Raw genomic sequence first — 115,048 nt, 5'->3', positions numbered from 1 at the left:
ATCTTGCTACAGGGCAGCTCGCTCACTCATAACATTGTGTTGGTAGTGGTAAATAACCATAACTTGCTCAATTTCAACCGATTTTTAAATGGTTTGGTTTGTTATAAACGTCAGAGATGTAGATATGACACTGCATACTTATGAATAATTATGTTATTTTCTAAAAAAAATTGAATAATTTATGCAGTGTCATATCTACATCTCTGACGTTAATAACAAACCAGATAATTTAAAAATCGGTTGAAAATTGAGCAAGTTATGGTTATTTCAAAAGTACATGTACCACTACAACACAATGTTATGGGTGAGCTAGCCATAGATATATATAAAGACTAGATGTCTCGTTCGACGGAGCCGGACGTCACCACATGGCGGCCATCTTGCCAGAGGTTGCTCGCTCACCCATAACATTGTGTTGGTAGTGGTAAATAACCATAACTTGCTCAATTTCAACCAATTTTTAAATGGTTTGATTTGTTATAAACGTCAGAGATGTAGATATGACACTGCATACTTATGAATAATTATGTTATTTTCTTTTTAAAAATGAATAATTTATGCAGGGTCATAACTACATCTCTGACGTTTATAACAAACCAGATCGATAAAAATCGGTTGAAAATTGAGCAAGTTATGGTTATTTACCACTACCAACACAATGTTGTGGGTGAGCGAGATGCCCCTTAGCAAGATGGCCGACACGTGCGGACGTCTGGTTCCGTCGAACGAGACATCTTGCCTTTATATATGATATCTATGGCTGAGACTGTCAGGAGGGTACGGAAGCCTAATGCTGCCAAACCAGAAAAGAAATGCATGCTATAATACATTTTCTTCACGTTATATTTTCACATTATAAGATACAAACTTATCACCTTATAACACGATTCGCTTCACGATATGAAGTGAGAAACACGATATAAGTTTGTCTTACGAGTGTGAAAATAAAACCCTGTAAATGATCTGCTTACGTTTACAAGTTATAACTGATACTGATCTGTTATTGTTTTTCTGGCGTTGCAGATACACAAGTGAAAAGTTTGACCTGATTCTGGCCCTAAGGACAAATAACAGGGTCAACAAAGTTTGTGGGATTCACTATCCAAGAACAATAACTGTCTGATTCCAAGTCATCATAAATATCTTTTATAACAGGACAAGATCATTCAGGGGCAGTTATTTGTATAGAATTCCAAAGAAACTATCTACAGGTTCCAAATACAAGAGTCACATATAAAACATTTACACAGTTTCTCTGGGTATCACACGTTTACTGTTCATGACACATTTTCAGCTTCATAATTTGACCCCATTTTTTTCCCAGCCTGGCTCCACCCCCTCCAGCTCCAGCCCCGGCTTGGTCTCAGTCGCCTCCTGACACGACGTCTGGAGAGGATGATGGACTTCGATCATCAGTTGGTAGATCAGTGTCCCCAGCAGAGCTCCTCCACAGGGGGCCACTATGGGAACCCACCACCAGCCTCCTCCGGCCCTGCAAGGATTCATCAAAAGTCATTAATGTGGAGCAACAAAGCAAGAAACCAGTGAAAGCTTTGACTGTGCAGACAAAAGCAGAACCCCGATGGGAGATGACTAACGTGAAAACATCGACTCCCCAGCCGCCGATGTACGTGAACAACCGAGGCCCGAAGTCCCTGGCCGGGTTGAGGGCGTAGCCGCTGTTGGATCCCATGGAGATGCCGATCACCAGCACGGCTGCTCCCACCAGGACCGGCTGCAGCCCATCAGGGACGGAGCTGTTCCTCCGGTCCCCGAGGGCCAGCACACACAGCAGCAGGGCGGCTGTTCCGATCACCTGGAGAACACGGGGACAATGACCCGGTGAGCACACAGCTGATGTCAACGTTTCTATTTATTGTTTCCAGAGGTGTAAAGTAACGAATTACATTTACTAACGTTACTGTAATTGAGTAGTTTTGTGTGTACTTTGTTATTTTTTGAGTAGTTTTTGAAATGGGTAATTTTACTTTTACTTAAAGGGACTCTTACCTTTGTTGCATTTGAGAATTACAGCACATTCAAATCATCCCGCCTTCCTCCAATGCCCCACCCCCTCGTTCCCATCCGCGGTGTTTTTTTGAAGAAACTTTATTTACAAGCAGACTTACAACCTACTGCCTCCGCGCACGCACGTGAGTTTTTGTTTACCAAAGCAATGGATTCGGATTCAGAAGCACCGGTAAGTTATATACATTGATGACGCGGGCCCGAATGCGCCACAAGAAGCAGACGGAAAACCTGCATGTCCATGCAGCAAACAGACAGGTCTGTCGGCCAATAAGGTCCTTCGGTCCGAAGAATTTTATTGGTTGAAGTTTTCACTAAATATTATGAGAGTGAAATAATTGTTTGTTTTTACTCCTGGTGGGTCTGTCTTGCATTTTAGAGTGTCATTACCTTATTAATACCAATTTAACCTTATCCAAAAAAAGTGTAAAAATGCAACAAAGGTAAGAGTCCCTTTAAGTGGATTTTGACTGAAGTATTGTACTTCGCTATATTTGAAATTACATCCGTTACTGAGTAAAAAAAAAAACATAGTTCAAGGCGCAAGGCAATTCTCACTGCAGTGGTAGACAGTGAACACGTTCATTCCAACAGCAAGGCACACCTGCCAGTAGCGATCTTTTCCGTATTATTCAGGAAGTGCCTGAAAAACTTTGATTTGTTGTGCCTTTTGTTTGCAGGGTATGAATAAATAAACAGGCTAAATTAGCAATTATAAAACAAAATAAAAAAACATTTATTTTAGTAATTGATACATATGAATTACAGTTTAAGGCAAGGGGTAGTGATGAATAAAGTTCTTTAAAAAACAAGTTAAGTCTTTCATTCTCACTTTCCACCTTAAAACTAAGAAATGAACTGAACTACGAACTAGTTCGGGAATTGAAATGGTGAATTATGAACGTTAATTATTCATATTTACTTGTATGAACTGAACTTTGACCTAGTTCACGAGACGTGGGAACTTGCACAACACTGGTGGTAGATGCTGCATAGAGTGGATGATGGAGTGGATGCAAGCCGCCGCTGCATTAAATGTTTAATGATTGACAGGTTTAATGTCATTGCACTTATATTCGTAAAGATTCTCCTTTAATTAAAAATAACTGCTTTTGGATTGGATTTATGACCCATTGTCCTTTTTTGCACTGTATAGCAGCGGCCCCCATCAAGTTGTTGGAAGTAACTAAGTAACTTTTACTTAAAGTACATTTTAAATGAACTACTTTTTACTTTTACTAGATAGATTTTTAGATGGGTACAGTTACTTGTACTTAAGTTAAATTTCATCAAAGTAAAGGTACTTTTACTTGAGTACAATATTTCAGTGCTTTTTACACCTCTGATTGTTTCTCAAAATGAAAACCAGTGTCGGTGTCTGACCTGGTCCACGACCCCCCCCCACTGACTGAGGTAGTCGGCTGGGTAGGTGGAGAATATTCCTGCTGTGGCCGTGGGACCCGTCACGGTCAGTTCCCCCCCGCTGTACGACCGGATGGCGTCTGCAAACATGTCATCACACAAGCAGACATGTCAACCACGCCAACGCACTTTATATACAATATTGTCGACCATGGGGGGGGAAATAGTGAAGGTTTCTGTGGGTTGGACCTGTGCTGTGATGGTGATTTGTGGTGAACTGTTGGAAGCTCACCGTAGTACTGCAGAGCGACGGTGGCGGCAGCCAGAAAGGCCCCGAGCACCTGGAAGAAGACGTAGAGAGGCAGCTTCATCCAGGGATGTCTCCCCAGGACGCACATACTCAGAGACACAGCAGGGTTCAGGTGAGCACCTGGGGAAAGGAAAACAATTATATATGAAAATGTTGGACTTTACTTTGAAAAACCTCCAAATCCAGTAAAAATGTTTGATATTCAGTATGTAGGTAGTCAGAGAGCTCCTGAACACAGGCATATCAGTATCCTGAAATGATCTATTTTCTACAGTGAAAATCCTGAAATGATCTATTCCACAGTAAAAATGTTGAACTTTACTTTGAAAAATCTCCAAATCTATGCAGTTAATATCACATCATCACCACAGCACCTGCACATACAAAGCAACACCTGAATAGCACCAAGGATTTTATTAATTCAGTGCAATATTAAGTCAGAGCCTTTCCCCCCAGTGTATTTATTGGGTTTTTAAAAATATATTAAATAAGACAAAGAGATAATATTCAATGTCTGAAAGATGATGAGAATCTAAATAAATGATAGATTAAAGCAAAAGTATCTGTCATATGGATTTCGATTATAACCAGCATTACCACAGTCCAAGCAAACAACCCATCTACAACGGCCATTGCACCGGTAAAGCAAATTTTAGATTACTTTACTTAAATACAATTTCTGATATTTCTAGGACTGCAAAGCAGCACTGGGTTGGCCCGAAGAACATGCATTATGAAGCGTTGCATGCGTTTTGCCTGAAAAAAATAAATAATGACTGAGGAAATATTGACACATAGAGCTGCTCAGGCTTGGACTCTGATCATGAGACAGAAGTTTGGTGGTGATAGGACAATGCACAGTGGAGTTATGACAACATCATCTCCTTTGGCGAAGGATGAACTTTCGCCGTACCTCAATGTTTACAAGGTTTGGGGAAATGTCCCAATTCTGAGAACGTCACCTTTGCAAGACATAAAGATTCCTTTGATATTTGACCACTGACACTGCAGGAGTGGAGATGTTTGTTTTCAGGCTCAGCATCAAAGGATTCATCGTCCATGTATGTCCGCGTTACAGAACATCGTGTTTTAATGGCCTGTAATCAAACTTTGACGCCACGCCACGGTCACACCGTGTTTTAAAAAATCGATCTTTTGATAACTTTGTATCTCCATCTTGTTGTGATGACACTCATCACAATTTGAAGTTGATCTGATTAAAGCCCTGGTACAAGTACCTCAAAGTAAAAATGTGGAATATGGCCAAAATGGCCACTAAATGCAAAATAGCAGGCTTCCTGTTGTGTTTTTCCTAGTGCACCTCATGACCTTTTTGTTTGTCTGCAATTTTTGTGAAGATCAGTCAGTGCCTGTCAGTGCTCGGGCCCTAATAAGTTAGAAATGATAGTTTTAATACCTTTTGCATGCACATATAATCTTCCATCAACAAGTTTTAACCTGAACATGTTTGTATTTCTGATCTGCACAAAGTAGGGAGGGGGGGGGTCTGGTTGTTTCCCTTCTGGCTCAAGTTCAGCGATTTGATTATTTTGTGAGAGCAGGAGTGAGTCGTACTTTTTTAATAGTTGCATCAAAAAACAACAGAAGAACTCCCTTCTGCCATGATTTATAAATATAGATTTACACATCACACTCCAGATCTGTTAAAAGAAAAGATCCTCGGTGCAGCAGGGCCAGAGATTCACACCATTTTTATTCCGAGGACTCTTGATACTGACTCAACCTGACTCCTTCATTACCCACAGTGCAACTCTCCTGCTGACTCTTAAATCCTAGATTCAGATTAGGGACACGAGTAGTGACAAGCTGAGATGAAGAGCCGGCTGCAGAGCTCCGGGAAACTCTTCCTTCTAACTCGACAGATTTGGTTTTCTCCAGCTGGTGCCGACTCAAATCACATCAGTTGAGGACATTCATCAGATTTTCTTTATGTTTTGTTTCCCTTTGAATAAATTAATAACCCAGTGGACGTTGTAAAGTCTCTCACCTGAAACTCCACGAGACACAAAGACCCCAAACGTTACCCCCAGGGCAAAACCCAGATTGATTGACAGGTACTGCCCCTTCTTATCCTCGGTCGTGGTCACCTGGGCAACGGAGCCACATCCAAACAGCTGCAATTACACGACATGGAAATATGTTATTGGGGGAACGAGTAACGACACCTGGAATGGAAACGACACAGTTCACACACAATATCCTGACACAGGTAATTAACTTCACGGTGTTGTCTCGGCCTAATCTCTGGTTTTATCAACTTCATTTCCAAGGAACTGTTTTTTACGACTCCAGTTGTAAAGGAGAGACGTCGATTAGATAAAACTAAGTGTTCAGATAAAAGAGAACCACACAATCGCAACGTGCAGAGATAAAGAAACATCCCTGTCCATCTTTAAATAACACACACACACACACACATATATGACAGACTCCTGCACTAGCTCTTTACCCCCCCCCTTTAACACTCTCCTTCTCTCTGTCTCTCTCTCTCAGGCCAAAGTCCTCAGTTATGTATTGTGAATATTCACTAGCTGCATCAAAACAGATTATAAAAAAGTCACCATTTGAAATACTTGATGTTGATGAAGTGAGAATTTGGATTAAACGACAAAGACAACATCTATTTGTTTGTAATATTAACAGCTTAATAAAAAGATGCATTCACTGTAAAAGACCAAAAGGAAAAGGAGAGTTTGTGTATGTTCTTACTTCAGAGAGTGAATCATTTACTGTATTTTACCCTCTTCACACATTAAAAAGAAAGATATATACTTGAAGTTAACCTCATTTACTCTTTAACCTGAACCTTTATTCTTTAAAGGATGTACTCACTATGAGGACGTAGACTCCGAGGCACTCCGCCATGCACTCCCTGACCAGCTGGTTCCGGATCTGACACTTCCTCAGCAGCCTCTCCATCCCCGAGCTTTCCTCTGCAGCGTCCAGCCACAGGTGATCAGTCAGAGCCGGGTCAGAGCTGGCGTCCGGAGCAGCAGACCCGCAGAGCACTGCACCGCCGTGTGTCTGACCGAGCAGAGTTTGCCCTTTCATACTGGAGCCGCCGGCCGCGTCACTGGCTTTATGGCTCAGCCGAGGCGCAGGCGGGAGAGGAGAGTAACTGGAACATAGATCCCAGCAGGACTGAGGGGAGGAAGACTTCATCTCACAGAACTGGAGTCTTCTACCTGATGCTGCTTCCCTTTGGTTTGGTTCTCTGTGACCTCACCTGGTTGGAATCGGCTCTTGATTGTTCTTCTCCTTTGATTGGTCCTCACAGGATCGGATTTTCCTCTTTTCAATCAAGAAAATCATTTCTGAGAAATCAAGCCGAGTGGGCATCTTCCTCGTGTACATTATTTTTGTATCTTTCTAATAACTTAGTACTTTGTGCGTCTGTATAATTGATCATAACACATAAGCAGGTAAATTAGAGATGACTACAGATTTAAGGGTAAGCTTCTTGTTTATGATGCATCAAGAAGAAGAGCTCAGAGTTCAACTACAGACATTTTTTATGGCCCGAAATCATTTCCAGTGTAGAATAAATGAGGATGACTATATATTATAAACGCAGCCTTCACACGTGTTATTTAATCTTTCTTTGTTCACATGATTTTTATGTTTAAAGAAAATGCAGGAGGTTTTTTAAGCTCCTGATGTTGACAAATAAACAAGTTCAAACAGAGAAATAGACAAATATCAATGGTTGTAATGTAAAGTGCAGATAAGTGAACATCAGAGAGCCGAGAGCTGCAGCTGATTCCAGGTATCTGTGAGAAATATGGTGCTGAAAACATAAAGATAAAAGAGATAAACGACGACTTATTGTGGGAATTGACCTTTTCTTATTCTTAACAACAGCCACTTGTGTTCATCTTTACCTTCAGTGATTTCATGAGACTTTAAATTAAGCAAGTTTCTCTAATGTTCCTTTAATCATTTATGATAAAAAAAAAAATTCTCAGTTTTGAAAACATGGCTCCTCCACCTGCTGAGGCAGAAAAGACGAGTTTAAACAGGAGGGAATATTAATGTCTGTATTGATTTAAAGCTTTTAAAGATAAAGACTCACTTTAAAATAAAGGACATTCATGATTCTAGGAGCTTTATGTGCCAGAAGGGAACAGAAGTTTGTGAGTAGCTGACGGAGAACACCTGGGTCAGCACCATGAAATTTAGTTTCTGTATATTTATTAACATGGTTTGGAATGAAGGTGCCATAAAGTCAAGGATAAATCCTGTTTTCAGAAAGCAGCGTTATCTCCACTCACCTCTCGATGTTTCACACATGAAAGAGAACCTCGAGTGTCAGAGACAGAAAGTTCCTTCAAGCACAAGTTCAAAGGGAAACTTTCATCAAAGGCCTTTTTAATTGACTTTGATTTGTCTGACATTTAAGAAAAGGGAGAAAACTGAGTTCAATATATTAAGACCCTTTATTTGGTTCATCACACTCATAAACATACATAAACACGGGTCTGTCTGCGGGAACATACAAAAATAAAATATGCAATCGTGAACTGTTCAATCCCTGACGTGTGGCTACGTGTTCGGGTGGGAACCCGGCGTTAACATCGGGCCGGTGATCCGATAAATAAATTTGGCAGCTGTCTGTCTTTAAAAGCGTTCTGTCCACTTACAGATCTAACCTGTGAAAACTCACAGCTCTACTGACGCAATAGAAGTACTATTGCAACAACACATCATCAGTCGGGTCAAACTAACCTGTCTCCCGACGGTCTAAACCCAGCTCACGTTCCCTATTAGCGGGTGAACAATCCAACGCTCGATTAGTCCAGAGAACAAATGGACCAACGTGTTATTTAAACCCTCCGAAGAGCTGGGAAAACAACGAGTCATCATCCCGCAAGTCTGAAAAGGGCCGTTGACCACCTGGAATAAAAAACACAGGGATACGGATGATATAAAAAATATAAAAAAGTTCCAAACATGTAGAGTTGAGAGTTTAAAAAGAGCCTGTGTGGATGAACTCACCGGGTAGACCAGGACCAGGTCGGTCGCCGGGTCGCTCCAGGACCCCGGGACCTCCTGAGCGGGTCACTGTGGTTTCCTCATTGCCTTTTCCATCGCTGACTGTTCTCCTCTCCTCCACAGTCTGACACACAAAGACACACAAAGACACACAAAGACACATTAACTCACATTGCAACTGCATCCAAATTAGTGTTGGGGGGAAAAATCGATTCTGTTCAGTATCGCGATATTTTGCGCCCGCGATTATATCGATACTGTAGCACAAAGTTATGCAATATTTAAAAAAAAAAAAAAAATGATTTACAATTATATATGTAACAGCCCCTGGCTGGCAAAGCATGACAAGGAGAGTTTCAGAGTTTAAAAAATACCTAGTGTGTATGCGGAAAGGATGTTCTCCACTGCAGGAGATATAGTAACGGCTCAGAGGAACTTTAACATCTGAGCATGTTGACCAACTCCTTTTTCTGAACAAAAATGCCAATATTCCCAAATTAATTTAACATTTTGGGTCATGACCTTGCAGGTCTCAATTTGATCCTTTGTCCTGAATGTTCAAGGACAAAGTTTTTGCACTACCCTTTCCTAGTTTTTGCACTTCAGTTAATGTGTAGAAGACAATGTTGTTCACAGAATTAAATGTGACATTTGAAGTGAGTTGAGCAGTCTTATTTTCCTCATTTTTTGTAATGCCTTTTAATAATATGGGGGACATGAATCGCAATATATCGCAGAATCAAATCGCAATACTATTGAATCGTGGCCCAAATATCGCAATACTATTGAATTGTCAAATTTTTGCCAATTCCCACCCCTGATCCAAATATTAGATAGGTCCAAACAGTACTGAAAACTAGTCCCATCATAGTGGGATGAAGTGAGCACGTGGAAATATGCTGTATGAAGATAAACGTAATTACCCCGTCAGGTTTCACCACCTTGCTGATGGAGACCGACTGGAAGAACGACTGGATTCTGGGCCGACTCTGCGCCTGACCAGCAGGGGGCGTCAGAATCTTGTCCAGCCCCCCCGCGGACACGGCAGAGTCCAGATCTGAAGACGATGGACAATTTAGTTAGACAAACCCCAGACACCACAAAGTACATTTACTCAGTTTATTACAACCATCCTTCACCTCTGTCTTCTCTGTGCCCCTCCGCTGGTTGTTTCTCAATCCCCTGTTTCCAGATGTCGTAGAACTTAGAAGATATGAAAAAATATGAATGAGCCTCTGAAACTAGATCATGAAAGAGACATTGAAATGGTGGATGGTGTCTCCATAGACATATATAAAGGCTAGATGTCTCGTGTGCGTTGCCGGCCAACGGAGCCGGACGTCACCACATGGCGGCCATCTTGCTAGGGGGCAGCTCGCTCACCCATAACATTGTGTTGGTAGTAGTAAATAACCATAACTTGCTACATTTTCAAGTTACAATTTTCAACCGATTTTGAAACGGTCTGGTTTGTTATAAACGTCAGAGGTGTAGTTATGACACTGCATAAATTATTAATTTTTTTTAGACAATAACATAATTATTCATAAGTATGCAGTGTCATATCTACATCTCTGACGTTTATAACAAACCAGACCGTTTCAAAATCGGTTGAAAATGTAGCAAGTTATGGTTATTTACCACTACCAACACAATGTAATGGGTGAGCGAGCTGCCCCGTAGCAAGATGGCCGCCATGTGCGGACGTCCAGCTCCGTCGAACGAGACATCTAGCCTTTATATATGTCTATGGGTGTCTCATTCACCTTGGAAAAAGGGCGGCCATCTTGTCTGGGCTCTCTCTGCGCTCCGGGCTGGGGCCCTCGAGTGTCTCCGTCAGGGGTCTTCAACATGAAGTCCCTCAGGGGGTTCCCACTGGATCCCCCCCCACCGTCCTCTAGTCTGTCCTGAGATGACGGCGGCGGCGTGATGTTGGGAACACCTTCAACATAAAGGGAAAAGAGATTGAGATGAAATAGCACAAGGAAGCAGAAACTTCTTGATCAGGCCCTGGATGATGATGTAAGATTTAGGCGAAAAGGATCTATTGGCATACATTTTAGATAGATAGATAGATAGATAGATAGATAGATAGATAGATAGATAGGTAGATAGGTAGATAGGTAGATAGGTAGATAGATAGATAGATAGATAGATAGATAGATAGATAGATAGATAGATAGATAGATAGATAGATAGATTACTTATTCATCCCCGAAGGGAAATTAAGTCGTCATAGCAGCCGGTATATTTGAGTACAATAAAATACAATACAATAGAATAAAATAAAAAATATTGAGGTAGAAAGAATAAAAACAAACACAAGATAAATAGGTAGATAAGGTGCAGTGGCAAGATGATGTTAATAGTACTGATGATATGATGGTAATGTTATTGTTAGACAGTATATAAAAATAGTACAGTATATATAGTATATAAAATAACATAATACATATTTATATATGATAGTAATTATACCAATATAATAGCAGTATATAGTAATAATGGCAGTAACAGTATATATAATAGTAATATAATAATAATTATAATTATAACATGTACACATGTATAAATATGTGTATATAGACTTACATATACAGAGAATATACAGAGAGTATGATATAATATATGATATATAGTAGAGGTATAAATATAAGTATTTGACTATACAATAGATAATATAATATACTATGAGTGTAAGAATATATAGATAGAGTGTGCAATATAAAATAATCCTACTGATGTTTTCACGAGTGTGTTTCATCTAAATTGTACAAATACTTTTTTATTTAAACTCTAAAATTGGTTCTTTATATTTAAATACTTTATATTTACATCGGGAGCGGATCCTCTCTACGGAGGCCGCCATGTTTTTTTTAAATTTCATCTTTTGAGTTTGCATGATAACTGAAGCCACCACAGGTTCTCCTCCATGTTTGGAAGGGGAGGGGGTGTCAAGGGGTGTTCAGCTGCAACGTGCAACTTCACCACTAGATGTCCTTCTATTCCACACCCTGAACCTTTAATGCTAGGACCAGTGTTCGTACCGAAGTGTCCAGACTCGAGTGCCGAGTCCCAGTGTCCCAGCTGGGAGAAGATCTCCTCCATCTCCCGGAGGACGTGTCCAAACAGCGGCGGCTCCTGGATCCTCATCCCGTCTGGACCCAGGCTGAAGCCGAACCTCAGGGCGCTGTCGAAGGGATCCTGCTGCCCCCCCCGGTCCGCGTCATGGAAGAAGCCATCCTCCTCTTCATCATCATAATCATCATCGTCGTCGTCATGGGTCATGGCATCGAAGAAGGGGTCCCTGAGTGACACAGCACAAACAGCACAACTCATCACAAGCTCCTGATTAATCCTCATGTTGATGTTGTTCAATCCCAGATCAGTTTGGATTTGGCAGCCACCCTGTTAACCAGTAGGGACGGGGGAAAAATCGATTCAGTTACAAATCGCGATTCTTGTGAATGACGATTTTAAATCGATATGCTGCCTCCCAAATCGATTTTAAAAAAAAGAACAAACATATTTATTGGTTTATACCAGGGGGATATATTGGGGGAGCAACATCACCCCAGAGCATGTTGACCAGCTCTTGTTTTTGCACAAGAATCTAAACATACCCAAGCACTAGCTTTGCATCGCCTACATGCAAACAACAATAGCCTACTTCTTGTTTATTTCAAAGTTTATATTTTAAGTAAACTTTTATTCATTCTATTTAATTTACCTTTTATTTATTGTTTAAAAGTAGCCTAAGTGGCTTACATTTCTTAATCTGTCAGTTTGTGTGCAGTTGACAGGAGCTATACAATAATAGGGCACATTTTTATTTATTTTCTCTATTGGCTGCCCGGCAGTCATTAAGTTAATGTTAATATTTGAAATAAAACTGGTAAAGCTCTAAGTGAATTTGACTGTGTTGTATTTGAAGGAATGATTCAACATCTTTCCATGGTCCAGTATTTAAAAAAAAAAACATGACCAAAAGAAATCCCAGGAAATCGTGATATCGAATCGCAATACTTACAGAATCGCAATATACATCGTATCGCCACCTAAGTATCGTGATAGTATCGTATCGGGAGGTCCCTGCCGATTCCCGTCCCTATTAACCAGTGGTCCCAGTGGTCTCCTATGGTTCCCTGTGGTTCCCAGTGGTTCCCAGTGAAAACCCAGTGGTTCCCAGTGGTCTCCTATGGTTCCCAGTGGTTCTACTGGCAGATAAACACTCAGCCCTCCCTCCATTAGCTAACCGTCCCACTTCATGCCCAACTCCTGCTAGCCTCTGTTAGCTTAGTTTAGCTAAACTCACCTCCGGCCGCGGTGGTGACTTCCGGGAACCGAGAAGAACCCGCGGAACAAATCAAAAACGCTCATTTTGCGACCGAGCGGTGACGTCACGCTGCGAATTAATTCATAACTTTAACAGAAACTATTTATAACATGTGAGTTCAAAGGAACATCAAAGTGACGCAGCTGTCAACAGTGCCGTAAAGGAGTTACTTCCTGATGACGTCAGTCGTGGTAACGGCGCGTTACCGTAAGTATCGAAAAGAACGCGCACCCGAAATAAGTAAAGACACTTAATTTGGTTGGGGTGGATAACTCAACACTTAAAGGTTCAGTGTGTAGGATTTTGTGACACATAGGGGTGAAGTTACATATTTCAGCCAACCCCATAACCCTAGCCTTCCCGAGGTGAACTTCAGATAACATTAAAAACACAAAGAACCTCTGTGAGCCAGTGTTTGGTTCGTTCACTACAGTAGACACATGGCAGCCTACGTGAAGTGGACATACAGGGCTCCTCCTAAAATAACAAAAAAATAAAATTCTTAGATTCAGATAATTATACACTTATGAAAATATAATTTTGCTGATAGATCCCCTAAAACATACACTGTACCTTAAAGTTTGAATACTTACTCAGTAATACTATATGCTTAACGTACAGCAATACATTAAAATTGACATTTTCCCAGTGATACTTTCAGTTCAGTTTGGAGGAACTTGTACTTTACCTGAGTTTTAGCAAACAGACCACTTCAGGCCTTTTTGTGGCCCGGACAAAATGGATGTGAGGCCACTTGTAAAATAACAAATGTGGCCCAAAACGAATTCGGGCCCAGTTGGCAGCTTTAGCTAACTCCTGGCCCAGACCTGGCAAACGGGAGCGAACCACCCAGGTGCCATCATTCCCTGCAGCATGTGGATCAAAACAATTTTGCTATGTGAGCTACTACTTTAGTTCTACCTTGAAATCATTTAAATATCAGTATTTAACAACAGTAAATGTTTGTTACATGTTTGTATCTGAATCCATTACCTGTATGGAGAATGTTTAGACTTTGGTAAAGGGATAAACACATACAAGGTACATTCAGTATTAAATCATTATCTTCCATGTGTTGTTAGTCTCCTGTCCCGACCAGCAGCGTGTCTGTACACTGATGAGACTCATCACTATGTAAAAGTTCAAAATGGATAGAAAGTGAATCTTTACAGAAGTTAACTGGCAGCAAGTTTGTCATGTATTTAGGCGACATCCTACATATTTTGCAGCTCAGGTCTGTTCAGAAGAAGCTGTACAAAACTGTTCTTTAGATATAAAAAGTGAATAAATCTTTTTAAAGAAGTGTCTTGAGGGTTTAGTTTGTTGCTGCTGACCCCTGGAGTCTGTTAGATAACTAAGTCTATAACAGAAACCAGCTCTGAAAGCCTGCTGGCTGGTTTCTGTTGTGTTAAACGCTCAGTTCAGAAACAACACACAAACTGAGAATCACCGTCGACCCACAGGAAGATGGATCGCTGCATTTACGAGCCACATGAGAAGCAAATATGGTTTCTTAAAAGACATTCACATCCAAAATGATGGAAACGTCTTTCTCTTGTTTATTTACTTAATATTTATATATTTTTACAAAATAAAAAAAAGGAAATATATGAAACAAAAAGCTAACAAGTCGGCGAGGATCTGAGAAGGAAAAGGAGAAAGCCATCGAAACAAACAGGGACTACAGTACTTGTGTTTTTTTTATATATGTACAAGACAAGTTTATCCATTTAAATTTTTTTTAAAACGCACAGTACAAAAAGAAAAAATAAATCACTGACAAAAAAAACAAAACAACCCATAGTACAATTCTGTCCATCAGTATTCAATGCTGCAATTTCCTTACAATGTCGGGGGGCAGGTGGTGGAGCTGGGAGGAGGTGGGGGGGGGGCCCTCAGAAACAAAAGAACACACACTGGAAGGCAGACTGGGTGTGTATTGGCCTTGGAAATCATTCTGAACATCTCCTGCAGAAGAGTGGGACCTTTTATGCAACGTATGTATAATTCATGGGAACGGCCACTGTACACGTGTTGGAGAATGAAACATCCCGTGCACGGCGACAACACAAAGCACCGCACACAACCACGGCCCTGTGTACACAAACATGCACGCAGTCACATGACACAAACACACGGTCCCTCACAGTCCAATCCAGTGAGCTCGCTTATACGTCTTTATATATAATATATCTATATTTGGTAAAAAATAAACTTCACAACTCTACCAATTGAGAGAATTGTTTCTTCAAACTTAAAATGACATAAAAATGAAAAGCAAAACATTTAACAGCAATTAGCCAAACTACTGCGTTTGGAGATTTTTATGTGGGGATGGAGGCTTTTCCAACTAAATTAAAGTAGAGTGGGGGAGTTGAGGGTGTGAAATACTAAACCAGTCTGGCCCCCCCACCTTCAGGTATTACTTCTATCCTCCCCATCAGCAAGGAAAAAAGAGGGGGAAGGACAAAAGAAGCACAGGAAATGTTCATTCTTTTAGAAAACAGTTCTATGTTACATACAAGTGAAAGAAAAAGGGAAGGGGCGGAGGGGTTAACATTATACAAATTCCCAACACTCAATATTTCACCTCTTGACGGTGTGTTTCTATAACCACTCAGCTCCCATGACTCCTCTGTTCTAAGCCCCCCCCACCCATCCGTGCATCATGACGGTGCTCGTTCTCTCGGCACAGCACCTCCTCCGACCGCGGCCAGAGCTGCAGGAGTGCTGGGCCAAGAGACGGGGGGGGAGGGAGGGAGATCTCTGCAGGAGGAACAGGGAGTTTTATACGTGGAGATGGTTTTTTTTTTGCAGGAGGAGCCGTGAGCCCCCTCCTGGCGGCGGGTTGGTGGGAGGAGCCGACGGCGGGGGGTTAGTTTGCGCCCCAGTTGTAGCTGTTGTACGCCGACTTGTTGATCTGAGACTTCTGCTGGAGGGAGGCGTTCTGGCTGCGCTGTCCAGTGCCGCTCTGTGGAGAGAGAGAGAGAGGAGAGAGAGGGATGAGAGAGGAGAAAGTAGAGGAGGAAGAGGAGAGGGAGGAGAGAGGTGAGAGAGGAGGGAGGAGAGAGAGGAGAGGAGCGAGAGAGGAGAGAGAGAGAGGAGAGAGAGAGGAGAGAGAGAGGAGAGAGGGGGGAGAGAGAGAAGAGAGAAAAGGGAGGAGAGAGAGGAGAGAGGGGAGAGAGAGGAGAGAGAGGGAGGAGAGGGGAGAGGAGAGAGAGGGGAGAGGAGAGAGGAGAGAGGAGAGAGGGAGGAGGGAGGAGGGAGGAGAGGGGAGAGGGGAGAGGGAGGAGAGAGGAGAGAGAGTAGAGAGAGGAGAGAGAGGAGAGGGAGGAGAGGGAGAAGAGGGAGACAAGAGAGGAGAGAGAGAGGAGAGAGAGGGAGGAGAGAGAGGGAGGAGAGAGAGAGAAAGAGGAGAGAGAAAGAGGAGAGAGAGAGGAGAGAGAGAGGAGAGAGAGGGAGGAGAGAGAGGAGAGAGAGGAGAGAGAGGAGAGAGAGGAGAGAGAGAGGAGAGAGAGGAGAGAGAGGAGAGAGAGGAGAGAGAGGAGAGAGAGGAGAGAGAGGAGAGAGAGAGGGAGGAGAGAGAGAGGAGAGAGAGATAGAGGAGAGAGAAGAGAGAGAAGAGAGAGGAGAGAGAGGAGAGAGAGTAGAGAGGAGAGCGTCACATTGTGTGTTCACTCAAATCTGCTGCAGTTTAATTACATGAACATTTATAAAGTCATAACAGGTTACGGAAGAGGATTTGAAAACAGCATTTTAGCTTTAAAGGAGACATTTTTCTTTGTTTATTTAATATAGTATTTTTGTGTCTAACAAAACCATGTAAAGCAACAGACAGGCAGCTTTCTCTTAGGCCCAAATAAAACACACCAACTAGGCGCAGCGGAACGAAACGGCATTTTACCGGAGGTGCTGATAGAAGTACCTGAGGAGTGAGCCATCTCGCTCCTTTCCTATCTCTGAAAGTAGCGCATGTGCAATAGCGACAAAACATGGACCGATGTCGGCGGCGCTGCCTCGCGCAACACAAAGTAAAAAGTTTGTGAGAACTTCACTCTTAACAGCCCGAAAAAAATTACCTGCAATATCTGTGCGGCGGACCTGCTCTCCATTGAAGCAGGACACGTGCATGTGAGGAGGAGTCACGTGTGACATCGTAACGGAGATGATGCGGACTCGCCTCTGTCAGATGTTATATATAAACATATATACCTGTGCGCAGGATTCTAGCATCCATTACAAAAATATGGATTAAACTTTTTTTTAACGAGTTTAAAAGCGTTATGTTATGTTATCCTATTGCCTGACATACGTTTTTATTTAGTCTGAAGAAGACTGTAGTTTCGTTTGTTGATGTTTTTATTAATGTTATTTTCCCTGTCCTTTTTGTTAACTGGAAAAATGGATACTTGATTTTTAATTTATTTTTAGTATCAGCACTTGGCCTGTTCTTGGTTCACAGTAAAAAAGGGAAACTTGAATTTAATTTATTTTTTTGGACAAAAACTTGATTTGTCTTTGCTTTTGTGTCAACAGTACCCTTATATGCACCAAAGTTTATTAAAAGATATTTTTTTGAATGAAGTATCGATCTTTATTGTCTTTATTTTCAGTCACCACATTCCTCGAACAACCTCAAGCTAAATTTAAAAGCTGCTTGCTAAATAATTGCAATTGAGAATTTGTGTCATTCATAATCCGATTAGTCGATTAATCGTTTCAATAATCGGTGACTAATCGACTATCAGAATAGTCGTTAGTTGCAGCCCTAACACCAACTAGAGTTCATTGTGACTGAATCAATTAAATTAGGTGTTAAAACATCTTAAGAGTTAAACTGTGAACACAATACAAAACAGAAGTAATTTTCTGCATCAACTGCATTAAACTACAGCAGTGAGAAACAACAATAAAAGCCTGATCCCTACCTGTCCGTCCTGCTGCAGGTGGTGGTGCAGAATCTGAGAATGGGGTTGTTGGTGCGGCGCCAGGATGTGCATGAACGGAGCAGGGGCGTAGCCAGCGGCCGCCGGGGGGTTGATGGGCCCCCCGCTCGCCAGTGCCGAGGGCAGGCTGAACGAAGCGGTCGGCGTTCCCGCGTGGAAAGCCTGCTTCTCAAACGACTGCTGGAGGAAGAGAGACAGACGGAAGAGAAATGTTAATCTTTGATCAGATTCTATTGTTGCCTTTTGAGGAACATTTATCTAAATATTGACGGAATGTATTTACCTGCGTCTTTGTGTAAACGGACCCTGAAATATCTGGAACCCCGGTGTTGCTGGATGTCACAGAGACTCCTGCAGAGACACAGGACACAAACCGTCCCAATGCAGGTAAACTCAACATGTCCAGTTGACACAAGGTCACGCTGAGATTCTGATTAATGTCATATGGTTTATTAACAGCAAGGAATCTAATTAATGCAATTCTGTTTGTGTCAACACGTTCTCCAATCCACACAGTAACCGTAAAAAACAAAGAAATTACGAGATTGAGAAGGGATGAAGAGAAATGATGAAGGAAGATGGTGTAAGAGCTCATCCGTTCCAGTCAGACCCGGTGGTTTGAGTCTGAAAGTATGTGGTGGTTACTGCTCAGGTTGCTCTTGCACGCACTGACCCCCTCCACCCCCCCCGTATCGCCTTGGAGATGCAGAGCGAGGTCAACTGGTGTGCAAAACAAACAAACGCCTCTGAACAGGAAAGACTTTCCTTCTAATGGTGGTTACACGACTAAATGTCAACCTTGGTAGCAACTGCTCTATTTGCAGAGAGTCCATTACTGCAGCTTTTCAGGCAAAATCCCCTTGGTTTGACATAGTAATTGTCCCCAAACCCCCCCGGTATTCAGATAGTCATCAGAAAATGGAAACCGCAATTATTCATGTGAAATGGAACCAGTAAATTCTTTAGGTCAACTGACTTTTACAATTTTAACACTGCATTCAATCCTTTGTCTTCAATCAATATCTTTGGCAAATGAAAAAAAAAAAACTGCTGATGAGGAGCAGCTCAGTACATCTGCAATGTGTTCTGCTAAAAATTTCAGGGTTTCAAAGTTAACATATATATAATAAAAATAAAAACTATGAACAGAACACAATGAAGAGAACTAAGTCTCAAGCTGCCTCCGCATTAGTGAGGATAGTAAAAGTTGGTGCCTTTTTCTTCTGTCTTCTTTCTTGAAGTATACCATCTCTAATTTCTCAAATTCTTATGAAATGTGTCATGGAAATACCACAGTTCAACACAACAGCAGCAACACTGATAATAAAACACTTTTTACAAAGCAAAATATTTGGTTTCATTCTGGTATCCTGTGTGTGTGTGTTTAGATGAAGCTGCTTTGGATTAAGTTCTTCAAACAACTTAATTTAAATCAAGAATGGCAGAATATCTGTTGCCTCGTCTTGAGTTGTAACCAACTTTGCTCACAGGGCAGCAAGCTTGTTTCTCTGGAGACCGACACACCAGCAATGAGTGAAGAGCAAGCAACACGGAGGGGAAATGGGACGTCATCACCCAGAGTAACTCATCATCAGTTAATGGTTTTCAAAAGCCACATATAAGCATTATGTCTATAACATATCAATACAGATTGGATTGTTGATGAGTTACCCTGGAAGACAACAGGTAACACAACAGGTAACACAACAGGATGACAAACACAGACTGCCTGTGTGAAAGCACATGAAGTGACGGGTCAACCCCACAGCCACAGCTCATCAGCAATGAGGGAAAGGAACGAGAGCGAAGAGGTGGAGAGGGATGGTTGGTGACACAAGGAGGAAGACGGGAGGGACAGGGTTTTTGAATTCTCTCCCCTCCTTTTGGTTTTAATTCGGCGTGTGGCGGCACTCACCGACTCCAGGCCCGCTGACAGAGCTGGCTGGCTTGTTTTGTGCAGAAGCGGCAGCGGCCACGGCACTGCCGTATCCGCCCTTACAGAAATCCCCACTCCCTGAAGCCTGGCCCACATCCTCATAGCCTGCAACAGTCAGACACACAGCCGCAGCCCACAGCGTTAGACACACCAGGCAGGGGGACGCAGACCGGCCTCAAACAGCATTCGCAAATGATTGAGGCGTTTGTTTTTAAACTGTGCCACATGGACAGGTTCTACCAAATCATGACAATGCAGTTAGTGTCAAACCCTGCAGGAAACACTATACCTAATAATCTGAAATTTGACACTAATTCCATTGTCCCGCGTGGCAAAGCCTTCCCATCTGGTACAACAGGAAAGGTCAGGTTCAATGCCAACCATCATTTGCAAGTACTACTTGACCCAGGTCTGGGGGGGGGGGGGGGGGGGGAGCAGGTGGGAGAGTGAGGGGGCAGGCAGGGGGGTGTGTGTGGGAGGGAGGAGTGAGCTTAAGTTGGGTGATGGCAGAAAGCAGCAGATGGTGCAGCTTAGAACAAACAGGTGTTGCACGTGTGACCGAAGGGTTGATACTGAATGATGAATTTAAGCAGGAAAATCAAAAAAAACAGCATCACTGAAATTGAAAACAAAAAGAATATATAAAAAGGCCAGAAGACCACTAGGAGAATATGAGACCGCTGAGAGGACAAAGAGGAGTCATATTAGGAGAATGATTGTGCAATGTTTGTTTATGATGAACGTGTGTGTAGGAGATGGGGGTGAATGGTGAAGCCCTTGAGCAAACTCCACTTCTAGGAATGATCACATCCCAACCTGGAGGCAATCGATAATCCAACCCCTCTGTTAAACATGAGTATCCAGGTACCACCGAGAGCCCCTCCTCTCTTTTCTAATTGGTTTTAAATGTCAGCCCCATTTATCTTACCCTGAAAAGCCATTTATTAAAAGTGAGTCACGGTATTGTGAGGCAGCTGAGGCATGTCTTTCTTGCATGTACAGGCGATGCAGATTATTTACAAGATGCAGAAGTATTTCCCTTGTCAACTAGAGAACATTGTTAAACTTGAGGTCATCAGTTAAAAGAATAAATACACGAGAATGATTTATGATCCACTCGCATTCGTTCTGACAGCAAGCGTAAGAAAAGTCTCCACAAGCATCGCGTTATCCTTGCTGATGCCGCAGAGCACAAAATGAAAAGGTGCTCTCCACACCAATGAGAATTCAATGGGCTCCCTGTAATAATCAGTTATCGGTATGCGAGTATACCTTCTAAACATGCCGTTTCCACACGGTTTGGTGCCTTACCAGTGTTGTATCCATGGGAACCATATCCACTAGCCTGCTGGAAAGGCGTCGCTGAAGCGTTGACATTCACACCGTGCTGCTTTGACGAGGTAGGAGCCACCTGAAGGGAAAAGGAAAACAGGGTTATGCAATTTCATCAGGTCAGCGGGAAGAAGGAACAGAATCTTTACAGTCGGTGGCATAACGAGAAAGATCGTTATATAGTCCCCAATTTGTCCTGTTTTTAATAGATGAACACAGCAAAAGTTGCGTCAAAGTCATCCCATACTAAATGGGAGGACTGTTTAAACATCAGCTCTTCAGAAATGATTCAGTTTAAATGTCCTTTGTTTTTATAATGTAATTAAGCAGATTTTACTCATCCTGTCTGTAATTTTAACTCCTGTGCTTTTATTTGTTCTTTGATTTGCGCTTTCCTTTTTTCGTTTTGAGAGTTTGGTTGAGTCGAGTTTTCATGAGAAAATACTTGCTTCACTTAATAGCAATATAGAATTGTGTGGTCCTAAACCAACTAAAAAAAACTACCATAACTCAGCTGTCCCCCGGCTAAACAGTATTTTCTCATGAAAACTCGACTCAACCAAACTCCCAAAACGAAAAAAGGAAAGAGCAAATCAAAGAACAAATAAAAGCACAGGAGTTAAAATTACAGACAGGATGAGTAAAATCTGCTTAATTACATTATAAAAACAAAGGACATTTAAACTGAATCATTTCTGAAGAGCTGATGTTTAAACAGATCGATGTTCAGGTGAATTGTGGGTAAAATGACCAGATTTTTTAAGACAGGAAGCAGAACCAAAGCGAGTGTGATGAGTCATCACAGTACAAATATAACACGCCGCTAAAATCCTGCCACTTGTTTTCCTCGTAATGAGAAATGAAAAGCACAAAAAACAAACTCAGTGTGGGAGCAGGGACACTAATGGACTCCAAACACATTAGCAAACTTGTGATAAGTCTAAAGTTCTCTCACCGGAAACACAGCAGGTCCGTACTGGAAGGTGTTGGGCAGGCCTGGCATGCCGGTGTAGTATGGGAGGCTTGTGTAGCTGTAGCCAGGTGGCAGGGCCGGGTTGAGGAAGGTCTGCTGTGCCGTGTGATGGGCCTGGGTCTGGTTCTGTTGGCTTTGAGCTAATGTGGTGGCTGGAGCAGGCGATGACGCGTCGCCTCGACCGAACTTTGACAGGTCGCCTGCATGGGAAGGGACAGAGCGTGAAATCACTGAAAGGTATGAAAGAGTAAAAAGGCAGCGGGTTAGAGCCAAAGAATTATCACATTTCAGATAAACAAAAAGGACATAAAGACGAATGTTCTGAGATGCCATAGTCGGCAGGAGGTTTCACCATTGAAACATTATGAGCTAACCCTCACCAAAACATATTCATATCCATCCCACTGCCCTTAAAGCATTAGATTCATATCATACCGCTAAGAACAATAAATAAAAATACTGGAAGTGCTTTTCATGAGGCCATGGGATCAATATTATCCTATCAAATTAACGAGTGACCACAAGTTCACCGTCATCCTGCCAGTCTCAGGTTTCAAAAACCACAAATATAATTTCAGTCAGTCAAATACATTCAGTCAGAATTATCATATAAAATGTGGTTATGAAGCGCTGCATAAACCTTGGACATGCAGCTGCCTCCTGAACAGACAAACGAAACTCAAATGTTCATCAACAACGGTAAGCCGATGACTCACCAGAGTACGGGTTGTTCGTCAGGCCGCCGTCTCTTCCAGTCAATGCAGTTGCGGGATTCGCAAAGGGGATGCTGTAATAATCCTGAGAAGAGATAAAACAAATATATGTTTTTCACAAAATACAAATAACGACGTGACTTTGGAATCGTGAAGTATCGAGTTGAAAACTTACCAGCGGTATTCTTGTCTGAAGCATCTGTAGGTCATCGTAGCCGTACACCTGAGGCTGAGATGAGACAAGAGAAGTGGTAGAAAATTATGAACAAAAAATGTTAAAATGTAGGAAACACCAGTGACTCTTAGATATCGCATTAACGTAGTCTTGAACTTACAGGGTAGGCATGCAGTAGTCCCGGGGCCATGATGTATGGGTTGGGCAGTAGGGGGGGCACTCCAGGTGGCAGGTTTGGAGGTGCTTTCCCTGTTCGCACAAAACAATACATTTGATTTTCTATGGAAGCCAATGCTTTAAAAATCTAAACACTCACAAGTCTGTGCACTGTAATTATTTATCATTCCACACAACAGCCTTGTGGTTGTTTGCCTGCTCCTGCCAGTCAAACTGAAGATTGTGTCAGTGAAGTTGACCTTTGACCTCTTTATATTGAATGTCTTCACTTTAGTTACATCTTTTTTAATATCTATCTGAAATAATATCGCAATTGATGCATTAATTCTACGATTGTGGCTCAGCTGTATGACTGCAATAAAACACCCGTATTTCTGTCCTGTGCGAATTACTTTATATTTTCTCTTTCTGTCCCCACTGACACATGTGAAACATCCATGGGTCCTTTGAAAGGCGCTGCATAAATTCAAGCTATTAATACACCAGTAGAGGGAGCAGAGGGAAAACATGTGAAAGAATGAAAAAAAAGAAGTTTCAGAGAAGCATCACACTGAGAGCAGGATGAGTCAGAATCATGGAAACACTGCCAGTGATGCAGAGGAAATGAAAACCAATCGTCTAACCCCAGAAACACTCACACTGGGCTCTTATCAGATAAAAGATCAGTGTGTGGCTCTGGCTCTTTTTCAACTCAAACACCCCCCAAGGTTTGGTTCAGCACAAAAACGCCAAAAAAGCATAACAAGTAGGGCTGGGCGGTATGGGAAATTTTTTTATCACGATATGTTTTTCCATATTGATCGATCTCGATTCTTAACACGATATGTAGTTTTTGATCAGTTTCCTGAAGCCGTCCCTCTCCACTGTGCTCAGGGGCATCAATCTGTAGCTAAGCAATAAGTAATAGCGCTCGTTATATTTTTTCCCCGCTTCGATTGTTTTCATATGGGGCAATGGCTTCAAAACACGACTGGATGGACTGTTGTTTTGCTAACATAGCGATGCTAATGTTAGCGATGCTAACGGGAGACGTAGTGGTCTTGCCTGTCTCTTTGTTTGGTGTCGTGCAAACTTGAGCCCGCAGAGTCAAACTCTCTGTGTAATCACTGGGATGGTGCCGTCTCAGGTGATTGAAAAGGTTTGTGGTGTTTCCCGTCCTGGCTGGTACCGACCGCCGGCATATTTTGCAGACCGGCTTCGTCTGCTCCTCGTCCTTTTAGCCGTATCCAAACCACGTCCGCACAACTGACGTCGCGTTACGCTTTTTTTCGAAAATGTCTTCGGTTCCGGGTGATGTAGGGATGTCGCTCTCACATTCGGCATTATTTTCTCTGTCCCCGACTTCAATTTTCACTCATTTTTTCAACTTCGTTCTCTCTTGTTCTCTCTCGCAACTGCAGCAGCTCTCACGATGGGAAGTGGGCGTGTCGTGTCCTAAATGCAGACGGCAGCCGGCAGACTCCGACATTGTTGTTGCGCTTACTTTTGCCACGTGAGATCGAATACATGTCACGAGGAGATAATCGAAATCGATCAATTTTATCGCGATCCCGAATCGGGATCGAAAAATCGCCCAGCCCTAATAACAAGGAGTCATTTAATAGCAATATAGAATTGTGTGGTCCTAAACTAAGTAAAAAAAAACTACCATAACTCAGCTGTCCCCCAGTTTACAGATAGAATTAGTAATACTTCATACTGGAGGAGTTCATTGAAAAAAACTGTTGTGCTTGTGTTTTAAGTCCAACCTGAGGATGCTGCAGAGCCGCGTACAGATGAGGAAGCAGCTGCAGAGGGCATGGATGAGGCCGCCGTGGACATCAGAACCGCGGTGGCTGCTGCAGCTTGAGCAGCCATGGTGGCTGCGTTGAGGCCCATGGCCAGACTGCTGACGGCTCCGAGGCCGGAAGGAGCGGAGACTGTATTACAGCCCATGGAGGAGGCCTGAGGGGCCCCTAGGGACACCTGTGCACCCATCGCCACTGAGGAAGAGGAGGGGACCGCTGAGACCGAGGAAGGGAAGGAGGAGGAGTGCAGGCTTGAGTCACCGTCTACGTTTGGATGCTGCGAGTGGTGGAGGAAGTAGGAGACAAAGATGCAGTCAGGATTGATGCAATTACATTTCCATTAGTGAACGGTTATGTAATGCCTTCGCCTGTCATCACAGGAAATGCAGCTTTTAAAATGCTCAGACAGATGGAGGGAGATACACTCTCCTGCATAAACATGTTACGGAGCCATTTTATCTGTCTGGTTATAAAACATCTGATGTTCCATTGCAATGGTTTAATGAAAGTTAAACAAACTACTAGTTCCACATGAGGTTCTGGTATTAGTGTGGAGATAAACATGGAGAGAACGAACCATTAAGCTTGTGTTGGATGTCCGGACTGAAGATGGAGCAAGGCTGTTCTGTTGTGATAGGTGAGAGCTGTAAAAATGACAAGAAGGTTCAGTCCAGGTTTCACAGATCACATCCCATTTACTGATATTTATGTTTGCCACCAGGAGGTCATAACTCAAGATATGATTTCCTATGTGTTATGTGTGTTGATTTAGGAGCATCTCACTTGTGCTGAGGAGGAGGAATGGTGTTTGGTGGCATGTCTTCGCTGTGCCCCAGAGCGCTTAGGGATGTCTGATTGGATGTCGTCATCATGGAGGCAGGACCGCTGTCCGTCAAAGTACCCATGCAGGACACAGACGTCTGCGTGACTGAATCAGACGCTGGCATGATTGAGACTGCAGAGCCTGCTGCAGCTGCAGAGAGGGATGAGAAAAAAAAGACAACAAATCCCTGAGTGTGTGCATCTCAAATACCCCAAAGAGTTTCAACAATGTTTGTAAGAAAAAGAAGAGCTTTGTAAATGGCCACTTACCTTCCACAGATTGCGTTGCTTGCATTGAACTGTAGCCATTCTGTAAAACCAACAATGAAGGTAAGCTCACAGGTTACTATGGAAACAGGTCATTGATAACAAGTTGAAGGGTTTTGGAAACAGTCTCAATCAAGAAGCTTGTTTGATATTAACCGTAGGTCAGGTTTGAAACCAGTAGAGCATTAACATGAGCACAACCTAATAAATGAAGAGCTGGAACAATGAGGAGATTGTTCAGTTTATTAAAAGCACCTGGGTTCAAGTATTGATCTCTAAATACTATGGGGGAATAAAGGGATGACACAAACTCTAGAAGGAACCATGAGACTGCGAAAACATGCATTTGACAAAAAGGATGTTGATTTCAATGCGTGAGGGGATTCTGTATCTTTTACATTCAGCTCACAAACATCCAACTAGGCTACAGCCTGTTTTTACTGAGCCTTTCAATCACATTATCTTCAAAGTCTGATAGATGCACCAGGATATTTCTGCGTCAGACCAAAGCCTTTCATCTTTAGGACCGAGTGGGGTTTAAGCATGTTGTCCAATGTTGTTTAAATGGAAAAAGGGTGAATCTTTGTCCTTACCTTGGACTGCATGTCCTTCTGAGGGGAGGAGGAGGCTGAGGGAGGGTAGCGTCGGGGCTGAGGCGCTCTCTGGTCGTACATGTCCATCTGGCTGGAGTTGGAGAGAGCTGGAGTCGACTCACTGCAGAATGTCATGTTTCAACAAGACCCAAGTTTGACTGTGTTCTTAGAGAACAATCAGTAACTGACTTATATTTTGACAGCGTTTTTAGACCCTAGAACACGCATTGCTTCTACTAGATGGTGCGATAAATGTTCAATGCAAAAGTGGATAGGTGGGGTATATGGAATAACCAAATCAGTGTATTCAGTTGTTCTCAGGTTTCTTTTGACCTTCGAGGAAGTTAAGATGTTGCTTTTCTTTCTGAATATTCCCACTACATCAATAGACACGGTTTCAAAGCTGTATTTGCGGTTGTACCAACCTGCTGGGGCCCGTGTAGAGACTGTTCTGAACCTGGTTGGTTGGTGCTGTGGTGGAAGGGGTGGACCCATACTCTGGTAGAACTGGTTCTGACCCAAACTGCAGCCCTCCAAACTGAAGATTAAGACCTGACATGTCTGATGAGCCTGGCATCTCCACTGCCATTGCTGGAATCTGCGGAAGATGTGGAGCATAATGTGATTCTGTGTATGCATATTTGAGCAGGAATGATGATTTTTAAAACCTGTCTATATATAATGTAAAACAAAATAAGGTAATTTAAATCTTAATGTTACCTTTGTTGTAATGGAGGTCCTCTTCTTCTGTTGTTTGAGTTTGTGTTGCTGTAAAGGCAGCGGACTCGAACCCTGGGCATCAGAAGAACTCGGAGAAACCTGCTGACCGAGAGAAGGGAGTGCTGCCATTCTGGGAAGGGATGAAGCAGGCGGAGGCACCGCATGGGGTGAGGAAGACGACGAGGAGGAAGGAGGCAGGCCTTTGTCATGTCTGAAAACATCCAACATGGACGACGCTGCGGTGGCGGCCTGGTAAGGCTGTCGCTTCGAAAAGGGCGAATGAACCCCAGACTCGGGCTGGGTCTTCATATCTGAACAGTGAATGAAGAGAGAACATTAAATAGAAAACTCTGAAAGCTGATGATCGTCCCACACTGGGCCTGAACAGAGTATTTTGTTTAGGGTGTGATCTCACCGTATTGTCCAAGTGAGGCGGCACTGGTGTCCCAGGATGAAGGGGTTGTGTTCGGAGGTCCGGTCTGGGAATGCTGGGCTGCCAGCTGGGCCAGTGCCTGAGCGGTTTTATACTGCTCCAGGAACTGAGAGCCAGTGGTCCCTGTGCTGCCTCCTTTAGGGTCCCCCACATCCCCGAATCCCTTACTCAGCATGCTGACCTATAATATTACAAGATTATGAGTCACAATGCTACAATGGTAATTTTAACATGATGTCAAAGATCCCAATCCTTTCCCCTTATGGTTATAAAAGTGGCTGAGATATAAAGTTGAAGGGATGTTTTTGCATTAGTAAGCGAAATCTTAATTTCATAAAAAATGCTTTGATATAAAAATTGGCAGCTCTCACCATGCTGTGCTGGGTGTACGGGGTGCTGGAAGGTGCTTGGGCCATTGGCGGCCCCTGCTTGGAATTACTAAAAACCAGTGACTGGGACAAGGAGGGGGGCTGGGTGGCCTCCATGGGGGGGGTTTCTGTCTCGGAGGAGAATGATGGAGGAGTCTTCCCCAGGAGCACCGCAAGGTCAATCCTATAGCAAGGAGGAAAAATTACTTATGGCATAATGGACATTTATAAATGCATCTTGTCAACAGAATTTAATTTTATTCCAAAACACTGGAATTAATTATGACAGGGTTGCAAATATGTTTACCTCTATTTTTTTTAACTAAAATTACAGATGGTTGTTAGACCAACGACTTAATTAATCACCAGAGTTCTGAGCTTAAATTTGTGAAGTTCAAATTAATGTTGACCTTGATTTGATATTTTTCTTACTGACAAATCCACATCTCTAGATCAACAAGTTAACAGTGATATGAAGGAAATTTCTCTCAACCAGTTCCCAGAAAAGCAATTTGTTGGAAAGTGCAAGTTGTGGTAGTAAAGTGCATCAATGACCCACCTCTGTCCTTTGGTGATGGTAACATTCTCCTGAGGCAGCGGCAAGGATGCAACACTGGATGTGAATATCTTGGTCTCTGAAAGCTGGAGAGGAAGATGGAACAAGTTGGAAATATTGGAGGTTGGAAGTGCATCCAGAATTACAAAGGAGAGCTGGTCCTCCATCAGTGAAAGTACATTAAAATCTCTTCAAAAACTTCAAAAGTTTTTTTAACAAGTGCTCATATACATGTTATTTTAGAGCATGAGGCTTAATCATGAAATTAAACTCTGAAACACTCACATCCTCATTCCAGTCTTCAGTGCCCCACTCCTCTGTGGCAGACCTCCAGGCACCTGTGAGTTTAAGATAAAGCGTTTAATATTGTAATGGGCAATGTGAGCGCCAACAGAATGAATAATACATAAAACAAGATGTGAAGGCAGGTTTACCAGGAGCGGAGTCAAACTTGGGTGGGTAATTGGTTCCCTCTCCTGCAGAGTATTCCAACCCTGGTGACGAGAGGTGGGGAGATCATAGATGTTAGTCATGTACAGATGGTTATACTTTAGTTAACTGTGCATATGGACATCGGGATCTATTAGGAGGATGGCAAGTCTGGGATTCGGGTATTGGTGAACAGTTTGCATGGTTGATGAGGAAAGCATCTGTGTCTCATATCAAAAGGCGAGTTTTCCAGACATGATTTTCTAAATATTTGGATGGTAAGCAGATGCTTCACTGATTAAATTAAGGTCTCTTATTGGAGGGCAACCTCTTCAAATTAACTTACTAGTCGACTCCTCCAGCTCCATGCTACCCGTGTTGTTCCAGGTGCTGCCCCCTCCATAATTCTCTTCTGTCTGGGCTGCCTCTGAATAGTCTGCAGGGTTGAATGTCCTGTGAGAGACAGGGACAAGAAGAAAAGAGTTGAGCTATGAATTCACACATGTACTGACCATTTCCAGTAGCCACAGGTTGGGAGCTCATACACAAAAATCTGATGTACATTAATCTTACAAAGTACATCTTCTTAAATCAAATTCAAGAACTTTTCAAAGACTTCAAAGGCCAAATGTAGCTACAATTAAAAAAGGACCCAAGACAGCACAGTTTGTGACACACCTCAAATTGAACTACTGCAAAACACCAAGATTTAACTAGCAGGGTCAGCAGAGGCTCACAATTTAAAAAAGGGTGTGAATGTGTGAACACAGCACAGCAAAAACAATATATTTAAGTTGAGATCTTGAGACAAATTTAGGAGTTCAAGAGCTGAGAGGCAGCAGGAGACATGCAGTTAGCGATATTAAGCCTCATTATTTAAGTAAAAAAAACAAATTAAATTTTGTACTAAACATACAGATTTTAGGACAATGACTCACATCTACTTGTGAAAAAATGTCAAGCGCCTTGATTTGTCCCCCTAAGATTTACAAACCTTCAAGGAACTGGTTTTAAAAAGGCCAAGTATGACCAAATCTGTCCAAAGGTTTGAAACATTACTTATTTTGATGGATTTTACTTTCCAGAGCATCCGTACTGTTTTTGTTCTTAGCATTAATTCTATCAGTACGCATTTTACTTATTACAGACGTAGTAGGAAGAGAGGAGGAGGGAACGACATGGGACGGAAGTGACACCAGTACTGTCTTTGAGAGTTTGTGCAGTGACATGCAAATGAGGAGTAGTAACTAAATGCTAACTTAGCTGTTCCTCAATATTGAACGATATTGCACTTCTGTCTTTTTAGTCAAGCCAAACAAGTATATTATTCGTCTACATTCCTTCACGTTTAAATTTAGAGATCATTTATGGTTTTCATGAATAGATTAATACTGACTTTCAGGCTAGGTAAAAATGATCTGACATCCTCTTAAAAGGGATGAGGTATAATACTTAGTCTTAATAATGTCTTGAATTACATCATCTCATTTAATGGCACTCAGAAGTCTCCCTAAAGAAAGCAAGAATAACAGACACACCGGAGGCAATTCACTCACCTCTCACCTCCAGCAATATCATATGTGGGCCCCTTATCAATCTGGCTTTAGAGGAAAAATAATGGCAACAATTACAGGAAGCAAAACAGAGTAAACGTTGAAGATTTTGTTTTTTAGACCACCATCCTTGAGCAGCAGCATCTTAAGCAAAGTGCTTTTAATCTACCTGTGTCAGTGCTGTAACAAACACACCACACGTCTTCCAGTCACTTTGCTATGCAAGGCAAGCCGGTGTGCTTTTCATTACGGTTTAAGAAATCCAACTCACCAGAAGTGTACACAATGCAACCACAAATATAAGCAGTGGCTTGAAGAAGGCATGAGTGCAATACATGTGGTAATCCTACTCATACATGTGGTGTGTCCTGAAGTCTACTAATACAATCATTTCACTTTCTTGCTATGCAACTCTACTTGTTACAGACATTCAAACTTTACATAATGATTCATATACTTTTGTGAAAATCTAGACCAGCCTAACTTTTAAATGTCTAAAAAAATAAATCCTCTTTCTGGGGATGTGCAACTACTATTCCACAGTTCCTGTAGCCGTGGCATAAAATACATCAATATTCAAAATGCTAGGATTTGCAAACAAGGAGGGGCCTGTAAGGACACAACAAACTCCCATCTCTTCCCTCAGCTAATTCAACCAGAGAATTCAAATACAAAGGCTGCTACTAGCTACCCCAAAGAAACAGAACTGTAAATGAGCCAACAAACGCTTTGCTACAACTGCAAACCACTGGCTGTATAATGAATGGAGCTGTGTTCTATCATTCTTAGCAATATCTTGTCCCAGTGTTGAAAATCTCCTTTAACACCATTGGGGAAAACAGGATGCATTCCGTATTTAAAAGCCAATATTGTTTTTTTCTTTCTTTGCAGAAATAAAATCTAAACGGCTATGTTTTTACTGTAATTGTCAATATCCCTCTTATCGTTCTAGTAATTTCACAACTTTGGAACACTTCCACGATCAGTAACAAATTAATAATTTCCCATGAGCGCTCACAGTATCCATCGAGGTGGATTTAATGCATGCAAAGATATATTTTGCGTGAGGTAAAGGATACAAGCTGCCGTAGCATCATTTCGAAAGCAATAGCACAAGGTGCCGATGACAACACTCACACACACAAAGCTTTTCACACCATCATCATCTCGCACAGTAAAAACCTGATCACACACCTGATCTGTTTAAAGGCGGCTTCCTTTAAAGCTTTGAGTGCTTCTTTAAATAACTTTGTTTAAATGACACTGAAGCCAAGCTGATAAACCGTGACTTTTGGCAGCAGGAAGCAAAAGTGATCACAGATCTTGTGGTGGGAGTTTAGGTTACATGAAAAACACATGAGCTTGCGACTTCAGGCGGGAAGCCCCTCTCACCACACACAGCTCTCAAGACATGCATGTCAATATTTGGGTCAGGCAGCGACCGTGTGTGTACCACCGCTTTAACGCGTGCTATGCAAGCAAAGCTCTTCCACCTCATGAGCCTCTGTGTATCAATGTATTTTTATGGATCTCACACTAGCTTTGAAGTACATATCCAATGCTTGTTTTAGTAAGAGAAAATAATCTTCAGCCTCCTCTTGGTTAAAGCTGCTCAGCTCTTGACCTCCCTGAAGAAAACCGCATTATGTCACATACACTACTTCCGCACACCCCAGGGGGATTTTAAAACCTCTTCCTGCTGAGTAACATTACATTACACTTGACTGATCAACAAATTTGTTAGAACAACTGGCGTCCTACAGCAATGCTGCCTATTTTTAATTACAATGACGTGAATCAAGAACGCCACCACAGTTGAGAAAAAAGAGCATCATCTGTTATGACTTCTTCTGGTGAAGATTCCAGCTCATAAACTGAATAAAGCTCCAGCTTAAAGCCAGAGAGCAGACACTGAAGTTAGCTGGTTGGCTCCCTGACACTCCTCTCAATAGATTTATCCAAATTTCACTCTAAATAAAATGGGTATACACCATACACTCTCTGAAGAGTCTTATTCAGCCCACACAGTTGCATCCCATTGGTTAACGCATGTCCTTCCTCCTTTGGATTAGGTCTAAACAATAGGCTGGGGTCCTGCTCTCTGGTGACCATGGCAACAGGTAAAAGTGGAACAAAAGACCCACTGGCTTTAGGCAACGCAGGTGTTCCCTTACCCCATGCCCTGCGCTGAGAACCGGCCTCCTCGCCGTCCAGATACTCCTGAGGAAACAATGACAGCTTACTTAAAGGTTTCATTATAGTGACATAAGAAAGACTGACAGCATTTCATGTAAAAATAAAACTCAAGAATAAGGCTGTGCGATATGACAATACTATAATGATGATTGTTTCATATTATTCTCCATCATTTATTGTGCCACAAATTACACCAATATTTGCATTACTTTGGATGATGCTTTGTGCTCTCCATCTACACCGTGGAGATGCAGGTTGTACTAACACACATAATGGAGCGTGAACATGACACAAATGGGGAATTATGAGGTGGGGCCTAACACGGACAAAAAAAATTTGCTTTGCAAATTAAAACACGGCCCCAATTTTCCCCGGACGCGAAAGAGGTAGGGATAACCAGTAACGGTATAAGGAGAAGAAACTGCCTCCATCTGAAAGATTTTGGTCATATCACACAGCCCCACTCACCCAATACATTACCTTTACCAAGGAGTCTGACCAAAGACAATTACAGCCACTTACCGACAGTCCCTCTTCCTCTGCCTCTTCCCCTTCGGCCTCGCTCGGCTCCTCTTCCAACTACTCCAGCCTTGCTGGCTTCCAAGCCATTCTCCTGACCACGAACTGGAGTTGAAGAGAGAAAATGGGATCAAGTTCAGACACAAACTAGTACACAGATTTCCAAATAGCCAATTCATAGAGAAATAAGTCATGTACGAGAGCCTAAGCAGCCTCTCATTCAAAACAGACAAAGACTCTCCTACTTGCTATGATTTGCTCTGGTACAAACAGTATGTGGTAACGCAGACACAAAAGCTTTAACATAAAAACCAATAGATGAGTAACGGCAGCTGTGTTGGCAGAGATGGAACACACAACAGCCAACTTGTAAATAGCCCTGGTATAGCAGACATTAGTTGCAGTGAGGCAGGGGATAATGAGGCTGACCTATGACTTGTGGCTTCCATCAAACAAAGATTTGTTGTGATGCATCTTTAAATATTTGAACATGGTTTCATGCAGGTGATGTCATGAAACAGCTGTTTTTAATAGACTTTGCATTTTATTCCTTCGGCAATTTTGTGAAACCTTCATCCAACTTTATCTAACAGACAGAAGAAAAAAAAGTCTTTTAACTTTGAATCAGATGAAGTCTGTATTGAGCATGGAGTCCCTCAAGGGTCAGTTCTTGGTGCACTATATGTTGTCAGTTGAGCCCATTGTTCAGCAATCTAACAATTCTTATCAGACCTATGCTGATGACAAAGTTATACACATCTGTGTCTTAAAATTCCAGCCCAGGGCATTGATGATATCCAATATTGGTTGGCCAAAAGAACTGGCCAATCCTCATGGTAAACACTCACACTCTCGTCCCCTGCTGGCTCCACGGCCCCTGCGTGGAGGAGCTCCACCCCGGCGACGTGCTACATCTTTCTCTCCTCCTTTCTCCCGGTTCTCTTTTCCTTCCTCTCCGGTTTCTGCTTGGCTCGTCTCCTTCTGGCCGGAGACCCCTTTCTTCTTCCCAACCATTTCCCAAGAGTCCTTAGGAAAGGAAGCAAAGACAGAACCACAGTGTTAAGTGAGCGTACTGCTGAACTTATTGACTGTGTACAGTCACCAAGGAAAATAAATTAAAAAAAAACTTTAAAAAAGTGATGTCAAGACTAGTGTATCTGAATATTGCTGCCGTTAGGAGGGATAATATACCCTGCTAAAAAACTACTAAAAAGGAGTAAACCATATACAAGTATATATGTATATAATACATGTTAAAGGTTTTGACGTATGACACTGACTTGTGATACTGATGGGTCATCAGTTTAAAATATTACTAGGGCTACACTAGCAGTAACATACTGACCAAAAGGAGAAGTATAGAAATGTGTTAACACTGAATTTCTTAGTGCAACTTTTTCCATTTCTATGAAGGATGGTCTGAAATAGGAAAACAAGACTTCTCCACATACTGTTCTACACCTTCACGGGAGCATTACTTGCAGAACATAAATCGTTCATTACTATATATTTATCTAACCCAGAGTAGCCCTGATTTCTCCAGAACCAGGCCCTCACAGTGCTAAGCCCTCAAACAAAGCCAGTACTCACAGTGTCCGGGCTACCCTCCAGCAACGCGTTGATAGCTCTGTTGACATCCCCGTTGCAATCGTGCAGTGCGATCATGGACTCATCCTGGTCTTTGCCTGTGATGTCTATCAGCTGGAAAAGAGGGAGTAGCATGATCAGACACAGATGGGACCCTTGGCTGAAACTCCTAATATATATTTCAGGATATAGCAATATGCTAAATTAAACGCAAGTTCTTCCACCTTAGGAAATATGTACAATATCTCCGTAAAAACTTATTTCAGAAAACAGGGTTTGCTGAAAAACTGCAAAGCTACCAGCAGAGATTCGGTTTCGTGGTCAGGACACTTTTGCACAACGTTAATTTCCCATGAAGACTGTGAAATCATGACATCTTCCACTTTCTATGGAATTATTACACATTATCAACTATGCAAAAGTCCTTATCAAATGGTGACATCAGGAGCTTTAAGTCATATTGGGTTCTTGCTTATTTTTTTTACTTAGATGCAATCATAAGTGTAGGCAGACCACATAATTGTCAGATTCTTTATAATGATACTGAAGATAAATTTAAAGCCCTATGGGTACAATAAAGTGGTTATCTGGCTTAAATATAGATATGTAATGAAATCTATGTTGGAGCTGAGCTAGAGCAGATCAGTATTTTGTCTAAAGTATGACATTTTTAGCTAAAACATCCTTTCCTATCATTACAATAGTTAATTAACATCATTTAAAATATCTTTGAATAGTTTTTCTTTAAGAATATGATGAGTGCATCCACCCAATTAGCCTTGAGATTTGGCATTGAATGTTGTATCACTAATTTTCTCTGCTTGATATCTGACAAACCAAGTACACAAAGCATTATACAAGAGACATGCTTGTTCACCAAATACAGACACAACAGATGTAATGCTACATGCATCAGTGCTAAACCACATAAATCCCATCTACCCCTTTTCACATAAGAATGAACAACTGCACAGGAAATCTACGTGTGGAAGAATTGGGACAACAGGAAGCTGTGCATCTTCTCACCTGTTTGACCTTCTCCTCAAAGTCGGCATCATTGTGGTCTGAAATCACCTGCGCGAGTCGGATCTGCTCTGCGGTGGCCTGTTCCAGGAAGAGGGACAGATCCAACGTCATGTATCAACAAGAAAGGACCCACGCATTATTCATTATTGACATGCTATTGATACTATTCTTTGCCATTCTGTCCTGGCAGTGGGCAGAGATGCTGTGTCCACTTGGGGCTCACTCAGCTTAAGACTACATTTACATTAGTGACACCATAGTTGGACGCACTGATTGCCAGTGGCTTTTTTAACTTCTTGTTGGACTCTACAAGAGCAGTCTAGATAGTAGCTGTAATCCCAAAGCCGAAAATCAGGGATTCGCTTTGCAACTGTCAAAATATGGTGCTACTGTCCTGATTAGCCTGTAGCACGCTCTGAGCTTTAGTCAAGCTAAGAAAGGTGTCCACTGGGTATTTGATAGGGTTGTAACTGATGCTTTATATTGATTAACTGCCCGAGCTATTGTATGCACAATTTTACATTTATTGTCACAAAATATTATAAGATTCTTGATTTGCCAACAGTGATTCGTGATGAAAATCATCTTGCATGTGGGCAGCAGGACAGGTGGTGAGAGTTGGGGTACCTGAGGCCTCTGCTTGTGCTGTGTCTGGCTCTGTGTCTGTCCCTGCGTCTGCTCCCAGCTGCCCCGGGCTCGGTTCCCGCCCATGGACGTCATCATTTACAGTATATACAAATAACAGTATTTACAAAGGAATAACACCTAAAGGAGAGAAAGGTGAGAGAGGCGTTAGCGAAGCAGTGACCCATTTATACATCACACACACATGTCTAGTGCACATGAAACACCACTTCCTCTAACTGACTGGTAGCTTATTGCCTAGTGGGGGGTGCTCAGGGATAACAGCGGGACACCAGCAGCTTTGATTTGGAGACGTCTGGTGCTTTTTCTGTCCAAATCTGGGCCAATGTCTCGAACCTCAGCCAGCACAGGGTTCGAACCCGCTGAGCCACAGTGCCACGGTTCACTGGGGTGTTGATGCACACCACCCTCACAAGTGCATAGTAAAGCTTATATATTTCTACCTCTTGAAAATATTATGCAACACCATCTATATCAAAACAAGCCCCAGTGCTGTTTCCCAGCCTATAATGGGAATCGGAAATCGACTAAACGGCCGATAATTGATGCATCTACACAGAATTTGACATCAAAGGAGGATGAAAGGATACAGACACATTGAAATCCATCAGCCTCATCTCTTCACGACAGTAATTTGCTAGCCTAGCCATCTCAGCTTCTCCTTAATCTTGCACACGTTACGTAAAACCCTGTGTGGGCTAGCACACAAACAAGGCTAAAACCCAGGGCCCGTCGGGCATCTCTGGTACCAGGAGCCAGCCACATGGCCAGAATGCTAGCCAACGGGCTAATACTCGAAGGGAAGACAACCAGCTTACGAGTCTTGCTGGGTTTCCGCTTCTCGCCGCCTCACCTCATGGCGACTAGGATGCTAACTCTAACACAACCGCTAGCTAGCCCAGCTAACCAAGTAACTGGCTGTGTAGCACTGGGCTGTTAGCATTAGCCAAACTAAGCGTGGTTGTCAACAAGTCAACGAGCTAGTCGGTAGCTAGCGAGCAGCGGAACAAAAACCCCAAAACGCCCATGTCACTGCTAGTTATGTGCTAACGGTTGCTAGCCATATGCTAACTCCGCGACCTAACGTATCCCCAACCAGCTAGCTAGCCACGTTAGCTTGCTAGCCACGTTAGCTCCAGCAGCGCCGTTAATAAACTGCACCACCGCTGCTCTGCACCAGTCAGAACCAGTGCGGCGGCCCAAAGTGCGACCCGACGGCCCGGGCTCTCGACGTGGGAAACACCGAGGCTGACAACAGGCCCGCAGGCCCCTAGCATGAAAACACATAATCAGGCGATACTGACCAGAAACCCGGCGCAATATCAACCCAGCTACACCAGCGAGCGACCAGTGGCCTCGCCGTCGACCTTCGGATCTGAGGACCGGATCGTGTTTATCCCCGAGCCCCGAGCGGGAGTCACTAAAGTCGAGGAAGCACACCGACGCCGACCCGCTGCCACAACAAGCGAGAGCCAGTGAATTTACCTGTTTCTGCTCCGTTCTGACACCGGGGAGAGCCGCCGCGTCACGTGGTTCGCTCCGCGCCGAGAGGGAACTGGAGCCACAGCATGTGATCACGGTCTGATACACATTTATATTATCACCGACCAGGGGCTGTCAGTCAGTGATGCTGCTGCTGGACGACAACAGACAGGAGGTATATTAAAAAGAGAGACAACACAAGAGACAAAGAAATGCAGAAAAACGGATGAAAATCAAATAGTGGGAAGAAAAATAATCATATATATACACAGAACAATAACTGGAATACTATAAAGGAATTGTGTAAATACTAGAGAAATGTACTTTGTATTTTATAAATACAAGTGTATAAATATATATATAAGTGTACATGGATGCTTGATATGTATATATGTATTGATGTATTGACATTCACTATAATCTACTTATATAGTAAAATGTCATAGCTACATAAAAATATAACAATACCTGTGAGCTTGACTCTATAAAGGAATTGTGTAAGTACTGAAGAAATGTACTTTGTATTTTATAAATACAAGTGTATATATATATATATATATATATATATAAGTGTACATGGATGCTTGATATGTATATATTTATTGATATATTGACATTCACTATATTCTACTTATATAGTAAAATGTCATAGCTACATAAAAATAGAGCTTGATTCTATAAAGGAATTGTGTAAATACTGAAGAAATGTACTTTGTATTTTATAAATACAAGTGTATAAATATATATATATATAAGTGTACATGGATGCTTTATATGTAAATATGTATTGATATATTTGCAATCACTATATTCTACTTATATAGTAAAATGTCATAGCTACATAAAAATAGAACACTACCTGTGAGCTGGACTCTATAAAGGAATTGTGTAAATACTAGAGAAATGTAGTTTGTATTTTATAAATACAAGTGTATCAATATATATATATAAGTATACATGGATGCTTGATATTTAAATATGTATATATTTATGTATTTACACTCACTATATTCGACTTATATAGTAAAATGTCCTGGCTACATAAAAGAGATATACATATGAAAAATAATACATATTTATAATAATTATAAACATATATTTATTATAATAATTTAGTAAAATGTCTTATTAGCACTGATTCTAATATAATAATTATATATAAACTGTTGTTGTAAAGTAATGTTTCTATTGGCAACAGTTTTATAGCCAATAAGAAAAATCATAATCGAAAAATGACCCTTCACTTTGTGTATATCCAGTTTTGTACGATATGTAACACTATATAATTAAAAAATATTTATAGTATTGATAAGAGCAGATTTTAGTTGAAATATTTGAAGCACAACACATAGAATGAAAATAAACCCAAGGCAGGTTCATAGACAGGACTGGTCCCTACACAGTTATTACGGTAATGTGGAGCGTCGTAAACGAGCTGCAACTGTCGTTACTCTCGGAGCTAGCACAAGCTAAACTGCGTAATTTCACGCAAGATGTCGACGAGCGTGAACAGGAACAATAATCCAGTCACCGCGTAGTTATTTCTCTGTTTAATAATATTTTGTAAAAGCTGCGGATGGAACAGCAGCTTCTCCTCTGCGCTACAGGAAGTTTATTATGAAAATGAACCGACTGTTAGCATCGATGCTAACCGAGCAGCACAGTGTTTGCTAGGAGCTCATCGACCTGTGGATGAAGTGAACTCACTGACAGACAACATGGCCGAGTCCGCCCCTCTCTCCGGGGTTAATGTGGTTCTGGTCATGGCCTATGGAAGTCTGGTAAGATGCTAGGTTGTGGATGCTAGCTGCTAGCTGCTAAGCTCTCACGCAGCGATGCTAACCTAAACACCATGTGCTGTCATTGTGTGTCTACAGGTGTTTGTGTTGTTGTTTATCTTCGTCAAAAGGCAAATCATGCGGTTTGCAATGAGATCCCGGCGGGGACCCCACGCACCCATCGGCCACAACGCCCCCAAGGTAAAGAGGGGGTCCTCCCTGTGCTGTCAACTACACAACATCCACTGCTGCTGCCACACATCATGACTGTGTGTGTGTGTTTATTTTGTATGATCTGATCTACAGGGTCTGAAGGAGAAGATCGACTCCAGACTCTCCAAAGTGCAGGAGATCTGCTTCGAGCCTCGTCTCCTGTCGGAAGGAGATGACAGACTGAAGCAGGGATTACAGATCAGTGAGTCAATATCTCATCTTCACGTCATAAATCATGGTTTATGATATCAATATCATAAACCATATTGATATGATATATCATTTTATACAATAATATTGTCTTTTGCACACTCTGTCTACATATTCTTACACTCATAGTATATTATATTATCTATTGTATAGTAAAATACTTATATTTATACCTCTACTATATATCATATATTATATCATACTCTCTGTATATTCTTTGTATATATAAGTCTATATAAATATATTTATAAATGTGTACATGTTATAATTATAATTATTATTATTATTATATTACTATTATTATTATATATACTGTTGCTGCTATTATATTGGTATAATTACTATCATATATAATATATGTTATGTTATATTATATACTATATATACTGTACTATTTTTATATACTGTCTAACAATAACATTACCATCATATCATCAGTACTATTACCATCATCTTGCCACTGCACCTTATCTACCTATTTATCTTGTGTTTCTGTTTTTTATTCTTTCTACCTCAATATTTTTTATTTTATTGTATTGTATTGTATTTTATTGTATTCAAATATAACGGCTGCTATGACGACTTAATTTCCCTTCGGGGATGAGTAAAGTAATCTATCTATCTATCTATCTATCTATCTATCTATCTATCTATCTATCTATCTATCTATCTATCTATCTATCTATCTATCTATCTATCTATCTATCTCTATGCTGCATATTGTCCATTTTGTGTAATAAAAACCTGTTTTGTATTTCAAAGGCTGCTACAACTACCTGTACAGAATGAAAGCTCTGGACGCCATCCGTGACTCAGGTAAACCTGTTCAAACTTATTCATGCTTGCAGCTGATTTCTTAATTCTCACACTCGCTCATTAAAATCATCATCGCTCATATCCTCTCAAAAACAATCTCAAACCTGTTCTTTCTCCACCTCCTATCGTCGAAATGATATATTAAACATGCTTTTTTCTTTTCTTGTTTTTTTTAGTTACGCAATGTCTAACCTTCACTTCTTGTTCCTTCCTGTTTGGATTCTCTCAGGAATTCCTCTGCAGGAGATAAGCCGCAGTCCCAGTGCGTTCACAGGACGCAACTTCAGGAGCTGGCTGCTGGAGCTGCGCAACTCCCACTCGCTGATAAAGAGCAGCCACAGCACGCTGATCGACCGGCTGCTGGAGGGCTACGACAGCGCTCGCCACGGAACCGGGGTGTGTCCAGGTTTTTTATGTGACAGTCTCTCACTTGTTAATCTTTAACTGCAGTCCGGGTAATTAGGCACTAAGTAGTTTACACAGCAGTGAGCCGTAAACTGAGGTCACAGACGCGTATCATCTATCTGAGTTGAACAAAGCTAATTGTTCTATCTACTAAATGCATTTAGGGATTTTGACCAGAAAGTTTGTGCACTTTCCATCATAACAACCTTTTTCATATCCTACGCCCCTACACTTAGTAAATGGATTCTTGGCGAACCCCGTGCAAAATAGCAAAACATAATATGGCACCTTCAAGTTATTTCATTAGCTGTTGTAACATGTTACTGACTGGACCTCCCCTCTGTGTTCCAGGTGTTTGGAGAAGCCGAGTTTCTGGAATACCAGCAGGCGCTCGACGAACTCGCGGATGTGTGAGTGCCGGTTCAGACTTGATATTGTTTAAGTGGTTTTAACATGTGTTCGGTCTTCACTGAAGATGCTGACAGGGCAAGGCGTGGTGCAGGCAATTACCTCCAGGGTTTTGACAACAAAACCCTGACAAAAAGGGGGTTTGAGTTAAATTGTGCTCATTTAGTAAAGGTATCATATGATCTGTGGAGTATATTAAACTGTAGATGGATGTAATTTGTTGTAGCCAAGAATTCAAACTTGAATCCATTTGCCAGTGGGATTTCTTACATTTAAAAAGTTAGCTCCAGGCTGTAGTATCCATTTTCCAGAGTTAACCTTCCTATGTGTTCTCTCTTCTGCCCACAGGGTGAAGGCCTACTCCAGCACCACCAGTCTGGACCAGCACCATCAGTCGGCAGCCAAGGACCTGACGGGGTCTCCTGTTCGCAGCAGCCCCTCCACCATCCAGGTCACCTACCTGCCCTCCACCGGCCAGCGCAGCAAGAGGCCCAAACACTTCCTGGAGCTCAAAAGCTTCAAAGACAATTACAACACGCTGGAGAGCACGCTGTGAAACACGCTGGTCTGGTGTGTGAGCTCAATGGAGACTCAGCCTACTGGGAAGCAAGTACTTGGAACAGACTCTAACTTACTTTTCAAAGTGAGCTGTGGAATTTGGGAAGCTTCCCCACAATCCTACAATGAAGTCTGAACAACAAATGTTCAAATCTTGCTGTCAGAAGATTTCCTTCCTCTCATTGTGATGATGCACGTGTTACACCAAAGCCTTTTATTTGGGACCTGATGAGTGTGTTCAGAGGACAAACATGATTGTAGCTAACATGGCAAGATTTTCATTGTCATTTTTGTAGAAATTACAAATCACCCGGATTCATTCGTATTTGTATTTTTCATCAACAGCCCAATTGTAAATATGAATGAACCATTTGTTGTGTTTGTGGACATGTGAGATATTTATATGGACGGGTATTTAATTGATTCTGTTTTTTGTATTTATGTGAGGTTGTTTACTTTGTGGTTTGAGATAAAAAAACATCTTAAATACACTTCTTTACGTCCACAGTCCTTAATATCTCCACTAGGTGGCAGTAGAATGTTATGGATACAAGGAAGACTTCACAGATGAGTTTTTGATAAACCAGGCCATTTATTATATTTAAATAAAAACGAACAACATCTACAATAAAATACAGTCAGAACTTAAGTGGATCTATCTACAAGGTTCACAGTGAAAGGTTATTTGGTTTATAAAAATGCTCATTCTCTACTACAGCATAAAGTATTTTACATAGAAACAAGGTCCATACAAACATAACTGTCAACAGGTAAGTTCATCAGTTATTGTTGTTAATAATATTATTAATAATAATAATAATTAAATAAACCTTTAAGCACAAACAGGATCAAACAGCCGCTGAGGCAACACTTGGCAGCAAAGATCAGAATTAAAATTGTAACATCCACTTGCTGCTGTCTCTACATGCAGCCTCTGCTAACTCTTTTCTAAGTATAATAAAGATGTCAAAAATTAAATTATTCATTTCCTAACGTGAGAATGAGTAAAACGTAAATCACGACCAAGTGCATGTCTGCTCATTGGCAACGTGGTGCAAAGCACTGAGGAATGTGACCCGGGACCCTGGCGCTGAGGATTGTGGTCGACGAGGCTGTTGGACGAAGAAGTGCTGAGAACATTCAACACAACCTGACTATTTGTACATGTGTGTAACAGAGACATGAAAAACACAATAACTGATAACAATAATAACGTTAGAATAATGTAATAATCTAAACCCACCCTTTAAACTGACCTGTCGAAACATCGTAAATAAGAATCTTGGTGCGAGAGAAGTTAAGGTCGGAAACTCGACAACACAGGGAACCTTTAGGAACTCCTGCTGCTGCCACTGACTCCTGAAGACTCTCTGACACGGAACACGCTGCTCACACGTGTGTCTATGTGCAGTAAATCATCTGAAAAGTTCTGCTCCTGCTCCTGTTTCCTTTTTAAGGTTTCTCCTGTGTTTGGATCCCAGGTCGATTTCATACTTAACCTGTTTGGATTCAGTTTGACTCTGAGGAAGCTCTTCTTTAATCTGCCTTTTTTAAAATTCATGCAAACCTTGTTTTGTGTACTGGAAGGTGGTTGAATATATACATATATATATATATACATTTTAGTTTTTACTTCCAATCATGCCTTTAGTTGACCCTTCATTCAGGACTTGATCTCAATGACTTTGATGAACGGCATGGGTTTGTTGGTCGATGATGTTGGTGTGAGGGTTTTACTGCACAGAGGGGGATGACAAATCAAAAGTTCATGTTATGAGGTGCACTCGGACATTTAATGAAAGCATGAGCAGTAGACAGAGATCTTCTCAGGTCACCTGTAAACGATCTCTGGCTTGTTCTCAGTGGGCGTCAGGGGAGGAGGGTTCTGGCCGGCCAGGAAATACTCCATGTGGTCATGCATTTCTCTGTTCTGCAACGAGAACAGGGTAATATACATTAAAGTGTGTGATCCAGGGTATACTTAGGGGATTTTGGCCTTTAGTCTACGAAGTGCCATGCTTAACGTTTAAAGAATAAGACTTCTGTTATTTTATATTTTCCTAATTTACACGATTTGCACGAAAAGACCAAATCAAACAAAGTTTTAATCTGCCGCTCAGTGCTTTCTGACATTCCCGTCCTGTGTGGGTTTCAGCCCGAAGGCTTATCTGAATACATATGAATACATTAACAGGCCAAAATATAAAAAGAGAGATTCACCAAAAAGAAGTAAACTGTCCATAACCCATATTTGATTTGTGCTCGTGTATATCACGATGAGGTAACAGCACCGTGTCGCTGACTGGTGCTTCTCTGAAAGCTTTTGGAAAACAACGGAAGTCTAGAGCACAAGGGAATAAGCTCTACGAGACACAGTCAATACTGAGGCTCAGTGACAGTAAAGATGTCTAAGTGGGAACGACCCTTTAGTGGATTTACTTCTATATTATTTAATGAACGCAGGGATATTGCCGGCTCCAGACCTCAGCTTCCAGGAAAGCCACCTTCTCCTCCAGGTCCCCGATGACTCGGTCTCTCTCCTGGATCACAGTCCGTGAGTTCTGCAGCTGAATCACAGACAAAACAGGCAAAGTGAGGAACTCTGGAGAAACAGCTTCGTCCAACAGACGCAGACGCAGCATCACTTATTGTTAAGTCTCACCACACATATCCGCTCGGCTCCACTCCCTCTAATCAATAAGGCTCTTTGTGTCCGCCTCCTCTAAATCTAATATCCTCATTAATTGCTTCCTGTGTGTGTTAGTGGGCGAAAGAGACTTCGCTTGCATTGTGTGTGTCTGTGTGTGTCTGTGTGCACCTTGCGTACCAACCTGTTCGATCATGTGGCGGACTTTCCTCTGCTGACTCTTCAACATGTCGTCAAGATGGTGGATCTTTTCCTTCAGGTTGGCCAACTGCTTCTCCAGCTCGGCACACCTGCAAACACAAAGATCGTATGAGGGAAATCTCTCAAACTAATAACAATTTATCAAATATTATTTTGTAATCTTGACTAGATGACGGCACGTTATTTGTATTATTTTATTATTTCTCCTTTGCAAGTTTCAATCTGACAAATTCGTTCACAATAGATAAAATATCAGTGAATTTATCTTGATTTAAGTTGGCACATGATGAAACTGTTAGTGAAACAAATAACAATATAACAACTTTGGGGTTTTATTGAAACGGATGATTGTTCTGTGTGTTCTCCATCTCACCTCTGCTCCCTCTCCTCCCCTTCCTCCCTGCTCGCTCTCAGCTGCAGCAGCTCCAGCTCGCCGGCTGCCATCTTGTCTTTGAGGACGCCGCTCTCGTTCTCCATGCCTCCCAGCAGCCGCTGCAGCTCCTCCACCTGCAGCCCTCTCTCCTCCGACTGCTCCTCGGCCTTCCGCAGCCGCTCCGACTGCTCGGCCAGACGAGTGTGGTGCTCACTGGACTCGGCCTGTGAGGGAAACCAGAGTGTGAGGACGGATTAAGTAATGATAGACACACTATTAAGCTGGAATGGAAAGCAGTAGAACGTTTATTTGGGGGGGCAAGACAACTTAAAACCTATTGTTCCTTATTGGTACATGAGCTGAGGCCTAGATACAAATTCTAGGCAAGTAAAAAGTACATTAACTCGATAATATCACACTGGAAAAGGAGTGAAATACAGTAAAGAATACAAAAAATGGTCAGTGTGCAAATAAAAAAATGTGGAGAAACTGCTCATTGCTAAAAATAGATATAAATAATTTAAACAAATAATTATGGATAGTGGAGACACAGGTAAAGTAACACCCCCGAAAACCCCCCAAAATTTGAAAATGTTGCAAATTATAATGAATTTAAGATTGACAACATAAGTTAATAGGAGTTAAAGGTTAAAAGAAAAGGGTTAAATAAATGTAACTAACACAATAAGGGTTAAGAACAAGGCCATCGTTACAGCACATGACAGATCAGCCTGTGGTTAATTGTAAGACTGTGTCCCTTCATGACCTGACACGCTAATGTACAGTAGAGGAGGAAGGATGATCAATCCTGAGATGACACTGAGAGATAATGAGGAAGAATAAAGAAGGAGAGAGCAGCAGCAGAGAAGTGACTCATCGCTGCAGACAGGAAATGGAGTCGTGTTACTCGTCTCGTGAGCCAGACCTGCAGCCGCTCCCTCTCCTCCTGGTGCCTCTTCTCCATCTCCTTCAGCTGCGTATACAGACGCTTGGTCACCTCCCGCAGCTTCACGCTCTCCTCCTGGTTATCTGCAACCTGAGAGAACGGGCAGACAGAAAGTGACGCGCTCAATTAGGCTTATCCAGGCAAACCACTTGAACCCGAGGGCACGGCAGGTGCTAACAAACAGCTCGAGGCGACGCCGCTGATGTGTTTAAAAGGCTGTTTGGTCAAACCTGAGGTAACAAAAGCATTGAGCAGACGTCTGTTAAACAGCGGAGAGGTAATCTTTAATCTCCAGGCTCTGCTTGAGGTGGTCAGAATACTTCTTGTAAACAAAAAGTACAAGTTGCAATTGGGAATAATCTAGATAGAAAGGAGGTCAGCGTAAAGTGACCCTAGTTTACTTAAATATGACACATACAGGTCGGTGGGCATCGATAAACCCAGCGCACACACACTAACTCCCTGCTGCAACTCTTCCTCCTTGCAGATAATGGTGTTGTGTTACCGGAGATGTACAGACTGGAGAATAATGCACGAGGAAATACGATATCCTGTGTGTGTGTGTGTGTGTGTGTGTGCGTGCACTATTAGAGTGTCAGTGAGCTTTTTACACTTTGTTATCATCCTCAGAGAGTCTAGCACCTTCTCTGAGGAGCAGCAGGCAGTTGGCTGGAGGTTCAGACATTTCTTATGATCGCTATATCTGTCACTTCAACACTCATTTGAACACAGTAAAGCTTGTTTGGAGCTGAAATTACTTTCTCATGGTTCGTTCACACAAAACCAACGAATAAACACAAATTAAAAACCACAGCAACACTGTTTTTCTGAGGACGTTAGAAAGAGCAGAGTTGTGATGAGCTTACATGAGCGTTAGAGGCAATGACAACAGTGTTGCTATTGGAGACGGCCGGTTGGCTGCTGGGCAGATTGACCCTGAAGCCATTGGTGGGACACTGGAGAAGAGAGCAGCGGCTGGTTAGTGGCGTGAGTCATGGGTTTCTTCTTTTATGAAATGTACAAATATCACGGTGGGTGAGAGCTCAAAGCACTGCAACAGGAAAAGACACGTCAGATGCCAGACAGATTACAAGAGGATCTTTATCCGCCACATACAGAAGCCTCAAGAATTTAATTTAAATTCTTGGTAAAAGCAGAAAGTTCTCACATTCAGTTTATCACCTAAAGTTTCAGCATCTCTCTGAAAAGTCAGACATCTCTCCCACGGATGCAGAAGGTGTTTACCTTGTTGTTGTTGCTGTTCTGCCTGGCCGCCATCTGCTCTCTCAGAGACTTCAGACAGTACCTCACCTAGAAACACAAACACATCACGCATTAAAACAACGTCTGTGTGTGTGTGTGTGTGTGTGTGTGTGTGTGTGTGTGTGTGTGAGCGGCAGAACCATCACTGTGTCCTCCACCATATTCAACCCACATTTGAAAAATAATCCTAAAACAAACACACACAGAGTCTCTCCACTCGTGGCTGAATGTTGACTCATTGTCTAAATACGGTGACAGGAGGAATACCCAGCTCCGCCCGTCACACACTGACCTCCTGAATCTGCGACACCTCGTCCGTGATCATCCTGACGCTCTCTGCCTTCCTCGGACAGGATTCAAGGTGAATCTAGGAAGCACATCGATAAGAGCACGTGAGACAACACAGGGAGTTACAGTTTACTTCGGGTAAACATGAAGGGTTGACACACAAACTACACAAAACAGGCAAACATGCTCAAATACCTTTCTATATTCAACTTTTTCTTCCGTGGGAGTGACGAGTTCCTGTGTTTCTTCCAGCTCTTCTAGTTTTTGTGGCAGCACTACTGCTATGCTGCTCTCCTTCATTCAGGAACAAAGAGAGAAGTTCAGAAAAAGTTCCACCCTCCACTATTCTTCTTCTTTTGGCTCAGCAGACAATGAGAAAAAAGTTGCTTCCCCTCTTTTCATCTCGTACCTTGTTGCCGAGCCTCTGCTGGGTGCAGCCGGACTGATGCTGATCTTGTAGAGTGAGTCTAAGCCGCCTGCATCGGTCCTGAAGTGAAAGATGAGAGGATAAGAGAAACTAGATGAGTAAATGGAACCGGAGGGGGGGGGGGGGGGTTTACGGGAAAAACAACCAATGTCGAGAAAGACGAGGGGGCCTGAAGAGAAATTAACCAATAACAAAGAGGGCGGAGCAGTGACATAGGGAGGGGGAACTCTTTTGGGCCATAAAACTTCTCCATACTGAAGTTCCTCTGTGGAAGCCTCAAGAGTTACACTGGGAAACCATAGCAACCAACGCTGAGGACACATTTCCACTGAAACCACAGGACCCAGTCTGGTGATTATGACCAAACACGACACGACTCGCTGGAGAAAATGAAAACAGTCCGGCAGAGGCCAGAAATACCAACATGCAAAACATCAGCGAAGAATGAGTCACTCTCAAACCAACTCTGTCGCCTTGGCAACAAAAAATAATCGTGTAATTGTCTCTAATGCTTTCATAACATTTAAAACAACATATGCACACCCTCTGACTTCTCTATAGCTCCTTTGTTTTAATTATACACTTTTTAATTGTACACTCAGCTCAGGACATTTCTATTTTCTTAATAACAAGCAGACACTTCCGTTTATTGACTTTGGGCTATGAGCTTCTTCATCTAATCTAATACTAATCAAGTGCAACTGATTTGATTAATGTTGCAGAACTTAATCGAGCTGGAACAACTTCAGACCATCCACTGAATTTGGTTTAATGTCATAAACAAAGATATAACACATGGACGTACTTTCTGTACAGTTTACTTATTCAGAATATTGTTTCAGAGATAAACAAATCATTTAATAGATATTATCACAAAAACGTTATCTGAGACATGTATAGTTTAATACACAACCCACCTGGCCCTTTTTTAATGTAAAGTTTTCTTACATAACAAAAGTACAAAAGTACAAAGTGCGCGTCCCACAGCAAATAATACAAATAAAGAGACAACGCCCATTCAGTGGTGATGTCTTTTCTTTTGAACGTGCAAAGAAAACAAATGTTTGGCTCTCTGACAAAACCTCAACTCCCAGAGGACAAAAGTCCAGGTGCACGTGAGTTATGTAACCAGTGTGTCTTTGTATGTACTGTACATGGAACACACTGTATCTGTATGTAGCGAATGTATGTTATAAAAACTCAACTGCTGTTATCAGTCATTATTTGGGGCGGACGCCTTCGTCCTGCTGCTGTGGTTTCTATCATCAGTGGCTTTAATTAAACATTGTGTGGGTGTTTTCTCCCGACTCATCTCATAATCAGACCAAAGGCTGAGCTGCACAAACGGAACATAATTTAACAGCGAAGACAAAAAAAGTCCCGTAGACAGAATTGATCTTTACTTCTTTGCTTCTCCAGTTAAGTGGGACTTGGTGGGAATCCTCAGTAAAAGCCAAATAATATTAATCATAATACATTTTATTTCAAAGTGAGTCTCTAGACACCCAAAGACACTAACACCAAAGTTCAAACCAGCTTCAGACTCACAGACAGTTCATCATATGAGTGATTACTTAGTGAGGATAAGCCTAAGATGTCTAAGTGACACCTTGTTGCATGCTGGTTTGTTTTTCTCTTATCGACTACAGTTGTGACAGGAGAACACTATGTGTTTACAGTTGCTATGTGTCAAACCACTGGCAGCTGAAACTTCACTCATAAAATTTGTTATTTTCCGGGACGAGCTTTCCATTTTCCACCTGAGAGGTATTTTAACAAGTTTGACAAGCAGGTGTTACTCTTACACGCTACATAAAAAGCAACGAGAGACAGATGTTGTTAAATCCTGCTGAAGGACGTCATTTAACCTGCATTAAAGTCTACATCCACACACTTTAACACCCGTCTCCATAACATCCCATGTTTTAATATCACCTGTACGTGATATGTAACGTGGCCCATTGAACTGCAGCAACCCGTTGTGATGCTGTTCACACGGTGTCACACTGTACTCCTCATTAAGTCATGTCACACACCTTTAATAGCTGCCTGTGAGAATGACATGTGGGGACTGTATAGGAATGATAACGAGGCATCAACGGGTTCTCCACATTCCAAAGACTGCTGTCAGTCTGAAGGCTGAAGACGATGACACAGCAGTAAATCTCCACAGTGATCTGCACGACAGCAAACCTCTGATTTTAATTAAGACGCTTATCAATAAAACTGGAGATGCACCAGATTGGTGTTCCCATTCTAATACTCGAATTTGCAAAGACCAAAACTGGAGCTCTGTATTCCAATTCCCATTGTCATTACTTATATTGGTATTGTTTGTATGATTACATGAGGTTGCAGTAAACCACACCCTTGTAGACAAGAGGGTGCAGATTGTCATATCAACAGATAATGCCCAAAACAGTGGTTGCATAAAACTGTATGTGTGGGAAAGAAATCTCCTATATGTTCATATATCTGAAGTATTCTGATCAAATGAGAAAGATATATGCAGTAGATTATAGAACATTTTAATCATTTTTGTAACTTTGTGTGTGTGCATACCACACATTAAAATAAACCTGCCTGCCAATGAGTGGAAACTGTTCTCGAGTGTGAGTGAATATGCAAATCACACAGACGTAGAAGAACAAAGCAGGGCAACCTGTGTGGCGAACGAACATATTTTAGCTTCGTACGTAAGCAACCAGTTCAAACACAGGATAAATGCTTCAGCCTGGATTGGCAGTTCTTAGTGTGTAATTGTGTTGTTTGAAAAACCATCAGAGCAGGGCGGCGGCACGAAGGCTCTGAGGTCTGAGGGAGTGACAGCTCCAGGGTTCTCTCTCCCTCAGAGACACAGGGGAGAGGATGGTTCAGAGACACACCCAGGGGGGAGGGAGGGGAGGCAAACTATGGCACACTATGCACAAAAACACAATGTTCTGCAACCCCACCAAACGCGTTACTCTGGGACAAAGATGTTTTCATTTCACAACATAAATAGGTCGATAAAAAGTTACCGGTTCGCATTATATTCCTGAAAAATGTACTGTTTTGGGTTAAGAAAATCCTTCATACTACAGTCTCAGTAGATATATATACTCAATACATTTTGGGCATGTAATTTTTGAGCAGGGGCCTTGGAAACTAACACATTTTAAGGAGTTGAGGTTTTTTTCCATCCTCCCCCAGTAAAACTCCTACTTTCCACAGCATCTGGTAAAAATAAAATCCTTTTCACAGGTAAGTGGATCAAAACTCCCACAGACTGTCTCACTCTCAGCGATATATTCATTTGCGATGTTTAGGCAAAATCCATCTTGTTCTACTATAAGTAAGACCGTGTGCGGCAGTATTTATAAACCCGTAGATTATTACCATCAGGTTACAAAGGGACGGTGTAAACCCTGGGAGCTTAAGACCTAAACAAACTCTGTGTAATCGACCATGTCTCCAAATTCCAGAAAACCAAAAGGTTTGATGCATCACTGCTTCAAAATCACTGGCTGTATCTATGTGTGTATTGGAGACAAAATCATCACAACATTTTGGAAACAACCTTCAACAAAGGGTTATGAAAAAAAGTCAGATTGCTGTACGACTGCTCCCATGTAATGTGATCATTAGGTGTCATTACAGGACTTTTGATCTTTGCAGAATGGACATGTGCAAACTTATACTTTTCCATTGAGTATAATGGAATCGGCCCCTTTCATCTGTTCAAAGCATTAACAGTGTAATAAATATCCGCCTTGAGTGTTGAGGCAAACAGGTCGAAACTTCTGGTCGAGCTGCGGCCTGTGCGTGCAGCTCAGGGAACGCTTGATTTACATTTCCACTGAATTTCCAATCTAAGAGGAAGAGAAAACATAGCTTTGAATAGCTTAAAAATAGCTTTGAAGATCATATCAACAAAAGTAATCGAAGCGTTCAGGCGTTCTCCATTCAAGTCTTCTTTATAAGTTACATTCTGATCAGGTCGATACGATCAAAGGAAAAAACTCCATGTTCAATTCTCGTGAATTCTTTCACAACGCTGCACAAACACTACGACTTAATTAAAACAAGGAAACCACAGCTACTCTTCACAGTGACAAACTCATCAGAGCACATACCTCAGCCAAGGCCATACAGTCTGCTTACTTTAAATTGAGCTGCACTCAGTCCCTTATACATTTGTTTACATGTTTCTTTCATCAAGATCTATGAATTATTTCCTGGGAAAATGGAGAAAATGACAAACACACCGTCTTGCAATGTTGAAGAAAGTGAGACAAATAAATCCTGCGTCCAACAAGGACCCGGGAATAAAGAAAGTGTTTCTTCAGCGTCATGCAGACACTGCAAATAATCTATACTGTTCCATCTTTAACGTATGTAATTAATGATTCATGAAGAAAACTGTCAAAAACTGTATGAGTCGGTCTTAATGTTCATGTTATGTGCAAACAGGAAACACAGGAGGACTGATAAGTGATTCAGAGTAAAGTGCAGTCCATAATTATAAAGATAAAAGTCACATTATAAGATTTAAAGATGGATTTTTTGCTCCTGAGTGAACGTTGTGCTTTTAAACTCTTATTTATGAGCAGAGAATAACAAACACATGACAAAACATTTTACAAATCCGATGTGGAGAAGATCGATATGTGTTATACCTCCTCAGTGTGTTTACACAATGGAAAAACATTATATCAATATATACTGGAGTTTTGTCATATTGCTATTGATTAAAATAACATTGTGACAACTATTGATACTGTTTTATTGCCCGGCACTAAGAGGAACCAAGTGCACACAAGCTTTGGATATTATAAGAGTGGAGGGACGAGTATAGAAGAGTTCAGCCTGATCCATATTTACAGATATGGAGGTGATATCACTGCTTAAGAGTCAGAGTCTCCTCCTCATACAGTCAATAACCTCCAACAATCAATACAACCAATCCCAGTTATTACCTCTCAACAAATGATATCACTGCTGTAAAGACACAACAACACTGACTTGAGGATCGACCAGACATCGCTATAAATATATACACTTGATTATTTTAGCAGCGCTAGAAGAAGAAAATTGGCGTATGATAAATCATTTGGATGTCAGGCAGCACATCAGTGTCTTATCTTCACTTCTGTCCCAACAGCGAGTTCACATCAAAGTGTGAAAATCCATCCATCTCTAAACTTCTGTCATAACAACGTACGTTTTATAACCCAGCAGCAATAAAAAGACACATGCTACTAAGGATAAGTCCCAATACAGATAAAAACAACAGGGGTGATATCCACATCACCACACGCTCATCACGGGCTCGTCCCTTCTCATGATCTGCAGTGTGTGTGTCATCATTACAACAGAAAATGAGTCACTTTTCCTCGGTATAACTTACAAATGGGAGGAGAAGTCTGGTTCCTCTGTCTCAAATATAGTAGATTTGATCCTTTTTTATTATTATCATGTCCTTTAATCTCTTTAACGCTTTCATTCTGCCTGAAAATGACTTGAATCGACCTCTGTGGACTGACATGTCTGCATAATTCACGTATTCAAGTATCTCTTGTGTTTCAACGGCGAAAGACCAACCACAATGAATCATACAACCAAACAAAACCAAACAGACAAAACTACAGCCCGAGTACCATCCTGCGTTTCTCTCCACAGACCCTTCACTCTATCTGACAAAGACCACTCTTGTATCTACCTGGGATGACGGAGCTGTGCGGGACACGTCTCACTGATGTTCAGGCAGCTGCGATCCAGACGCTCTGTGCATGTGTGACTAACTGCGTGGGAAACCTCGGCTGTCTCGCCTTACAAGGCTGGGTGAGGCTCCGCCAGCGGCCCAACCCTCTTTCCCTCCAGACGTGTGCCCCAGTCGCTGAGCTACAGCGCCTGTCCGAGGGTTGTTCTACCTTCACCTGCAGGACTGAGACGCCTCATAAACAACGGAAAGAACTGGAGGAAACATTTGCCACTGATTAGATTAAAAAACAGTCCTGGAAAAAAGAATGGAGAATCTAAACTGTCACATATTGAAATAGCCTTTAAAGATAGAATATGGAACAATTCTTCATTAAAACCGCTCAAACGACAAGAACTATATGTCTGAACTAACCTTTTAATTGCATCAAGGCTGATTTACCTTTGGCTTTTCCACTTTCTGCGGTAATTTCCGGAGCAAACAAAGTACGACACCTGACACACAATGCTAGCTAGTTAGCCAGTCGACGGCTTTTTTCTATCCACTGTTCGTATTCATCTCTAAAAGTGGGCGAAGATTATTCATTGACGTTTGCTGCGTAATGTAAATCTGTGAACATGATTTGCCGGTCGAATCCGGTAGATTTCAACGAGCAATGGTGGCGAACAGCTCCCATGATCCCATTTTCAGGATGTCTTCTAACTAGCTTTTGTTATTTTCATTTTGATTGAGGGACCCCTAGTGACCAAAGTTATAAATTGTACGTTTTAACTCATAGATCGTACTTAAACTTTATCGACCAAAGAATTTCCTCCACATTCTAACCCTAACCGGAAAAAAAAACTTGACATGTGGCCAGTGATTCCGGAAACTTTTATCCTATAATCTTTATCAAACAGTCTCAATCATTCAAAGTCAATGACTGGCCTGGTTAAACCTCACTACTAAATGTGTGCAAACACACACTAATATATAACTGAGGAGAATATGTGACCAACAGATAAAACTGTGGAATGAAGACGGCCTCATTTATCTGCCACATGGTGACAGTGGTAGGTCGCAGGACAGTGAGGAATGTGAGCTGTGGCTTATGTAAGAGAGAGATTAATGAAGCCTCTTTATATAACAGTAACTGGCTTGGTGAGTGTGTGCTGTACAAATAAAAATGTGCCAACCAAAGTCAAATGCCACTGTTCAAATATGCTCATTCCTCTGTATGTTGGTGTGTGTGTGTGTGTGTGTGTGTGTGTGTTTGTGTGTGTGTCTGTGTGTGTTTAGGTATCTGAAATTTCAAAGGTTAAACTTCCATCAGTGGAAAACTTTATGTTATTCATCACAATTTAATTTGATTATTTAATTAGTCTGGAAATGTAATATTTAATTAATTTATTAATCAACAGTCAACCCCTGTTTTTTTTAAAGAGGTGTATGAAACATACATAGTTTCCTAACTTAATTGGCCAAGGTGAGAAAAAAAACTTTCGGGGAATTGAGATGGTCACGTTACACCATTTCTTAAATATCATCAAATTAACATATTCATATAGAATATAATTAGCAGATTCATTTACAAAAAAACAATAATGCAATCAATGGCTGCATTTAAAATCAAGGATAATCAATTTACAATTATATAAAACCATTTTATTCCACATGTATGACCCTTAATATGTTTATAAAGGTGCAGGACATGACAGCTCCCCAAAAGGGAAGTCAAAGCGTCTTGATTGCCCCCTGGTGGCTGACTGCAGTATAGATGATAAAGCCCACTTCTTCCATGTTAGTAGCCTAAAAAGAACAGTAAATTTGATGTATTTTTGAGTGGTAATTTTGGTTGGATGTTATTTGATACTACAAGAGCAGGGTCTAATGTCATGATTGACAGTATCTGGGATTGTTTCGCCCCATTTGGAAGGAGGTGGAGACGTGTTGTGTATTGACCTCTACAGTCTACGTTATGACATTGTGTCAGTTTTCAGTTTTGCGTGTTTGTTCTTGCTTGATAAGCAAACCTCCAATATGAGCAGGTGTTTACTAAAACCACTTTAATTTCCCAGGCTGCTTGTATGTAGCCGCTAATCTTTTTGTTGACAGTGCAAACATGCCATTTAACAGGGTCGCTAGCACACACAAAAGACTTAGAGCAGATCTGTCTGATGTAGCCAAGTAAAAAAAAACACATTACAATCCAGCAAAGCTATTTTAATAACATGCTTTCACTCCTGTCAGTTTATTCTCACACGATGACACAACACACATGAACTTTAACACAATTTGACAAGATCAGGGAGAAAGTGGTTTCACTCCTAAATGTGCTTACGTGGAATAAAAAGAGAGTTAGTTTTGAAAACGGCGAGCAAGAGTGCAGGAGAAGCAAGCACTCATGTTTACAGTGTAATGACAGACCTGGCAGAATAATAACACATTCTTCTGCAACCAGCGACAAAACAACACATCTGACTTCATTTCTTGGTGGCCTTCTTCTATGATTAAATCTCACGGAACCTCACAACAAAACCAAAAGCACAAAGAGAGAACAACTCAGACACTGTTTTGTATCTAATCAGTTGTTGCAGCCAATACAAAATGTCATCAGAGAAAAAAGCCTTTTCCATCACGAGTCTGTATTTGTCCGAACACGACCGGCTGTGCGCTCCCCTTCCTGCCAGATGTCTGACTAAATAAGTGATTTGTCGATGCAGGCAACCATCCCTGTGAGCATGAGGCCATCAGGACAAGACACAACAACCAGATGTTAATGACTGCCAGTTATGTTTCGTGTTAACCAGTTTTTTAGCAAACCCCTGGTCTGTGTGATTTTAGTGGACAGTCATCAAACTTGGACAGTTACAAAATAAGCTCAGGTGAGCCCTGAACAATGCCTCAACTTATCTAAAAATCTTACAATTATTTTTAAGCACCAAAACATGGCTGGAGGGTGTAGCTAATGATTTTAACATCTAAACTCAATTTGAAGTAGGGTGTTCAGACTTGTTTCAACATACCAATTCATTTGTTAATATTAGTAAAAGAGGATGTGTCAGCGCAGTCACACCTGCTCCTTGACCTACATTGTCAGTAATAAGAGATCATGAACCACTTGGGATCACTTGATCTCAGCCCTTTTTCACAAGTTCTAAAACACAATCATTTGAGTCATGAAATACAGCCGCTCCCACTATGTGAGGTTCATACTATAATAGACAACACCGGCCATTTTGACTCTATTATGTAGCCCTAATACAAAATAAAATGTGAAAATAAATGTGAAAATAAATCAAAAAACATATATTATTATTATAACCCTAACCCTAACCTGTTATTTAAGAAGTGCCTATTGATGCAGATTGTGTTGTACAGGGTGTGTAAATTTTAAAAAGTTCAGGAATGATGACTTCAGTGTTTCGTGTTCCTCCCGGGTCAGACCATGCTTTCCCTAAATACAATGTATTGCAGCTTGTGCTTTATTTCTGTTTGTCCGCACATTTGTATTTTCTAGTTCAGCTCCTCTTATTTTTCACCAAATCATGTTTTTGCAGTTTAGGAAATTGCAGTTTAGGAAATTGCAAAAATTGCAAAAAAGTTTAGGAATTTTCTAAACTGCAAAAACATGATTTGAATTGTCCCTTTTCATAAAACATTTTTTACAGATGTTTGTATGGCACTGTTATGACTCCATACATCCTGACACCATGTGATTGGTGAAGTTGACTTTTCTTCTAACTTAGTTTGTGGATTCAAAGGTCACATTTATACATGACGTACATATAAAGTAATACAATGTGGCTTAATAAATACGTAGGGTTTCCGGTTTGTGTTTTTATAGGTAAAATGAAATATGTACTTTGAATTCAGAGAGAACACAGGGTCCACACATGCTGATGAAGTGAAACTCTGTCATTGTTACTGACAGGTTTAAATAGCACATGTACCATAGGCGCAGACACGTTACAGTTACATTACACCGGACAGAGAAAGTCAAAATACTTTTTAATCTTTAAAAAAAAAAATACTTTGTATCGTTACTCACGTTACTGGAGTTCTCTTCTTCTCCTCTTCCCACAGTCTGCGTCAATCCTCCGCTCATCTTCTCAGCCGGAAACCAATTCAACACATAGAAAAATAAATTAAAAACTTAAACAGATTTAGTTTCTGTTTCCTTCTTCTTCCGCTTCTTTTTTGTTCTCCTTCTTCTTCTCCTTTTCCTCCTTCGTCTCGCGCTTGTTCTGCTTCCTCTTCTCCTCCTTCTTCTCCTTCTCCTCCTCCTCCTCCTCCTTCTTCTTCCTCCTCTTCTTCTTCTTCTCCTCCTTGTGGCCAGGTGGAGGCTGAACCTGCAGGTCCTCTATGACCGCGCCTCATTTCAATGGAATGTACTGAATCATCACTAAAGACGCAGCAGGCTGTTTGTACCACTTCCAACTAACACCCTTCATTTGAACAATTATTTAGTCATTTGTATTTTACATTAGCTCTAATTTGCATTAGCTACACACCTAAAAGTTTTTCTTCCTGAGGCGACAAAGAAATTTAATTTATGATTTTAAATAGTTTAACCATTAACATCATCATAAGAAGAAAAGGCAAACACAACTAAATATATAGAACTTGAAAGAGTGATTAAGAAAATAAACAACTGCTTCAAATCTTTATTCTGTCAAACAAGACGTATCCTGTCAACAAACATATTTCCAGATGTGTCCAAAAGGCTCTTATTGGCTCGTGTCATCAGCAAAACTATAAATCTGTCAGCCTCTAAATGGTGTTAAGAAAAACTCCTCTCAATACACAACAGTTGACAATTCAAGGAAACTTAATTCCATCAAAATGTCTTATTAATACTGGGAGTCTACAGGGATGATAACGACTGATTTACTAGTAATAACCGTGTCTGACCTCAGGGAAGATGGTGACCCCTCCGTCCGGCAGGCCCTTGGCGTTGCCGCTGCCGAGCCGCAGCATTTTGCCGTCAGTCACCTGCCTGATCTTCTTCCACATTGTGCTTTCTCTCCTCATCTGTGTCCTTTCACCAACTTCTCTTCAACCTCTCTTCTCCATGATTCCCTGCCACTCGTCTGCTGGTATAACGCCACAGCACCAGGAACCTCCCGGTGTCTGTGATCTGCTTCAAGCTTATTCTGTGACTCAGTCCTGCAAAGAGGATATAGTCCTGTGTGTAAACAGTGCTGTCACGTGTCAGGTGGCTCCGGTGCCACTTACACTTGTGCTTATTGTCCTGTTTGGCCCGTGGCTGAACTCATTACCCTCTGCTGGCATATGGCTGGAAACTTTCTAAACTCGTCTGACACATCAGCTCAGAGTACGTGTCCCACTTTCTGCAGTTGACAATGTGCTGTTTCTGTGAGGATGTGGGAACATTGTTGAATAATGGATCAAACCACTGAGAAATGTACTTTTTTGGTAGAAAACTTTATAACAACTTCTAAAGCATATTTTATTGAGACTAATATCATATTTTTATAATCTTGTTTAATAGTTCAAAATGTTACGAGCATAAATACGTACAAAACTCAGTTAAAGCTCATTTGACTGTTTAATTTAACTGTATTTGCTTGTGGTGACTTGCCTCCGGGGTCAAGTGGCATTAAAAGAAAAGAAAAGCTATTTCCGCTCATAGACCAGCATCTAATCCCCAAGTCAACTTCCATCATTCAAGCCTCTCACTTCATAATTTTTATCACATTGTTTTTCCACTCAGGTTGACATCATGTAATTATGTTTCACACCTCGGCTGCAGACGTAATCCAACGTTAAAGGTTATTTGCTCTGCGCCACCAGCAGTGACTCTCTGTGCACCAGTGAATTCCAATAAGCTGCTGTGAATGCTGCACATCTACTTTTGTGTCAGGCGCTCATTAAAGATAAATAGATGAACGACGCCGATTCATAAGGAAGCTAGTTCTTGAGAAGCCCGGCCCAAGGTAAACACGCACCAACGATTAATGACTTTGGTTTTGTCAAATCAGAAGACAGCTATGTATTCTATACAATGCAATGTGTGTTATTCTAAACCTCAAGTTTTCCACTGAAAAGGCTCAATGCACATTCAGTTGTGGTACATTTGCAAAATATGTCTGTTTAAAGTTTAGACAGAGGTGAATTAACTGGCGTGGCTTTTCCATTATGTTCTGAACTCACATTCAAACTGAGCTCAAATTTAAACTTATGTGTGTTAATGTTAAAAGTTTCATTCGTTCTCCCTTTTTTCTTGAAGGGTTCTAACTGCAAAGATCAGTACTGGTGTAGAAACGCATTTCTGCTCTGTCATTAAAATTCACAACCAGCGACAAGAATGCTGATCAGTGAAGTTGTAAAGCTCTTGCTCATTTTCTCACACTGCATTCGAACATACCACTGATCCATTGAGTACTGTAAATCATGTTGAGGTACGGTAAAGTACAGAAAAAGCCATAATTCACTACATGGGCTGAACGAAACCAGATATACTAGACACAGAGTCAGCTTCTATCAGGACTTTGGAGGTCCCCGGAAAAAGAGAGCAGATGGGGCCCTACATCAAAACAAACTGAGAACCCACCCCACGGAAAACCACGTTCTATTCTTCAAGAAGTGACAGTTATGGAAATCATAACGCTGTGGTGTTGTGCAGGAGGCAGCACTGGCAAGACAAGACGGTTGAGAGAGCTTCTCTGTGTACGTGACATCGAACATGACTCACTGGGAAAAATTAAAATACAGATATGCAAATTCCTCTAGAGGCAAAGGGAGAGGAGACCATTAAGAAATCTTTTAGCAGGTTCGCCCACATTAAAAAACATATTTACCTCCTACTCTTTGTGTGAAAGAAATCGATTGACACAGGGTCTCAGGGGTTTCTGACCATGGCGTCGTTCATCGAAAAGGTTTCTCACAATATAGTAGTTGCTATGGATCGGCTTTACCTTCGCTGTTGTCACGCCCCTGCACAAACTCATTTATTTTGATTGACTGAAAGGAATGGACATCATATTGAAATTCATCATAATAATTTTTAACTTTATTTATGTGACACTTTTCACCAAATTAATGTTTCAAGAGGGAGATGCAGGAGACAATGGATAAAACAATGAATTGAAAGCCTTTATTTATTTATTTATTTATTTGATTTATATAGCAGATTCTCATTAACCCTGTGAGGACAGAGGAGGAGCAGATGAGCTGAGGTCAGAGACACGGAGGTGAGATGAGGTGGAGTCGTGATTACAGCTCCGTGTCTTCTGTAATTACAGTAAAGGATTACAGCCTCTGTGTGTCCGAGGGTGAAACTCAACTCGAGCGTGGAGAGACACTCGGCTGCCTCAAGATCCAGATCCAGACCAGATCTATGTAGACTAGAACTACGCTGGTTGGCAGAGGCAAACAATTGCAAGGCGGTGACTCTAGTTAACTCTAGTTTGTTTTAGTTGTACACATTTCAACAATGTCTCACTGACTCCACACTGTTCTGGTGAGGCTGGGAAGGCCTGTAGCAGTCAGCCCAAGGGACTCGATTCTTACAATATATTTTTGGGAATCTGCTGAACATCAACATTAATTGTCACCTCATCGTGTGTGACCCCCTGACCCGCGATGCTTCCTGACAATGTACGGAATTCTATCTGACAGTAAACCCCTGAGGCCTGCTGGGTTGGTTAGTGATGATAAGCCGGGGAAGAGCTGTGAGCTGCACACAGACGGAACAGCGGGACAGCAGCCAGCACTGATCTTAGATTCTCTGTATCTCTGTAAAGGTGTGAACTGGCCTCAGGTTTAAAGATATTTTAAACTGGTTTCGGATGTGTAGCAAAGTCCCTGCACGTGTTATTCCCTGTGTCTTGGAAATCCAACATTTGCGGACATGCTGGTGTTATTCCTGTACAACAGAAAAATGGAGCAGTCTCATTTGTGGATGTTTCATTTTTTATTTTTTGTAGATTTTCTTTTTAGGGTCCGAGCACTGATCAAAGGTCAGGGAGGTCCCTATTGTTATTGTAAGGATTATTTATTCTTCTTTTTATTTTTCTTATTCAGGCAAATTAATTGGCTTTTTGAGGGCTTTAACATGCTGAACTTCTTACCAAAATTTGTAGAAAGTTAGAAAGTGGTGAAAATTTACGTATTCTGAAGGAATTTTCAATGGGCGTCGCAAAATGGCTCAACGGTGCCCCCGAGACCCCTGGAACGTGTTCACATTGACTGGTCTTCACAAAAATCGATATACAGGTGTATCATGACCAGACAAACAAAAAAGTCTTAGGTGCAATTGGAAAAACACAACAGGAAGCCTGCTATCTTGCATTTAGTGGCCATTTTGGCCATATTCCACATTTTTACTTTGATGTACTTGTACTTCTTGTTGAAGTTTAGGTAAAGAGGAAGTCACACCTTGTTAAGCCCTATAAAGGAAAGTGTGATTTGTGAATAAGGCTTGTACAAATAAAACTTGATTAACTTTGTTGTTTGAAAGCAAACCATGTGGATGTGGGAGTTTATGCACAAAATCCCATTGCTGTGTACGAGGGGAAATGTGGAAAGAAAGTGAATTAATAGGTTCTGGGTTCAGGCCTGTCGATGCCTGGCGCTGCTCCCACAGAGTACACAGAGCCGCAGGTATGAGGCAACGACCACACCCCTCGGATAAGATGGTTCATGTGCCTGTGGACTAATAGAGTATATCATTTTTTTTTTTTTTTTTTTAAAGTGATAGAGTTTAACGCAAAGGTTTTGCAGCAGACATTAGAGCGTCCAGCGATCTCAACAGACCATTGTCATGTTAAGGAACAAGAAAGAAATTGATTATGTGACAATGAGAATTTCTAATACAGTTTCAAACATCCATTTATTTTTGGATTTTATAAAATATCACATTACCATGGTACCTTTTACCAACTGGTGAAATATACAGAAAAAATAGATATTTAGATAAAAATACAGCGCCCTTATGCTACAGTGTCTTGATGTGCTGTTGAGCTGCACCCTTTGACATATGACATGTAGAAGTGGATTTACTGTGTAGTTTATATCATACAAGGTACTATTCTGTGCACATATATAGATATTATGTAAACTACATACTATGTATGCTGCTCTGTTAATGTTACATTCCCTTGATCCTTGTTTTTTCATGTCTAGATATAATTTGATGTATAGGACTAATTTTACTGCTATGTATGTTTTATCTGTTTTATCTGTTGAAAAAATGTAATTTGTATATTGAGATGCACCCATGATGTGAAGGTTAAGATGGCGTCCATAAACCAAAGTGTCCCTGCTTCCTGTCGACCTTCTTTGCATCTTTTTCTCCCCATTTCCTGTCATATTTCTCCTGTTTATAATAAAAGTTTAAAATACCCACACTTTACTTAAAAAGTGCATTTCACAGTCGAAGAAAAGTAACAAAATAAGAACAACTTACGATGTCCCTCTTTTTATTGTACACTCTTTGCCATATATCAAATGTTGCCAGCAGCTCAATATACAACCTCTAAATATAAAGCATCCTTTCTTGTAATTGCCCTTATATAAATCTTCAAAGTGACACGTTTCAAATATAATAACACCAATAAGTCATTTGGGAGATATGAATCAATATTCATAACAGCCGGGTGCAACAAGGAGAAATGTGGAATGTCTCTTAAGTTAAGTTAACACACAGGAGACGCAAGCAAATGAAATACTATTGAAAACATTACAGCAGCAGCAGCATATAAACACAACACGTGCAGCGACGACAATAAGTGAAAATAAAGATACAAGTTTTTAAGGCATTCGAGTGAAAACATGCACGAGAACCGAGCTGAATACACAAAGATACACGTATATAACGAACCACGTGTAGAAATATGATCATTAAAGCAGTTAATTAACCTCTGAGGATACACAGTGTCACCGTATGCTTATTTGATTGTCATGACTAACAGGAATGCACAGCTAGCACACTGTAAAAAATGGAGGCTCAGTTTAAACGGGCCGTTACTGTCACAGTCAAAGGTAAAAAATATACATATATATCACTTAATACACAAAGAAAACTTGGAGCGATAACAACACTGACAGATGTAAATTATCATGCGCAAGCAAACACAAACACAACCGATGACGGCAACAGTGAGACAAAACAAAAATATATTTTTGGTTTCAAATAGGTTTAAATGTCTAAGTCAGCGGAAGAAAACTGGTGAAATACCTGGTACCCTGTGAACATAAACCCCAGTGATGTGCTACCACAGTATTATACAGTAAATGTGAACAGAATTAAAGCTGTGAAGTAAAAACCTTGTGTTTGTTACTCTTCGTCTAAAACAGAGAAACAGCACGTCTCACGACAGATAGAACAAAACAGCAAAGACGCGATCACAATCACAGCTGAAGGCTCAAACGAATCTAATTATCCTGACGACCTGTCTCCGTCGGACCGCTGCACTAAAAATAAGAATAAGAGCGACTTCACGGCAACAGAGTCCTTCACTCCACCGGATCCTTCATGCCCCTGAGTTTCCTTCTCATCCTACAAGTTTTTTTTGCACTGAGTTTTCCCACAGTGGTCTGGTTCTAGCTGTTGTTGTTCTGCAGGTGGCTCTCGTGCAGGATGGACGTGATGTTGGCGTCAAAGAATCCGTCCTCGTCCTCGGAGCTGAGAGCGGAGGGACCCAGAGACGCACGACGCGTGTGCTGCGACTTCCGCCTGAGAGGAAGCAAACCAGAGAGAAGATTCCATCAGCATGACTCAATGAATACAGGCAGGTCATGCTAGTTACTATTTACTGCCACCTGGTGTTAAGAACACACGTGGTATTAATAGGATCAGTTAGGTCAAGTACATAATTATATGTTGATTGTGGAAAAGTAAAACTGTCGAGTATAAACTTAAAGGTTCAGTGTGTAATATTTAGATGAAAGGATCTAGTGGCAGAAATTTAATGTAAAATAATCCATGTGATGTAATATAAATATCTAAATCATACAAATTGTTTTCTTCACCCTAGAACGAGCCGTTTATATCTTAATACTTTATATATACATCTTTATATTTAGAGCAGGTCCTCTCTATGGAGGCCGCCATGTTTTTACAGTAGCGTAGACTGGACAAACTAGACATAGACATAAACACTAGATGACTCGGCCGCGTTGCCGGCCAACAGATACGAACGTCACCACATGGCGGCCATCTTGCATCAGGCATCTCGATCACCCAAAACATTGTGTTGGTAGTGGTAAATAACCATAACTTGCTCAATTTTCAACAGATTTTGAAACGGTCTGGTTTGTTATAAACGTCAGAGATGCAGATATGACACTGTGTACTTATGAATAATTATGTTATTTTCTAAAAAAAATTAATAAGTTATGCAGTGTCATAACTACATCTCTGACGTTTATAACAAACCAGACCGTTTCAAAATCGGTTGAAAATTTAGCAAGTTATGGTGATTTACCAGAACCAACACAATGTTATGGGTGAGCGAGCTGCCCGATGCAAGATGGCCGCCATGTGGTGACGTCCGGCTCCGTCGAACGAGATATCTAGTCTTTATATATATCTATGAAACTAGACACCTCTTGAGTTTTTATGACAACTCCACCACTAGATGTCACTAAAGTCGACACACTGAACCTTTAAAGACCTAGTGACTGAACGGTTGAGTAAGGTCCTACTTGAGATCAGTCTCCAGCGCCGTGACTTTGGCCTGCAGCGCCTCCTGGAGCTCCTGCTGCTCCTCCAGGTCTCGGAGGACCTTGCGGCGCACCACCTCCAGGCGCTCCACCTCGCCTTCGCTCTCGTCGAACTGCCGCTTCAGCGCCTTCACGCGCAGAGACAGCTGGGGACGGAGAGGGAGAACCAAGGGGTCAGAGGGGAGCAGAGGAGGTCAAGGGGTGAAGATGAGGGGAGCAGAGGAGGTCATGGGTGAAGAGGAGGGAGCGGAGGGGTGAAGAAGCCAGAGAGGCAGGTGTGATCAAACCAGTTAAGGTGCAGTTAAGGCTACTGAAAGAAGCTGAGGCAGCAGAAAGCTGATAGGGGGAGGGAGGTCAGCGAGCCTTCTGGTGACCGAGTGAGATTGTGTGTGGGTCAGGAGGAGTTCGCATGAGATTATTAGTCGTACATAAAAAGAAGCAATTAGACATTGTTTGAACTGTGAGATGATTAAACAGCAGACGCAGATCAAACAGGACCTATTGATAATTCTTGCTGCTGTGTCGAGGACGTGAATTAGCACAAACACAGAGTCAGCAAACTTCCCACAACCACATTTGAGATTTAGGAGGAGTAGGTCTCACTGACATTGAAAGATAAGTTTGACTTTTTTTTATTGGAAAAGAGATGCAGAGAAGAAGATGAGAAGACTGGGACCACTCTTGTGCCTGACTGTATAAAGACGGACGATATGACTGCAGAATAGGTCATGAACCCAGCCTCCTCCATGTTAGTGGATGGGGACCCTAACCCTGGATGCTGGGTGGAAGTGGAAATGCGTCGTCCATCTTTACACACAGTCTACACACTGTTATCTTATAGGTGATTATTGGTGTATTTTAACCAATGGAGACTTAAACAAGGAGAAACATTATTTTCACAAATGGTGATATTAACCTGATCTCTCTGCTCCACATGTTGGATCCTCTCCTGGTCTAACGTGGCGTTCAGCTCCTTCAGTTTCCTCTCCATTCGCCTCTGAGAGGCCTGGATACTGGCCTTCTCTCTGTGGGGACAAATTCAACACTCAGTCAATACCACTGCAAAACTGAGATATAATACACAATTATTGAAGTTATATTATGGATCTTTAGTTGACTCCCTAATTCCTCTCCTTGTGATATTTATTGGATGATTTGATTTCTCAGTCCTGAAGTGTTTTTCTTACCGAGTGTGTATATCTACAGTAGAAGGAGGTTATGTTTTCATGGTGAAATAGAAGGAACCCTTTAACTTTCGGAGCAGATTCAATTAATCTTAACATTTGGTTTTTCACTTTCATGAACATTGTGAGATTGTGTGTGAATTTCTCAAGAAATAATTCATGGATCTTGATGAAAATAGGAAAATCAGGCACTTTCAAGAGACTTATCTGTGTGAGTAATTTGGTGCAGCTCAGTTGAAACTAAGGAGACTGTTTGCCTTGGCCGAGGTATTTGCTCTTATGCCTTATTAAAACACAACCAACATATTTGAAGTCCGTACCGTTCTTCACTGCGAAGTCTCTCCTCTAACTCCTGAACTTTGTTTTCCAGCAGGCTGAGTCCAGCGGTGGGCCGAGGCTGTCCCTCCATGTCGGCCATTCGAGACTTCAGCTCCTTCATCTTGAAGAGGAGCGGTGCAGTGACGTGAATAAACAACTCATTTTTTAAAAATGTGCGTGTTTGTGTATTAAAACGCGAATGACTGGACGGTACCTGTCTCTCTATTGCGCTCTTGTCCATCTCCAGGTCGTGTCTCGCCGAGCGCTCCTGCATCAGCTCAGAGCGAAGCTGATCCACCTGAGAGGAGAGAGAGGAGGCGGTGTTAGTGAACCATTAAAAACACATTCTCCTCTTTATTTGCATGATATCGCTTTCAGATATTTCTTTATGTGGCACCTGATCTCTGCTTCGTGTGATACGGTCGTTTAGAAGTTCCACGCTGCTCCTCTCCTCATCCAGCTCGATCTCCAGCAACTTTATTTTATCCTGTTAACACACAGAGGCAGATAAGTAGATTCACTCAAAACAATTTTTCTTTAAGCTTGAAATGCCCGTACTATTTCATACCTCAACTTTACATGCATGACTCCCTCAACATTTCTCTACTGACACACCCCTGTATCCCCAATTTACCCCAACCCATCTTTGGAGTCCCCAGTTCATGGCCTTTGACCTTTAGACCTCACCTCCAGGCCCCTGATCTCCCTGGTGCGATCTGTGTGGGTGCTCTTCTCCGACTCCAGTTCACTGTCCAGGTGTTTGAGCCGGTTACTGAAGAGGTCTCTCTCCAGCTGGGCGCTGTCTCGCTCCTCGCTGCACGCCAGCAGCTCCTTCTTCAGGCGGGAAACCTGGAAGGAAAAGGAGCAGAGGATCATTATGTATGAAACTCCAAAGGAACTCTCACTCGTCCTCCTGCATTTTCTGCTTTTGTAATTCCCCCGAAACTCCACTTACAGTTCGTCTGACATGCTCTATATATAGAACCCTGCTACACGTTCTCAGACTTTAGGGAAACGTAAAGGGGGAAAAAATAGTAAGTTTTTATTTCAGCATACGTTTTAGAAGAGGAAAATCAGAAGATCAGCCTGACGCCTGCGTTGAAATGAGGAATCTGGAGATTGTTGGTGAAGTTATAGTTTAATATCAGTTTCACAAATTACAAAATACCACAAGAACAACACAAACCAGGAGGAAATTGCCTCTTTCAAAGTGTTTGGTTGAATGCAAAGCTATCGTAACGTTTGCTTGATATTCAAAGAGGTGTCGTAATCTCAAGAAACGATTTTGGATCCAGCGGGAGAAGAACAAAATTTCTTTTTCTTTTTCTCAAACGATTATGTATTTTTTGTAATAAGAAAACAACTTTATTCTTGTAATATAACAACTTTCTTCAAATTATTCTCAAAATGTCAGATACTTTTATTTTATTTTACAGTCCTTTAATACATTGCAAGCAGCAGTTTATCATCTTATATCTTATTTGTTTATAAACTTTAAACACTATATTCTAAAGCAACTAAGAGTATATAACCATAAGTTTACAGCTTTGTGTCCAACATTAGTCTGCTAACATGCCTACAGCAACAATTTTATCTTTACATTTGGAAGCTTTCATATTTACCATGTTAGTTAGCTTCTTATTAGCATGCTAACATTTGTTAAATAGCTGCAAACACAAAGTTCTGATGGAAAGAACCGTAGTTTTGTGGCCATTGGACAGATTTAATGTTTGTCCAGATGATGGCGCTAAATCAGGAATAATTTCAGGCAATCTTTACAGTTCAATTACAATGATGAGGATAGAAAAGTATGTAATATATATATCATTTTAATAAATACTGAATATAAAAATAAAAAGTTTTTTAATGCGTCAGTCTTGACAAAATCCTTGACCCACAGACTAACATGGAGATCCCTAAAAACCATAAAGTTTGCACAAATAAAAAAGTTGAAGAATCGAAGTTCAAAGTTACATTTCAGTTGTAAAACCTTTTTTTTTACAATGTCCGAGGTTCCTTCGTGTTTCTGTCTTCCTTCATGTCCTCACCTCTTCCTGCTGGGCCTTCAGGTTGCTCTGGCTTCTCTGCAGCTCGGCCAGTCGCTCCTTGCAGTTGCGCTGCGCCTCCAGCAGGTCTTTCCTCGAGCGCTCCCTGTAGTCCTCCAGCTGCGTCTGCAGGGCGATCACGGACTGACGGGAATCTCCCATCATCATCTCCATCTGGTGCAGCAGAGGAGGAGGAGGAGGAGGAGGAGGAGGCACAGAGAGGAGAAACACAGTGATGAACGACAGCATCTCTTTATAGTGTGTCTCCAAACCCTGCTGTTTATCTGACACACACCTCCTTGTTGATCTTCTCCAGGGCCCGGTCCAGCAGCCTCTTCTGCTCCTCCAGGTCGCTCTTGCCCCTCCGCAGCGCCTCCCTCTCCAGGTCTCTCTCCTCCAGCCGCCGGGTCAGCTCGTCCCGCTCCTTGCTCATGCGGGTGGCTCCTCGCTTGGCCTCCTCCAGCTGAGACTTCAGGGAACGGTTCTCGTCCTCCAGAGCCTCCACCGCCTCGTCGGTGTCGGAGCTCAGGGACACACTGGAGTGAAGCCTCGTCTGTGTAATGAGAGAATATCTATGTTAAGTCTCCACACCAGGGACAGCCGGTGACCGGGGGCATCGTTTTCAGGTTGAACGTCTCTTTTCTTGTGGGAATTTCCTCTTTCAATAAATGTACCTTATTACATAACAGGGGTCAAAGGTCACTGTGACCTTATATGAATCAGGAAAAATAATGAACGTAGACTAAAAACAGAGCAAACCCATTTGTATTTGTCCGGTATTTCAGAATTTGCCATTGATACATCTGTAATGTAAAATAGGAGGAATGATAAAAGGCTTTCAGTCCATATTCAAAATACAATTAGAACAGGGACTTTCAACTTGATTATCTTGATTTAAAATGTTAGAACTTAATTTTCCTCTATAATTGACATAATAAGATTTTTATAGTTTTGCACATATTCTGATTAGTGTATGACTCCACTCGTCACATGATGAGTAAGTAATAAGATTAAAGCTCGTACAGCAGCTATGAAACCACGATATTCTAATGCACATGGTGCACGATATACATCCCATGCAAATTCATCTCGGAGGGATTATTCCCCGGGCTTACATGTTTGAGATTTCCTTTGGAACTAATTTACTTTAAGTCTCCCAGTTGAAAATAGCGTCTGTGTGGGAGGACGTGTCTTTTGTACTGGTACAGTATGTGGGCTAATATCATTTTGTGTGTGTACAGCTGTTTGCTGAACTGTCTTGTCTTTGTTTGTACGGTACCATGCGTGCCAGCCTCTCTCTGAGGCAAGCGTTGGCTTCCTGCAGCTCCAGGTTGGCGCCCGCGTCCACCACAGTCTTTCCAGCAGATGACTGTAGAGAGGAGAGTCAGAGTAAAGACAGGAAAGAGGAAGGTGAATCAGAAACCTGATATTTGATGCAGAATTTACAGATTATACATGAAACACTGGGACTTTTCCTGTTAATTTCTGATATTCCTACAACAACTCCTTACATTAGATCAATTTCAGAGAAGCAGGAGTTGTCTCTTTCATTTTATTTATGATCAAATTCATTTATTTTCATTAGAATCTAGAGGCCGCACCTCCTTCGCCTTGTCGAGCGCCTTTTCCAGCTCGCTCTTGTCTTTCTGCGACTGCTCCTTCATCCTGCCGATTTCAGACAGAAGCCCGGCCTCTTTCTCGCCGCCCGCTTTCTTCAGGGCCTGAAGTGCTTTGCTCTTCTCGTCTAACGCGCCCTTTTGTTTGTCGAGATCGGCGCGAGTCCGCTTGAGATCGTCATGGCAACGCTGAAGCTCCTTGGGATAAGTAATCAGAGATGAATAATGCGTGTGTGTGTGAGCAGGAGGAATGTGCCAGGGCGCATAACAATGTGTTGATATGGGTAGGGGGCATGTGAGTGCGACTTTCAATGTGTGTGTGTGTGTGCAGAAAAGATGAATGGAAATGAAAAAGCGAGATGATCTAAACTTCATCCAAAAGAAAACCCACGGCCGCCTCGCAGCTCTGACAGATTAGAAGAAATAAAAAGCTGAGCATAGTGTAAAACAGAAAAGACGAGCCCCTGCACTTCACCCACACAGAGAGGAGAATCTGGGTTCTGCGTCGTGACGAATGTGAATTACCTCGGCTAAAGAGCGGTTATCATCGACCCCAGGCCCTTGTTTCTTCATGGTGAGAAGAGAATCCTGCAGATCCTGAAGCTTGCTCTCAAAGGCTTCCCTCTCCGAACAGGATTTTTGCAGGCTGTGGAAAGACAAGTCTGATTTTAAGGAACACACAGGGGTGACAGCAACTCTGAGAACTACGGACACACACACACACACAAACACACTGCACACAAGGCTATGGGCACAGACACAAGCCTAAGACAAAACCATAAAAACATCACTACATAAAAAATCTGTCAGTTGTTGCAGGACAAGCACTTATAAAGTAGGATTGGCAACTTAAATTAAATACATCAATTAATCATTTACTCAAATCTAATCTCTAATAGATCATTAAATGTGATCAGATGGGGATAAACTACAAAATATTGATGGATTAATATAGATTCATTTACGTAGATTCTGAATATTGATTGGTTTGTTATGATTGGGTTGATAATCACCACAGCGCTGTTAGTAGGGATCCAACAATCTAATGATCAATACACGTCATCGGATATAAAATCCACTCAGATCTAGAAATTGAAACTAGGCGAAATCTACTGGAAACCAAACACAGTGATTCTCTCTCTCTCTCACATTCCACCGCTGTCGGGCTTCCCGCTCCTGCCGGATGAAAAGTACAGTGAAAGAGCGCATGCATTAGAAATAACTTGAGAGGAATGTAATCTTATAGGAGCAAACCAAAAACACTTCTTCAGATTCTTTGAACTAATCCTCCAGCGTAGAGGAAGAAAAATCAAAACACAACAAAGGGTGTTTGATGCTTGACCGAGGCTGGAACATGTTACCGCTGTCAGTTCAAAGAAGTAAAGAGAGGTTGTGAACTGAAGTTGGGTTTTAATATCTATCTATGTCTTTTTACGGATCTTAAAGTATTGATGTGGCTCCATAACAAGTTGTTTGAGCATTCAATCATAGATTCATATGCTTCTATCCTACATATTTGAAATAAACATGGGTTTCTCCACGTTTCTGAGGTTTTTGAAAGTTACTTCTCGCTTGTGTAGTGGTTTTGAGACACATTTGAAGTTAGATGCGAAACAAATATGAAAAATTCATACATTTCAGAGAGGCTTCTAATGTGAGTTACCTTATTTACACAAAGAAATATAAAACATTTGGAAATGGAGCCATATCTGCACAATGCTTTAAAATCCCACTGAAGTAGCTTATTAAATCCCCTGAATCCTCGTCCTTGCTCCTCAAACTTACATATTTAAAAAAAGGTTTGTCATGAAAAGTGTCCCCTCGCGTTCTCATAATTACTTTGATGTAATCCTGGATGTTCCTTCTTCATTTCTTGACTCAAATCTATGAATACACAAACATGGCCCCGCACCTGCTCCCGTCTCCCTGCCCTCACAGCGCCACCTGCAGCTGAGGAGCCAATTCCAGCTAATGAGCCACACCCACAAGTTGACACGATTGGTTTCTTAGATTTGTGACATCACATAAAAATCTATTGTGTGGTCTGTAGTCTATTTGGTGGTCTGCTTGTTGTTGCTCAAAAATATATTTTATCATATAAAAAGGCTCAAGACGGACGTGTTGACATGTATTAAAAGTTGATTTTCCCCACTTTAAACACTGACATGTCATTTATGCTCAGCAGTTTACATCGATATTGGCATCTTTGAGGTCACATGTCATTTATTTCTTTGTGATGCAATAAAGAAAGTATGACTTGGAGACACTGACTCTTCTCTGGTGTGGTGCAGCTCCTGTGTGGTGACCTCCAGCTGCGTCTTCCACTCCTCGCCCTCTTCTCTGCAGCTCTCCAGCTCGTCCTCCAGGGTCAACATGGAGGCGTTCACCCGCTCCCTCTCCTCCTCGATCTGCTCCTGGGACTGACACACGACCACAAACATGCAAACACGGGTAAGTTAGTTTATCCTTCTCGTTATCATGACAGCAGCGATTCAAAGGGAGCACACACACACACACACACAATCTATCACATTTTCTTTTAATTCAGTTTCTTTTTCACAAAGAAAAGACACATATTTCTCAGCTTATCTTTCATCAACACGTCTACAAAAAAATGACTTGTAGGTGAGACATAACGCCGCAGAATTTCAGACAGGATCCCGGTGGAGTCGACACACACAACGATCCAGCTGCTTTAATCCTCCTCTCGCCAAATCAAAATCACATAACCAAAAGCAGCTGACAACCTGTCTGCTTATTTTCCTGCTCTCGGGCTGCGTGTTATTATTTTCTTCACCTGACATCTCCCAGACCTGCATAATGATCTCTTCCTGTATGTGCTCGTATGCTTCACATTTCTTTTTACACAGCGTCCTACAGTGCTACGGAAATAGTCGACACAAACTCCAGAATAGAAATGCAACTGGAGAATGTTTTACATCTCAATCCCAAGCAGCAGAACTTCTCTGGGCTCTGGGCTTAGTGTGACCCTATGTTACCTTCAACGCAGCAAACTGACACATCGAACAGACTAATAAGACAAAGCCCGGGTGTATATAATAGGCAGATGCAACATGAAAGTATCCCTCAGTAACACATGACTGTTCTGTATATCTGTATAAAGAGCTCATCTGAGAAGGAATGAAAATGTACTGGCTGTTTCTATCCTCCGGCTGCATTAACAGATGATGCAACAGAAATAAAAAATTATCTCAATGATAAGAAAGTGAGAAATGATCACTGTGCATTGCCGCATTGCAGATTCACCATGGCAGGGAATTTGGTTAATAATCCTTCATTGATAAGTGAATTGTAATCTGCACGCTCTTATTTTGACACTGAAGCAATATAACGAGGATCATCATGTAATAAAATGAAAGTAAAATATATCTGGGTGCGAGTTTATGTTGAACAATTACACAAATGTCAAAAGCTTACAACAAAAAAGTGGATATTCCTTAAATGTATTTAAACCAAACCAGAATTAATGTTGAAAAATAAATAGATTCAATTGAATTCTGCACAATTTCTGTTTCTTTCAATAAAGTTTATGATCCCAACCACCTGTTAACACGACTTTGTGAAGAAACACATAAGAAGGAGCTCTCCTGTTCTTTTATAATGACGTTTCTTGTGTGTCGAGCTCTGTGTGTAAACAGCGTCTTGTTTGTTCTCTCTTCAGTTAATTGAATCATTTGCGTTTGTGTGCGTTAGCTCAGTGACATCAGAGTTACAGAACCAACATTTACTGTTCTTTTTACTGCTATGGAATCAAGTCTTTGTTTTTCTTCTTTTTCGAAGTTCATCTGGTCAACAGACTTTTTTTTCTCAAGTATGTGCAAAATGCTTAACTGATGAATTTTCTTTCAACTTTAAGAATCAACATTCTTGTTGTGCACCATTGTTTCCCAGCCGGCTTAGTTCAAAAAGTCCCTGATGATATGTGGAAGCTGCACAGTGTCTATTGCTTCTTATCTTCTTCACTGTTTTAATCGTCTTTGCCGATAAGATTAGTCATACGTCTTAACTACTGACACTAATCAAGTCAATTTCAAAACTCTTGTGATCAGAGAAGTCCCATTGTAACCGAGGGGCTGCGACACATGCACAATATGAATAAAAGAAAAAACGGTTGCATCCACCTGTGTCACCTGCTCCATGGTTCTTCTCAGGTTGGCCATGTCCTGGCTGTACTGCTCCCGGAGGATCTCCATCTCTTTGTCGTGACACTCGACCTCCTCCTTCAGCGCGCCCTTCAGCGCCGTCAGCTCCCGCTCGCGCTGGTGGAGCGTGTCCTCCTGCCGCTGCCGCAACATGGCCGCCTCGGCCAGGTCAGCCTGCAGGGTCACCACATCCTAGGAAGAAAGAAATGTGAGGATTAGTACCATAGATAAGAGCAGGAGTGAGTGAGTGTGTCAGTGTGTGTGTGTGTGTGTGTGTGTGTGTGTGTGTGCGTGTGTGTGTGTGCAGAAGGTCAGTACCGTCTGTATTGAGTCGGAGTAAGGGGAGTTCTCTGAAACCCTCCTCAGATCCTCCTGAAGCTCAGCCAGCAGATCTTCCTGTAGACGCAGACGAGTCTCTGAACCCTCTCTGGCCATACGCTCCTCGGCCAGTCTGTGCACGCACACACACACACACACAGACACACACACACACACACACACACACACACAGACACACACACACTCATTAGCAAGCCAATCAATCAGGTAATAGTGCAATGATCATTTGACAAAAAGCCACAGGAGTGACAACTGGAAGATTATTGTAGGCTTTTAAGTGCACACATGCAAAACCACACACATGGCACTTTTGCGCACATTACATAGACTTACATTAATTTCCAAGAGAATTATCGCGACCATAACCACAATTTGCATAATCCGAACTTTTAACTTTATCTTAATCTTAGCCCTAATCTCCCAATCGATGAACAAAGGGAGTCATCAAGATCATTTTCACTTCTTAACCTTAACCACTGACCCAAAAATCTGCTTTATCCCAAAGTAAGGACACATTTTTTTACCCAAATGGACAAGCTGCCCCCCCCACCCACTCAACTGGGTTTTAGTGTTTGGTCACAAAGGAAATATATAACAGACACAAACAGACAGATCCTTACTCATCATAGGCCTGCTGCAGTTCTTTCTTGCATCTATTGAGTTGCTCCTGAAGTTCCTCAAGATTTGCCTTTTGGGGTCTCCCATCATATCCTCCCTTCTGTGCACACACACACACACACACACACACACACACACACACACACACACAAACACAAACACACACAGTGTCAATGAGCGAGCACATAGACACACAGACATAGGGAGCAGAGCTGGAAACATTGCAGTGTCACTGTCAGCCTTGCATGATGCGCTCTGTATTACTTAAACATTAAAAGATATTGGGGTGGAAAAAAATCCTTCCTTGGATTCTTCTTGCCCTAGTTTGAGAAAGTGTCTGTGTGAAAACAGCTCCTGCCAGTGAGCTCAGACATCGTCAAAAAGGTTCGATCCCCTGCACACCAACAGCAGCCGCTGACAGGCTGCAGGGGGGGGGGGAGCGGCGGCTCGTTAGTCGCCCACACCGCTCATCGAGACTCGCTCTCACTGAAGAGGAGGAGGAAGAAGAAGAGCAGCCTGCCCATGGAGCCGCTCTCATCCTCCTACACACCCATTACAGGGACGCACAGCAACAGAGACCAGAGACAAAGAGAGGATCACGGACAGCTTTGCTCCTCATATTTTATCAGAGATGGATTATGAAGATATACTTTGTGCAGATTTGTTTCATTTTTCCTCTCGTCCCCCCGCAGGACGGCTGGTAGATAATCCCGTTCTGGGACGTTTCAGTTTCTCTCCGTCCCCACAAAGAGATAATTAACACGAGATAACAGAACTGAGAATATGAATTAGCTCTTAAGATGCACTTGGAGGATTGAATTGCATCAGCTGTGTGTTTACAACAGAAGGAGCCTCTCCTGGCAGGCTGAACACATCGGAACTGTTTGAACACAATGTGATTACATGTTGCTAATGAGATTCATTACACCACGGGTCGAGATAATAGCTGCTTTGATCCGGACAGGCTCTGGTCTGCTGGTTTTCAGGATGGGGGTCAGGCCCCAGTGATGAGGTCATAACATAGAGCAGAAAACGGTTCCTTGTTCAATTTGTGAAGAAAATAATAGTTTTATCGTAAACAAATCTACACAAATCACCAAAGCAAGTGAAATAAAAGACTACACCAGCTATTAGTAGCAAATATAACATCATTTTAAGCTCAGTATTGGATGTTTCTTGAGAAAATGCACCTGAGGAGTCAACGAGTTAACGAGCAGCCATCAGTGTTTACTCTCGACACAAACAAACACACACACACATCCTGTCTGGAACTGAGTGAATCCAACAACACAACAACAGCAGATGAGCCTCAGTTAACCCGGGAAACAATCAGGGTGTCAGTGTTTTTACTCATCACTCTCCCACTGACTTTCATCTGCTGCAACGCATCAGTCAAAACACAACACAAGCACTTAAGAGACAGAACAAGACATTAGTGGTACAGAAGGTATGTGAACCCGCTGCTTCACGTAACACTTTGAAATGCATGTAAACCTCTGAAGTGAAGGCTGCAGCCATGTTTCCACATTGGATGCTTCACAAATGCAGCAAAACTGGATGAGCCCTTTGGTTTACAAGGACATAAATCATCTAATCCTGCTCTGATCTTGTGTTTCTGGGTTTTACACAGACACAAACAATGTTTTGGCGTTTATAACCAGAGCTGAGAAAGAAATAGCTCCACTCAAAAAAGACAATTTCAACCCCTTCTTCCTGCCGTCAGACGCTCGGCTGAGAAATCATCTCGAGCAAAGTGCACAACATGGCGGACGACACGACAAACATGGAGGATTTGTTCAACAAGGACCCCCCGAGAGGAGGATCTGTCCCATCGAACAAGCCAACCCCCAGCTGGTGCAGGGTTCCAGCTCAACTCAATTATTAATGGATCTCAATGACTGTGCTCTCAACCACACGCCGAGCCCTCAACGGCTTTCCTCTGCAGGTGTGTTGTTGCCAAGAGACAAGGGGGGGCAAATAATTAATAAGCAGCCATGGTCACAAACCCGCTAAGAAGTACATAACAAGGGATCATACATAATCAAGTGCACGTAATACGAGGATGAGGACACAAAGGGATTACTTCGGCATGTAGATTTATGCAAAAAGTTGCAAATTTAAAGGAAGCACTCTGTGCATCCTCATAGAAACCCAAATGCAGTCGATTTTAATAAGGTGTCAGAGGAGCACGAAGGAGCAGAGACGATGTAAATTGACAAGAGGAAAACTCAGCATGGCCCTTAATTTTCACCTTGTTTTGGGGGGGGGCCTGCCAAACAAGGATCCTCTGAGGCAAAGTTGAATAAAACAGAAACTTCATAAAGACTCAGAACAAAGCGGCCGCTGCCAACCATCTGTTAGCTTCATCACAAGAACTGAGGAGAAGACCAGACCTCCATCTTCTCCAACCTTTAGACTAATGTCCTGAAGCTTCACGAGACGGAAAGCTCGGTCGTACACACGCACATAGATGTTATAACTTTTAATCAAAGCCAAAAACCATATTCCTCAAATGCTAAAAGGCACAGTAATACAGTTGAAATCTAAAAAAGCCGGGAAGTGGACACTTGAGTTCCCAATATCAACATCGAACCTCCATGTTTTCACAGTTTCATTTAAGTTTGTGTCACAAACGCACAAAATACAACAGTTTACCACATGTAAGCAGAACATGAATGAGCTGTAATGCCTATATATATACTGTACTATTGTTATATACTGTCTAACAATTACATAACCCTCATATCATCAGTACTATTATCATCATCTTGCCACTGCACCTTATCTACCTATTTATCTTGTGTTTCTGTTTTTAGTCTTTCTTCCTCAATATTTTTTATTTTATTCTATTGTATTGTATTTTATTGTATTCAAATATACCGGCTGCTATGACGACTTAATTTCCCTTCGGGGATGAATAAAGTAATCTATCTATCTATCTATCCATCCATCCATCCATCCATCCATCCATCCATCCATCCATCTATCCATCTATCTATCTATCTATCTATCTTGTCGTACCTTAAAACTGCCATTTGTCTCATGATCACCGTTGACCTTTCTTTTGTCGGATCCCTCACTCTCACTGTTGCTGGAGGAGAAAACAAGGGATTAGATTGGAAACCACTCCCATGTTTGTATACACAGCAACATGGACACTCTATCCTTTTAGTAAATCTTGTTTGTAGTTACCTGTCTTTAAGGTGGTTAAAAATAGACTGCTTGACCTGAGCCTCTTCCCCACTAATGACCTCTGTGCTTTTACTCCTCGGAGGAATCTCCTTGGAAGAGAAAGCAAACAAAGTGAGGTATGAAACAAAAAGACAATTTAATACCTATAAATAACTTGTAATCCCTCCCACGGGTGGTACTTACAGGCTTTTTAGCGATAGATGGAGGGTAGTTCTTAGCGACGAACTTCCCCGGGGACCTGAAGCCTGGCCTGGGAGCCTCGGGTACCGACGCCTTGGTGACAGATGCAGGGGCTCGTCCCAGGCCGCTGGGCGCTTGGGCCTGTGACAGCAGCGAGGTGGAGGAGGAAGACAGAGGAGCAGCGTAGGGATTCAGAGTCTGAGAGATGGGAGAGCTGTAGGGATTCAGAGTCTGAGAGATTGGAGATGTAGGAGAGGACAGGGAAACCTCCGAGTGGACGTCTTTCCTAGCGTCAAGGCTTCTGGACCGTTTGCGCTCGTCGAACTTCAGCCGCTGCCTGGCTCCGGTGCGGCCTCGGGCCTGGGGGCCGCCGCCCGGCGTAGCGCTGTTGAACTTACTGATGAGCTTGTTGATAGGAGCCAGGGAGTCGGTGACGATGGCCGGGAGAGGCTCCTCATCGGGTGGGGCTTCTGATGCTGGGAGTGACTTTGAAGGTGCAAACGGGCGGTGCTTTTTCCCACTGTACCTCCCCAGAGAGCCAGTGAAACCAGATTTGGTTGGCTCGTACCCTCTGGGTCCGACGCCATTTATTTTGACCGGTTTCAGCCCGGCTTCGTTATACTCGTCCGTATAATCTCTGTTGTTCTCTACTTCACTGGCTGGTGCTTTGGGTTGGGGTTGGGCTTTCTGCTTTTCGAGCCGCCCTTGTCTTCTAGCTGCACCTTCTTCCTCCCCGTGCGTCCCTGCTTGACCGTCCCCTGGAGGTCGCTTGAGAGGACTTCCAAAAATCTCCCCGTCCTCGTCCTCCGCCGGAGAAACGGGGGAGCGAGCGGAGTTTGCAGGAGGGACGTAGGGGTTTGTGAACTCTGCTGGTTTCTTATTAGCCTTGGGGAGGCTGTTGTAGGGTGATGACGACCCAGAGCTGGAGCTGGGAGTGTTCAGCTGAACTCCATACGAGTCACCTTTATCCCCATCCTTCAGGACCACATAGGGCTGCCCAGAGATTCCCTGCACCCGCACGGCCACCCCATACTTATTGGTATTAGGAGTGGCAGCGTTGGTCCCTCTGGATTTGTCAGCATAACCCCCGCCTGTGTCGTCGAGGTCTTTGATGAAGCGGATCTGAACGCCGTAATCCACGAGCGGCTTCCTGTCGGTGGAGAGAGTGCTCATGTTCACCGGCCTGGTCAGGGGAGACATGAGAACAGCAGAAATGCAAATCAGGTTACGCAAGCAACTGGAATACGGAAATTTTAGGGGCTGAGATTTGAGGAAGCTGTAAAGAGCAGATCTGGATAAACGGGCAGATCCAGGAAGGTGTTGGCCTGAGTGGATTCTCACCGACTCTGTGTTTCAGACACTGCACTCATAAGTCCTTCATGTCATTTTTTGCGATTTCCAGGTTTTTACAAAAAGTAATTGCACCCTAACTCCTCTGCCACCTTTTACGTGTTTCCTCGTCTCCTGTGTAAATCCCCTTCTTCCTCATCCCAGTCAGTCTCAGCTGAAATATCAGACTGCTGGTATAACTTGATGAAGCTGTCATCTTCTTTTGCTGCTCAACAGGTTCCTTCTTAGCCAGAATGCATTGTATTCATGCCATGCCAAATATGCCACTAGGGCATTTTGAATCTCGGTCGACTTTTATTTCCCAGGGTGTGTTCGGACACCAGGGAAACACAGGTAGACGGGTCAGTTAGTGTCTTTTAAACACTTCACAAAAGGCAAGCTGGAGCCACTTTATGTTTTCTAATCATTAACTGGCTCGTTGGTATGCTCATGTATTTGAACAGCTGGAATCTAAATATCCTTTTGGCTGAAACTGGGAGCCCAGAGGAACAAAGACCTACTGTATACTGTAGGTGTGTGGCTGGTAGATGTCAGATAGGTAGATATTTGCACTACTAGTGGCCACAGTGGCAATTGAACACCTGATACTGACGGCTTTTGTTGTATTTTACAGAAAATGTAACTTTTGATTCCATTGATTTTACACATGAAGGTCAGATTAGTCGTCACGAGCTGGCGAGTTCAACAAAATCCTCTCTTGATGAGTTTCTACAGTCTATGACAAATAACCCGGATGATGTCACCAGGGTTATCTAAACTGGGGCTTGGTAGATTTTGCATAACAAACTGAGAGCAGGAAGAGTTGAAAGACAGGGAGCGTCAAACTGAAAGATGCTTTTGTTACCAAGCGTTTGTCTTTCTCTGCTCATAAAGACGAGTTTAAAACCACAACCTATCACCATTGTGATATCGATACTGACTGAGATGAAAACGTTTATGTTGATACAATCTTTTTGCCGTATCGTCCACCTCTACATGAAAGTGTAACATTACATTTCTGTAGAACCTTTTTAAACGACACTTAATCTATTGGTGTTTCAAATAATGACTGAAATTTAAGTTTTAACTCTGGATTAACCTTGATCTCAAGCCTTAGTCCACGATGACATTTTATCTAACCATCTGTTGTGTTACATCCTACATGACGATGAAACAAATCCTTATAGATTTTACATATTTGCCTCAAAGGGAAATCTCCTGTACGATGAATCGATGTTTAAAGTATTTGCGGATTCGTTTTAGAGTTTAGAGACTCGACTTCCACGGCTACAATGAGAGTCGTATAACCCACGCGTGTCCACCTTCTGCTCTGAAAGTGAGTTTGGTGATGGGGCGCTTTGAGGAGGTGGATACTCTTCCCTTTGTCCCGGCTCTGTGGAGCATTAAACACCAGGGACTAGATCAGGAATGGGCCTCCCCTCGGTCTCCCTGCCTCTGCCACAGTCTCCCCAGTCACCAGACTTCAGAGTAGAGTCACTCAGGCGTAGACTGTTTACTTTGAGCCGCGCGGACACACACTGCCTCGCAAGCACGAACATACACTCTCACACACACACACACTTTATGCAAGGTTGTGCACATGAGGACCAAACCTGCTGTGCATTCCCCTGCAGGTAATTGATCCAATGAGCATCACCCGTTTCAGTATTTCATTAAGTTATGTGTACTTTCTTTACATGCATTAATCCGTATATTTAAACCCGGCGGATTTCCAGCCTCACACTGGGACCCCTGTCTGTTTCCTGACGTCCAGCGTTTGCAGATGTGATTCCCACAGGATGTAAACTGTACCCAGCTCTATCTGCCGGCTGGTTATAGAGTAACACGCTGCACCTCGACTAGCAATGAGGTTAGATTAGTGAATCAAAGTCAGCCTTTGTCTCCCCCCCCCCCCCCCAAAAAAAAATAACATTCTTAGGATTCCAGTCGTTCCCTTTACACTTGGCATTGCGCGTGGTTTGCATTTGTATAATAAGGACAGATTAAGAAGAAACTGGGAACTGGGGCAGCATCGACCGTAAAGCCCACTACACGTTGGGAAACTGTCCACATAGGCAGTAAATAAAAAGTGAAGAGACTAATTAATAGGATGGCAAACTAACTGGAGACTAAAAATACAGCGCAAAACAAATTAATTCTTCTGTCCTGACATTACCGCAGGCAGGTTTCCAGACCACGTTGGACATATTATTAATCTGCGGGTTAGGAATATTGCCACGTTGGACATATTATTAATCTGCGGGTTAGGGAATATGGCCTGTGTCTGTTATTGCTGTTATCAAGATGCTCGGGGCCTCAGCTGCCGGTCACTGGTCACACTGAATGCCCACAGGTGTAAATATGCTCCTTGGGTAAACACAGATTTCAACAAGCAGCCCAGTAGCCAGCAGCCGAGCGCCGGTTTGTGTCAACTCTCGCTGTCTCACTCTGTGTCACAAGTGAAGGCTGTGTCAACAGAGACAGGAATGTCACCGAACGGGCCCATCAGCCGTCACGCTTCCCTTTCTTCTCTCGCAGAATTTCCCTTCTTATTTTGCTCTGGCCCGGTTCTTTCAGCCTCTTCTGCTTCCAAACGCATATCTGATGTTCAACTCCCTCGGTTTCTCTCATCCCCGGGGGCATCAGAAGATAAATGGGTTAAATGACCCTGTAGGGACGGCTTCAATTGGCTGAAATCAAGTAGTATAATAAATTATTTAAATATTTTAAACGAAACTATGAGTCAAATAAAAGATAAACAGAGAAGTAATTTGCATCAAGTTGGATAATTTAAAGAAGTTTGTTGAAGGTTGGAGAGCTCGATGTGGGCAATTCCTTCTTTTCTATTTGTTATTTTAGTTGGACAAGAGCAAAAGATTAAGAAATCACCTGAAAAAATTGTGATGAGCATATTTCATTTTATGACAATCTACGTGATAAGCCAAGAAAGAAGAATAAGGATATGTTAAAAAATACACAAAATGATATAACGCATTTCAATTTCTGTTAAAGATTTCACACGTGAGAAACAACACGTGGTAGTTTGGTTAATTTTTTGTGTATATTGCTGGAAATAAATCATTTACCTAAAAGAATTTCTTCAAAACAAAAGGACTTCCCACCCTTCAATTACACTAAAAGTCTATAAAAGATAACACTTAATCATAAGAATTAAGAAATCACCTGCAAAATTGTGATGAGCATATTTCATTTGATAACAATCTACATGATAATCCAAGAAAGAAGAATAAGGATATGTTAAAAAATACACAAAATGACATAACGCATTTCAATTTCTGTTAAAGATTTCACATGTGAGAAACAACACGTGGTAGTTTGGTTAATTTTTTGTGTATATTGCTTGAAAATAAATCATTTACCTAAAAGAATGTCTTCAAAACAAAAGGACTTCCCACCCTTCAATTACACTAAAAGTCTATAAAAGATAACACTAAATCATAAGAGTTAAGAAATCACCTGCAAAATTGTGATGAGCATATTCCATTTGATGACAATCTACATGATAATCCAAGAAAGAAGAATAAGGATATGTTAAAAAATACACACAATGACACAAAGGACGTACCGCCCTTCAAATTAAAATTAAACTAAAAGTCCATAAAAGATAATACTAAATCATAATTTCAATATGATGTGTTTACTTTGGATGAGTATAATCAATTTTCTACTAAACAGCAAGGTCTCACTGAGCTAACGATTATGGTATTGCAGTATTGGCTGTGTTGTGGAGATAGGGGAGGGGAGGGGTCTCTGGGGTTAAAATAACCCAACCCTGGTGACCTGTTGACCCCAACACACACACAGGTGAGCTGCATTAGCCCATAACATCTTTAAACTCAGGATTAGAAGTGGATGAATTTGTTTAAACATCCCTTTAAAGAAGGAATAAATTCACACATTTCACTTATAAACTCTGATGTTAGATATGAGAGATTATCACCAGGCTGATCTCACTTCTCAGCCAAATAAATATAAGTGCCTCCTGGTCGGGTGTTCCCAGTATTTACACATGCACTCACTCATTAATGTCGCATTGAAAAATCAATATCAACAAAAGATAAAAGACCCATTAACCATAAGAACAGCAGGAGAGGGGGTAGGAGGAGGGGGTCACCTCTAAAAAGCACCTGTCTGCTCCCGGGTGGTTGCGTCACACCCACCTATCCGGTCAGTCAGTATCGGTGCGCGTCGAAACCAAACCACCGGGTTGTTTACACGGGATTAAACAAACAAACAAACAAACAAACACCAGCCTCCCAACGACCACCCCCTCGTGTCCATTATGGCGAGCAGGAAGCAAGCCGTGCAAGGGACGACCGCCACCAGAATCCAATCACAAAGCCACAGGTGTCCGTCTATGTTTATCCAAAGATTACGCAACGCAGCAGCTACTCACACATCCGGCCGCTTGTGCGTAAAACCCAACAAAAGTGCGAGAACCACTTCGGCTGCGTAAACATCCTCAAGAGTGCGATCGCTGTTAATTGTTTGTTATATTATTATATTATTATTGCTGGACTGTACCTGCAGATAATCCAGATCCAGGAGTATATAAACCCTCCCTGCTCGGTGGTCAGAGGGTCAGCGTGAGGAAGAGGAGGAAGAGGAGGAGGAGGAGGATCGGGTTCCCGGCTCGGAGTTGAGTCTGGATGAGATGAGAGCTTCTCCACAAACTGAGGACATGGGGCAGATCCCCCCCCTCGACCAGAGCAACCTGTTGCCAGCGCATCACAGTCCTGGTCCCGCCCCAGGACCGAGCTGATTGGTGGGAGGTTCCATGAGGAGGCGGGGCCTGCTGCTGGGTAACTAACATCTCATCTGCACACACACACACATGCACACACACACTCCAGACACAACCAGTGTGTGTGACCCATTTCCACAGCTGTGTCATAGGAAATAATTTGTCGATCGATCAGAAGATGTTTACACACAGGCAGGTCAGGGCTGGGGCGAGGCTAATTAACTATTGACAGGAAAAGAGTGAATTTCAGTCAACAAAGTACAGTATAGTATATATGACCATTAAAGTGATATTGTAACTAATAGGGAATTAACTAATCTGGCATTAAAAGTTAGTTTATAATCTTTATTATGGCTTGATCGTTGTGTTTTTACCATCATATTTGAATATTTGCACTACTGCACAAATTGAACATTCATCTGTAAAGATATATATTTAGATGTATATATTTTATTTTCTATTTTAAACTTTTGATATTCTATTTCATTGTTATTCTTTTTTATTCTATTTTATACTATTTCTATTTTTATTTTATTTTTTTGGGTTGAAATTACTGAGCACCCAAGCATTTCATTGACAGTGACTACTTCATGTTATCTCTGTTCATTTGACAATAAAAAAATCTTGAATCTTGAATCTGTCCCTAACCCAGATATATAAGTGTTTTTAATTCCTGTGTCCTTTTAAAATGTCATTTTATTCTGTATTTTTTTGTGCTCTATTTTGTAATTTGTTTATTTTTATTTTTTGTTTAATATTCACATGGACCTGAGTCTTATTTTTGCCCAGTAACACAATATTAATAGTCTTTACGAGGGCTGGGTGATAAAACATTAAAAATTATCTAAAAGTAATGGGACATGGGTTTTTTATATATCGATATATTACTCATGCATTGTGCACATTGAGGAGAGGTAACACATAATTGCTCCACCTGATATTTATCAAATGTTTTGCTGTTTATCATCCTTCTCTGCTCACAAAGAAGAGTTTATAACCAGACCCTTTACTCTACTTTAAAAGTTGTGTTTAAATTTAACAGAAATAATGACTTTTATCGACTGCTAAAAATGTATCTCCTCTCTTTTGGCCGAATCACCAAAACCCTAATCATAACAGATGTCTACACATCATCAGGCTAATAGTCTATTTATTACTGTCGAATGAACTACATTCTTAAGACACTCACCAATACAAAAATAATTTCCTACTAAATAATTTAAGTTTCTGTTTTTAGACAGTCTAGTTTAGGAGTCACTACAGACTAAAGGGAACAAAAGTTGGACTTGTATTTTCAGTGGCCACAGTTCTTGGTTTCCAAAGAGATTTCCAAGAGTCAATAATTATGATTAATTTATTGCTGTAAAATTTCTGGAAATTCTCTTGGTTATGCTCTTAGAGAACTTCATTTGAACTTAAACCCTTGAAAAGTTGATTTCAGTTAATGCCTAATTACATTTTTGTAAACGTATTACTAATTTATTAGGACATTAAAAATTGACAGACCCATAAAACAAAGTTTCAGATTTTTTTTTGAATGTTCTTGATTCACAAATCACCATAGATAACTGCTTCTAAACGACCAATTATTTGCTCAAATGTTATTTTAATGAGATTTCCAACCCTCATTTTAATACAATTTATATCACAAAAAAAAGGGAATAAAAAACAGACAGACGAGTACAAAAAATCTCTTTACTTCAGAGTTCAGTACCTTTCCCTTTCCTCCAAGTTTCACCAGGAGGCGCCAGAACAGAGCAAAAGCACAGCACAAATACCAGTACAAAATTAAAAGGGAAACAGCTGAGAGAGCAAGAAAAAGGCAATCGAAGGAAGTAAATGAAAGGAAACGAAGAATAGTTATAAACACCTTATACTGTGACAGAAGTGGGAAAATGGGTATTTTTCGCTCATTAGTTATTTGGTCTACTTCAAGGCCTCTCGCTGCTCTGAGGCCAGAATATAAACAGGTCGGACACTTACTGCATTGGTTCACATGCACCCCCGCCCCCTTTTTTTCTATATTTTTGTGTTTTGTTAAAAAGGAAATATGAACATTTGATATGACATGTCACTACTTGCTATGCCAACACCATCCAAAAGCACTGATGTCATGATTTCATGTGTACTGCAGAGATAAAAACAAACTGTTGACTCAAATGTACTGTATATAAAAAACCAAAACGCCATATTGTTTACAACCAAGACACATAGGTTCAACTCATTATCTTTGTTCATTGGTCGACTCTGCGGCATGTTCACAACGGATGGGGGGGGGGGGGGGGGTTTCAGACAAATGTTACGTCCTCATATTTACAACTACATGGACTTAACCCTCGATGTGACGTGTGGGTGAGAGCTCGGCCGGGTCTCCTTTGGATTTATCAGCACAAGGTACAAAATGAGTACAGGGTCAAAGTGTGTGTGTGTGTGTGTGTGTGTGTGTAGGAATTATCAAAAGAACTTAGAAATGTACCCCCCCCCCTCACTTGACATTTATGTTTCACAATACACATGAGACTGTTTACACTGAAATATACTGATGTGTTATTCTGTTTCCTTGCCCTTGATTCCAGGAAAAAAAAAGTTGGGATGTCCTAGAATAAAGCTGTGATTGAATCAATGAATAAAACTCCAGTCCCTTTTAGTTTGATGGACTCTTCATTATTAAACTTTTTTCATTTTTAAAGAATATATAAATTATGTACTTTAATTTAAAGCCAAGAATAAGCAATGAATACTGTTCGTACTTTGGGTCACAAACACAGTCTGGCCATTATCCAACATTTCTCTCCCCGTCTAATGTGGGTTTGTTTGTGTGTGTGTTTGTGTGTGTGTGTGTGTGTTTGTTCGTGTTTGTGTGTGTGTTTGAAATAGCATCACACTCTTGTGGTGTGCGAGTGTGCCAAGTCAATCCCAGTCAGTCAGTGCGGGAGCGTCCGTGCCAGTCAGTTACAAAGTGTGTGAGGTAGTGTGTTGGTGTCAGTGCTTTGCTGGTTGGCAGGCGAGATGTCTGGAGGACTGTGTCGTTTTAACATTCATCATGATTTCGCTCCTGTGGGGTGGGGAGAAGAAAAATCGTTTGCCTAGAGTCACTCAAAGTTCTATTTGTGAGCATGAATGTCAATGAGTGGGTTCCTCTGTGTAGTGAACAAGTAAAGGGCTAGTCAGGAGAAAAACTGGGCAAGAAGCTGACATGACCCACGCGTCATTCAGTGAGATCAGAACAAAGATGTCTTTTTGTGTCCTTACGTGTCGCACACCTCCACGCTGCTCGTGTGTCACCCACTCCTCAACTCTCGTTAGCTGCCACCAGCTGGCCTAATCCCTGGCGCACAAACACCGCCTGGATGTCCTTGGTCTTGATGCAGAAGTCACAGGCCCAGACAGCAGAGCTCTCTCGAGTCAGCAGTCCGTACGCCGGCTCCGTCAGGCCTGTGCAGTCCCGGTGGAACCAGCGTTGGCACGAGGCTTCGCACAGGATGGCGTCCTGGTCGTCGTGGACCTCCGCCATGCAGAGGCCGCAAGGGAAGACCATACCGGGGCCGCCGAGCTTCCCGGGGCCAGACCCGGGCCCGGTTGAGGGGGCAGCCGGGCCGGAGGGCAGGGGAGACTGGGTGTTGGGAGTGGAGGTGGAGTTAGAAGGGGGGTTGGGGTTGCTGCCAGGAGTGTTGCCCCCATTGTTATTGGTCATGCTGTTCTGACCGGAATTGGAAGCTGCGTTTGGCATCGGACCACCAGAACCTGGAGTGTTGTTCTGCTGGTTGTACGGTGTGGAGCCGGGGGCGGAGTTCGGTGGAGTCGATTGCTGCTGCTGGGAAGAGTTATTAGAGTTCGGTGTGTTTGAGTTGCTGGGGGGCTGTAGCTGGGAGGGGGGTGGGTGCTGGGGCTGGCCTGATCCATTCAGGGGACCAGTGGGGGAAGAGTTAGGGTTAGACTGGGGCTGTGCCGAGGGAGGCTGACCGGGTGTGTTGGCATTGGGCTGCTGACCGTCAGGGTGGCCAGGGAAGCCGCCCCCCCCGGGCTGGGGTGGGCCAGAGTTAGGAGGAGGGCCGGGGGTGGAGTTATTAGGAGGGGGGCCATTAGGATTCATGTTAAGTTGCTGCTGCTGCTGCTGCTGCTGTTGTTGCTGCTGTTGTTGCTGCTGCTGCTGCTGCTGCTGTTGTTGTTGTTGTTGTTGTTGTTGCTGCTGCTGCTGTTGTTGTTGTTGTTGTTGTTGCTGCTGCTGCTGAGGCCCAGGCGGCGCCCCTCCACCACCAAAGTTCTTCCCATCCTCGTTGCCCGGCCCTGGCGGACTGGGGCCCGGGTAGGGACCGTCCTGTGAGTTAGGAAACTGTCCTTGAGGAGGCATACCCGGTAAGCCTCCTACCATGTTTCCTCCAGGACCACCCCCCATCCCACCCATCATATTCATCCCAGGACCCATGCCTCCTCCCATGGAGGGCAAGGGGCCATGGGGGGGGCCTCTGGGGCCTCCACCGCCAGGTAGTGGTGGACTGTTAAACGGATGTCCACCCTGTCCGTGCTGCTGCTGTGGAGGCATGCCGAACCGAGGGTGGGGCGGCCCCCCTCCACCGGGACCTCCCATACCCCCCGGCGACAACATGGGATTGAATCCTTGCCCGGGGTGCATGGGTGGACTGAAGTTAGGCGGCATGTTGAACTGAGAGGGGCCACCAGGGGGGAATCCTCCACCACCACCTCCTCCTCCTCCTGGACCCCCTCCGCCGCCGCCACCTCCGAAGCCAGGCATTCCTCCAAAACCAAGCTGGTGGTGCGGCCCGGCATTCGGTGAAGGGCCGAACGGTGGCCTCCGCACAGGCTGACCCCCCCCTGGTCCTCCCGGGCCCCCCATGAAGCCCATGCCTCCGCCCATCCGGCCTCCACCACCATACCCACCTCCTCCACTTGCACCTGGGCTTGGAAGAAACGGAGGAGCACCACCGGGTCCACCTGTCCCAGTCGGTCGGGACGGGGGCCCAAAGTCATCGTCGAAGGGGTTGGAGGCGACCAGGTGGTCCACCATGGGGGTAGGAGGAGGCGCAAACTCAGTGAGGTGGGAGAACCCAGCCGCCTGAAACCAAGGAGAAGAAATTTAGCAACTGTTACTTTCTCTCTGTATCGGTCTGAAAAGCCCGTTCTGTGTTTCCTTCACGAAGCAAAGTAATCAGATTTCTAAAATCCAGTTAAATGACTCAGGAAGTCGAGTCCTTTAAAAAATAAAAGCGTTTTGTATAGCCATGATTCTATGAATGTGTGTGGATGGGTGGCCGTGACTTGTTCTGTAAAGTGTCCTCTCAATTTATTACCTGAGCCGTTGATTTCCTCGCCTTCTTCTTCTCCGGGCTCTTCATCTGAGAAGCTGAAAGATTAAAACAAGGAGGAGAGGGGGGAAATATGATATTAGCCGAAGAAAACAAAATTGGGCCTCCGTTTTCTCATGCCATTGGTCCACCACCAATCGAGTGCAGCATCACATTTGGTTCGGCCAATACCCCTGAGTGACCGAGTGGAGCAGCTTTAGACCTAGGGCCTCTCTCTGTTTTGTCTCCAAGTCCAACAGTTGGGATGGGATTCAATGATGGGACATAGACCGGCATGAGGACAAGATGCTCGAACATCCAGGTGTTACCATCACCCCCGAGGTTAACATGAAGCCTTGAATCGCAAAATTCCAGCTTCTCCTTCCTCTTCTCCATCCCTATCCCCCTTCCCCGGAATCCCTTTGCTTTATCGCCCGCAGATCCAGGGCCTCTGTGGCCGTACCATGGATTACGATTTGTGGATCGCGCATCAGAGGTTGCAATGCTGGATCCAGTATGGCGGATCCTTTGTCGCGTTGGCATCGGATGGCGATGGACCAGGACCGAGGCGGCGGCCCATGATGGATCCTAATAAGCGGCAGTGGTCAATGACTGTGGACTAAAGTGGCCTCTGACCGGATGGTGGATCATGATCCTGCTGGTTGCTGACCAGAGACTATGATCGCAGCAGGAATGCTTGACATACCGTATTGAAGTTATCCTTCAAAATGTTTACCCTATCAATGCTGCTAAAAAACTATAATCTTGATGATTGATGATCTCTGTTGCACTTTTGTCCGTCCTGGGAGAGGGATCCTCACATGTATCTCTCTGAGGTTTCTACGTATTTTTACCTGTTAAAAGGGTTTTTAAGTAGTTTTCCCTGACTCTTGTTGAGGGTTTAGGACAGAGGATGTCACACCATGTTAAAGCCCTATGAGACGAATTGTGATTTGTGAATATGGGCTATATAAATAAAATTTGATTGATTGATTGAACATGACCCAGGCGAGGGGGGGGGAGAGAGGTAAGGTCAATGGGGGACACAGGGGAAAGAGAGACGAAGACATGAGGACGAGGAAACGTAGTTGGAGGTACTAGTGGCAGAAACTTGGACTATGGGCAGAAAAGGTCTCTGGTTCGTCTCTGGTTCGACTCCACGGAGAAACAACAAAAAGACGAACCTGGATTGATCTGTCCAAAAATCCAAGAGGATTCTCCCTACCCTGTCTAGTGCCCCTGAGCAAGGCACCTTACTCCCCCAACATCTGCTCCCCGGGCGCCGTACATGGCTGCTCACTGCTCTGTGTGTCCTGCACCAGATGGGTTAAAAGCAGAGGTTAAATTTCCCTCCTTGCATGAGTGTGCCTGTGCATGTCTGTGCATTTGTTTGGGACAAATAAATGTATCTTAATCTGATTGAAAATGACCCAGGCGAGGGGGGGAGAGAGAGGTAAGGTCAATGGGGGACACAGGGGAAAAGAGAGACGAAGACATGAGGACAAGGAAACGTAGTTGGAGTTACTAGTGGCAGAAACTTGGACTATGGGCAGAAAAGGTCTCTGGTTCGTCTCCACGGAGAAACAACAAAAAGACGAACCTGGATTGATCTGTCCAAAAATCCAAGAGGATTCTCCCTACCCTGTCTAGTGCCCCTGAGCAAGGCACCTTACTCCCCCAACATCTGCTCCCCGGGCAGCCGTACATGGCTGCTCACTGCTCTGTGTGTCCTGCACCAGATGGGTTAAAAGCAGAGGTTACATTTCCCTCCTTGCATGAGTGTGCTTGTGCATGTCTGTGCATGTGTTTGGGACAAATAAATGTATCTTAATCTGATTGAAAATGACCCAGGCGAGGGGGGCGAGAGAGATAGGGTCAATGGGGGACACAGGGGAAAAGAGAGACGAAGACATGAGGACGAGGAAACGTGGTTGGAGGAACACTGACAGGATGAGAGACATCAACCCTGTCCACAGGTCCAATCTGAGAGAAACAGCCACCACCAGAGATAGGCGTGAAGTCTACCAGCACCAGTGGAACCCAGTAATGGATGATTCCGATCTGATTGGGGTGGGAGGAGGGAGAAGATGGGTGAAGTAAATTCCTACCTTTGCTTCGTTTTCCTTGTCCCGCCTGTAGTCTCCCCGATTCGGCAGCCATGAGCTAATATGACTGTCGGTGAAGTGGCATGTCACCGTTCATATGCAAGAAAAAATAAAAGTTTAAAAAAAAAAAAAATGACGACGTCTGGAAAAAGGCGTTATGTGCCGAGGAGGTGGAAATGCGGGCGTCAGGTCATGACAATCCCGATCAAATGGTTGTCATCGCAGCAGAAGCTAACACGGGTTGTGTGTTTTTTTGGGTTGGTTGATAGATTTGTGTTTTATCAACGTCGGGCCCCAGGTCTGCAAAACCCCTCTCCAGATGCAGATAGTCCGCCCTGGGGGTCTGTCACGCCGGGGTCTGGTCACCCCACAGGCGTCAGGTAACCCGGAGCTGCTTCTCGCTATTTAGCACAAGTTCGCCCGGTTGCTAGCTTGTGTTGTCCCGGGCTAGCTGGGTGAAGCTGGTCGCTCGCCACCTGGCCAGTGTGCCGGTACAAGCAATGTTACACAGCACCCCCCTCCCCTCCCCTCTCTCTCTCTCTCTAAGAAATGATCACTTACAGATGTGTGGCTAACAAGCAAGCTAGCTAACGCAAAGCTAGTGGCTGCTGCCCCTGGCTAACTAGCTAGCCACGTTACTCAATGTGGCTAGCTAGTAGCAGCGCCGAGTGGAGGCAACAACTGGCACATCGACCGCGAAACTGCGAGTTCATCCCCACAAACCGAACCCCGGGCCCTCGGGTACACTCATCACAGCACGTACGAGGCGAAGCAGGCGACCACGTCTCCCCCGGGAGGCGGTGGTCCACTATGCTAGCATTAGCTTGCTAAGCTAACGTTAGCATGCCACTGGAGATAGCTAGCCATCTTTTGCAAAACTGTACCCGTGTTCCGCTGCGTGCTCCGCGGTCCCCGTTAAACTGAGACTCTCTGCTGCGGCATGGCCGGGGCAAAGCGGTCCTCACGCTGCGGGGGCTTGGTGGTCCACCATTCGGGTTATAATTCATTCAAAAACGCAAATTTTGCCATAATTATCGTGGCCTTCTGTCGCCACCGGACAAAGAGGGACGAGCAGGAGTATCGCGCAGCGCGGAGCGGCTCATTCCGCAGGGAAAGCGGGGGAGTCCAGAGGTGCGATCCAAGAACTGAAAACCATTTGCAGAGCATTTAGAAAACCACCGACACACTGTGTGATTCGTGTAACTTCCAATTTATATATATGATGATCTGATTGACTCTTAGTGGTTCATAGTGTTTGTGTTTTGACTTTTAGAATCGGCGTCATACCTTTCACTGGTGCACATGGAGCAGCTCAGAACGAACCATTTCCTTACTTTACTCTATGAGATGAAATCAGAGGTGGATATTAATCAAACAGTCAATTAAGCACATTATGATTAATGACCAACATCTTTTAGCATAGTTGTCAACTTTGTTTCAAGTGTCTTTATTCAAAAGTAAAATGCCTGAATGTAGGTAGGCTGCTGTGTAATATTAATGCATCAGAGCAGAATCAATACTAACAATAATTTGATTTATATTAGAAGGTGTTTATGCTGTTGTTTTGCTAACACAATCATTTTGGTTGGTATAGGTCGTTATATAATACAGAGGTTTCAATACTTATATTGCACATCATTTATAATTTATATATTATTGGCACTATCACCAATCTCTGCACCTTAGCACCGCACGTGCCCATAACTCTGTTACTGTATATATTTTTATTCTATTTTGTTATATATTGTTGTTTTTATATTGTTGTTTTATGTTCAGTGCACCAATGACACCAAGGCAATTTCCTGTATGTGCAAATATACTTGGCAAATAAAATAATTCTGATTCTGATTCTGAAACAATGAAATAATACAGAATACAACAACTACTACTGCAACTGCTGCTGCTACTATTACTACAACTACTAATAAAATACTTTTTTAAAGACTTTTCAAACCAAAGTTAGTGGTTAGACCAAGATCAAAACATTTAATACAACAACAACCACGACAAAAACAATATTAATAAACTTTATCGACACACAAAGTGCTTTGACACAACACAAACAGCATCAAAACATTTCAGGACAGATCACAAAGATCAGGGAATAAAAGAAACACAGGAATACAACATTTAGATTCAGCATTTAAAAACAACAATAAAATAATAGTAAAACAGACAACACATAGTTAATAATAATTGTGTACTAGAAACAAACAACATAAATTAATAGGGATTTCAAAGATGTTTCTGATTCTGCAAACCTCCATCATGGCATGTAGAATTTAAACATGACCGCCCACCCGGCTCTCAACTCCCCCCCCCCTTACTTCACTCCAGCCTCAGTCACAGGCTCGTTGAGATGGTGGTCGGTTGTCACACATCAGCCTCTCTGGGAATAGGACCACACATCAGAAGTAGGACATAACTTTACCTTCTTTCAGTTCATCCCACCCTGAAGACTCCTCTTCCTCCAAAGGGAATAAACTTCTTCTCTGGAGCAGGTGTTAGAAAACCACAAATGGGATAAAGTTTTGTTTTTCCTCCCTTTGCCAAACAGGTATGCAGGTTGTGGGTGTTTTATCCTATAGTTTGGTATTTGAGCTTTTAGGAGCATTTATGATCTTCTCTAAAGTGAGGAGTGGAGCTCCTGCAGTCTGTCCTAGAATAAAGCAGCGGAAGTCTTTTGTGGGAAAGGGCTGTGATTTGTAAAGGTGCGTCTCTGGGGCCCTGCATGGAGCTGAGAGGTGTCGGAGCAGGCACACTGAGGTTTCACTGCTGGTTTCCATCTGAGCTGCAATGGCCAAGTGGTTCAAGGAGTTTCCCATCAACCTGAAAAATGGTGCGGACAGAATCCGCTCAGCCTCCGAGTCACAACCGAGACCCGGGAAGGGAAGCCTGGTCGCGGGGATAGGAACCAAAACCTCAGGCTCCAAAACGAGCCAGCGCAAGAACTCGTCCTCTGACAGCCCCGGCGGGGGAGTCGGGTCTCTGCTGACCGGGAGGAACCGCAAAAACTCGGCTGTGGAGCTGGGCAGAACCGGTGGGAGCTCCCCGAGTAAAGATGGGAAAGTGTGGGACAACCTGTTGTCCGGGAAGAGCTGGAGAAACTCCAAAGCAGAGCCGGTGTTAGAGGAGCAGCCCCGGGGCCCGAGGAGCTCCCCCCCGGCCAATGCCTCCTACATCAGCCGGCTGATCCGCCTGGACAAACAGGACAAGAGCCCCAACTTCACCAGCGGTCCCATCAGCAACACGGTGGGAAGTGAGGCAGAGAAACCAGCCCAGAGCAAAGCAGAACCAGTGAGTAACCATCTGCCACCAAAACCTGTCAATACACCATTAATATCCTGATGGAAATATGTTTAGAGCCTTATGATATCTGTGCTGTTTGTCATGGTTTTAATAAATAATATCTCAGTTTTGCTGTGATAAATTAGTTAAAATATCAAATTTCAAGATCTTACAGGCCTTTATTTAGCCTATTATGTTTTGTCAAAGTAAAGATACTCTGTTCTTAAACATTTTCAGTCAGTCTAACTTAAATATCCCAGAACTAAAGACTATCTTAATACATTTACTCTAGTATTTTGCACTCCAGTAACTTTCAGGTACTTCTTTTACTTTAGTGTTAATATTTCCAGTTTATGCCCCTTTACATTCCCATTGCACCACATTTCAGAGGAAATGAAACAAGATAAACACACTTATCTGGTTGCTATGGTTACTATTTGCCTCTTAGATTAAGATTTTATGCTATGCCGATGGATTAAAAAACAGTATGATGAATCTACCAAACAGAATAACCTAACGTAGTGGAAACAACTCTCAAACCTATGGTTAAAACAAACAACCGCTTGGCCTATGTGTTACTAAATCAATTCAAATATTGATCAACAATATTCATCAATAATAATATAGAGAGTTTTCTGTATTTTGATGCTTTACAGTTACTTGTCAGTACTTTGCTCAAGTAAAACTACTGTAACTAAGTTTCTCTGCATTGATGGTAGTATTTTTTGTAGCTTTTGTAGAATTTAGTAAGTATAATAAGTAAAAGTGTCTCCAGTGTTGATATTATGATCAGCGTATATTAAAACAGTATCAGTGGCCCCTTCCTCTGATTCTTGCAGCAGTGCAACAAAAATAAAATGTGTTGTCATCAATATTAGTGACAATGAAGTGGCCCGGCTCCAGTCCGAGCTCTGAAAATTGATATTAATGGTTCTGCGTCTTCCTCTCCTTTGTCTCAGCAACACTCCATTGTGTCCACTCCTCCCAGTCGCTCTGTCTATCTCTCTTTCTCTTCCTCCCCACCCCTCGCCCTCACACCCACCTTCCCTCTGCCTCGAATACAAAGCTGCGGTCAGACATGAGGCCTTCACCTCCTCTGGCTCAGTATTCCCCTTCTCTCACCCGGCCCTCCCTCCGCCCCGTCCCTCTCTTTCACTAGGAATCAGGCCCCCTGGTGAAGGCTATCATGTTATAAAAAGCATTGTGTCATTTGACACTCAGGTGCTATCCCAAGTTCCCCTCCAGCTTGGCTTTGAAAAAAAAAGAAGAGAAAGAGAGGAGCTCGGGAGGTGACAGTGGAGAGAAGGTGTGAAAAAAGACAGATAAAAGAGAATGAAATGGGTTTTATGTTGCAGAAAGGGAGTGAATCTCCATTGTCCATCTCAAATTCATGCATCAACCACTTGTTTAATGGCCCTTACAACACTGAGTTATTACCTGTCAAACATCTATTGGTTTATTATAAAGGCAGTGGAATGAGTGAGAGAGACGGCTTCACTTTACGGCCTGGTCTTATCTCTGGTTGGTTTAAATAAACAAGAAATGTTGTGAAGCCGATATGATGCCGCAACAGAGGAGCGTAACTGGAAAAGAGGTTGATAACGTAAATATATGAATGTGAAAAGAATGGGCTTTTAAGCAAAGAGACGCTCAGAAAACAATGTATGTGAGAAGACAAGTAGATATTCTTCTCACTGAAGTCATGTACTTTATTGAAGTCATTTTTCTTGGTCTGAGAAAACCCTTCATCCCTGTCGGATCAACCTCAGTCTTCCACCTCTTCATAAAATCCTCATGTTTCTATTTTCGATACATTTTTCATGTAAAATGTCAAATATTTTCCAGTTCGAGCCTCAAATGTGAAAATTGCTTCCTTATTTTCATACATGGAACTTTATTTAATGCATTTTAGTTTTTCGACTGTTGCACATACTAAAATACTTAATGCCATTTTAAAAAATCATAATCAAATAAATACAAATAATAACCAAATGAATAGATTATTACCTGCCATTGTATTTTTGCTGGAATCATCAATTATTGTGAATCTTTTTAGTGTCTAAACAAGGGGTGGGCAAACTTTTTGACTCGCGGGCCACAATGGGTTCCAAAATTTAACAGATGGGCCGGGCCAGGAACAGATGGATGGAGTGTTTTTGTGAACTAATATAAATGACATGGACAAATCATTACATGAAAGGATTTGGCCTTTACCAAGTAGCGAAGCACTTATTTGCAAGGCCATTTAACAAAAACCCGCCTTTGCTATTTCGAATGCCCCCCAAAAAACATGCCTTGGTAGATGACTCTTTAATCCCAGTTTGTCTGTGAAAAGAAATGTTGCTGAGTCTGTAAATTAGTCGCCAACCTCTGAGCTGCAGCCACCCGTTCTTGCGTTGACTGCTTGCTAGCGTAGTTAGCATGCTTCGTAGCAAAGTGACGGCTGATGTTGTACTCCATGAAAACTGCGACAGTTTCTCGGCATATCAGGCATACAGCCTTCGATTGGACTTCAGCGAAAAAGTATTTTGTTGTCGACTCCGTGTTAAACACTCGGCACTCATTGTCCACTTTTCGTTTCCTTGATCCTCTCATTTTACAGAAGGGCTCACAGGGCAAAGGGAAAAAGTGAAGAGAGATCCTGTGCCCTATACACCACACTCCCGGTCAAATTTAATTTATCTGACGCTTTTATCCAAAGCGACTTGAAATAAGTGCATTCAACCCCTAGGGCTCAAACCCAGAACAACAAGAATCAAGAAAGTACGATTTCTAAAGTATTTTGTCCATGTCTGGTCTAAACTATGCATGGATCATATTGATTTCCCTGTGTGTGTGTGTTTTGTTTCTGCAGGTGATAATTCTGGAGGATTACGCCGATCCATTCGACGCTCAGAAGACCAGAGAGCAACGAGAGGCCGAGCGGGTTGGGGAGAACGATGGATACATGGAGCCTTACGATGCCCAGCAGATGATCACTGGTGAGACTTATACGTTTACACTGATATGATCTCACTGCCTTGTTGTTCCAGTAACACAAGGAAGACAATCTGCGTCCGACCACGTATCCTCAACCACAGGATTCTCCTTCTCAGTCTCTCCGGGCCGAGCAGTGAGAACGTGAACCCGCTCCCCCAGTGCTCTCTGCCCCCCATGGGGTTGCCACAGCAACTCCGCTGCATTCGGACAATGGGTGCAGTTTCCTGCCCCTGCTTCCTTTTTCCTGTCTCTGTTTCCTGGTACCATTCTCTAAAAAGGAAGTTGGCCCTCAGTTCCCCCCCCCCTCTCCCCTCCTCTCGGATGCAGCTCTGTGTAAACCCCTACATGGACCCGTCTGCCCATTTATCAAAACTTCCCAGCATCCAGGATGACTGGTGGTCCGTCGTCCAATCGAGTTTGCTCCCCAGCCCCCGACCTTTCCTTCCATCGCTCCATTGTTTTAACTAAAGAGAGGGTTACACAATAGCCTGCTGTGAATGTGAGAATGTTTTATCGCGGTGCTTTCGAGTAGCTGTCACTTCCATCGGTGCCACTTCCAGGGCTCCTCAAAGAAGTCTGCAGAGGATGTGATGATGTGACTCAGTCAATTTACGAGGTTTAAATCACAGAGAGGAAGTCGGCAAGGGTCTGATGTCGCTGTGATTCAACAAGCAAAACCATGAGAGTAACACAGCATCATTATTAAGACTTTAACATCAGATACCAGAAACTAAACCGATATTTTATCAGGACTAACTATGTGTTTCATTGGGAAATAGATTCATCATGACTGGTAGTTGAAATGGATATTCCCGACCACAGAAAGGACAGAAAATATCAATTTATTTTATTTTAGAAAATCCTTGTTCTCCTTCTGTCAGTTGGCAATTTTCGATAAACTGGATTTGTAAAACATCTATCCAAAAATATACAAAAGTTGATGGCATCAAGGTTGTCCACTTTATTAGGAATATTTTTCTTTTGATCCAAGGTTTATTGTAGAGGTACAGACTTTTTCAAATAATACAAAACATGTAACATGAAGATTTCTGATGTACATGAGTTAGTCGCACATGAAATCCAAAGTTTTCTCTGTGAACTTTGTAATAATAAAAAACTGAAGAATCATACAGAAGAGATTTGAGTGGGGTGCAGACTGGCCCCACTCGTACCATCCATCATTTTACTGTTGGTTATCTGAGGCCTCAATCCTAATCTTTAATCCCATGTGTTCCACCTGCCAGAGATCAGACGTCGGGGCTCCAAGGACCTGCTGAAGGTCTGCGTGCTGAGCGAGGGGATAGTAGAGGAGGGTCCGTCTGCACCCCTTCAGATCTATGACGTCCCGTACGAGGGGGGAGGTGATGGTGACAAGCCGGTGGTCACACGGCCGGAGCTGGACCCTCGTCCCTCCACCGAGTACGAGCTGCCGTGGGAGTGGAAGAAGGATCATATCGTCAGAACGCTGTCCGGTAAATAGATCGCACACAGACTGAAACCTAAGGACAGAGTTTTTTTTAGTTTTTTTTAACAATATATTTATTGAGTTTTACATATAAGAAACATACATTCAAACATTTATAAACATACAAGCATTTATGAACACCCCAACCCACAATCAAACACTCAGGGTAAAGAACAGGAGGCAGAAATTAAATAACTTAAATAAGATTGAATAAAATAATAAAAAAAAATACATATATAAAAATATAAGAATAAATGGAAGTAAATAAGGACATAATTATACAATACAAATAAATAAAATAAAATTCCAATCAATCAAATCAAAAGCCTAGATAAAATAACGTTCTCTTATTCATAATATTAGTTAGTTACAATTAATATTCATCCTATTAGGTGCTGCTATTTTATTCTGTTTCACTCATTAATTTCCACTTGGTTGCTTTCCAAAAATTGCATGAAGGTGTCCCATATTTCAGAGAACAGAGTTAACGCCAATTCTATGAATACTTTTAATTTGAAAGGGAGGGAATTTTCTTCTGAACACACCTGGACTGAACTTCCTGCACCTTTTTAAATAAACAATCCACTTGTGTGCGTAAGTAATTACAAGAAACCTGAAAGAGGGCTTATCTCCAAAAGTCTCCTTAAACTCAATCAAGCTGCACCACATTGCTCACAATCATTAATATCACTTCCTGCCTTTTTTCATCAAGATCTGGGAAATTGGTGAAAATGTCAAAAAGCTCCTGCAAAGTTGAAGAAAGTGATAAATAAATTCCTGGATCCGGCCCTTTGTGCGGATCCACGCCAGACTTCAATGGGTTCTTTGTTGGACCTTGTTCCATCCTTCCACCAAGTTCATGAAAATATTATCTCCTTGGCAGAGGTAATAAAAGTGCATTGCTGATTTCAGGATGTCACTTTTTCAATTGTGATACTGGATCATCCACTGCAGCACCAACCCTGCCTCTTCTCTGCCTTAGATCCATATGAAAAATATTTGGTCCAAAAACAAGTCAGGCCTGCGCTCACATTTATATTTCATATCCTGCACAGACCAACAGCATGCCGAATGATATTTTGCATGATACATCAAAGTGATGTCTTCGTATTCTATATTTACTGGAGGCGCCGGCATCCAGTTCAAACTTGGGCAGCAGAGATTTTGTTATTTCTCTACATGAATTCATATCTTCTCTCCTGACTCTTCTTCCCCCAGCACAGTTTGACAGCCCTGAGCGCCCGGCCAAAGATGAGACGCCTCACCCGACGCTCACCAGGCAGCCGCAGCATCCGCCCGCCCAGCCGCTGTCTCAGCATCAGCATCTGAGGCAGAAGAGCTGGACCCAGAAGATCCTGAGATCGTCGCCGCCCACCCTGACGCCGTCCTCCACGCCGTCCTCCACGCCGGGCAGCGGCTCTGACGCCGAGGTCTGCCGGCTGGACCCCTCACTGCCCCTGGACAAGCAGAGGTATCAGTTCTAGTATGTTGTATATAGAATAATCCAGACTATGGGCAAAAGACAAAAAATAGTATTGATTGTAACTCAATGCGTTTCCATGTATTTGTCCTTTTTGCAATAAACCTCACTCCTGAATATTAATAATCCCGTTATTTGTAACATTAAAGTATCACTATGTAACTTTTGCAGCGCCCCCTGCAGCCACACATGGAGATTAATCCTGTTTGGCTCCATGTCCGAGAAATTAAGTAGTTTTCATGTAGAGAAAATAAAAAGCTGGAGGGTGGATATTACCCATAATCCCCAGTATCCTGGACCACAAGATCTGCCACTGTAACAAATGCCCCAAACTCTGCAGAGAATTCTTCACTTTTCTTCGCTGAATATTGGAAATAAAAACGACTTATAAGTAACAAAGCTGCGACTATCAGGAGATCTGTACCCACTCACCCAAGAGTGGGATGGAAGTAACTCCATTCTCCCTTCACTGAACCATCAAACTCATTCTAAAGCTACTGTTTTAAGTTAAAAAAGTTACACAGTTTTGCTTTGAGTGTTGTTTTCTATATTTGATCCATAACAAATAAAATGTAACTTCATCTCCCCCCTGTCTCAGTTGGTACCACGGCTGCGTGACCCGCCAGGAGGCCGAGTTCCAGCTGCAGTCCTGCAGAGAGGCCAGCTTCCTGGTCAGGAACAGCGAGTCGGACAACAGCAAGTACTCCATCGCCCTCAAGTGAGTGTAAGAGGACAGTGCATGGGTGGTGTCCAAAGGGCGGAGAGAATAACTCTGTGAACTCATATTAGTCTCATCCTGCAGCGTATCAAAGGAATTACATAGGTCCGGGAAAAAAATTTACTTTAACATTTTAGATTCTTCAGTACTTTTATTATTGCAGATGGTGATTGTATGTATAAAGGTGTATCTGATCTTTATAAGTGATTCAGTGCAGTAGGGATTTTGCTGCTGAGATTGTTTTTGTCATGGTCAAAGTGTGTTAGAAGCCCAATGAGGCTGCGCAAAATAAATACACATATAAAAACATATTGAAAAAGAAAAGCAATGGTTAATCTGTACCAGTAAGAAATATTATATTAGTAAAGAAGTTTTTGTTTACTTCCACATTTGCTCTTTTGCTAGTTAGTAGAAATACGTAAAATCAACTGGATGGATAAACACAAAACTTAAAATCTGGTTATTTCTTTTTCACATTCGTTAACTTTGCCAGATAGGACGTTTTTTTCATAAAGAATAGTTCGAGAATCTTTGTGAAAATATCAGAAAATATTAGGGTTCTGATATTTATGACTACAGATCAAAATATAAATTAGAATCTTGTGAATTTAAATGTGGTTTCTTAAGGTTTCCCAAAAGAAGAGTGCCATGTATTCAAAGCCTGATACAGCATATTCTTCAGTTTGATACAACTCCATCATCATTGCAGTAAAATATATATGAATCTGCTGCTAAAAGTATTCCCTGATATATTTTCTACAGAGTCGAGCTGTTTTGGAAATATTTACACTTTAATAAAACATTAATAAAGCATTTCTAAATGTTTACATCCTCAGTTGTCGTGACTGTATTGAGCTGAGTTTCCCAGACATGTCAGAGGGTATCACAAGATGTAACATGAGTAGAAACGCTGCATACTTGTAAGTGAAAGCTTAAAAACATGCACGAATGATGTATGAATCAATAACCTTTACTTTGGGTGAACTCTCCTCAGGACGAGCCAGGGCTGCGTTCACATCATGGTTGCTCAGACCAAAGAGAGCGGCTACACCCTGGACCAGAGCAGCTGTGTGTTCCCCAGCATCCCCGAGGTGGTGCACCATTACTGCACTCAGCGGCTGCCTTTCAACGGCGCCGAGCACATGACCCTGCTGCACCCGGTGCCTCGCATCCACTGAGGACTCCGCCCTAGCGCCACGTCAGGTGTGCAAAACAAACACACCTCTGGGCCTGCTCGGACGCCACGTTTCCTGACATCAGTCACAGTGAAGCTCAACGTGTACTTCTGTTGCCATGTCCCTTTTCTACAAGTCCCACTGTGTGACTCCACTGTATCACCAGACTTTACGTGTGCTTTTTATTTGAATTGTGTGATCGAGAGCCCATTTTTGCAGCTCCGCCTTCGTCTTGAAACTCTGGACGTCTTCACCTTTCTTTGTTTTACTCTGATGCAAAACACACAGGCTGATGTTTTGCATGTGAAGACCAGGAGATACTTTTATTGATTAAATGTGACTTGAAGTTGTTTTTGAAAGTGACTCATACACAGCTGCATTGTTTTAATCCTTATTAAAAGATGCATGTGCTAATTTCTGCAAATTAAAATGTATTGTGACGCAGGAAGTGCTTCAGACTTAGATCATTGTGTTGTGTCTCTCTGCCTCTCTCTGGTGGATGTGCTGGTACACTACACCAGCTTTACCAGCACAATAAGTCTTTTCTTGAACTTCCCAGTTGGTGAAAAAACATGCACACGTATCATGCCTATTCCACTTATCAAGATGTAGACAAACAACAGCTGTTTTATCTTAATACGCGCAGCAGATTCCAAATTCACGCTCCTTATACTTGTTAGTTTTCTGCAACCGCTGCCCCCTGAGGTTTTCCTCCGTCTTACTGTGAATGAGGGAGTTGCTTCTACTCTGAACTGTGAAGAGTGAGTGATTCACCCTGATGTAATGTGCAGGAAGAAAAAATGCACTGCACGATATAGTTGGAGCTTTTCAGGACAAGGACTGTGGCTGTGTTTCATTTTGGATTTCCGGATAAATAACACCGCAAATGCCAGTGGAACAAATGACGAGATACACAGTGTTAAGTGAATGTCAAACTTCTGTAGGATTTATAGACAAGATATTGAAATAATGGAAAAAAATTTGTTTTCTAATTCTGTATCAGGCCCCTGTTGTTTCTCGCCCTAAAAGGGAGATGAAGCCGAACAGCTAAATGAAAATCTGTGAATGTATTATATTCCCTGTCTTCTTTTTCTTTGTGTATTCTAAATATACCGCAGACATCTGACATGGTTTGTCTTTGATTTGGTGATATGCTGTAAATCATTTGGTCTGCAACACAGAGGGATTCAAGCCACAAGTGCCATAAATAAGGTCACAGTTTTGTCTTGTATCCCATCTTTCCTGGCAGCCTGACACCGCTGTGTCTTCTCTATGATTTAAGGAAGTCGGTTTGTGGTTTTTGGCAGCGCGCTCACAAAGAAGTAATCCAAGGAGACACACCTGTTATACATTTTTCACCGTTGTATTTTGATATGTGGAGACCTGATGTTCAGACATTGTAAAGGAAACGATAATAAGAAAAAAAAAGAAGTCCAGAGTCTCGGTGCTGGAGATCTCCTGTGCAGCTTCTCTCTGATCCCAAATAAATCAACAGCGTAAACAACTAAATTTGAGAGTGTTTGTGTGAATGATAAAAGCACCACCTCCCCCCCGAGGAACCGGCCTCCTCACACATCCTGGGATGACTGAATGGGGGCATGTTTTGAACGTGATGAATCTTTTAACCGTGAGAGTTCGATTGTGGTTTCAGCAGTTTGCTCATTTGTCTGGAAGTTTAGATTGACATGCTTCTTAAAGGGTTGGGGGGGTCAATGAATATGTCAGGTCGAGGGGGGAAAGGTCCAGTGGAGATTAGGTTTGAGCCGAGGATCATGTTGAGCACAAACGGATTACCTGCAATGAACACTGCAGTTTGTGCCGTGTATACGTGTAAGGTAAAGGCGGTTCTAAAAATAGGATTAAATAGTAAGAGTAGTATCATTACACCCATGTCAAGGACGCTTAATGTCAAGGAGGAGGAAAAAAGGAGCAATTGACACCATCCCTCTCTCCTTCCCTCCTTTTCTTACATATCATTCGCCCCTCTCCTTTACCTTCCTCACTGTCGGTGTCATCCGAGGCTGATATCTGTCTGTCCACTGTTTGTCCTTGACTCACCGAGACGGGACGCCATCGCCGTTCGGTGCCAAGACTTTGGGCTTTAATTTATGAAGGCGTCTCGTTTCTCTAAAACCAGAGATAACGTTAAGTCGTCCCATCAACGTTGCGTTACCTCATAAATAACTGTTTCCTGTTACCCTCCGAGGTAGACAGAAGTGGAAATAAAGTAAAAGTACCGATGTCACTCTGTGAAAATACAACATTACAAGTAAAAGCTCTACATTTAAAGGTTTCTTTACATAAGTGTAAAAAAAGATTATTGTCCATGTGACTGGTTTATCATTAAAATTACATTATTAAATTCACCTAAAGTAGAATTCAGAAAAGCACATAACTCTGCCAAGGCCCAACTGTTCCTCTATAAAAACCCTTTTAAAATGTCATAGATCTGAATTTTTATTTGGATCTATACCAAATAACAGACACTCATATATATTCTAGATTAAGATCCATGAATTCTTCTCTGAAACATCAATGAAAATGACCAAGAACATTTAATGGCTTCTTCAGAGACCTATGTCCCTCCCTTCCACCAAATGTGGATTTGTGTTTATCCTTTTATATCTAGATTGGCACTTAGTTGAATGCAAATTTCAGCCAAGGTCCAACCGTTCCCTTGGATTCAACCAAGCTGCACCAAATCATATGCACTCAGAGATATCAGTACACTAAATATGCATGATTATTTGCATCAAGATCCATGAACTATTCCCAGCAAGATTAGTTAAAATGTCAAAAAAAATCGCACATCTCATCATGATCCTCACCAGAATTTAATAGATTCTTTCCTGACCCATATCACATCCTTCCCCAAAGTTTTGTGGTAATCCGTCCAGTACACAAAGGGATATACACAAATCCACATTTGGTGGAAGGGAGGGACATAGGTCTCTGAAGAAGCCATTAAATGTTCTTGGTCATTTTCATTCATGTTTCAGAGAAGAATTCATGGATCTTGATCTAGAATATCTATGAGTGTCTGTAATTTGGTATAGATCCAAATAAAAATTCAGATCTATTACATTTTAAAAGCGTTTTTATAGAGGAACAGTTGGGCCTTGGCCGAGTCATGTGCTCTTTTGTGTAATCTTACTCACAAGCACACAAACAAACTCTAGTGGTGAAAATGTACCTCCTTGGTGGAGGTAGAAATACAGAACTACTAATATACTGAAAGGGTCATAAGTCAAATTACTCTCTCAGCAAAACAATGGTCCATGTGACTGGTTTGTCATTAAAATTGAATTATTCCATTAACTTAAATTATTTACTTGACTATTTTTGGCTCTTTAGTGAAGCTGCTAATGACACAAACAATTGACATGTGACACGGGGCCTCAACAACAAGTGCTTTATTGTAAGTGGCCACAAAAAGACAAATGGTCGAATGGTTCTTTGACAGTCGGTTGTATGTCAAAGCTCAAAGAATCTGAGAATCCTGCACTGGACAGTAACTGGAAACTTTCCCTGTCAAAGTACAAAGTGCAGTATTTCCCTGTGAAATGTAGTGCAGTACGAGTCTAGCGTATGAAACTTTGTAATTCATAAGTGTCCCGGCTCCTCCTTGGCAGCGAGCAGCAGCCATAAGGTTTCCCTGCGGCCCTCCGTCGAGATGGATTTCATGAAGCTGAGGAAAAGAGGCCTTCTCAAGTTCTCCCCGAGAGGGAGTGAGCTCCACCTGGAGAGGAATAACTCATCAGATGATTATAAACCTGGCTCCACCTATGCTGCTGTGTACTTGAATGAATAATCTCATTTTGTTCCCTTGTGTGTGTGTGTGTGTGTGTGTGACATCCTGCTCTCACAACAGCCGGCCTCTCAGGCTTCTCGTGGCAGCCTGACCTGATCGCCCGGCTGACTGCGCCTGATGGACGTGGCGACTGGAATCCAGGGTGTCGCTTGACCTGCTCCGCTGGTAATCGAAGTGCCCCAGCCACCGTTATCAGATGCTTCTGACTCCGGCCCTGGCTCTGTGCTGCTCATCTCCTTTCCCCAGCGGAGGTGATGCCTGCCACGTGTGATCCATCAGCGGAGACGCTTGTCCTTCAGTTTGAATCGTCTGGCGAGGTCAGCCGTGTTTTTTAGATCCTGTTTGCGGGACGTCTTCCAGCCATTCTACGTCTGAGTACGGTTGAAAAGGCCATTTGATCGAGTGTTAAGTATCACTCGTGTCTCACTGTGGATTCCAACTGATGCAACACTTCTACAAGCACATAATTCCCATAATTCACTGAACAAACATCCGCCAACGAACATGTTGAAATTCCCCTTTGCTCTCAACCCGACGCCAGAAGAAATGTTCAGTCTCACACACTAAATAACTCTTGTTCCATATGAAACAAATTAAAATTCCCACATCATTCCTGTTGCCACTGCTGCTACTTTTAAATACAAACCAGTAAACATTATATAGAAATCTCATTTACTGTGTCGGAAACTAACTAGGTGCATTTACATGTACATTTAATGCATTTAAAACACAATACCCAGTGTTGTTGGTCCCTTGTCCCTTTTCAGTGGTTCAACTTAGGGGGAAGCACGGTGGTACAATGGTTAGCTCTCACACAGAAAGGGGGTTACTGGTTCAAATCCCAGTTTGAATCCCTGTTGGAAGTTTGCACGTTGTCCTCATGTGTACGTTGTTATTTTCTTAGGGTGTCTCTTGCCTAATAGCTGGGATTGGCTCAGATTAACCAGTTTACGTGATGGTGGGAGGGTTTAGGGTTGTGGCTCATGAGCATATTGTGTCAAAGTATGAATTAGTATTATTTTCTTCTTTCTTGTCCAACTGACGACTTCACGACCCCTGAGATTCATCCTGAGACCCTTTGGCAAGATCCTTTGGTAAGGTGCCACTTTGGCCTGATAGAAAAGTCAAATGTTAGAATATATTTAGTATATATATTGCTGATAGTTTACTAATACTTGTAGTATTGTTGCATTGGTGCTTTAAAGGATCTGGTTTACTGCACATTGACACTCTTCCTTTTGGCATATTACATAATTCTCCTTCTTCCCACCCATGCACCTGCACATTAGGGAACAGATGACCTGACTTCAGGTCACCTTATTCTGTCCACCCCCTTTAAAAGCAGTTGATTAATTGCTCCTGTGGAATGAGCCGGGCTGCGAACCCGATGTGTGTTTCCCTCCGGGCTGCAGCAGGGTTAACAGTTGTGAATGCCGTCTTGTTGTGAATTGTTTACCTATCTGCGGGGCCGTGCATGTTGAACTCAAACATTCAAACCAGCCAATCAGAGGGCGCCCTCACTCGAGGAATGAAAGCAAATAGGGTGAACTCCGCCCGTCGACACTAACTGACCTGGTTTTTTTTTTTCCAATTCTAGGTAAGAGGAGGCGGTTGAGCTCATAAAACGTTCGAGCACATTACATCCCCCAAAAAAATGAAGATCTCCCTCAGCTGCTGAAGTGTTCAAAAGCCAACAGGGTGGAAGAGGACATGTTGATTTACTTATCTGTGTGTGTCTGTGTGTGTGTTTCTGTGTGTGTGTGAGACACTGAGGGACATGTGTGCTAACAGTCACAGCAACTCCAACATTCCTCGGTGATTATACCACCACTTTCCAAGTTACATACTTGACTGATGTACTCCATAAATTGGATTCACTCCCCGCCTGCGCTGCTCTTCCTTCATTCACAAACACACACACACACACACACACAATTGCAGAGACTCACACAAACACTCTCTCCCCTTATCTTCCCCTCACACCCCTCAGCCCGTCTCTCCCTTTCTTTCCTCCTCTCTTTCCCTCTTTTGAAGAAGTTTTTTCCATGCAGATCCAAGTCAAACATCTGGGTCAGTTTATATCTAGTGGAACAAGACTTGCAGGATATTGTTGGCAGGATGCATGAACTGGAGCAGTTCACTCTGTGGGAATCCCCAATACACACACACACACACACACACAAACACACACACTGATGGACGCTCACACACAGGAACACACCCACTTTTTTGCTGACAGAGTTTCTCTGTGCACCATTCAACTTGATTTCCAGGTGTGGCGATTCATTCCCGACATGTTGAGGAATATTTGTGCAGCATTGAAAGGAAGTGAATGTGAAACCAAACCCACACACACACACACACACAAACACACACACAAACACAGTGGGTTGTTGGTTAAATGCAATGTTTAATATCTTTGAAGAATGCATTAGTTATTACCCCAAAAAACGATTACAAAATAGGTGCAGGAAAGTGGGTAATTCATATTCTGTTGTTAAAACACTGAGTACATACAACGATATGATCATCTTTAATTTATATTTATATGTGATCAGAGGTTATTCATGTGCAAGGAATGCTCAAACAAGCCCAGTGTGCGTTCTGCAACAAAACTTCCTCTCTCCCACCCCCCCCCCCCCTTCCCCAGTGCCTTTATTCAGAACTTGCAAGAAACTGTCTAAACTGCTGCTGGATGTGAGCTGGAAGAAGTTGGAATATATCTCGTCCTGAATGTGAAACAAGCTCCGGATGTGCTTTTGGTATGAAAAAGTGTTGCAGTGAAAACACTCGAATGCCCCCCCGCTCTGTGAACCCACAAACTATCTGCTGGAACGCTTCCCTGATGTGTAGCCGGAGTGTTTACGAATTGCACAAGACAAATACCCATTCCAACTCTGTCCTCTCTGTCTCCTGATTTACAGCTCTCTCCCCTCCTCCTCATCTACCTCCCTCTCCTCTTCTCCCACACTTCCTTTCCCACCCCTTCTCCCTCCCTCCGCTCTTCTCCTCTCGCACGGCTTCAATCTTTCTTCTCCGCCGACTCGGCTTTCGGCTTCTCGTCTGTTTTGTACTCCAGGAAGAAGTCGTTGCAGGCGACGGTCAGGGCGCCCATCAGGATGATGAACTCGGTGAAGTCCACCTCCCCGTCGTTGTTGGCGTCCAAGTCGTTCATCACCTTCTCGACTCCTTCATTATCTTTGCCGCTCTGTCGGTGGGGAACACAGAGGAAGAGAGAGTTAAGAATGTGTTCCCTGTTATGTGTGTGTGTGTGTGTGTGTGTGTGTCGGGGGGGCATAGATCACTGCACAGGCTTGTTCCAGCTTGTGCCGTCAGAGTATTTGAGCGCATACCTTCACTTCTGTGTCACATATCTGCAAACTGCATCCGTGTGTTAGTGTGCAACCAAACGTGCGCCTCTTCACACACTTCTCCTCTTACCCCTAAGTAGCTCCCCAGCTCCTCCACCAGCAGCTCCTTCAGCTCGCCCCGACTCAGCGTGTACTTGTCGCCCTCCTTCCCCGAGTACTTGTGGAAGGTCTTTATGAGGATCTGCATGGCGCTCTCCAAGTTGGAACTGGGCTCCTTGGACATTCTGGGGAGGGAATAGGGTCAAAAGGTCAGACTCCTTCACAAAATGCCCGCTCCAGGCCCCAGCTGCATGTGCGGCCACATAGCGAACCGGGGCTGAAGCCACCTCCGAGACAAAGTGATAGTCGGAAAGGTAGACGGGTGGAAAGAAACAAAAAACAGAGAGATTTTCCCATTTCCACAGGGAAAGGGGTTTAATAACACTCTGCGTGTAAGGCAGAGGCTATTACTGACCCTAATTTAGGAAGTGTGGTCACTGTGTGTGTGTATGTGTGTGTGTGTGTGTGTGTGTGTGTGACCTTACTGGGTGCTACATTTCAGAGGTTTGGATAGAAAGGTCGGAGGATAGCGTTGGAAAGGTTTTTTGTTTCGAACAATCTTACACACATTGTGTCCGGCATGGTGCTGCTTCTCTGCTGGCCTGGTGGAGAGACTGTGCACACACAGACACACACAAGTCACATCAACAATGCAGAGTTTGAGATGGGAACACTTCTCGTCCCCATTTTAGTTCGTGTCACCTCACGTGCTGCATGACAACTGCACTTTGAACAGTTGAGCTGTTTTTTATAGTGCTGATGAGCATTGTGCATCGGTGACAGGTTTCCTCGGTGTTAAAGATCTTCTCTGTATGATTCCTCAAAAGCTTTGTCATTTTAATTTCGAAAAAACTGAAGTGAAACATTAAACTGACATTCAAATGCTACAGGCCCGAGTAACATGAGGTGCCGGCGCTCAAGAAACCTAAGAAACTTCAACTCAAAACCCCAAGTTCCAAATTAAAAGTGTGCAGTATTATTTGGAGCTTAATCCACAACCACACATACGAAACACAAACAGAGGGGATCATCCAATCCGTCAATCAATCCCCTCCTTCCCTCCGTGCATGATTTATTAACCAATCAGCTGTTACAAAAGGAGAAGGGGATGCTCATGCCAGTCACCGGTTATTGCCTCTGGTCATGCTGCCATGTATTGGAGGTCAGAGATGTAGTCGGCCGAGACAAAAGAGGCGAGCGGACACCAAAGCTGGACAACTGGAAAATCTATAGGGGTCATTAGTCTCACTGGCTGACGCAACACAATGGGAAACCATGGAGACAAAAAATGCCAACAGTAACACAATATTGAGTATGGAAATAATGCAAATGCTCTATGTCAATGAACAAAAGAGAGATGCGCAATGACATAACATGTAAATAAAGGCTAAGTCCATGTCAGGCTTATCTTATCTTTTCCTATTTGAATAATAGTAATGTCATTAACGCCATTATATTGTTATTTCATGATAAGACTTTGCAACAAATCCCTATTGGCTTTGCTTGTTTACACATCTCATTGATCTATATTTCTTGTCATGCTCGTCTCGAAAAAACCCAGAGAGCAGAAGCAACAAAAAAGTAACACAAAAGTTCTACAAATTAATCTAGAATTTGCTTCTCGAGTCTCTCGATGATTGTCCATGTCCCAGCATCTTAACGCTCTGGAGGATTTTCATGTTACGCAGATGATACACTTCTTTACATGGCAGCCATAATCAGATACACAGGAGAAAGTACAGCGAAGCAAGGTGTGTGTCTCACCTGAGTGTTGATGGAGGGCTTCCTTTGTCTCTGAAGAGGTGCAGCGGACGGAGCCAAGCTAGAGATGGATGTGGGAGAGAGTGTGCCCGAGGCTTAAATATCACCTGCCTCCCTCCATCCCTCCTCCCCCTCCGTCTCCCCCCCTCCAACTCCGTCACCCTCTTAACGTACATACACACCCCCTTCCTCTCTCTCAAGGTGCTTTCTCTCCATCACACTCACGCAAACGAGCACACACACACACACAATAACGGGACGCGAGCACAAATAGGAGGCCACTGATGAAAAGTCTATTGTCGTCACAGTTTTATTCAATTTGAGCCATTACACGTTACAGAGAATAAGCAAAAAAAATGATACAGCGTTACATGTGAAGTTGAAAAGCGAGCAGATTGGACTTTGCTGGAATTGCGAAGTGAACTGAAACGAGTCCAAGTGCTAAACACACACGCCCTCTCGTGTTTGGCAGCAAATAAACACGAGTACGTCGAAGTACAATGATGGAAGCCTGCACAACATCCTGGGAATTGTCCCATAGTCACAAACATCCCAAACAAATGAGCCTGAAGAGCACATCCATATACTTGTATGTACACATATTATATCCAATGGGGGGGATTATCAGCACGGGCTTTTATGTTCATCTACTGTGTGTCGATGAATGAGACTTATTGTGCAGCTATGAGAAATCTGGCTGCGAACACTCCCTGCCGCAAGTCTACTGTGTTTGGTTCCAGCATGTTTCTAATCTGCATGGAGTTAAAGCTGGGTGCGGTTTACACTCAGGGACAAGCAGCAAAACTGCCAGTGGAGACGGTTCAGAGCTGCGGCGCTCAGGGCTCACTCCGTCTCCGATTCAAAGAAAACATTTGCCGACATAGAACAATTTCCAGATGATGTTTAACCCAGGTCTGTTGGTAGTGCAAGTCATTAGTCAAGTGAATTTCGCTTGATCCAGTTTCATCCTGTCATGGTTTTGGCTTAGAAAGAAGGCAAAGATCACATTTTAAACTAGAAGTGTGCAGCTTGGCATTGTGTCTATACACATGGCTGTAGATGGTGCAAGAGAGTGATATGTCTCCATAATTCACAGGAAGTACCATGATTAGAAAATGTTTTTATATTAAAAAGAATATAGCTTTTTATACAAACAATAACTAATGATAAAGACTAAATTGCCCCCAATGTCTTAATAGGTTTGTTAGTAGCAGATCATGCAGGAAACATAGCAAACTACAGTACGAGTGTATACAGGCTGAGCAGAGCGAGGGTAAACGAAAGAGTATTTACAATGGGAGTGTCGCAGCGAAGCAGGCAAATCACATGACTCCCTTTATTTGTCTTGACCATTTTGCTGCCGAACAGTTTGAAATGTCTGCTGCTGTTACCACATTCGTTGGTGTGCCAAAAACATGTGTGTGTGTGTTTGTGTGTGTGTGTGCCTGTGTGCGTGCCAATACGTGGCTGGCCAGGTAGACCTATGATATGGCAATCCTGCAACACGAGCCTTTTTCTCATGACTGCATTATTGATGAGGGGACAATTTACAAATCATTAAATTGTAATTAACAGATTGCTTGTAATGTGACATAGATCTATGTTTCCAGTGATCT

At 42.5% G+C, this 115,048-nt stretch overlaps 9 protein-coding genes across 20 annotated transcripts; 2 read left to right on the top strand and 7 right to left on the bottom strand.

The window, feature by feature from the left end:
• Window positions 1–1,160: 1,160 nt before the first annotated feature.
• Window positions 1,161–6,911, bottom strand: aqp10b (aquaporin 10b). The gene is made up of 6 exons (XM_061092986.1): window positions 6,554–6,911; window positions 5,709–5,835; window positions 3,683–3,820; window positions 3,412–3,530; window positions 1,599–1,816; window positions 1,161–1,492 (listed from the first exon to the last, which is right to left on the bottom strand). The coding sequence occupies exons 1-6, from the start codon at window positions 6,881–6,883 to the stop codon at window positions 1,297–1,299; spliced, it is 1,128 nt and encodes a 375-aa protein (XP_060948969.1). The 5' UTR covers window positions 6,884–6,911; the 3' UTR covers window positions 1,161–1,296.
• Window positions 6,912–8,138: 1,227 nt separating this feature from the next.
• Window positions 8,139–13,201, bottom strand: hax1 (HCLS1 associated protein X-1). The gene is made up of 7 exons (XM_061092997.1): window positions 13,029–13,201; window positions 11,761–12,020; window positions 10,480–10,655; window positions 9,853–9,916; window positions 9,637–9,770; window positions 8,717–8,837; window positions 8,139–8,614 (listed from the first exon to the last, which is right to left on the bottom strand). Exons 1-7 carry the CDS (start codon window positions 13,091–13,093, stop codon window positions 8,541–8,543), a joined length of 894 nt encoding a protein of 297 aa, XP_060948980.1. The 5' UTR covers window positions 13,094–13,201; the 3' UTR covers window positions 8,139–8,540.
• Window positions 13,202–14,731: 1,530 nt separating this feature from the next.
• Window positions 14,732–38,367, bottom strand: ubap2l (ubiquitin associated protein 2-like). Of its 10 annotated transcripts, none has more exons than XM_061092936.1 (30): window positions 38,288–38,367; window positions 36,785–36,922; window positions 36,158–36,235; window positions 35,135–35,245; window positions 34,393–34,570; window positions 33,548–33,649; window positions 33,004–33,049; window positions 30,833–30,877; window positions 29,623–29,729; window positions 29,282–29,341; window positions 29,133–29,185; window positions 28,851–28,933; window positions 28,295–28,475; window positions 27,906–28,104; window positions 27,491–27,801; window positions 27,196–27,368; window positions 26,771–26,891; window positions 26,181–26,220; window positions 25,872–26,061; window positions 25,666–25,732; window positions 25,050–25,365; window positions 23,285–23,373; window positions 23,125–23,178; window positions 22,953–23,034; window positions 22,219–22,436; window positions 21,243–21,342; window positions 19,911–20,036; window positions 18,279–18,346; window positions 17,978–18,175; window positions 14,732–16,020 (listed from the first exon to the last, which is right to left on the bottom strand). In XM_061092936.1, the coding sequence occupies exons 2-30, from the start codon at window positions 36,878–36,880 to the stop codon at window positions 15,925–15,927; spliced, it is 3,588 nt and encodes a 1,195-aa protein (XP_060948919.1). In that variant the 5' UTR covers window positions 36,881–36,922; window positions 38,288–38,367; the 3' UTR covers window positions 14,732–15,924. The 10 variants fall into 10 exon arrangements, with proteins under 10 accessions (XP_060948919.1, XP_060948921.1, XP_060948922.1 ...); XM_061092938.1 differs by having other exon boundaries at window positions 17,978–18,172; XM_061092939.1 differs by having other exon boundaries at window positions 26,771–26,861.
• Window positions 38,368–39,742: 1,375 nt separating this feature from the next.
• On the top strand, window positions 39,743–43,147 carry LOC133026138 (protein C1orf43 homolog). Its single transcript, XM_061093001.1, has 7 exons — window positions 39,743–40,065; window positions 40,162–40,263; window positions 40,369–40,477; window positions 41,248–41,301; window positions 41,531–41,697; window positions 42,058–42,116; window positions 42,463–43,147. The coding sequence occupies exons 1-7, from the start codon at window positions 40,003–40,005 to the stop codon at window positions 42,668–42,670; spliced, it is 762 nt and encodes a 253-aa protein (XP_060948984.1). The 5' UTR covers window positions 39,743–40,002; the 3' UTR covers window positions 42,671–43,147.
• Window positions 43,148–43,244: 97 nt separating this feature from the next.
• On the bottom strand, window positions 43,245–58,606 carry tuft1b (tuftelin 1b). Its single transcript, XM_061092984.1, has 12 exons — window positions 58,549–58,606; window positions 48,800–48,877; window positions 48,586–48,684; window positions 48,395–48,469; window positions 48,085–48,150; window positions 47,706–47,795; window positions 46,819–46,929; window positions 45,894–46,117; window positions 45,504–45,609; window positions 45,156–45,239; window positions 44,508–44,602; window positions 43,245–44,408 (listed from the first exon to the last, which is right to left on the bottom strand). Exons 1-12 carry the CDS (start codon window positions 58,603–58,605, stop codon window positions 44,336–44,338), a joined length of 1,158 nt encoding a protein of 385 aa, XP_060948967.1. The 5' UTR covers window position 58,606; the 3' UTR covers window positions 43,245–44,335.
• A 5,320-nt stretch (window positions 58,607–63,926) lies between these two features.
• On the bottom strand, window positions 63,927–85,853 carry cgnb (cingulin b). 2 transcript variants are annotated; one of them, XM_061092934.1, is made up of 20 exons: window positions 85,718–85,853; window positions 79,847–81,026; window positions 79,664–79,752; window positions 79,493–79,562; window positions 76,474–76,571; window positions 75,833–75,965; window positions 75,494–75,706; window positions 73,623–73,771; window positions 71,877–71,997; window positions 71,337–71,549; window positions 71,015–71,104; window positions 70,031–70,288; window positions 69,739–69,909; window positions 68,378–68,539; window positions 68,088–68,177; window positions 67,905–67,988; window positions 67,693–67,811; window positions 67,105–67,213; window positions 66,171–66,334; window positions 63,927–65,199 (listed from the first exon to the last, which is right to left on the bottom strand). In XM_061092934.1, exons 2-20 carry the CDS (start codon window positions 81,014–81,016, stop codon window positions 65,067–65,069), a joined length of 3,636 nt encoding a protein of 1,211 aa, XP_060948917.1. In that variant the 5' UTR covers window positions 81,017–81,026; window positions 85,718–85,853; the 3' UTR covers window positions 63,927–65,066. The 2 variants fall into 2 exon arrangements, with proteins under 2 accessions (XP_060948917.1, XP_060948918.1); XM_061092935.1 differs by having other exon boundaries at window positions 76,474–76,568.
• A 2,913-nt stretch (window positions 85,854–88,766) lies between these two features.
• On the bottom strand, window positions 88,767–94,402 carry pygo2 (pygopus homolog 2 (Drosophila)). Its single transcript, XM_061093024.1, has 4 exons — window positions 93,349–94,402; window positions 91,247–91,299; window positions 90,170–91,011; window positions 88,767–90,067 (listed from the first exon to the last, which is right to left on the bottom strand). Exons 1-4 carry the CDS (start codon window positions 93,398–93,400, stop codon window positions 89,230–89,232), a joined length of 1,785 nt encoding a protein of 594 aa, XP_060949007.1. The 5' UTR covers window positions 93,401–94,402; the 3' UTR covers window positions 88,767–89,229.
• Window positions 94,403–95,715: 1,313 nt separating this feature from the next.
• Window positions 95,716–105,938, top strand: LOC133026115 (SH2 domain-containing adapter protein E-like). The gene is made up of 6 exons (XM_061092974.1): window positions 95,716–96,642; window positions 99,488–99,614; window positions 100,857–101,084; window positions 102,296–102,548; window positions 103,156–103,275; window positions 104,270–105,938. Exons 1-6 carry the CDS (start codon window positions 96,142–96,144, stop codon window positions 104,451–104,453), a joined length of 1,413 nt encoding a protein of 470 aa, XP_060948957.1. The 5' UTR covers window positions 95,716–96,141; the 3' UTR covers window positions 104,454–105,938.
• Window positions 105,939–111,282: 5,344 nt separating this feature from the next.
• On the bottom strand, window positions 111,283–113,491 carry s100s (S100 calcium binding protein S). Of its 2 annotated transcripts, XM_061093014.1 has the most exons (4): window positions 113,436–113,491; window positions 112,240–112,285; window positions 111,703–111,856; window positions 111,283–111,469 (listed from the first exon to the last, which is right to left on the bottom strand). In XM_061093014.1, exons 2-4 carry the CDS (start codon window positions 112,251–112,253, stop codon window positions 111,284–111,286), a joined length of 354 nt encoding a protein of 117 aa, XP_060948997.1. In that variant the 5' UTR covers window positions 112,254–112,285; window positions 113,436–113,491; the 3' UTR covers window position 111,283. The 2 variants fall into 2 exon arrangements, with proteins under 2 accessions (XP_060948997.1, XP_060948998.1); XM_061093015.1 differs by lacking the exon at window positions 113,436–113,491 and having other exon boundaries at window positions 112,236–112,273.
• Window positions 113,492–115,048: the final 1,557 nt, after the last annotated feature.

Source organism: Limanda limanda, chromosome 19, assembly GCF_963576545.1.
Source record: "Limanda limanda chromosome 19, fLimLim1.1, whole genome shotgun sequence".
Classification (NCBI taxonomy): domain Eukaryota; kingdom Metazoa; phylum Chordata; class Actinopteri; order Pleuronectiformes; family Pleuronectidae; genus Limanda; species Limanda limanda.
This window is presented reverse-complemented; position numbering and strand designations above follow the sequence as displayed.

Excerpts from the sequence above, each read along its gene's own strand:
- s100s (XM_061093014.1), bottom strand. Across the intron at positions 111,470-111,702 it reads AGCTGGGGAGCTACTTAGGG|AGCGGCAAAGATAATGAAGG; the intron begins GTAAGAGGAGAA and ends CCCCACCGACAG.
- cgnb (XM_061092934.1), bottom strand. The coding sequence starts at position 81,016 with ATGAGCACTCTCTCCACCGACAGGAAGCCGCTCGTGGATTACGGCGTT. Across the intron at positions 70,289-71,014 it reads GAGAGAGGCTGGCACGCATG|ACGAGGCTTCACTCCAGTGT; the intron begins GTACCGTACAAA and ends CTCATTACACAG. Across the intron at positions 67,989-68,087 it reads TCACACGAAGCAGAGATCAG|GTGGATCAGCTTCGCTCTGA; the intron begins GTGCCACATAAA and ends CTCTCCTCTCAG.
- pygo2 (XM_061093024.1), bottom strand. The coding sequence starts at position 93,400 with ATGGCTGCCGAATCGGGGAGACTACAGGCGGGACAAGGAAAACGAAGC. Across the intron at positions 91,012-91,246 it reads CGAGGAAATCAACGGCTCAG|GCGGCTGGGTTCTCCCACCT; the intron begins GTAATAAATTGA and ends CCTTGGTTTCAG. Across the intron at positions 90,068-90,169 it reads GGAGGGGCGCCGCCTGGGCC|GCAACAACAGCAGCAGCAGC; the intron begins TCAGCAGCAGCA and ends GCAACAACAGCA.
- LOC133026115 (XM_061092974.1), top strand. The coding sequence starts at position 96,142 with ATGGCCAAGTGGTTCAAGGAGTTTCCCATCAACCTGAAAAATGGTGCG. Across the intron at positions 102,549-103,155 it reads CTGCCCCTGGACAAGCAGAG|TTGGTACCACGGCTGCGTGA; the intron begins GTATCAGTTCTA and ends CCCCTGTCTCAG. Across the intron at positions 103,276-104,269 it reads AAGTACTCCATCGCCCTCAA|GACGAGCCAGGGCTGCGTTC; the intron begins GTGAGTGTAAGA and ends AACTCTCCTCAG.
- tuft1b (XM_061092984.1), bottom strand. The coding sequence starts at position 58,605 with ATGAGCGGAGGATTGACGCAGACTGTGGGAAGAGGAGAAGAAGAGAAC. Across the intron at positions 48,685-48,799 it reads AGCAGAGGCTCGGCAACAAG|GAGAGCAGCATAGCAGTAGT; the intron begins GTACGAGATGAA and ends TCCTGAATGAAG. Across the intron at positions 48,151-48,394 it reads AGGTGTCGCAGATTCAGGAG|GTGAGGTACTGTCTGAAGTC; the intron begins GTCAGTGTGTGA and ends TTGTGTTTCTAG.
- LOC133026138 (XM_061093001.1), top strand. The coding sequence starts at position 40,003 with ATGGCCGAGTCCGCCCCTCTCTCCGGGGTTAATGTGGTTCTGGTCATG. Across the intron at positions 40,478-41,247 it reads GAAGCAGGGATTACAGATCA|GCTGCTACAACTACCTGTAC; the intron begins GTGAGTCAATAT and ends TGTATTTCAAAG. Across the intron at positions 41,698-42,057 it reads GCGCTCGCCACGGAACCGGG|GTGTTTGGAGAAGCCGAGTT; the intron begins GTGTGTCCAGGT and ends TCTGTGTTCCAG.
- aqp10b (XM_061092986.1), bottom strand. The coding sequence starts at position 6,883 with ATGAAGTCTTCCTCCCCTCAGTCCTGCTGGGATCTATGTTCCAGTTAC. Across the intron at positions 3,531-3,682 it reads CGTCGCTCTGCAGTACTACG|ACGCCATCCGGTCGTACAGC; the intron begins GTGAGCTTCCAA and ends ACATGTTTGCAG. Across the intron at positions 1,493-1,598 it reads TGGGGAGTCGATGTTTTCAC|GGCCGGAGGAGGCTGGTGGT; the intron begins GTTAGTCATCTC and ends GAATCCTTGCAG.
- ubap2l (XM_061092936.1), bottom strand. The coding sequence starts at position 36,880 with ATGATGACGTCCATGGGCGGGAACCGAGCCCGGGGCAGCTGGGAGCAG. Across the intron at positions 26,892-27,195 it reads CTCTACACGGGCCCCAGCAG|TGAGTCGACTCCAGCTCTCT; the intron begins GTTGGTACAACC and ends GACATTCTGCAG. Across the intron at positions 26,221-26,770 it reads AGAAGGACATGCAGTCCAAG|AATGGCTACAGTTCAATGCA; the intron begins GTAAGGACAAAG and ends TTGGTTTTACAG.
- hax1 (XM_061092997.1), bottom strand. The coding sequence starts at position 13,093 with ATGAGCGTTTTTGATTTGTTCCGCGGGTTCTTCTCGGTTCCCGGAAGT. Across the intron at positions 9,917-10,479 it reads ATGGCCGCCCTTTTTCCAAG|TTCTACGACATCTGGAAACA; the intron begins GTGAATGAGACA and ends ATATCTTCTAAG. Across the intron at positions 8,838-9,636 it reads AGGTGGTGAAACCTGACGGG|ACTGTGGAGGAGAGGAGAAC; the intron begins GTAATTACGTTT and ends TTTGTGTGTCAG.